This window comes from Musca autumnalis, unplaced genomic scaffold (genome assembly GCF_047663935.1).
Source record: "Musca autumnalis isolate F117 unplaced genomic scaffold, ASM4766393v1 scaffold_5, whole genome shotgun sequence".
NCBI classification, from domain to species: Eukaryota; Metazoa; Arthropoda; class Insecta; order Diptera; family Muscidae; genus Musca; species Musca autumnalis.
The window spans coordinates 98,106,097-98,250,275 of record NW_027412088.1 but is presented as its reverse complement, the minus strand read 5'-3'; the positions used below and the strand labels follow the sequence as shown (position 1 = coordinate 98,250,275).

Sequence of the window (144,179 nt, the reverse complement as noted above, 5' to 3'; positions counted from 1 at the left end):
CAATTGATACACTTTTGCATTTTTGAAATGTATTTCATATGGAAAGCAATCATTTACATACTCCCAAAAAATACACGATTTTAATTTTTATATACTCATAATTGTTCCACAAAGACTTTCTTATATTCTAGTAATAACAATAAAAAAACAACAATCTTTACATTTTGGGGGCTTCCTCGTCTTCATACATGTCATTTTTGTCGCTGTCCAAGTAGCTGAAATAGAAGGCAATGCAATTTACTATTACCAGAAGAAAGAAGTATTTCCAGTAAATTAAAAATGGGTGGGTGTTGTAACTTCGGTAAACTGGAAGTAGGTATTTTCAGATGACCTATACGATTTATCAAGAGGATAACATTATTTATAAAAGTTTACCTTCCACTAGCGTAGGAAATTGTAAAAGATAAAAAAGTTAATATGTGAAAGACGACATTAAGTTTGGCTGACTATTCCGGCTAAATAAAGTTTTATTGAGCGTATACTTAAACGTGATCCTATATTGATCTTTCTCGTATAGAGGTTGATCACCTAACGTGGGGTCTATACTATATGACAACTGTGAAAAATGTGTACTCAGCAAGAACTTTAAAAGCCAAACATAGGAGCTAGGCCTAAATCATTCATAGCTCAATGAATGTCCTAAAACATAGGTATTAGACCGTCTGCATACGGTGACAGGAAAGACTAGACTGATCAGTCTATCTTTCTATTAAAAACCTTGGTTGATGAACCCTAAATTAAGGCCTGCGCAACGTGCCTACATCAAAGGCAAATGGGTAGAAACAGCATAAAATGAAGTAGTGGGGTTTGTGGAGAGAAGTATGAAAGGCTCGAAGTACACGTTAGTATCATTTATGGTGTGGATGGGGTAAGTTGGTGTCTTATCATTACTGTGGCTGCTGGTGTAAGATGGTCTTGGCATGAAAAATAGGCTGACTTCATAAATGCAGTATTTACATTGCAAAAAAATGACAATATCATAAAAAGATGGAAGTAAATATGTGTGGCAGCACTGACATTGTCAAAAAAGAGACGTCATTTTGCTGCATTAATGAACGCACACATTGCTTTACTTTTTGTAAAATTCAGTTTTTTGAAAATAAATTTATTATCTATATATATAAAAGAGCTTAAAGGCCTGCGTACATAAGCTGCTTTGCCTGATTGCCTTGCTTTGCTGCTTCAATAAAAAAATAAAAGAACAAAGAAGGCCGACCCAATTTCCAAACTGATGGCAACCCAGGTCGAAATTTCGTCTTTATTCTATTATTTTTATTACGTCAGAAATGAAGCAGGTAAGCAAGGCAATCAGGCAAAGCAGCTTATGTACGCAGGCCTTTAGTGAGTGAGTGAGTGACTGACATATCATCGCCCAGACGAAATCGCTGAAGCTAGAAAGCTGAAATTTTGACTGTGGGTTGCTGTCGGTGTGTAGGGGTGAGATAAGGCTGGGTTTTTGGAAATTCGACCTAGAAGTGTACAAAAAGTACTAAAAGGTACTAAATATGGTACCCTTTGTATTATGCAAACGGCAAGAGCTAGAATTCTGAAATTTGGAATGAGGGTAACTGATGGAGATTTAGAAAGATGTACCAAAGGGTTTTTGGAAATTCGACTTATAAGTGTACGAAAAGTTACTAAATTTGGTACCAATTGTATATTTTGAGCGGATATAGCTACAATCTTCATATTTGGTATGGAAATCAAGGTTGGGAAGTGGTGTTGATATAAGAAAATTATTTTTGAAGTTCGTACTTATGTGTACGAGTAGTACTAAATGGTACTAAATTTGGTACAATTTTGATTTGGGTGAACGGATAGAGCTGAAAACATGAAATTTGGAATTTAGATTACCGTTGAAGCGTACTATTGAAATATGGGTGTACTTTTGGAAATTCATACTTATGTGTACGAAAAGTACTAAATGGTACCAAATTTGGTACAATTTGGATTTAGATAGACATGGAAACCTGAAATTTGGAATTAAAATTACTGATGGAGCGAAGGATTGAGGTAGTTTTGGAAATTCTTACTTATGGGTACGAAAAGTAGTAAACGGTACTAAATTTGGTACAAATTGGATTTGGGTGAACGGATAGAGCTGGAATCCTGAAATTTGGAATTTAATTACTTTTGGAGTGTAGGGTTGAGTTAGTCTTGAAAATTGATACTTATGGGTACGGAAAGTACTAAATGGTACTAAATTTGGTACAATTTAAATTTAGTTGAACGGATAGAGTTGGAATCCTGAAATTTCGAATTAAGGTTACTGATTGAGTGTGGGATTGAGATAGTTTTGGAAATTCATACTTATGAGAACGGAAAGTACTAAATGTACTAGAGCTGGAATCCTGAAATTTGGAATTTAATTACTTTTGGAGTGTAGGATTGAGTTAGTCTTGAAAATTGATACTTATAGGTACGGAAAGTACTAAATTTGGTACAATTTAAAATTAGTTGAACGGATAGAGTTGGAAACCTGAAATTTCGAAGTAAGGTTACTGATTGAGTGTGGAATTGAGATAGTTTTGGAAATTCATACTTATGGGAATGGAAAGTACTAAATGTACTAAATTTGGTACAATTTATATTTGGGAGAACGGATAGAGCTGGAATCCTGAAATTTGGAATTTTATTACTTTTGGAGTGTAGGATTGAGTTAGTCTTGGAAATTCGTACTTATGGGTACGGAAAGTACTAAATTGTACTAAGTTTGGTACTATTTAGATTTACTTGAACGGATAGAGTTGGAAACCTGAAATTTCGAATTAAGGTTACTGATTGAGTGTGGGATTGAGATAGTTTTGGAAATTCATACTTATGAGAACGGAAAGTACTAAATGTACTAAATTTGGTACAATTTATATTTGGGAGAGCGGATAGAGCTGGAATCCTGAAATTTGGAATTTAATTACTTTTGGAGTGTAGGGTTGAGTTAGTCTTGAAAATTGATACATGGGTACGGAAAGTACTAAATGGTACTAAATTTGGTACAATTTAAATTTAGTTGAACGGATAGAGTTGGAAACCTGAAATTTCGTATTAAGGTTACTGATTGAGTGTGGGATTGAGATAGTTTTGGAAATTCATACTTATGAGAACGGAAAGTACTAAATGTACTAAATTTGGTACAATTTATATTTGGGAGATTTTATTACTTTTGGAGAGTAGGATTGAGTTAGTCTTGGAAATTCGTACTTATGGGTACGGAAAGTACTAAATTGTACTAAGTTGGTACTATTTAGATTTACTTGAACGGATGGAGCTGGAATCCTGAAATTTTGATTTAAGATTACTATTGGGGTGTAGGATTGATCAAGTTTTGGAAATGCGTACTTAGGGGGTACGAAACGTACTAAATGGTACGCAATTTGGATTTGGGTGAACGGATAGAGCTGGGTGAACGGATAGTGCTGAAATTTGGAATTAAGATTACTGATGGAGTGTACTGATTGAGGTAGTTTTGGAAATTCGTACTTATGGGTAGGGAAAGTACTGAATTTGATACAATTTATATTTGAGTGAAGGGATAGAGTTGGAATCCTAAAATTTCGAGTTAAGGTTACTGTTGGAGTGTGGGATTGAGGAAGTTTTGGAAATTCGTACTTATGGTTACGAAAAGTACTAAATTTGGTACAATTTGGATTTGGGGGAACGAATGGAGCTGGGATTCTGAAATTTGGAACTAAGATTACTGTTGGACTGTAGGATTGACTTAGTCTTGGAAATTCGTACTTATGGGTACGGAAAGTATCCTGAAATTTGGAATTAAGATTACTGATGGAGTGTACTGATTGAGGTAGTTTTGGAAATTCGTACTTATGAGTAGGGAAAGTACTAAATTTGGTACAATTTATATTTGAGTGAAGGGATAGAGTTGGAATCCTAAAATTTCGAGTTAAGGTTACTGTTGGAGTGTGGGATTGAGGAAGTTTTGGAAATTCGTACTTATGGTTACGAAAAGTACTAAATTTGGTACATTTTGGATTTGGGTGAACAGATAGATCTGGAATCCTGAAATTTATAATTAAGCTTACTTATGGAGTGTAGGATTGAGGTAGTTTTGGAAATTCGTACTTCTGGGTACGGAAAGTACTAAATTTGGTGCAATTTATATTTAGGTGGACGGATACAGCTGGAATCCTGAAATTTCGAGTTAAGGTTACTGTTGGAGTGTAGTATTGAGGAAGTTTTGGAAATTCGTACTTATGTGTACGATAAGTACTAAAATTGGTACAATTTGGATTTTGGGGAACGAATAGAGCTGGAATCTTCAAATTTGGAATTAAGATTACTGTTGGACTGTAGGATTGACTTAGTCTTGGAAATTCGTACTTATGGGTACGGAAAGTACTAAATGGTACTAAATTTGGTACAATTTATATTTGGGTGAACGAATAGAGCTGGAATCCTGAAATTTCGAGTTAAATTCGTACTTATGGGTACGAAAAGTACTAAATGGTACTAAATTTGGTACGATTTAAATTTGGGTGGACGGATAGAGGTGGAATCCTGAAATTCACAATTACTGTTGGAGATAGTTATTGAAATTCGTACTTTCATACGAAAAGTATTAATGGTATTATGAATAATGGTGAAATTCGGAAATTTGGTATTATAGCCGCTGTTGGTGTGTAGGGTTTAGATCAAACCCGTTCGTTGGTATTGATATGGTTACGAAGTTTTTCGGCAAATCACACACACGCGACCCGAACGCAAAGTAAGAGAGCAAATGTTTTGATTTTTTTACTTCAGTCTTGTACTGAATGTCATGCAAGCACGTTGATGTCGCTTTATTTGTTTTTTTTTTTTTGGGTACACTGAAAAGATTTTGCAGTTGTACAGCAAATATGTGGAGGGAAGAATTTGAAAATGATTTTTTGTTTTGTATTAATATTTTTAATGACGTAGAATGCCTCGTCTGCAATGCAACAATAAAAAATTTATATCCATCTTACCTTAGGCGTCATTATAATACGCATACAAAATATCATTTAATGACGGGAAATGTGCGAAAAAAATAATATGCCAGCTTAAAGAAAATTTAACAAATAAAAATAATAGAAATAAAAATAATAAAAATAATTTTCACTGTGAGGTAGAAATCGATGTTGTTTAACAATTTTTATTTTTTTATCTAAATTTACTCGAATTTCGTTAATTTTATTTTATTATATTTATGGTTTAGATCATAGCCGACCAAGAAGAGCGAGCGCTTAAATTGTTTATGTGTGGGTAAACTTAAACTTACAGAACAGGGTGATGATTTTCATATTGAGTATGAAATGAAAAACACAGGAAAAAAGTTGTCACGGCGTGTTAGCGTTCAGAGCCAAACATAGTGGTGGGTGTGTGGGTTCGAATCGTTGGCTTTCCTTTTTCATTTGCATTATAGATCATAAAAAAGCTCGATTAATAAATTAATACTAAAAATGATCTTCGCCTAAAAAGGCAAAATTTTCAAATAGAAAAAATATATTGTTGGCGCGTTCGCTCTGTATGACTAAAATTAAAAATAATATACAGTGAATCACAGTCAAAAGTATCCACTTCAGTTTCTTTTATTAAAACTGCGATTGCTAAGAGTTGATTAATGATGGCGATTTCGTTCTCTTTTATATTTGTACATTAGGTTCTTAACTTAAATATAATAAAATAAAATTAACGAAATTCGGGTAAACTTAGATAAAAAAATAAAAATTGTTAAACAACATCGATTTCTACCTCACAGTGAAAATTATCCACTCATATTATTTTTTTTCGCACATTTCCCGTCATTAAATGATATTTTGTATGCGTGTTATAATGACGCCTAAGGTAAGATGGATATACATATTTTATTGTTGCATTGCAGACGAGGCATTCTGCGTCATTAAAAATATTAATACAAACCAAAAAAATCATTTTCAAATTCTTCCCTCCAAATATTTGCTGTACAACTGCAAAATCTTTTCAGTGTACCCAAAAAAAAAAAAACAAATAAAGCGGCATCAACCTGCTTGCATGACATTCAGTACAAAACTGAAGTAAAAAAATCAAAACATTTGCTCTCTTACTTTGCGTTCGGGTCGCGTGTGTGTGATTTGCCGAAAAACTTCGTAACCATATCAATACCAACGAACGGGTTTGGTTTAGATATGTATGTGGTTGTGGATATACGTACAATAAGTATACGAAAATTACTAAATGGCACAGAATTTGATCCTAATTGTTATTGTGTAAAGGGGTAGAGCTGAAATTGTGAAATTCGGTATTAGTATAGCAGTTGACGTTTAGAGTGGAAATAGAGAGGAATTTTTGGAAATTCGTACTAATGTATACGAAAAATACTAAATCGCTGTTGGGATATTGTTTTGGATAAAAGGAAGTTATTTTTGAAACTTATACCTACTATAAGTACTAAATTTGGTACCAGTTTGGTGTTGCATGAAGGGATATACATACATATGTAGGTGCAATTTCGAATTGTTGTATGAGGGATTGTGTTGGTGTTTAGATACGGATTTTTTGAAATGCACACAAATTCTAAAATTAGGCTGAGGGCTGGATACGAAATGTACTAAATGCTATTAAATTTGACGTTGGGTGTATTTGGTATTGGGCAAAGGAATAGAAGTGAAATTCTGATATATTATTGATTTGTCAGTTTCATTGTTAGAGAGGGTCGTACAATAAGTATACTAGAAGTATTAAATAATACTAAATATTGAAGCAATGGTATTGGGTGAATCGATAAATGAAATTTGTTATGAGATTGGATCAGAATGTTTATTTAAATCCGCTTTTAAATGTATGAAAGGTTTCTACATGTAATACCATTGACATTGGGTGAACAAGTAGAACTAAAACTGTAACATTTGAGTTAAGGTCGTGGATTTTAAAAATTGTACTGAATACGTACCTTTTCAACAAAATTGTTTTTATCTTTGTTGTCTATTCTGAACGTTATAGTAAGTTCATTTGAAAAGGTAGATTTATGCGGCTAATGCTTTACAAGAAGGTTTTTACATCCTGAGAAAAAAGACCTAAAATAAAATGTCTCAAAAATTAACTGTTATATAGGGTAACATCTTCTGAATACTGGTTTTCTACATTTTGCTATCACAAATTCCGAAATTCGGTTGGAAAATGTGGATGAAATTTTCAAAATACCCATACGGTTCTAATAAAACATGGACTGGAATTTAAAATGTAGGCCGCTGTTGAAGTGTAGAGTTTTTTTTTTGAAATTCGAACAAAACGTGTACGAGCAGTACTTGAAAGAAATTAAATATCAATTCAAATAGGCATTAATACATCAAAATTTTCAGTGTTCTCCATACTAAATATTGTTTATTTGTATATTATTCCTTTTCCGCATACGAAGTAGCGGGCATTTTGCTAGTATTGAATAATTACCACAAATCCACCATTTCTTATGTATTTTTCCAGTTTTCTTTGCAAATCAGTCAGTCAGTCAGTTGGCATAACAGTACTAAAGAAATGTCAATTGGTGTGCAGTCCACTTGGAAACACACAAATTCGACAATTGCTGCGCAGTGTGATGTGTCGCGTGACATTTATGAAGTCGCGACGATGTCAATAAAAAGACATGCTGCATTTATGAAGTCGCGACGATGTCATTTGACGCATCATACTGCATTTATGAAGTCAGCCTATTATTTTAATTGTAATTTTTTTCTAAGTAGGGTTTCTAATTTCTAAGTTTTTATCCTATAGACAGGTGCATATCTAGGGAATGTTTTTGATTGTAAATTTTCACTAATTAGTCGGCCTTAAAACAAGTGAATTTTCGTATTTTCAGATGTCCATATCTCGGGAAGTACGCATTGGAATCAGTACAAAAAGGAAAGATAAGACCTATTCTATTCTACCTCACTTTTCAGTATTCATTAGGATGAACAGCTTGTAGAAGCTGTCTACTACGACAGCTACGCATCATTTAACCTAACCGAACCCCCTCTATGATAAATCGTATATGAAATAGTTTGCTAAGCAAATGTAGATACCAATTATTTTACATCTATTAACATTACCCATATCTACATCTGTATATATGTATGTAGACATGCATCTTTATCAGTAATTCAAATCATCAATTGCTTTTATATTCACATCACGTTCAGACCTTTCTCTATTGGGTTTAGCCGGCGTATTATGATATGAGGTCAAATGTTCCTTTTCCAATAATTTTGCTGGGAATTTACGTATCAAATATATCCAGCAAGGCACAGACCTGCAATAAGGAAAAACATTCTCAACATAAAAAATATACACATTTCAAAATCCCCCTTCTTTCTTCTAACATACTCTTTACTTTCCGTTGTATTTATCTTTTGTATTTCACGATCATAACGATAATATATCCAGATTGGCAAACATTGATTTGTCCACTTCATAGATTGCGCCTTGTATATTATGACCCGTGCCGGGTTTGCCTAATAGAAATGGTATATTATAACGTGTACCAACAACAAGTGGAAATTTTTCATCTGTCTGTCCTCTGTCTATAAAACGAGCAAATCCATTCTCGGCCTTTGTCAACCAATGTTTTTTAATTAAAACTAATTAATTAACAATGTTTAATTTAATTAACAATGTTTTTTAATTAAAACTAAACAGAAATGACTTTATATTATTATACTCGAATATCAAATTCTTCGGAATCTTTCAAACTTTCTTTTAATTGGTACTGAGAGTCATTAATAGATGATCTCCTTTCTAAATTGTAGCTTGTAATTTGGTTTTTTTTTTTGGCATGAAAAAACAATGTACTAACCGGTATATTATTATCGTGTGAAAGCTTTCTAAAGCTGTCCCCCGTTCATTCTCTTATTTTAATGAGTTTTAAAATTTTTTGCTTATCTTGTTTTTTATGTGGAAAAATGGTCGTGTTACTTGGGAGGTTGTGCCTTTTGATAAGAGATTGGATTAAGGAGCGTGGCATGTTGAAGCGTTTTGTAAGTCCTCTTTGCGAATATTTGGTCGTTTTAATGAAAATGAAAATATATAACATAAAAAAAAATAAAATAAAATAATAAAAAAAAATAACAAAAATGAAATTAAAAAAAATGGCTTCATCTAAATACGGCTAAATATTGACTTTTTAAAACAAATCGTGGCAATATCTCTGAAACCAATTCGAATCTTGTTTGTACCTCTGAATCAAACTTGAAGATAAGAACATGAAGAAAATATTTGGAGATATAATCCTCTCGAAAAACTGCACTTATTGCCTCTAAGTGCATAGCATATCAAAAATTTCCGTAATTTTGTATATTTCGCACCATATCTCGACAACTTTTGAATGTTTCTTTGGCTTTTCTTTGGAAGAAAAATCGGCGGGAATGTAATGTACAAATCTTCAGAACATTACATTACAATGAAGATATACAAAAAAATTATAATGAATAACTTCGTTTTCTTAAAAAAAAACAACCTAACAACAAATAACTTAAATATTTTCAAGTGTATTTATTATTCTTATCTTTTAGTAGTACATAGTCTGCATTCTCGCGTTCATCACTGTTTTAACAATGGCATTTTCTAGTGGAATAAACCATAGCCGACCAAGAAGAGCGAACGCTTAAATTGTTTATGTGTGGGTAAAATTACACTGACAGAACAGAACAGGGTGATGATTTTCATATTGAGTATGAAATGAAAAACACAGGAAAAAGTCACGGCGTGTTAGCGTTCAGAGCCAAACATAGTGGTGGGTGTGTGGGTTCGAATCGTCGGCTTTGCTTTTTCATTTGCATTATAGATCATAAAAAAGCTCGATTAATAAATTAAAAAAATATCAATACTAAAAATGATCTTCGCCTAAAAAGGCAAAATTTTTAAATAGAAAAAATTTATTATTGGCGCGGCGCGTTCGCTTTGTATGACTAAAATTAAAAATAATATACAGTGAATCACAGTCAAAAGTATCCACTTCAGTTTCTTTTATTAAAACTGCGATTGCTAAGAGTTAATTAATGATAGCGATTTCGTTCTTTTTTATATTTTTACATTAGGGTCTTAACTTACATATGTAAATATAATAAAATAAAATTAACGAAATTCGGGTAAATTTAGATAAAAAAATAAAAATTGTTAAACAACATCGATTTCTACCTCACAGTGAAAATTATCCACTCATATTATTTTTTTCGCACATTTCCCGTCATTAAATGATATTTTGTATGCGTATTATAATGACGCCTAAGGTAAGATGGATATACATTTTTTATTGTTGCATTGCAGACGAGGCATTCTGCGTCATTAAAAATATTAATACAAAACAAAAAATCATTTTCAAATTCTTCCCTCCACATATTTGCTGTACAACTGCAAAATCTTTTCAGTGTACCCAAAAAAAACAAATAAAGCGGCATCAACCTGCTTGCATGACATTCAGTACAAAACTGAAGTAAAAAAATCAAAACATTTGCTCTCTTACTTTGCGTTCGGGTCGCGTGTGTGTGATTTGCCGAAAAACTTCGTAACCATATCAATACCAACGAACGGGTTTGGAATAAACAGTAGTAAACTTCGTTCGGTATAATAAGTTCGTTCGGTATAATATTTTAAAAAAGTTTTAAAATTTTAATTCGTTGTTGCTTGTATAGTACTTAAAAAATGAATCTCGGAGTGAAATATTTATTTTTTCTTTTATATTGTTCTGTAAAATTTATGTTTGTGGTAATTTTGTGTGATTTAAAAAAAACCCTGGCCGAAAATCATTATGAAAAATCAATATGAATTTTTAGAGTTTTGGCCAGGTTTTTCGGAAAATCTAGACTGTGCAATGTCGACGACTATAATTACAAAATATTTATATTTAGAAATTTTTAGGAAGATGTCATCAGAGAAGCATGGGAACGAAAGCAGATGGATTACTGTGATGTGGCAAGAGGAATTGCTGTTGTTGATTCGTACACTGTGCCCCAAAGAAAAGTAATAATGACAAAATTACTACTATCTATGAGTCGTTATGATCTAGATATGGTAATTTTGGAAACTAAAACACCGCCAGTACCGGTGGTTCTTAGTTGGTATCCGAGAAGATTAATGGGATTCGCGGAGTCGACAACTAGGAAATTGTCTTCATACTTCGCTTACAATGGCAACATTCACACAGACATAAAAAAAATGTGTCCTTAGCTTTGACCAGTTACGTATAACACGCAACGGAATAAAGACCGAAGAATATGCGTTCATGTTAAGCGGACTTAAATATAAGTGGAAGATCTTAATCGGAGTGCAATGGCGTGAACATTACGATCTGAACGAAATGATTCAAGAAATAGAATTTGCAGCAGCAAATATTGGAGTCCAGATCGTGGCGTATGTTTGCGATGCAGCCTCAAACCACCAAGCATTGGTGCCCGGTTATAATTCTATAAACATACATTATCGCGGAAAAGTGTTCATGTATGATGCCGCTCATATTCTTTTACACCTAACTGAAGCATTTGTGACAAGACAAGTAAAGTACAAAACATATGGCAGTAGAAATACATATGACATTAGAGCTGACTATTTGGTGAACTTCAACCCCAACTTAGACTTAAAATATTTTATAAGAAAATACGCTTATGAGTCTTTTTATTTCGATAAATACAATGCCATTTTTAATTCTGAGGTTGTGCAATATCTAAGAACGGAGTTTGCATCGCACCCACAAGATAAACATCTCGAGAGTACTCTAAAATTTGTGGTTATGATGACCCGATTTGTACTCATGTTACAACATGGAGATAGTCCGCAAAATAAGATGAACCTTTGCAACGAATTCCGAACATTTTTGCAAAGTGTCATATACACTAACAAGCGTTTTGTGTATTGTATGCTTACTGCGTGGCGGCAATTGTTGACTGACCATTCGGAAGTATTTTTGCAACATTTAACAACGCATTACACCATAGAGCACTTCTTCAGCGAAATAAGAGCGCGAGCAAGTGAAACACCATCGTACCAAACAATGGTGTATGTGAAGGCGCGTTTCGACGCATGTTTGGAATGCACAGAAACACTTGTACATTCATATTCCTTATTTTTAAGTGAATACGAATTCCCATTTATAAAGTACGGGAACAGGCCATTATTTTTTGTTGATTTCAAACATATCCAATAATCACAGTAGATAACCGAGTTTCAAAGTGCCATAAACGAAAACTTTAAAAAGTTCATTTACTTTGGACATAATGCAAAATTGTTATTTTGTTGCGTAAAACTACTAATTGAAATTGCTATATTAATATCAATTAAATTGCCTGAATGGCTTTATCTGTTATCAAAACAAAAAACAACAACATGACAATGACAACGACAACAACGGATAACAAAAACACAGCGTTGTTTTTGTACGTTATGCAAGTTACATATCAGCTGTTTCAAAATACTGGGTGCGAAAAAACTAACATTAGGTGTGTTCGTTTACTTTTCCCGTAACATTTACTCAGCAAGAAGTTACTGAGAATAAATACCAATTTTACTCTCACAAGAGAAAAAATTACAAAAAGTAAACGAACAGCATCTAGCAAAACACTTGCAAGATAACAGCTGATTGAAAAAAACAACTTTGGCGCAAATAAACAAAATCAACAAAGCCATAATTTGGAACAGTTTTATTGCACAAAATGAATAATAAAAGTTGGATTTCGTGTGCTCCCCAGGAACATACAAACGAGTAGCAAGTGGTAAGTATTATAAATTATACGAAGTATTTTTGATTTAGTTAATATTGGTTATCTTTTAGATCCAGAGTATATGAATTCTGTTTTGTCACAAATGACTTCGAAAGGATTTTGATGAGATTGTGTTCCCGCCTAATCCTGAACCATGAGTTGACGCGGTACAACTTTGTTTGGAATTGGCATCTTCATATTCTCAGGATGAGACAAATCCACAAGTAAATTCTGATGGTGATTCCAAAAAAATTATATGGTTGGATGCGGTTCCGAAATTTAGTGTGGAAGGTACACGAAGAAGTGGTCGAGTGTCTGGTAGAAATATTACGATGTACAAAGTATGCAGTCAGATGAACGGGTGGACAGAACAAAATTTACATCAAATTGCCTAAAAGAAATTTCGTCCAAAACATGAATCACTTGACCACACAGCCTGTTGTAAAGTATGAACACAAATTACAAAGCAATTAACAACCATTTATGAAGCGTCTACAACAAATATGTACCTGTTCTTCCAGCATCTCCCTGGTTGGACGTATCCAAACGTACTCCAGTCACCGCGCTTTGTTTTGTCACCTAAATTAAATTGTTAACCAAAAGTTCTTTTTTTTATATTTACTTACGTTTTTCCTTTGAAAGTGTTAAAAAATAAATTTATTCTGCAAACTCTTGTTTGTTTTGTTTTCAATTTGTTTGTTTACCGCAAAACAACTGATTAATGAACAGCTCTAACAGATCTAACTTACGAATTCTTACTGGGCAAATTTTCCCAGCAAGGATTTGTAAGTTCTCAGTCACACAACTGTCAAAAGTGCTCTCTCAATTCGCTCTCTTTTGTTGGATAATTGTGTAAACGAACAACATCCCGTAACAATTTGTACAAATTTGTACAAATTATCGCGTAAACGAACACACCTATTGTGTTCCCATAAATGCCTGAATATAGCTCTGTTCCTTTACGTTCAAGAATCTTCAAGTTTTACAACTTTTTACTCGAAAAGCGTTCCTTTACTTCAGACACAATACAATTCATATGGGAGCAGTTTTAAACTTTTACTACTTTTGCCGGTTTTACCATTTTCAGAAGTAAAGGAACAGACCATATACTAGCTGGTTTATACTTATGCTCCGAAATCCACTTGATTTCACGAAATCCTGTTTACTTATTTTTTGTTGATTTCAAACATATCCAATAATCACAGTAGATGCATATGTGCAGCTGATTGAACATGAATTTTCAAAACAAGTTTTTGCAAATTTAATTTGTCGTTAAATATATACGACGATATACATACAAATTTACTGTTTATTTCGAATGTAATAGTAAAATTGTGTATATCAACATATGTCATAATTACTCTATATAATATTATGCCTGTCTGCGTACTCGATAATTTGTAATAATTATTACTAATGTTTCGAATTTTGACAGTTGTATAAAGGAAAAGTAGCTGAAAAAATTGTTTCAGCAACATTTAGTAAGTAAAAAGACACACCAATTAACAAATGTAAAAATAAAAAATGTTTTCAACGTTGAAGCATCATAATTAGAAATTTTGATTGATAAAGTTGTGTTCCAGAACTTGCAACATAGTACGACTTGCACAATTTTTCCTGTTTTGTGCTAGAAATGCGTTCCTGTACTAAACTCGCACTTCTCGTAACCAAAAATGGAGCAGAATAACATTTAATGCTATACAAATTTGGCCTAGTTGAAACTAGCAGCTTGTTTGCTGGAGTTTTTGCAAGTTCTGCCATTTTTCTGTTTACACGCTGTTTGAACAAATTTGTATAGGAAAGTATTTTTTGACAGTTCGCTCTTTTGCTAATTTTACCACGAAAAAAGTACAGGAACTCAATGAAATATTAATATTAACAAACTAATTCAATTTTTTCACCTTGTTTACAAAATTTACTTTTTGTTCCAAAAACATAAAGAAAAAAATATTATCGTAGTAAAAAATAGTAGTTTCTTGCAGGTTCTGGAACAGAGCATTCGTTGCAGCAATTCGCACTTCTACCTTGTTTATTGTGATTCGTGAAAAGTGTTGCTACTTTTGGTATTTTTTAGGCAAAAACAGGGTTGTATATCATGTGTACTGTGATTTCGATGTTGATTTCGCTGAAATTACGAAATGAGATGATTTCGTTTTTGTATGCGAAAACATGGTAAATTTTGTTTGATTTCGCGCGAAATCACGAAACGATGCCTAATGTAAACATACCAATTATTTATGGTATGTTCATTTACAAAACATAAATTAGTGCGTGTGCGTTCTTCAAAACAAAATAAATTGCGGCTCTTCTTCCTGGAGATTTACGTCTATTTGTCGCTTTATTAACAGCCAAAGAAGTACTTGCTATAGGTTCCTCCTCAATAACCAATGTTGAATTGGCCATCGGGCGCATAGTAGTAGATCGTCCGTCGTTGTTGATGCCATGATTAGCCAACAAAGATAACACTCCATTTGGCATATTCTTCTGTATTACATTCATTACAGCCCGTCCAAGGAACATGACAGCTTCGCTGGCATAATGAAAAACCATATCCTGTCCTCTATGCTTCACTTCTTGCAGAGTACGATCAATACGGGTCTCATGTTTCTTTAAAAACGGATGTATACACTTGCGATATACGGTTATGGTTGGTTTACATTTACGAAATCCACTCGATTTCAACTGTCAAATCCATAGGTTAAACGTCAAATGAAATCCAGATGAGATTTCATTTGACGTTTGAGCTATGGAATTGACAGTTGAAATCGAGTGGATTTCGTAAATGTAAACTTAGCATTAGACTTCCATTACCCATCGAAGGTAATAGCCAAAAAATCAACATAATTTTTAGCTCGTAATAGAAAGGCAACCATTTGAGGAAAACATCAGTAAAGTTTTCTGCCGCACTGAAGATAGCAAATACAATCCAATATGTCATCCATTTCATATATTCGTCTACAGATTTGGCGCGCACTGTTTTAAAGGAGTAATAAGCCGGATACAACGTGCCAAATGAAAGTATTGTCAAACGTGAAAATATGCTGCTAATCATTGCTATTTTTTGGTTAATCTTGGGATTGTTGATATTAAAAAGTTTGCAATTCTTTATATTTTTTAATTTAAAGATACAATAGGTCTGTACGATAACCCAAAAATTTGTACAAATTCGTACAAATTTTCACGGAATGCTGTTCGATAACAAAATTATCCAGCAAAAGAGAGCGAGTTTGGAGAGATTTTTGGAGAGTTTTGTGACTGAGAACTTGCAAATTTATGCTGGGAAAATTTGTCCCGCAAAAATTTGCAAGTCTGATCAGCTGATTTTTAGTCATCTGTTCAATGTAAACAATTCGAAATGTTAACATTTTTGACCAAGAAATTTTCACAATTGCACATTTTTTTAGATTCTAAATCGTTGTGTATAGGACTAAAGCATTAAATAAGAAATTTTTCTTTACCTTTTAAGCAATTCAGATGTAGAGTTACACATCATTTAATTAGCAACAATAACTAGTTTCTTCTGCTGATTGGGCATAATTATTTAGTATGATAAGCTATTTTTTTATATTGGGCTGGGGAGCCACTATTATATTTTGAGCATGCGCAATGTTTTTAATTATAATTATTGAATTTAATTATCGATGAATTGTTTGTATTTTTAACTAACTATTTATATTTTTCTATTGTAATATAGTATCATCGGCCTTAGTAGGCTTATATATATTACATCGAAATAAAAAAAAAAAATAAGTAAACCACAATTTTAAACTTTATGTTTTTGTTTCGTTTGGTTTAAAATATCAAAAGAAACAAAAACAAATTTCATACATTTTCGGAAACAGCTGACTCTCTTGCAAGTTTTTGCAAAATGCTGTTCGATAACTTTCTGCAATTTTTCTTGCTTGAGAGAGTAAAATTCACTGAGAGAGGTTGCTGTAACTGACTGAGTAATTATTGCTGGGAAAGTTATCGTACACACCTAACTCTTATGTTACACGCTAAAACTTTCATACGAAACTTTCCCATTATTTTGGCGTTCATAGATCGAGTTCCATACAAAAGTAATTTTACGAAATTACTGTAATGGGGAACTCGACCTAAGAACGCCAAAATAATGGAAAAGTTTCGTATGAAAGTTTCAGCGTGTAACATAAGAGATAGATCGAGTTCCATACAAAAGTAATTTTATGAAATTACTGTAATGGGGAACTCGACATAAGAACGCCAAAATAATGGGAAAGTTTCGTATGAAAGTTTTAGCGTGTAACATAAGAGTAATATTGAGCGCCAAAAAATTACACTGAGATGATAAGATGCTTGTCAATTGTGATAGTTGACTACATCGATAGGGATGCCGATAGCAGAAATTATATCGATAGCAATTATAATTGCTCATGTCACAGAGATGGAAATGTATGATTAGTTGTGTCTTTTTACTTTTTCAGTAATAATTATTCAGTAACTTCTTTTCAGAGAGTAAGAGAGATTTTACTCTTTGATACGAAAATAGAGAAAAAAGTAAAAAGACAGCATTTAGTAAACTTTAGCAAGATAACAGTTGATAACCAAAACAAAAACATTGGCGCCAATGCATGAACGAAAAAATGACTCCAAAGCAATGAAAAAGTTCTTCAATTTTAAGCAAAATCATGGTATAAGTAAAGAGGTAGATTTAAATGAAAAAAATCTATAGATCCCTAGTTTTTCCTGAATTCATAAAACTTCAAAATTAGTAAACAAAAAGGCAACAAGTGGGTTTGTTTACAAAATACCAATTTTGAGCATTTTATAAAAAACGAGAAAAATGTATGAAGAGCCAAGGTTTCTTCACATAATCGAGTTGTGGATATGATAAAATGTTTGTTTCAATAATAAGCTGATGGATTTCTTCCATACAAATGCTCTAAAAACAATTTTAAAAATCATTGAATTCGATTGTTTTTAAAATTGTTGGCATATTATTCAAACATCACACACACACATACAAAGATTGTGTATATTGTTTTGACGTTTTAGGAACAGTCGAAAGAAAAAAATTAAATTGACAGGAAGCTTTAGCTAACCTTTATAATTCAACCATGAGCAAAATAAATAGAAAATAATTAATATATTAATAAAATAATCAGTTTATAGTATTTTTCCACAAAAAATAAGATAAACATTGAGCAGCTGACCATTTGCAGATGATTAAAAACAGCTGATCGAACTTGCTAAAGGTTGCTGGGAAAAATTCTTTCAGCAACTTTTAGCAATTTCTCAGTAAACAACTGTCAAACTTGTTCTCTCACTTCGCTCTCTTTTACTGAACTTTTGTGTAAAAAGACAGCATTTAGTAACATTTCGTAATAATTATTACAAATTATCACGTAAAAAGACACACCTATTATTGAGAATTAATGCCATGTTCATACCAGTACTTTGATTACGTTGTTCGCTCTCACAATTACGTATACGACTTAACCCGTTCATAGGACGTGGTACATACTTCATACCGACATAGTTCATATTTTCATAATTATTGTTCGTTGATTTTAAAGGAAGTAACAAACAAAATACATGCAAAATTAGTAGATATGAACTGGAAAAATAATTTTCTTTCCTTAAAACATCTATTTAATGTTATATTCTAAACCTTTCATTCATGTTTTCTATTGTTTCTTAGAATTGTGATGTTTTCAACAAATTTTTCACAATTTTCTATTTTCAAAATTAACGAGGGAACTGCCAATCGTTCCACCGTTTACTTTTCATTCATATTTTGCAGTTTTTTCTGAAAATGTTGCTTTTTTAAATTTGAATTTTGTATTTTGTCTGTCATAATAAGTCCACTTTAAGCAAAAAAAAGTTTTGAAAACATTTGTTTGCCACCTTGCATAACATGTTAATTATTACTTTTGGTTATAATTGTTGAACTGCAAAGGTTAATTTTTTATTTATGCATATAATCTGGTCTTGAACAAGTCGATTAACTGATTTTTGCATAAAACCCGACATTTTTATCACAACTGTTTGTAATTTTTCACTAATTAATGCATGAAAAGTGTTTCTCTTAGTATGAAAACAATTACTTGTCCAACTGTATCTCAAATCAGTTGCGATTTTTGTAATCGCTTTGTTAGGAAATGGAATCAAACTCTTACCTGATATACAAATTTCGGTGAAAGTGTTCACTCTTTCAGTACAGTTCCGGATAATTATTTCATTAATAAATCACAAGCCTTCAATTACACAAAATTACAACATATTAGGTTTGTCCTTGTACTTTCTCAGTAAATATTACTCAGTTACTTCTTTTTAGAGAGTAAAGCATTTTATACTCTTTCAAAGGAAAAAATTAAAGAAGTAAAAAGACAACATTCAGTAAAAATTTTCAGTTTGATTAATATTTACGATTATGATATTTGAATATTTTAAACTTTTGACAACTGCCTAAAGCTACAAAATGTTACTGAACAAAATTCCTTCAGTAAAAATTATAAGTTCTCAGTAATAAAAATTTCAAAACAAGTTTCTCAATTCATTATCTTTTACTGAACATTTGTGTAAAAAAACAACATTCAGTAATAATTTGTAATAATTATTACAAATTATCGAGTACGCAGACACACTTATTGTCACTTCATTTTTTTAATTATTTTTTCATATTCTGTCTATCAAGTAAAGCTGAGTACACATTGCCAGTTTTGAATGACAGCTTTGTTCGAGCTTGCTAGTGTGGCCGTTCATTTTTGTCATTCATCATGCAACCACAAAATGTTTTGTGGTTGCTGGACTAGAGCTGGCAAACCATCGATATTCCCAACATTAGATATTTTCGATATAATGTTTTAAAATATCGATTGCTATCGATATTATCGTTAAGTTGTCATCGCCATTAATTTGGAGATGAAAATGGCGGAAATTTCAATGATTTTCTTGAAATTATGCAAAAGTAGTTCACAGAAATGTACAGGAAAATAAACAACTGCTTTTATTTTATAAAAAATGTAAAAACATACATTTTATTTTACCGAAAAATGTGTACGTGTGACTACGGACTTACTTTCTTACACACACATAACCGAAAAACAGCGAAATTTATATTTATTTCAATGGATTTCAGGTTAGGGTTTTTATTTCGATAATATCGATAGGCAAAACTATCTATCGATATTGAATTTTTAAATAATAATCGATATTATCGATAGTGCCATCCAGCTCAATGCTGGACGGTTGGACAGTTATCGATAACTGCGAAATATCGACATTCAAAACTGACAATATGTGTGTTCGTTTACTCAAAATTTGTACAAATTGTTACTGGATGTTGTTCGCTTACTCCACAGTACAATGCAAAAGAAATTAGTCGTTTACAAGAAGTTACTGGACTTGTACAAATTATTGAGTAAACGAACACACCTAATGTGTACTGCTCTTTAGTCCCTGTTTAGACGTTCAAAGTAATTGGGAAAGAAAATTGAGTTTATGGGCGAGGGAGTAGAGAGGAATAAGAGGGGGTACGTACTCTCCTGTACCAGCAAATTCTGTTTTGTTTCTCTATTCTTTGTATACAACCTGAAGTTGGCTGCAGATTTTTTTTCATTTTCTTCTTTCATTTTATTTTCTCTGTCGACAAGTAAACAGCGAGGGAAATTGAAAAAAAAGTTTTGGACTAAAAAGTACTTGAACAAAATTTAAAAGAAATCGTTGTCGTTTCCAAAAAAAAATTAAAAAAAGTGAAAATATCAAAATTAAAAAGTATGCATAAATCTCCTCACGGATTATTGAGAATTTTGAAAACAATATAAATTTCGAATAATAAGAATGCAGCACATTAATTATTTTAGTGTTTATCATTATTCTACAAATGTTAATTTTTTTTAGATGTCTTTCAAGTGGAAACGAGAAGTAGTAGAACAGCTAATATTTTATGTGCAGCAATACCCATGCTTATACAACGTCCAGTCAACAGACTATCTGAACCGGATCAAAAAAGCCCAATGCTGGAATAAAATTGTGGAGGACCTCCAAGTTATGGATCAGAATGTTAATTTAAATGAGGTAAAAAAGTAGTGGAAGAACTTACGAATCCAATATTCCCAAGAGGAGAGACAGAAATCTGCTTCCCAAAAAAGTGGAGCAGGCACAGAGGACATTTATACTCCTAAATTGTGGTGCTACGACCAATTGGGATTCCTCAAAACACACGTGAAGATGAAAAGTTCTAAGGACAACATTGAGGTACATATGTTTAATATCCTGAAAATGTAATAAGTATAGTGTAAATTTAAATTTCATTTCAGAACATTACCATAGAAAATGCAGAAAGTTTTTCGATTGAAGAAGAGTCAGTCTTTTCCAAATGGCGTCGCAGACTTATGGAACAAATAGGGATATGGAGGCTTTAGACACTCGTCTTTGATAGTCGATGCTTTGGAATGTCTCACCTAAAACGATAAATCAACTCTATATTTGAAAGTAAACCACTAGTCGTTATACATACCTGTAGCAAGGAATCGTAAGGTAATGGCCAATTTTTCCGAAGGCCGAATGGAGTCTCTCATTACTGTATTGCAGGATGCAATATCGTCCTCGATAAGGTTCAAAATATAATCAAATTGATCCTTGGACATTCTTATATAATTGCGTTATGACCATTCATCAGTCAGTTGGAGTTCTTTTGTTAAAAATGCAAAAGAACCACGATCGGGTCTGTCTCTTCTCCATGGTTTGATCCACTGCTTTCTCTCTTTATTCCTGGTGGGTAAATATGATGCCTTTTTGCACAAATCAATTATACCTACACAAAAATAAAATAGTCATTATTCTTTACAAAAACAAAATAAAAATTTATTACCGCATAATATTTCCTCATTAGAATCCACCGCTATAGCTTCTTCGAGCAATTCAAGAGTTCCTTTAATAATTAATTGTTTTTCTTTTACGTTCATTGTTGCTTTTAGTTTTCACTAACAATTGTGTCTTAGTTTTGTTTTTGAACGGCCCGATGAGAAAATTGAGTGTGAAGAAGAATAACGAAAATTATAAAATTGACACAAACATGATTTCCGTGTCTAAACTTCAGGGCAATTTTAAAGGAAATTAAGAAGATAATTTTCCTTTCTAGTTTGAACGTCTAAACACGGACTTAAATAACTGTTTTCTTGGTATCTACATGCCAAAGTCAATAAACAAATCGTTAACGGCGTTAATTGTTTTTTAACTGCTTTGAACTTTTTTATGTGGCTATTTTTTAAGCACAAAACCTAAATTAGTGCTTGTGCGTTATTCAAAACAAAAACAAAATATTTCAGGTACATATTTAAAATGTGAAATACAATTTATTTTGTTTTGAATAACGCACACGCACTAATTTAGGTTTTGCGTCATGGTACAATTAGAAAGGTAGATGCCTCAGCCCAGCTGATCGAATCTAAAACGTCAAAAAACTAGGAATTCGCCATGAAAAATCAAAACAAAAAACCATATGATTCGGTAAGTAAGAGATAGCATGTGTTCACTTTATAGACAAACGCAAGTGATAAAAAGAGACAACAAGAGATCATTTGGCGAAAATGTTGACATTTTACATTACAAAAAAGTTGCTTTGTTGTAGCAATTCGCCGATGCATCTACCTTTCTTATTGTACCATGTTTTGCGTTTAAAAAATAGCCACATAAAAAAGTTCAAAGCAGTTAAAAAACAATTAACGCCGCTAACGATTTGTTTATTGACTTTGGCGTGTAGACACCAAGAAAACAGTTATTTACGTTGGCTTGATAGACAGAATATGAAAAAATAATTAAAAAATGAAGTGATAATATGTTGTAATTTTGTGTAATTGAAGGCTTGTGATTTATTAATGAAATAATTATCCGGAACTGTACTGAAAGAGTGATCACTTTCACCGAAATTTGTATATCAGGTAAGAGTTTGATTCCATTTCCTAACAAAGCGATTACAAAAATCGCAACTGATGCTCTGTTCCTTTACGTGCCTGAGGTTAACATTTCTTACGATTTTTAATCTGTAAAGTGTTCCCTTACTTTTAATAGCATACAATTTATATGATAGCAGTTTACCACTTTTACCATTTTCTGCCACTGTTACCATTTTTAAAAGTAAAGGAACAGACCATGAATTGAGATACAGTTGGACAAGTAATTGTTTTCAAACTAAGAAAAACACTTTTCATGCATTAATTAGTGAAAAATTACAAACAGTTGTGATAAAAATGTCGGGTTTTTTGCAAAAATCAGTTAATCGACTTGTTCAAGACCAGATTATATGCATAAATAAAAAATTAACGTTTGCAGTTCAATAATTATAGCCAAAAGTAATAATTAACATGTTATGCAAGGTGGCAAACAAATGCTTTCAAAACTTTTTTTGCTTAAAGTGGCCTTATGACAGGCAACATTTTCAGAAAAAAACTGGTAAACATAAATGAAAAGTAAACGGTGGAACGATGAGTATACATTCAAAGCATTTTGACTTCTCTTTCATTGCAGTTAAATTTCTTGTCGATTGCTTCAAATTTGCGTATAACCCCCAGTTTTTGTAAAAATTTTTATTCTTCTCACCCGAATTGTCAAATTTTGTAGATCGATTAATTCGCTTTAGCGCAAATGTAGAGCGCTGATTTTTAAATGAGGAATCCTTAATGATATATGGAACGGGTATACGAAAAATTAGATGAATGCCTAAATTATTACGAATATAGACGAACGAACAAAAATAATTTACAAAAACTGGGGGTAAATCTAAAAACCAAAATCGAGTACCTGCTGAAAGTCTGTATACCAAAAAGTTATTTTGGCAGTTCCCTCTTTAATTTTGAAAATAGAAAATTGTGAAAAATTTGTTGAAAACATCACAATTCTAAGAAACAATAGAAAACATGAATGAAAGGTTTAGAATATAAAGGCCCCCACTCATTTATCAGTCTGTGCCGTCAGTTCGATGAACCCTTTCTGTATGTGTGACTGACAAGTGTGTAGCACGAACCATCAGTCAAGTCTAAAAATCTTGAATTTCTCCTCCAAAATTGAATGAATTCTACGCTTTTGTGTTCCTACACCAACATCTTTTTCCGTTTTTCAAAATTATTTATTGACAATTTGAAAATAAACACAATTCACCCAGACTGATGGGGGTTCATTTTGAAATCAAAACTATTTTGATTTTCATCAGTCTTGGAAAACTCACACATACATTCTCAAAATTTGAAAAAATTTACACATACTACCATAAATGCTGGCAGTCAGACTGACTAATGATTGGGGGCCTTAACATTAAATAGATGTTTGAAGGAAAGAAAATTATTTTTCCAGTTCATATCTACTAATTTTGCATGTATTTTGTTTGTTAGTTCCTTTAAAATCAATAAACAATAATTATGAAAATATGAACTATGTTGGTATGAAGTATGTATGTACCACGTCCTATGAACGGGTTAAGTCGTATACGTAATTGTGAGAGCGAACAACGTAATCAAAGTACTGGTATGAACATGGCATTAATTCTCAATAATAGGTGTGTCTTTTTACGTGATAATTTGTAATAATTATTACGAAATGTTACTAAATGCTGTCTTTTTACACAAAAGTTCAGTAAAAGAGAGCGAAGTGAGAGAACAAGTTTGACAGTTGTTTACTGAGAAATTGCTAAAAGTTGCTGAAAGAATTTTTCCCAGCAACCTTTAGCAAGTTCGATCAGCTGTTTTTAATCATCTGCAAATGGTCAGCTGCTCAATGTTTATCTTATTTTTTGTGGAAAAATACTATAAACTGATTATTTTATTAATATATTAATTATTTTCTATTTATTTTGCTTAAAATTGAAGAACTTTTTCATTGCTTTGGAGTCATTTTTTCGTTCATGCATTGGCGCCAATGTTTTTGTTTTGGTTATCAACTGTTATCTTGCTAAAGTTTACTAAATGCTGTCTTTTTACTTTTTTCTCTATTTTCGTATCAAAGAGTAAAATCTCTCTTACTCTCTGAAAAGAAGTTACTGAATAATTATTACTGAAAAAGTAAAAAGACACAACTAATCATACATTTCCATCTCTGTGACATGAGCAATTATAATTGCTATCGATATAATTTCTGCTATCGGCAACCCTATCGATGTAGTCAACTATCACAATTGACAAGCATCATCTTATCATCTCAGTGTAATTTTTTGGCGCTCAATATTGTGTCTTTAAATTAAAAAATATAAAGAATTGCAAACTTTTTAACATCAACAATCCCAAGATTAACCAAAAATAACAATGATTAGCAGCATATTTTCACGTTTGACAATACTTTCATTTGGCACGTTGTATCCGGCTTATTACTCCTTTAAAACAGTGCGCGCCAAATCTGTAGACGAATATATGAAATGGATGACATATTGGATTGTATTTGCTATCTTCAGTGCGGCAGAAAACTTTACTGATGTTTTCCTCAAATGGTTGCCTTTCTATTACGAGCTAAAAATTATGTTGATTTTTTGGCTATTACCTTCGATGGGTAATGGAAGTCCAACCGTATATCGCAAGTGTATACATCCGTTTTTAAAGAAACATGAGACCCGTATTGATCGTACTCTGCAAGAAGTGAAGCATAGAGGACAGGATATGGTTTTTCATTATGCCAGCGAAGCTGTCATGTTCCTTGGACGGGCTGTAATGAATGTAATACAGAAGAATATGCCAAATGGAGTGTTATCTTTGTTGGCTAATCATGGCATCAACAACGACGGACGATCTACTACTATGCGCCCGGTGGCCAATTCAACATTGGTTATTGAGGAGGAACCTATAGCAAGTACTTCTTTGGCTGTTAATAAAGCGACAAATAGACGTAAATCTCCAGGAAGAAGAGCCGCAAGTGAGATGCCTTCAACTGAACATCAACAATCTTCCTCCAACAACAACAATTTAAAAGGCAAACAGCGTAGAGGCCGCCAAACAAGACTACACGATTCGGATTTGGATATAAATTTAAATGAAAGTTAAATAGTGTGATTGTTTGTTGCCCATCGTTCCATGTATTCAATTTCAATTGTTCCATGTTTTTAATTATGTTTCTTATTTCTATGTTTTATTGTACTATGAAAAATTTTATGTTTATTAATAAATATTTATTCATTTTTGTATGCAAATTGATTGCTTTTTTATACTTCGACAGCTTTATTTCTTTGATATTCTGGTAGTTTAGTCCATATATAACCACCAGGCCGTGTATCACATTCCATTGAATCGGGTAGAGGAAACGGTGTCGTCCGATCCAAATAATAGTTGCTTGGGGCATGCATAACAAACTCCAGACATGACAACTTGCGTGAAAGTTCTTCATCAGGACCTGTTGGAAAAAGAAAACAGATGTTTCATTCATATAAAAAATTAATTATCTATTATGAGCATGCAAAAATGAGCTCGAGCAATATTCCATGAAGAGGCCAATTTAAAGTTTTGTACAGATCGCCGACATTGTAGTGATCTATTTCGTACTGTTCTGTCAAGGACAAATCATCTTGTATAGAATTCCTCCATAATTGTGTTAGTTTTAAATAGTGGAGTTTCGGCGCACTCATAAAGATGCAGCGTACCATGTCAATCAATGCCAAACCTCTAATAAATGGAGCAACCATGAATTGAGAGGGCTAAAACATTCCCTATCTGAATTGTGGAAAAACAAACCTTGGCTAACTGCGATGAATTACGTATTAAAAGTAGCCAGGCGACCTTCGTACGGTATTTAAGACTAATAATTAAAAGACGGTATTTGAGACTTCAACCCTTGGACAGATGCAAATACCAACAGCGGGTGCAAAATGTTCGAGTTGTCATGTCCACTATTCTTTTTCGATATGTGTTCGCTGACATAACTCCCACCAAATTTTTTTGGTAAGAAAAGCGAGAGCTCAAATCATAAGCAAACGTTTTGTGATATAGTTTGCACATAAACCTCTAAATAATTAATATAATGGCAGTCGTATCGGGATTTCAATTTCAATTTTTTTTCGAAATCCACAATAACCCACCTATTAAATATGTAGCTGGATCAAATCCATCCTTGGGATCTGGACTTTCTTGTGTGGGTATAAGCCAAGTGAGAAAGGCTGATTTTTCACAATAACTATCAATCAATAAACCACGAATTTGGGCGTAGTACACATTATCTCCACTGTCTACTAAGGAAACAATGTCACCAACTTGCAAATAAGACCCCTAAAACAAAAGAAACAAAAACATATTAAATAGAGGCAAATGAAAAACTCAAAACCCACCTTATGGAAAACACTCTCCACCGAATGTGTTGTGGCCTGAGCCTGTGGTGTTTTGAACGGTACTCGCTTGAATAGACTTCTACGATTGCGTCCCTTGGTCTGTGTTTTCGTGTTGCTACCGCCAGCGCTAGATTTCTCACCATTTCCATTTGTAGAATTACTATTAGTCGAACTTAATTTAGCCTTAAAACGTGTTGCCCGAGTACTCTTTCTCAAGCGAGAACATTTATCCTCCACTGCCGTCGAGGCTGTTGCATTATCCTTTTTATCTTCTTTTGCATCTTTACCATCCTTATTTGCTTTTTTATTCTTTTCCTGTTCCAAGGAGGGATTTGGATTTTCAGAATTTTTATTTTCATCCATGGTTTCTTTTTCCTCTCGCAGCTCATAACAGGACAAGCATATTTGTCCATTTTCCACTGTGCGCCATAAAAGGGATTCTGTCGTTTTACAATCAACACACGTGGGAGTTGCTTTTGGAGGCATTGTGTTTATATTTGTTTTTTATTTAGTAAAGTAATTTTAATTGCAAAATTTGACTCCAAGAGGCCGAAAAGTTTGTTCACGATATGTCAAACGAAAGAATAACAATAAGAAAACGAACGATAAAGATGCAAAATCAAAACAGAAAGGCAGCTAGGTAGGGCTCCAAAGATCGTACCCAAAATGGGAAACCGAAGCCGGAGTTTCTCGGCGGCGACGGAAATCAAGTGATAACCAATCGGCAGAGACGGGATGTTTTATTAATGGGTACTTTACACGATATGTTTTTTGCATATGAGTTGTCAATTCTCCCATACAAAATGTATATGCAAAGTGACAACTCATATGTAAAAAACATATCGTGTAAAGTACCCAATCATACAGGTACCAGCATCAACGCAATATTAAAAAACAAAACTTTATTTGAAAAATTGGCTTAAGATGAGTTTAAGCATTAAGCTCGGATCGGGACCAAATTTTTTTCACAGATAGGTCTCGTTACTCCGATCACAAATATATACACATAACATTTCTTGCGAAAGTCCATACTTCCGAAGTTCCGAAAATTCCCTTGTTAAATGTCGACCAGGGTTTAAAAGCCAGCATCTAAAAACATTAGCATTAGCTGTACACTTCAACTGCTACACAATATTGACACACACGGCTAAACAAGCAACCGAACGCATATTTATTTTTGTACATTTTTGCTTATTTCGTTTTTTACGCCTAATCTTTTTTGCGTTAGGCATAATCAACAACCACGCTACATATTTAGCAGTCGGCTGACCATTCTTCAGAACGAATTAGCATCCCAGGCATGGTAGAACAAATACAAGGTAAAGTTAATACTACAAAAAATACAACTCGAACAACAACCACAAAGGAATTTGTTTTTGTTTGTAACGTTACTGCCAGTTGTATTTGTAAACAAAACAAGGAAATGTCTATAAATTATTGGAATTTAAAAAACTAATAATTTTTCACATTTGGTTGAATATTTTGGAAAACATGAATGAAAATTCGTTATAGCTATATTACATTACGTGTATTTCATGTGTATGTTTTGCATTTTTTACATCTACAGTGGCGGCCATATAATTAAGAACGACAACGTATTAAAAAGTATTTGACTTGCTACGTTCCAATTATTTGAATATTTATATAGAACAAAATTTGTAAATAAAGTACAGGGTAAGCACTTTTATATAAAGCCAAAACATGTTTTAATTCTCCCTCGTTTATACGAAAGAAACCACGATTTAATAAAATAGTCATAAATCGACCTGGCCACATAATTAAGAACGATATAAGTAAAGGTTGCTTTAAGGTAATTTTCATACACAATATGTGAATATATCGTTATGTATTTTAGAAATCGGTTACTTTGATTCATTTTTAGTATCAAATGCCCTTCAATGGCACATATTATTGAGTCTAAGTTTGATAATTAGGGCATACCTAAAGTTTTCCAAAATTTGCCCATAATTTGACGAATTTATTTTATTTTTGAGATCTACAGCCACAGTTTTGGCTTCCTCTCATTCCCTCGACGACGCTCTGAACGATACCCTGTGATTGTCGTTCCATAATCGGCGCTTATTTACCCTTAAATTGGCTTTTATTCAACTTGTTTGAGTCCTTTACGACTGAATTGTCTGGGAAATAGTTTCGTGAGAGCCATTTCCACCTTATAAAGCGGTAGAATTTTTGTCTGCAGGTAGTAGACAGGAAACGAAACAATAATATAACGTCTATACAAAAATTGGAAGAATTACACACCGAATATAACATTTATTAACATAATGTTTTGAATGCTCGAATTCCACAATAATTTTGCGTATGTACATCATACATTAGTTTATACAAAAATTATATTTTCATCCATAAAAAATATTGATTTGACTGGTTTTGATATTAATATGAGCTTCATTGATTAAAAAGTCTTACATAACTATGCCTACCGCACCCACAAAGAAATTGTGCAATGAAGGCTTTCAAAATATTAAACCTTTCATTTTTGTTCGGTGTACCGTTAGGCCAATTTTTTGTACAAAACGAAATTATTTTTTTATTTCCTGTCTACTACCTGCAGACAACAATTCTACCGCTTTATAAGGTGGAAATGGCTCTTACGAAACTATTTCCCAGACAATTCCCTCGTAAAGGACTCAAACAAGTTGGATAAAAGCCAATTTAAGGGTAAATAAGCGCCGATTATGGAACGACAATCACAGGGTATCGTTCAGAGCGTCGTCGAGGGAATGAGAGGAAGCCAAAACTGTGGCTGTAGATCTCAAAAATAAAATAAATTCGTCAAATTATGGGCAAATTTTGGAAAACCTTAGGTATGCCCTAATTATCAAACTTAGACTCAATAATATGTGCCATTGAAGGGCATTTGATACTAAAAATGAATCAAAGTAACCGATTTCTAAAATACATAACGATATATTCACATATTGTGTATGAAAATTACCTTAAAGTAACCTTTACTTATATCGTTCTTAATTATGTGGCCAGGTCTATTTATGACTATTTTAATAAATCGTGGTTTCTTTCGTATAAACGAGGGAGAATTAAAACATGTTTTGGCTTTATTTGAAAGTGCTTACCGTGTACTTTATTTACAAATTTTGTTCCATATAAATATTCAAATATTTGGAACGTAGCAAGTCAAATAATTTTTAATACGATGTCGTTCTTAATTATATGGCCGCCACTGTACATGTTGTACACATAGTGTGATCCATATAAAAATTTTCATCTATCAAAATGATGTGTGAACCCATGTGTAACTTTTTCGTTTTAGAGCCCTTCCTATTTTCGTATGCACAATAAATAGAAAACAGCTGATTTGTTTGTTTTGATGAAAGCAGAAATTTGCAAAATTTGCTGAAAGAAATAATTTCTTAAAGAAACTTAAATAAATTGATTTGATAAAGGATTTGTTTACATTTATAGGTTATGTCACACAAAAAAACATATACTGGTGTAATAGCAAAAATTATAAATCATATGTAAAATGTCATTTTTCGCACACACAAAGAATTACACGAGGACAAACAAATTCAAATCATACACATGAAAAACACGTAATGTAATATAGCTATTACATTTTCAAATTGTATGTTTCCACATCATTCCACTAAATGCATAAATTCTCGCAGAAAGTAGAATTCTTGCAGAAAACTTTGGGGTCGCTGGAAATTCATAGAAAAAGGAGAAGCTGTTTCAATGTTTTGTTTTAGAAATCAAAGAAGCACATGTTTATTAGGGCTTTATTTTCTTAAATTTTAACAAAATACCTCACATATTAACATACGTTGTATCGCCTCTACAAGCGGGGATTTACTGCGCGGCTTATCGTTCGAACTTGGAGGAGGTTACATACATATCATTGATATGAAGAAGTCTTTCTGGGAAATGGTTTTTTCTGAATGATATATTTTTTTCTCAAAAAATATATATCCCTAATGTACATCGAAATAGAAATAAACGTATAAAATGTCATATGAAATTTGACACTAACGTTACAACCCAGTTCAGTCAGCTGTGTATTGCTGCTACCTTTTCTTATTCTACCATGCATCCCAGGGTGGTTTTTTGATTAGAGTTGCCAGCGCAGTAATAAAAAAGGTGTCATTTAATGTCAAAATGCCTCCATCATATAGTAGAACCTAAAGAATACTAATGATTATTGTTTAAAAATAAAAAAATATATATTGAACAGCTTCACTAAAAATTCACATGTCTTTTGAACGAAAAAGTGGAATTAATTATATCGTGATTTTTAATGCATTACACTGGTAACCCTGATCTCAAAAACAATTGTTTGCTGAAAACATGGCTAAGCCGCTGAAACTTTGTTGCTTATTCTCTTTTCTGATATGTGTTGATCATGTGTGCTGCAAAATATGAGTATGCGTGTGCGAAGCTTTTTTATGAAAGCGACAATATCAAATAGCATCAGCATCGCTAGCAATATTTTTGTGAAATTTGTTGCTACATGTTGCCGTTGTTCATTGTTGCTAAACATATTTCGAAGAAATTTTACAGGCAAAGCTGCAAATATTCGATGCTTTTGCTAATATGGCGTTAGCATTTTAAACCCTGATGTCGACTACTTAGAGAAAATTTTGAAAATGTTGCTCCCGTTCCCTAGATTTGCTCCTGTCCATAGCAGAAAGAATATAGAAAAAAATTATAATAATTGTGTATTTTTAATGAATTTTTGTAATATTGCGTTTGTTAATACCTGCCTAATGAAATTTTGTTGAAAAAATGGTGTGAATAGCTTTACTTTCGAAAAACTGAACTGGTTTTTGTTGTAGTTGTTGGCTGATTCATCTACCTTGGTAATTGTGCATGATCAACAGAAACAGTTCAAATTACAAAAACTATTTATTAAATATGTTTATATTTTTTCGAAGTTTTTTACCAATTGCGTGCATTGGTTTTCGGCTGCGATTTTAATTCGAATTAATGGGCCAAATACATACGGTCCGTTGTGTGACGCGTTGCGCGTTGAAAACAACAACCACATGAAAAATGTGTAAGTGATGCCAAGTTTGCTCTTGCGCTCAACGCGCCGTATGTGCAGAGGCCTTAAGGCATCGACACATAACAAGCATGACATTCTTGCTTAAGTCATATCTGGTAACCCTGCGTATACAAATGACAGGGCAGTTGACTTCAGGTATTGATTGTCAAAATCCCAAAACTCTCCTGTGTGACGTAGTACTATGTTTACATTTACGAAATTCACTTGATTTCAACTGTCAATTCCATTGCTCAAACGTCAAATGAAATCCAATCGGTTTCAGATGAGTTTTCATTTGACGTATACACAAAGGAATTGACAGATGAAATCTAGTGGATTTCGTAAATGTAAACCAAGCATAGGCGTCCAGACAACTGCAAAACCAGTTGTAATATTATGAATGAAAATCATCGTTTTCCTTTTGTTTTCCCTTCACATATTTTGTTTTTGTTCGTGTTCTTTTGTTTTCAACACATTTCAATTATTATCTCACAAATTTTTAACAAAAATGTCAAACTGTCTTTGAAAAAATGATGGACAGCTGGAAGACAGCCGACAAATGTATGTGTTAGTAAATCAGAGTTGTATTTGAAGACAAACTGTCTGGTGTAGGTTAGGTTAGGTTTGGGGATGTGTAGTCAATATATATGTATATTGACTACGCCACTCGGAGACCTTTCGGTCCATTGTGATCATCCATAAGGAAAAACAGAGGTTCAGAATTACCTGAAAAGACAAGAAAAGGGAGAAAAATAAAGGAAAAAGGGGTGTTGTTTGGAAAGTAGTAATAAATGAAATAATTATAAAAGAGAATGAAGATACAATAAATAAAGAGAAGGTGGTTTATTTGGCGATGGTGGAAAAAACTTTTAGAGAAGTAGTTACGCTTATGGGTCGCGCCGTCCCAGCCAATTCAGATTTTTGATGATGTTGTGTATGATTGTTGGTTCCATGTTTGAGTAGAAGGTTAAGCTTGGAGGAAAGCGTATTCCTGTTAATCTATATCGCTTTCGAGTTAACATCGGGCAACGACATAAAATATGCTCGATCGTCTCCGTTTCCTCCTCATCTTCACAGAGCCTGCAATAGTCCACGCCATCATCTTCCCATTTGCCGATAAAAGCTCGGATGTTGCAATGGCCGGTAATGACTCCCGTCAATACCCTGATTTCTGATTTACTCAAACTTAAAAGTGAAGTTGTTCTCTTTGTTGAAAGATTCGGCCAAATGGCCCTTGACACGTTGCATCTTGGTTCATTATGCCACAGTTCCTTGGCTTGTTCTTCAAAGAACGTCTCCACCTTCCGAAAAACGTGACATATGGGTGGTTTGATAGAATCAGTGATAGCTTGACTTGTTGATTGAGATCCTTGTCTTGCCAGTTCATCTGCCTTCTCGTTTCCCACAATGTCACAGTGTCCCGGTACCCAGCAGAGTCGGACAGCGTTAGTGAGGTTCGCCAAAGCAGTTCTACACTCAAGAACGGCCTCAGACTTGATATTGGGGGATTTGATGGCTTTAAGAGCCGGCTGACTATCAACGAAGACCGGTTCAAAGATTTCAGCATCCAGACTTTTTATCAACTCTGCGGCCATTTTGATCGCGAAGATTTCTGGTTGGAAAACACTACAGTCGCTGTTCAACCTATATGAGTATTCGAGGCAAAGCTTCTCGCAGTAGACGCCAGCTCCGGTACCTTCTTCCGTCATGGAACCGTCTGTATAGAAAGCCAGACCGTCCAGAGGAGGGTTACTACGGATCCAGTCATCTCTACTAGGGATAACGACCTCAAAATCATCAAATCTATGGATTGGTGATAAGTAGTCGCTGAACTTCCCCTGCTGATTCAAACTAAGGTTTGGCCCTAGCTCCCGAAGAATGCATGCATGACCATAGGTGCTGTCACACCAACGATTCAATTCATGTAGCCTTAGGGCACTACGTGCTGCTTGACCTTTGATGCTAAGTCTCGTGGGCAAGAGGTTTAGCATCGCTTTCAGAGCTGCTTGTGGTGTACTTCTAAAAGCTCCAGTTATCAGGATCGAGGCTGCCCTTTGCACCTTGTCCATGTTGCCAGAGTTCGACTTATGTCGAAGCGCATGCCACCAGACAAGACATCCATAGGATAGGATGGGTCTCACAACAGTATTATACAACCAGTGTATAATAGCTGGATTTAACCCCCAACTTTTCCCAATCGAATTCTTACATGAATAGAGTGCGATCATACCTCTCTTCGTCCGTTCCTTTTCCATCTCAATTGAGAATCCAGGATTGTACCTAGGTATTTGGCCTCAGGAGATAGATGTAACTGCACTCCATCCAATATTGGTGGTATGAAGTCGCCGAGCTTACGCTTTCTGGTGAACAATACCAGTTCTGTTTTCGTTGGATTTACACCAAGGCCATTTGTGGTGGCCCAACGGGACAGCTTTGATAAGGCTCTTTGCATAAGCTCCAAAATTGTGGACAAGAATTTGCCAGTTATTAGTATAACTACATCATCCGCGTATGCGATAACCTTAATGCCCTGATTGTCGAATTCCGCCAAAATATTGTTTATCACAAGTAGCCACAGCAGCGGTGAGAGTACACCTCCCTGGGGAGTACCTCTAGTTACTGTCTTCCTTGTTGTCAACTCCCCAATGCTGGAATTTATGATCCTGCTCTCCAGCATTCTCTTTATCCAGCAGATCAGGGTTTCCGGGGTGTTGACCGCTCTAAGCGAGAGATGAATGGATTCAAGTTTTACGTTGTTGAAGGCTCCTTCTATATCCAGGAAAGCCGCCACGGTAAAGTTTGAATTCTCCATGTTTCTCTCAATGAAACCCACGACCTCATGAAGAGCAGTTTCGACAGATTTACCTTTCATGTAGGCATGCTGCGAGTTGCTCAGCGAGGCAGTGTCTACAAAGCTCCTAATCTCCAGATCGATCAGTCGTTCGAGTGTCTTGAGGAGAAAGGAGGATAGGCTGATAGGTCTGTAGTAGGCAGGGGCGATTTGAAAACCTTAATGAGCCCTTCGCGTTTCTGATTCCTGGGATTGAACTGAGCAAAAAAGTCCACTGGACCATATATCTACCGTGAAAATCGAGCCTCCCGATTTTGACTTTAAGTTTTTATTGGCGTTTTTTGGATATTTTGGCATATAACAGGCAAACCATTGGGATTTTCGATCCAACACAAAGACAAACATTGTAGCCAAGACAGTAATTGAAAACTCTCTAATACATCGCAAAAGCATTGGAACGCTCCTTCAGGCAGTTTTGGCCCTAAGAATGTGCAAACTTTTCGGAAAATGTCGATAAATGACATTGTGCTACAAAATTTGACCCGAAAAATACTCAAGTGTTCTTACATTTTCAAATTTAAACGGGCATATCTTATTTTTTCCACAACGGATTTCTTTTGATCCTTCTTCCTTTTAAAGGGGTGAATAATGTCTTTTGAATAAGCTATTATTGTTTTAAATCGGTTAACAAATGGCTAAGTTATAGTGGTTTATGTCTGAAAAACCCCACAAAAAACCTATAAAGGAATTTCTCATAATTTTCAAAAATATAGGGCCTGTTTATGTATGTCGATAAGAAAATGAATACGCAAGAAAAACTACCAAATTTGAGTGTGCTTTCCAAATTTGTTTTTTGTTTTGAAGCAAATGTAAAGGGAATAATATTTTTAAAACTAAGGTTTGGGTGTGTTTCATGCGCACACATTTTCGTTTCGAAATACATAAACTGGGGGATAATGTTTTTTTGTTTTGTTCAATATTTATTTTGAAAATTATGAGAAATTCCTTTATAGGTTTTTTTGTGGGGTTTTTCAGACATAAACCACTATAACTTAGCCATTTGTTAACCGATTTAAAACAATAATAGCTTATTCAAAAGACATTATTCACCCCTTTAAAAGGAAGAAGGATCAAAAGAAATCCGTTGTGGAAAAAATAAGATATGCCCGTTTAAATTTGAAAATGTAAGAAACCCAGATTTTCACTACTTTTACCGTTATAAAAAAGTAAAACGAAGTGACCCAAACGAAATAAAGGCATTGTCGTTGTCCATGGATCCCAACACGATATAATTTTGCATCAGAACACTTGAGTATTTTTCGGGTCAAATTTTGTAGCACAATGTCATTTATCGACATTTTCCGAAAAGTTTGCACATTCTTAGGGCCAAAACTGCCTGAAGGAGCGTTCCAATGCTTTTGCGATGTATTAGAGAGTTTTCAGTTACTGTCTTGGCTACAATGTTTGTCTTTGTGTTGGATCGAAAATCCCAATCCCCAAAAAACGCCAATAAAAAACTTAAAGTCAAAATCGGGAGGCTCGATTTTCACGGTAGATATATGGTCCAGTGGACTTTTTTGCTCAGTTCAATCCCAGGAATCAGAAACGCGAAGGGCTCATTAAGGTTTTTTTGCTTCCACACAAATCGCCCCACCCTAGTCTGTAGTCTTTCGGTGCAGAGTGACTGGCTTTCCCCGCCTTGGGGATATAAGTCACCTTACCTCTTTCCACAGATCTGGTACACAGGAAAGAAACAAACAGGCCCTAAAGATCTCCTCCAGAATTTGGTATATCTGCGGTGCGGCAAAATGAAGCATCGCAGGAATTACTCCATCTGGACCAGGTGACTTATAGGGTTTGAATGTACTTACTGCCCACTTTATTTTGTTTCTGCTTACAACCTTATCAATGAGGCTCTCGTCCACTGACGCTTGGACTTGGAAGTTATCATGGTATAAATAGAAAGGTATAACAGAGCTCACATCTGATTTCAATTTTTTTTCTGAGTGTGACCGACTTTTGTCAATGTGAAGTTTTTATTTTGTGTGTGTATGTGTTTGTTTTGAAAAATATTAAAAATGTTTTCAAAATAGATTCAAAATAAATTGCAATGAAATCGTTAATTACAGAGCCGTTGTAGAATATATTAATCAAACTTAATTTGAAAATAAGTTTTTGACCGTGTTTCGATGTATATGTGAAAACAAATATTTATGTTTCATTCATTTTCGCGCTGTTTTAACGAATTGAATAAAATGACAAAAATATCAAACAAACAAAGGCAACCTGTTGCATATGCCAGTATAACAATTCTGACAGGAAGCGGGCATACGTGTAGGGTTGAATTTCTAACGTTTTTTCGAACCTGTTCTACCTTCCTTATTGTACCATGGAAGTTATCACATATGGCCTGTTCCCGTACTTTAAAAAGTGGTAAAAGTCGTAAAAGTTGTAAAAGTCGTAAACGATTTTCATATAAATTTTGTGTACGGGAACGCAAAATGTGTAAAAGTGGTAAAAATTGTAAAAACTTTTTAGTTCTGGAACAGAGCTATTCATAGTGAAGGTTACTGGCGTCCGTGCAGTCAGGGAAGTGGGTCTCAGCTAGAAGGTTTAGAGTCTCAAGACCTGAGTCTGTCCTCGTGCCGTCCGGTTTTTTGACACTACCAATGGATTTGAGGTCCTTCGAGAGTATCTTACGGAATCTGGCAGCGTCATTTACCCCTTCTACAGACTCACAGAAACAAACCCATGACTTCTTTTTGGCGCGCTTGATTTCACTCTTGTATTTGGTGAAGCTCGCTTTATACGATTCCCAGTCACTGTCAAGCTTCGTCGAGTGCGCCCTGTTATACAGCTTTTTGGTGTTTTTCCGCAGTTCGCCAAGATCCTTGTTCCACCACACCGGTTGGGATTTCTTCCCGGGATAAGTTAGTGGACAGGCATCCTTATGGCAGCGGAGAAGGACTTCTGTTAGGTTGGACACCTTACTGTTAAGCTCAGCAACTGTTTCTATCCTTCCGGAGAGTGACAGTTGATGGTTCGTCAGATCAGTGAACCTGCCCCAGTCCGTCCTTCTCGGGTTCCTATAAGGATTTTGGCGGACTCCGTCGAAAGAGATTTCAAAGTATATCCTCATATGATCCGAAAAGGAACATTTGTTGGATACCCTACAGTTCTTGACGACAGAATCATCTAAATTTGACAGGGTTAGATCAATGACCTCCTCCCTGTCTCTAATTTTAAAGGTAGGGTCGTTTCCTTTATTACATATTCTTAGATTGTAAGATAATATAAAGTTGAAAATCGACTCACCTCTAGTGTTTGTATCTTTGCTGCCCCAGTGAAAATGGTGGGCGTTGGCGTCACTTCCAAGGATTACGTTACAAACGCTCAGGTTCTCCTTTAGCAGCCTGTGTACCCCCTGATTGGGTGGATCAGGGTCCTCATATGGCATGTAGATTGAGGACAGGAGAGTGGCCTTCTCTTTACCGTTCTCCAGTCGCACCGTGCACATGTCTCCATTACTATAATTAGATAGAAAGATTAGATTGAGGTTCTTCCTACCTACTACACAACTGTCTGGTGTAAACGCCTTGTAAATGACTAAAGACCTAGTTCGACCTAATTCAAATGTGATTCTGAAATCTTTTTATTAGGTCGAACTTGGTCTTTAGTCATTTACCAGATATGACTTAAGCTGAAAACACATCCAACTTTTGAGTAAAGTTTTGTGTCATTTCTTGTAGATTGATAAAAGGCAAAGTGCTGCCAAGTTTCAATTTATCTTTATTCTTCTACCAGAAATTACACAAAACTTTAGTCAAACGTTGGGCGTCATTTTTAATAAAAAAAATAAAAGAGCAAATCGAATTTTTCTTCACTCTTTTATCAGAAATGACGCCAAACTTTATTGAAACATTGGATGTGATTTCCGCTTGAAGTCGAGACCATGGGCTCAATTCTGGTTCTGTGTGAATGAATGTGTGAGTGTGAAGTGAAAAATTTTATAAAGGAAATAAATGTCAAATGAAAAAATTACAAAGAAAATATTTTTTACTTGAAAATTTTATAGAACAAGAATGCGGTCCCATGACACAATAATACAGTTCCATAGTAGAGTAATATCATGAAATTGCTGTAGCGGGGAACTCGATCTATGAACGCCTAATATCATGATTTTTTTTTTTAAGTGGGGTACACACGATCAGTTTTGACTGTCAGTTTTGCTCAAATAATCGGTTGCTTGTCAGTGTGGCCGTTCATTTTTGTCAGTCATCAGGCAACCACAAAATATTTTGTGGTTGCTGGACGGTTGAACAGTTATCGATAATTGCGAAAAATCGACAGTCAAAACTGATCGTGTGTACTCCGCTTTAATAAAATCGCTCTAGTGCTTGTTAACATTCGGCATCGTTTCGTGATCCATCATCCTAGTTCCAATTTTTCTCTGCCGTTCTTTATTCTTTTAACAAAAATAAATGACGAAAGCAAGAAAAATCCATTGAGTTTTGCTTTAACGCCATAAGGCCATATCGACCAGCTGATTGAACCAAACCTATGGAAATCAATGTATTCAATAAGTAGTCATGGTACAATAATACAGGTAGCATTATCATGCCAGCTGATGGTAACATAATGTGTCAATTGCATTGAATTGATGTCAAATTTTGACATCTTATGTTGCCAACAATTACCGATGCGGCTACCTGTGTATTTGTACCATGTAAGTAGTGAACAAGGCAAATTTATATAAGGTAGAAGGTTTTCAAAATGTAATAGGGTCTACTCATGAAATTTGAAAATTCGAAATTTGCTACCATAGAATACTTCTTTACATCGTAAACGTGTAATACAAATGTCATACGACAGTTCTGAATGCTTTTTATTTACATTTTGATTCAAATTTGCTCTATTTTAGAGGATTTTCAAAATATATTTGTTTTTCCTGAGAATTTTTCAATATTTTCTTTGACATTAAATTTTCTATAACAACAATGTTGTTTTTGTGAATTTGTTAGTTTTTGTAATTCACGCATTTACCTTATATAAATTTGCCTTGGTAGTGACATAACTGCTCTGTTCCAGAACCTGCAAGAAGCTATTATTTTTTACTACGATAACATTTTTTCCTTTATGTTATCGGAAAAAATAGTAAAAATTAGCAGATTCTTGCAGTACTGGAACAGACCAATAATAATGCCATAACCATAAAGGCCCTTTTCTTTTTTATTTTTTTTTATCAGAAGCAAGCAAGACAGCTTATGTACCCAGGGGCTGGATTCTTGTTCTATGAAAACTTGAAATGAAAAATAGGCTCTTTATAATGTTTTTCATTTAACATTTATTTCCTTTATAAAAGTTTTCATTTCACATTTTCATAGAAACAGAATTGAGCCCCAGTCCTTAAAGGCCTGCGTACATAAGCTGCTCTGCCTGATTGCCTTGCTTTTCTGCTTCATTTCTGACATAATAAAAATAAAATAATAAAGAAGGCCGAGCAAATTTCGAACTGGGTTGCCCTTTTCTTTTTTATTCTTTTATCAGAAGTAAGAAAGGCAAGCAGGCGAGGCAGCTTATGTACCTAGGCCTTAAAGGCCTGCTTCTGATAAAAGAATATAAAAGAAAATGGCAACCCAGTTCGAAGTTTGCTCGGCCTTCTTTATTCTTTTATTTTTGTTATGTCAGAAATAAAGCAGGAAAGCAATTCAAATTGGCCTTAAAGGCCTCGGTACATAAGCTGCCTTGCCTGGTTGCCTTGCTTTCCTGCTTCATTTTTGACATAATAAAAATAAAAGAATAAAGGAGGCCGAGCAAATTTCGAACTGGATTGCCCTTTTCTTTTTTATTCTTTTATCAGAAGCAAGCAGGGCAATCAGGCAAGGCTGCTTATGTACCCAGGCTTTAATAGTATAATGGCCGGCAATAATGCCTTAAAGGCCTGGGTACATAAGCTGCCTCGCCTGCTTGCCTTGCTTGGCCTTTAAAGCCAATTTGAAATACATGTATTTTGTTTTTGTTTTCTTAATGCACACGCAAGGTTGTAGGTTTTGGCATGATAAAAGACTAAATTCAAAGTTCGACCATTAGATTTCAGAATCACATTTGAATTAGGTCTTTAGTCATTTACCAGATAAGCAAGAATGCCATGCTTCTTATGTGTCGAGGCCTTAACATTTTTTCCGAATTCGAAACAGAATTTCTGAAAAAATTTCCGATTCTGTGGGCGAAACCTATAACTCTGCGTGTTGCGTGTGGCGTTCAAAAATACAAAAACAAAATACATGTATTTCAAATTGAAATAGTGGGATTCTCTAATGCAGCCCATACATTTACTGCCAAACTGCTGCCGATGAACCCCTTGTGTATCTGTGTGGTTGAATAATGTGTAGCATTCCTTCAATCCATATTGCAAAAATGATACATTTTCCTCCAAAAAGCGACTTTTAGTTGAAGTTTTCAAAAATTTTAATTTCGTCACAAACAATATTTTGGTCTGTTCCAGTACTGCAAGAATCTACTAATTTTTACAATTTTTTTCCATAACATAAAGGAAAAACTGTTATCGTAGTAAAAATTAGTAGCTTCTTGCAGGTTCTGGAACAGAGCATTTGTTATTTTCAAAAACTGTTCTTCTATTTCTTGGAAAATAAACAAAATTCATCGGATTGAAAGGGCTTCATTTACAAAATCAAAACTATTTTGATTTCAATCCTGCTAAAAATACTCCCACATACATTGACAAAAACTTCAAAATTTACTAATGCTGTCCTGCATGCCCACAGTGTTTGGGCCACATAACGCATTATTTGGTTATCGACAAAAATCGTTAAAATTAAATGATTATAATTTCTGTAATTAACGATATTATTCGGTAAGTTAGCGACCAATAAAAAGTAGTCGCAAAGTTATACCAATAGCAACAGTGATGTCAACTTTTATTTTAACTTTTTATTCATGATTTTGCGTTTTAATTTGGCCGATTTTTGTCGGTAACCAAAAAATGCCCTAGAGAATCCGACTACTGATGCCGAATTCGGTACGAAAGTTGTATGGACGTGGTCACCGAATTCGGAAAGAATTTTCTAAGAGTTTCGCGACGAATTCGGTCCGAATTCGGGAGTACATTCTCGGAAAATTCGGAGAAACGAAATTAGATTTTCTGACAGAATTCGGAAGAATATTTTGGAAAATTCGGTAAAAAATTAGATTTCCTTAACAAAATCGGTCCGAATTCGGAAAGAATTTCTGGAAAAATTCGAAGCAAATTTCAGATTTTCTGAAAAAAATCCGACACAATTTTTAGGCGCTGGATATTGACTCAACACACGTGTCGTGCAACACACGAGTATGTTGAAGCTATCCACACTAGCTTGAATTACACTGTGCAATATTTTCAATGTAATTTTGTGCAAACAACTTCTACTGTGGATTTTATGAAAGTACAGACCTAATCGACAAAACCGTACTTTGGTTTTGTGCTGTTAGATCGGGTTTAGATTTTATGGCCTCATCTAAACATGGCTAAATATTGACTTTTTAGAGCAAATCGAGGCAATATCTCTGAAACCAATTCGAATCTTGTTTAAACCTCTGAAGCAAATTTGGCGTTTACACAAGACAGACTGTCTGCAAATACAACTCTGATTTACTAATACATACAAACATTTGGCTAGTTGCCTCGGCACTGTCTGGTAATTTCCGAAGACAGTAAACATGAAATTTTTGAATAATTGAAAACAAAAATATTTCAAATAACAAAAAAGTCAAGAGGACTGGCATGAAACAAAACAAAATTTGTGTACGGAAAACAAAAAGAAATCGACGATCTTTATTCATAATTTTACAACTGTTTTTGCAGTTGTCTGGACGCCTACGTCACACAGAAAGTTTTGGGGTTTTGACAATCAATATATGTACTTAACTGTCCTGTCATGTGTAAACGCAGGGTAAGAGCATGAATAAAGTATTTGGAGAAAAATTCAATTCGAGAAAGTGTATCTGTTGCCTCAAAATGTATAATATATCTGAAAAATCCTTTCGTATATTACGCACTCTATCTCCAAAACTGTTACATTTTTCGCTAACTTTTCTTTGAAAGAGATATCCGCTTGAATGTAGTTCACAACTCTTCAGAACATTCCCTTTTTGTTAAATGCCTCTCTATTTCTAGCATAGTTTTCAGAGGAAATATGAGCAATGCATTCAAATTCCAAATATGAAAATAAACAGCCTGTGTGAACATTGTTTGAAATATGTCTTGCAGAAGGTATGATATGAACTACAGCCTAAACAAAATGAAATAAGTATGTTAAGGCCTGCGTATATAAGCTGCCTTGCCTGTTTGTCTTGCTTTCCTGCTTCATTTCTGACATAATAAAAATAAAAGAATAAAGAAGGCTGAGCAAATTTCGAACTGGGTTGCCCTTTTCTTTTTTATTCTTTTATCAGAAGCAAGCAGGCAGCTTATGTACATAGGCCTTTAGAGTTTCAGAATGTTTTGAAGAAATGCTGAGCATATTGTTTGGAAAATTTTTGCGAAATGTTACTTGGTTCAACCCCCAATAGTTTGGCTGCCACTGACCATAATTCCAGAAATTCGATATATTTTATCGATTTTGATGCGCTAGATGCAGTTTTTCATAGTTCTTCTGTTAAACACGTAAGTTCTTCTACTTTAGGGCTTTAATGTTGCTGAAGACCGAATATTCTTTTTATGGGTACTTTACACGATATGTTTTTTACATATGAGTTGTCACTTTGCATATACATTTTGTATGGGAGAAGTGACAACTCATATGCAAAAACATATCGTGTAAAATACCCATTAGTTTCTGAGATAAAGCCCCGATAAATGGAAAAAAGTGTCGTTTTAGCCAGGTTTAGATGACGCTATAAAATCCAAAGCCGATCTAACAACACGAAACCCAATTAGGGTTTTGTAGCCTCAGTATGTACTTTCAGAAAATGCCCATTAGAAGTTGTTTGCACTTTCAGTGTTGAACAGTGTTATTAAATGTTACATTTATATTAACAAATTTAAAAATTGTACAGTGTCGGCCAAAACTAAACATACATTTTTTTAAATGATAATTTTTTTAAGAAAACAAAGTAATAAATTTATTTTTTATTTTTCTTTTTATTTATTTATATCTTTATTATTTGAAAACACAATAATAAGGAATTCAGAATTTAATAAACAAAAGTTAAAATTCAAAAAACATTTTAGGTCGCAAATATAAGCGGACAAAACTAAAGCACCCCCCAATTTGAGGTACAACAAAAGTATTGATATCAATATTTCGTGTATCCTCTATTCTGGACGACACAAACACATCTTTTAGACATAGAGGATACTAAATTATTAATACATAATTGCGGGCAAAATAATTGATTTTCGGAAAATTTAGCTCAAATCCTCAAATTCCTATACCCAAACGTGAACCCAGGTGCACAATTTTTTGTGTATATGTTTTGTGACCACTGGGAACGCTAAGTACCAAATTACAGCTAATTTAGTAGGAAAGTGTGGCTTAAATACCCAAAATACCGAAGATCGGAAGGTACTGCTATAAGGGGGCTACACCAAAACATTAGCCAATATTGTTCATATTCATCCAAAAATGATGCTACATCATCCTCTGGTCAAATACTAAATAGCAAAAGAACGATTCACAGAAGAACGGTAGACGCCGGCTTATTAATGCTACCTTAACGTGTTATTGTGAACTATTTTGACGTTTGGAATGGTAAATGGCACAATTGTTGTTATTGATGAGGACAGTTTAGTTCATGTATTGATTGGTAAATAACCAAAAACTTGCCTGTAAAATGCCCAAAATAGTTCTAAAATTATGAATAAGAATCATCGATTTGTTTTTGTTTTCCGGTCACATATTTTATTTTTGTTCATGTTCTTTGTTTTCAAGACATTTCATTTTTTATCTTTCTTATTTTTACAAAAATGTGAAGAATTTGTTATCCCTACTGTCTGTGAACAAATGATGGACAGCTGGGAGACAACCAACAAATGTATGTATGAGTCAGTAAATCAGTCCCTGGATTATTGTACTATCCCAGCAAAAAAAGTCCTCCCAAAATCATGGGTTTCGTAAGGGATTTTTGGCAGCCGTAACTACTCTCAAACCCCCTTTCTTCCCCATTATTTTTACAAGGGCATGTCGCACTCAGTTTGTAGTTATTTTATTACCACTAGAATAACTAGTTATTCTGTGGCCACTAGAAGTTGAAAAGTAAGGTGAAAAAATCTATTTTTAGACAGTTGATGTAGAGAATTTGTTTTTAATTTCATCACACATCTTACTTTAATTTTACTTTATTTTATTTCGCTGTCTGCCCGAATTGAACCCACGAACCCTCTGATTTCTAGCCAAAGACACTACACACTATGCCACGCACACGAATATTAAGGGTTGCTTAAGAACTTAAACGTGCAGTGCACATGTGCACCACGAACTGTTATTTTTTAATTAAAAAAAAACTCGCGTGCCGACGGTGAGCGTTGAACACACAACCCTAGGATTTGTAGTCGGACACACACTCACCGTGCCACCATCGTCATTACTTAGTGAGGAGTAAAGTAAGTAGGTTTTCCTTAAAAATTTTTTAAGAAGTAACCCATTACTTTTCAGATTACTTGTAATGCGAAAAGAAGCTTGTTTACATTACTTTGTAAAGGGTTACGTAATGACTACCGGATCCAAATTTTTGCTGGGATGAAATTTTGAAATGAAAAATATGTATTTCCTTCATAATTTTTTTCTTTTGGCAGTTATTTCCTTTATTTCATTATTTATTTCATTTCATATTTTCGTAGAAACAGAATTGAGCCCCAGGATTGTATTTTGAGACAAATTGTCTTGTGTAAGAAGAAAAGGGCAGCCTAGTTCGAAAATGGACTCGACCTTCTTTATTCTTTTATTTTTGTTATGTTAGAAATGAAGCAGGAAAGCAAATCAAACAGGCGAGGCTGCTTATGTACCCAGGCCTTTAAGCCGTAAACACATCCAACGTTTCAGTAAAGTTGAACATCATTTCTAATAAAAGAATAAAGAAAAATTCGATCTATGTTTCCGTTGCTCATTTATTCTTTTATCAGAAATGACCAACAACTTTACTGAAACGTTGGATGTGTTTACGGCTTTATTCTTTTAACAGAAATGAAGCGACGCAACAAAGAAAAATCAATTGCGTTTTTGCCTTAATTTGTTATTTTGAAAAATTTCCGACAAACATTAAACATCAATCCCCCTTGTTTTAATTTAAAATGCCAATTTGCAAAGGCAAACAAATTAAAGCTCTGTTCCTTTACGTGCAAGAATCTTCAAGTTTTACAACTTTCTACTCGAAAAGCGTTCCTTTACTTCAGACACCATACAATTCATATGGAAGTTGATTACAACTTTTGCTACTTTTACCAGTTTCAACATTTTCAAAAGTAAAGGAACAGACCATAAGTTATCTTTCTCGTTAAACGCTGATTTTAATCAATCCCTTTTGGCAATGAGAAATTCATGCTTATCCAACCCTGAATTTGTGTAAAGGAATAAAGAAATCCAAAATCGCATTTGAATTAGGTAGTACCTGGCCTTTATTAATTTACATGAAATTCAGCGTGAAGCAAGCAACAAAAGTCATTGTGTTTCTCTTCCTTAAGGCCCAATCTCAATCAGCTCATCGTTTGCTTTGCTCCAGTAAAATAATAAATGAAAAAGGGCATCCTAGTTTGAATTCGTCTCGGCCGTTCTTTATTCTGACGAAAGCAAGCAAAATCCCTTTAGTTTTGGCCTTACGGTGTGAACAGAATGAAATACGCCGCTTTTTTCACGCTCAGTTTCATGTAAAAGATTAAAGGCCAAGTACTACCTAATTCAAATACTGCCTAATTCATTTGAATTAGGTAGTACTTGGCCTTTAGTCTTTTACATGAAACTGAGCGTGGAAAAGCGGCGTATTTCATTGTGTTTCTGCCTTTAGAGCTTTTTGCCTGGTTAACCCTTTTTATGAGGATTTATTTGACGTATACGTAATGGAATTGACATTTGAAATCAAGTGGATTTATTAAATCCGGTTATTTTTAAACGGTTATTTAAAAACTGAATATCGTAAACATCTTTAAAAAAATGAAACAAAAGCAATTTATATTCGTTTATAATTTGATTTTATTTTGTTAATAACTTAAATATGTTGTTATTGTTTTTTTAATTACTTTTTTATTACGGCTTTTATTTTTCTCCTTGTTTTTTTACTTTCTCTTTTTTTGTAAGGATCATTTGATCGATCAGTGATTTCTAAGCAAAGTGAAATATAACATTATAAATTTATAATTAAGCAATTTAACATTTCATTACTTTTTTTAATTTGCATTGTTTTTATGTTTACAGGTTGTCTGTTTAATTATTGGTAAATATAACTGTTAAAAAATTGAAAAAGAAAAACATTATATGCTTCCATATGTTGTTGATGTTGTTTTATTGTTTTGTATATTTTTTGTAAAAAACTAAAACTAAAAAATACGAATTAAAAACTAAATATTGCATTCAAATAATAAATACACTGGGTTGGGGGTGGTGAAGGAAATGCTTAAAATAATTTTCTTTTTACAACTAAAAACGCCAATGTATAAATCAAAGTAAAATTTGTCAAAAATACTTTAAATTAATAATCTAATATAGGATACATATGCGTTTATATGTAAGTATGGGTTTAAACTTAACTAAACAAAAAATAATAGTAATTAACATTTGTTTTCAGATCATTTCAAGTCTTAAATATTAATACAATGAAAACCTATCATTTAAGATGTACATATGTAGATAGTTTGGTTGTTGCTATGTGGATGGTATGCTTCGCTTGAGAATCAAAATAATGGTGAATGTAGCGCAATTTTATGATTCTTGTCACCATTCCTACCACACCATTTTCACTACATACTTTCGACGCAAATATCAACAGTTAAATAGACATTTATGTATGTAAGTTTGTTTAAGGGAGTTTTGATGATCCTTGCATGTTTTTTGGTTTCTTTTTTTTAGTTTCCTTATCTAATGAGAGAGAGGTTTTTGTTGTTATCAAAGACTTTGTTGTTTGTATGTGTTTCGTCTTGTTTTCCAGTCTACAATTTCTGAAAAACCATTTTTTTGCAATGTTAAAAATTTTTCTTAATTCTGTTAATTTTGAATACTTGAAATTCGCCCACTATATAATGAGTGAGATGAGAATCCTACATATATGACTCCTATGTGTGTAGAAATTATTCAATATCATGGAAACGTAGAATGGCACGTCCTGGTATCTCAGAGCTGCACAATTTCTGTATAACTTCAGCTGCCTGTTCACAGGGGAATACTGAATGTGGTGGGGGTTCGATTTTCTTATCGGCAACCATTTTCACCAATTCTTTCAGTTGTTCCACGGAGCCACTGTTAATGGCAATAATTTCCTGTTGATACTCGACAGAGAGGCGTGCAAACTTGGGCATAAGCTTTTCAGCAACTTCATCACTGATCAAGACAACACCACCCTTGCCAAGGCAATGCATTGAACGATGTAGAGAACGTGAGGTTGTGCCAAAATCAATGACAACATCAACATTGCCACCACAAACATCTTTTGTGCGTTCAATTAGTTGGGGTTCATATAGACATTCGTTCCATTGGACAACACTGACACTGGAAAGAGAAAAAGAGATAAATAAAATTAGTTGCAAGATAGATGAATGTTTTAAAAAATCACGGACTAAAGGTAGAAACACAAGACCTTTGTTGCTTGCTTCACGCTCAATTTCAAGTAAATGAATAAGGACCAGGTACTACCTAATTCAAATGCGATTTTGTATTTATTTATTCCTTTATTCAGGCTTGGATAAGCATGAATTTCTCATTGTGTTCTCACCTTAATGGTTAAAATACACTGAACTTTGTTGCTTGCTTCACGCTCAATTTCATAAAGGCCAAGTACTACCTAATTAAAATGCGATCTTGCATTTCTTTATTCTTATACATAAATTGAGGCTTGGTTAAGCGTGAATTTCTCATTCTGTTCGCACATTAAGGCTGTTTTTACAGAATTTTCCAACAATTGGAGAGAAATGATCAATTCTATTCTTGAGTGAATTGACGAAGCAAAGTCGGTATAAAACGTATCATTGGAGGATAATCATTTGAAGCCGAAAGATGACTAACCCGAGAATTACATTCTGCCTTTGTATCTAAGCCTTAAGGGACACTTCTTTAATCTTTTACCTCAAAAAACTTAAACACCATACATATTAGAACTTTTTGCAGGGTTATCCTTCATTATGATTATTTATTTGATGTATACGCAATGGAATTGTCATTTGAAATCTCCACATAAAGCCGAAAACACATCCAACGTTTATGTTGTGCATCATTTCTGGTAGAAGAGTTAAGAAAAATTCATTGTTTGCAAACTGCAATTTGTCTTTTATAATTTTATCTAAAGCTGAAATACATCAAACGTTTGAGTGAAGCTTTGCCGAAAACACATCCAACGTTTCAGTAAAGTTAGGCGTAATTTCAAATAAATCCTCATAGAGGAGCTTAACTCGGCAAAAAGTCTTAATGTAAACCAGCCGTTAGCCTTAACAGATTTGTTTATAAGGAAAAATTCCTTTGAGAAATAATTTTGGTAAGATTTTTTGCTAATTTGATGCCAATAATCGCGAACTTCTATTACAGCCTTGAGGCCGCTGCACATACGGCGCGTTGGGCGTTGCGTTACAACAATCACATGAAAACTTCAAGAACAAACTTGGCATCACTTACACATTTTTCATGTGGTTGTTGTTTTCAACGCGCAACGCGTCGCACAACTGACCGTATGTATTTGGTCCATTAAAGCTGAAAACACATCCAGCGTTTGAGTAAAGTTGTGTGTCATTTCTAGTAGAAGAATGAAGAAAAATTGAAACTTGGCAGCACTTTGTCTTTTATTCATCTACCAGAAATGACACAAAACTTTACTCAAACGTTGGATGTGTTTAGGGCATATGGTAGAAATACATGGAGTTTTCTTGCTTGCGTGGCTTAATTTCTGGTAGATGAATAAAGAACAGCTGAGACGAAATCGAAATAGGTTGCTTTTTTCATTTATTCTTTTACTACAGCTAAGCAAAGAAAGCAAGGAAGGAGCTGATTGAGTTTCGGCCCTTAAGGCCTGGGTACATAAGAAACCTCGACAGCTTACCTTGCTTGCGTTAAAAGAATAAATAAAAAAGAAAAGGGCAACCTAGTTAGAAATAGGCTCGGCCTTCTTTATAAATTTATTTCTGTTATGTCAGAAATGAAGCAGAGAAGCAAGGCAAGCAGGCGAGGCAGCTTATGTACTCACCCCTTTAAAGGCCTGCGTACATAAGCTGCTCTGCCTGCTTCATTTTTTACATAATAAAAATAAAAGAATAAAGAAGGCCGAGGAAATTTCGAACTGGGTTGCCCTTTTCTTTTTTATTCTTTTATCAGAAGTAAGCAAGGTAAGCAGGCAAGGCAGCTTATGCACCCAGGCTTTTAATCGTTTTTTTTTCGTCCCAAAATGTATACATTTGTCGTTTGGTTTTATTTTTCAATACTTACTTTTCAATTTCGGTAGCCAAACGGAAGCCCTCATCACGTAAACTGGCCACTGTTATATTAATATGTTTGTCTGCTCCAGTTGAGGCATAATAATATGATGCGATACGTACAGCCCACAAAGCCAAACCACCTGTACCGACAATCAATAGCCTACACTTTTTATTCGCATCTTCGGGTGTACGTTTCTTTAACAATTCCCTGACAACTTCTTCCGCCTTCAATACAGCATTCATGGCTAGTAGAGCACCTGTGGGCAACATGGCACCCACACAAAGTGGCAAACTATCTGGTATGGGTACAACATATTTTAAATCAGGAACAACCAATAGTTCGGCATAACCAGCTGGTGCTTCATCAAATGGATAGACGATGACACGTTGACCAATGTGAAGACCACAATTATTTGTATCATTTATACCACTGCCCAATGACTCAATGACGCCAGCAACTTCAAAACCTGGGAAAAAGGAACCTTCCCGAATGCCGGCATGAGCCGGTGATGTTTGTGCTGCTGGTGGTGGGGGGCAATAATCACTTAAATCGGAGGATACAGATGACATGCTAGTTATTGATGCTGAACGATCACGTCGACGATAACAGGCACCGGCACATACGATTTTGATGCGTGCACCCATTGGCGGTGTATCTTCAATGGGTACAAAGAAATTGAAAACACAATTTCTAACCTGTGGACCAGGTGATTCAATTGACACTTGACGGCATAGTTTGTTCATGTTGTATGATGTGTTGCTATCGCTGGGTGATGAAGATATGGGACTATCGATACCCGAGTAGTTTACGTTTGCTGTGGCCAAAGGAGCTGTAGCTCTGTAAGAGGAAAAACAAGAAAGGTGAATTCAGTAAGTTTCCATTTTTTCATATAAAATATATGTTTATGAATGTACATAAATAAATAAAAATATAAATATAATAATAATAAAACATAAAAGCTTGTTTCAGAACCTGCAAGAAGATACTATTTTTTACCACGATAAAAATTTTTCCTTTATGTTATCGAAAAAAATGGTAAAAATTAGTTGATTCTTGCAGTTCTGGAACAGACCAAAAATGGGAATAAAGGAAGTTGGACACGAATCCATAGCCTCTCACAGTCAACAGCCAGAGGCAATGATGACCGATCAACGGCGGTATATCCCTGTTAAAATCATCAACGGGGGCAATTCATTATTCTGAAAGAATAAAGATAGATTCGATCTATTTTGCCCTTGCTTTTTTATTCTTTTATCAGAAATGGCGCCCAAGTTTAAGGTAGAAACACAATGGATTTTTTTGCTTGCGTGGCTTCATTTCGGGTAAAATAATAAAGAATGGCCAAGACGAATTTTAATTAGGTTGCTTTTTTCATTTATTCTTTTACATTAGCAAAGCAAGCAACAGGCTGATTGTGTTTCTACCTTTACTCAATCAGCTCGTTTCTTGGTTTTGCGTCATTTCAAGTAAAAGAATAATTACAAAGGGCAACCTAGTTCGTTCTTTTACCAGAAATAAAGCAATCCATTGAGTTTTGGCATTTAAGGTGAGAACACAATGATAAATTCATGCTTACCCAAGCCTAAATTTGTGTAAAAGAATAAAGAAATGCAGGATCGCATTTTAATCAGGTAGTATCTGGCCTTTATTCATTTACATGATTATTGAGCGTGAAGCAAGCAACAAAAGTCATTGTATTTCTACCTTTACAGCTGCTGATTTAAGCGAGAATTCCATGTGTGTGCCGAGCCTTACCCTGCGTTTACACATGACAGGACAGTTGAGTACATGTATTGATTGTCAAAAACCCAAAACTTGCCTGTGTGACGTAGGCGTCCAGACAAATGCAAATACAGTTGTAAAATTATGAATGAAAATAGTCGATTTCTTTTTGTTTTTGCTCTTTTATTTTCAACCAATTTCAATTATTATCTCACTTATTTTTACAAAAATATCAAAAATATGTAACCCGACTGTCTGTGAAAAATTATGGACAGTTGGGAGACAGCCGAAAGCTGGTGTAAACGCCTAGTTAAGGAATACTAAGTTTACATTTACGAAATCCACTCGATTTCAATTGTCAATTCCTTTGCGTATATATCAAATGAAATCTCATCTGCAATCCATTGGATTTCATTTGACGTTTAATCAATGGAATCAACAGTTGAAATCGAGTGGATTTCGTAAATGTAAAGTTAGTAGAAGCCTTATTTATAATGGCCCTTAAGGCCTGCGTACATAAGCTGCCTTGCCTGCTTACCTTGCTTACTTCTAAAAAGAATAAAAAAGAAAAGGACAACCCAGTTCGAAATTTGCTCGGCCCTCTTTATTCTTTTTTTTATTATGTCAGAAATGAAGCAGGTAAGCAAGGCAACCAGGCAAAGCAGCTTATGTACCCAGGCCTTTAGACAAGTTTTTTGGGAAGAATACGTCATTTATTTACCAGATATTCAATGGATGGCAACACAAATGAGGCGCGTTACTAAAATCTGTTTGGTGTAAATCCTTTTTTAAAGAATATATTTTTTCCGTAAGTTATTTCTGGATGTATTCGAAATGCTGCGTAATATACGCCATTATCATTCATGTGCGTCCTTCAATTCATGTTCCTATTTTTCTCAAACTGATTTCTTTATCTCACTTTTACTTTCATTTTCTTCAGAGTAACCTTCTCTATGTATTGTTTACCCTATGACACAAAAGAATGTTAAATAAAAATACTCCAGTTTACTACAAAAATTAAACAAATATTTAAATTAGATAAGAGCTATTTTCAAGATGCTACTCGAAAAAAGAATACTTAATTTGTTTATCATCATAATATAATAAAATTTGTTATCACGTTCCATATTTATGGCATATCATATAAGGTGGGCATGGTGTCTAGAATGTTTTGTTTTTATTTTTTTTCTTTTTGTTGATAATTCCATTTAGATATTCACAACAAGTGTTTTCCTTATTGTGACACTTAAGTAGTACTTTATAGGTACTTCCTTTATCTGTTACAATTTCAAATTATTTATTCTTAGAGAAAAATATCACTTGTTTATTTATTAGTATTGTCCATAAACAGAATGAGAAATAAGAGTAAACAATTGACGTCATCTGTGCTTTCAGCGGCACGTTGCTGATACAAGACAATCGTCTGTTGTTGTTTACTTAAACTTTGCGCATGCGCAATCAATTAATCCACCATATGTGAGTTGTTTATCCGAACATGAATTCTATTAGTTTCATCAAAACAACAATAATAATGGGAAACAAAAAACGTCTGTTTCTGTCAAGAATTTTTAATTTTTTATAGAATAAAATTGCCCGGCAGCAGTAACAATTGATTGTTTTGTCTGTTACCTAGCAGAATTTGCTAATGCAATCCATATTTATAAGCAATTGAATAAAGAAACAAAAGCAGCAAAAAATAACAATCTTTTGAATTATAAATAGACAGCGGAATTTTATGCAACCCCTATTTTTGGTCCGATTCATGTCAAATTTTGGGACTGGGCATATTTTTGGCTTCTGATTACATTGCAATCGAAACATATGACATATGCAAAATTATGCAAAATGCATAAATTTTTGCATATGCAAAATTTATGCATTTTACATATTTTCTTATGCAACAAATTTTTCAATAATAGGTACAAAAATGTCTATGTGCACAATTTTTCTGTTTAAAATTCTCTTCAGACAAGTCAATAAAATAGAGAAATGTATAACCACAGCCACAACCTTCAAAATACCGAAAATCGGGAGGTATCGTTCTATGGGGGCTATATGAAGGCCTGAACTTAAGCCGACAAATTTTAGGTGGAAAGTTGTATACCCCCAACGAAGACTTAATACGGAATTTCAGCCTTTTTGGAGTGATATTGAGGGCACATCCTTCAATATACCAGAAATCGGGAGGTACCGTTCTATGGGGGCTATATGAAGACGTGGACCAATACCGATAAATTTCAGTTGGAAAGTTTTATACCCCCAGCGAAGACTTAAGACCGAATTTCAGCCATTTCGGGTGGATATTGAGGGCACATCCTTCAAAATACCAGAAATCCTGAGGTACCGTTCTATGCGGGCTATATGAAGACGTGGACCTATACCGAAAAAAATCTGAGAGAAAGTTTAATACTGCAAATGAAGACTAAGTACTAAATTTCAGCCATTTCGGTGTAATATTAAGACCACAACCTTCAAAATTCCGAAAATCGGGAGGTACCGTTCTATGGGGGCTATATGAAGGCGTGGACCTATACCGACAAATTTCAAGTGGAAAGTTTTATACCCACAACGAAGACTAAATATCAATTTTCAGTCATTTCGGTGGGATATTAAGGCTACAATTTTCAAAATACGGAATATCGGTAGGTACCGTTCTATGGGGGCTATATGAAGACGTGGACCTATACCGAGAAATTTCTGGTGGGAAGTTTTATACCCCCAACGAAACCCAAATACCAAATTTTAGTCATTTCGGTGGGATATTGAGGCCACAACCTTCAAAATACCGAAAATCGGGAGGTCCCATTCTATGGGGGCTATATGAAGACGTGGACCTATGCCGACAAATTTCAGGTGGAGTGTTTTATACCCCCAACGAAGACTAAATACCAATTTTCAGTCATTTCGGTGGGATATTGAAGCTACAACTTTCAAAATACCGAATATCGGTAGGTACCGTTCTATGGGGCCTATATGAAGACGTGGACCTATGCGGACAGATTTCAGTTGTATAGTTTCATACCCCTAACGAAGACTTAATACCAAATTTCAGCCATTTTGGTAGGATATTTAGACCACAAATCCTTGAATATATTTGTGCATATGGTTTTGCATATGCTCTTTTTATGCAGATATGTACAAATATGTCAAAATATGCACGATATGCAGAATATGCAAAATATGCAAAAATTTCTGGGCCTAATTCGTTTTATTTTGTAATAAAACGAGTTTCTGTCTAATCAGATTTTCTCTACGACCATCCTAACCATTTATGCATTTGCATAGGATTCCGCAGTCTAATTATAAATAACAATTATAATAAAATGAAAGTCATTTTAGAAATCTTAACACACTTTGTTTTATCTCCATGTGAAATTCTGTCATAAATACCCAGTGATTGAATTATTTAATGACTTCAATTAATTAATAATAAATTTGTCTATTTTCTGAAGTCATGAACTTTGTCTCATTAATTATTATGATATTCAAAGGGTTTACATATATCGTAGTTGTCTATAAAATCCAAATAAATTAACCTTCACTTTTTATCTAATCTCGGCGGACAGGGCATTTCGATATCGTTTTCATGTAATTGTTTAGACATAGATTAACATTATAAATTAATAAAAAAAATAAGAAATTATTTAATAGTATCAAACTAATTTAAGCAATAGGTATCTATGGAGCTTTATTAGATAACGCTTAAGCGCTCAGCACATACGGTCGATTTAGTGACACTTTGTGACACGTGTTGTCGCAAAAAAGTTAAATTATGTTTAACTTTAATGCGCCAGTAGTATTGTTGTTTTTTCAAAAAACTTGGCATCACTTACACTTTTTTCATGTGGTTGTTGTAACGCGACACTCAACGCACCGTATGTGCCGAGGTCTTTATTCTTTTGTCCTGATGGAACAATTCGTCGATGCATCTACATTTATTATTGCGTAATGTCAACAACAGTAAAAATTTCAAACCTGTTTTTGACAGAATACGCCATAATAAAAAAATTTTAATCAGCTGTTAGCTGTGGCCTATCTATACATTATTGTACCATGTACCAAGGCCTTTATTATTGAATTACTCAGTACAAATGTAAAAATATGTACATATGTATAATTCAATAATATTACTTTATGAGTTGTGTTGTAATAAATGACAAATAAGAAAACAATAATTTTGTACGCTGTATCAGATAAATGCTTGCAAATTGCATTTGATTCGATATCCCCACGTGTAAATCTCAGAAAATTGCATTGTTCTTTTTTTGTTGTTTCGTAATTTGTATACACTATAATAACATTTGGCATTACAATTAGTTTCACTTTCACCACTTGCTAACAAATGACGGCATATTCCAATGTAGCAGTTATTGTAATTAGCTCGACTCTTTATGAGGCTAAGGTTAATTACATTAAAAAGGTACTACGTATTTATTTAGATGCACATAAACTCGCAAGCCAGATGTGTATATTATAAAAAATAAAAAAAAATAAGCTCTGTTCCTTTACGTGCAAGAATCTTCAAGTTTTACCACTTTTTACTCGAAAAGCGTTCCTTTACTTCTGACACCATACAATTTATATGGGAAATGTTTACAACTTTTACTACTTTTGCCGGTTTTACCATTTTCAAAAGTAAAGGAATATACCAATAGTATCAAAATTAGATAAAGACCGAGGTGTAGAATTTGTTTATAAACCCATATATGAACGTTTACGTTATAGTTCGTTTATATTATACTAAATTTAGTAAATCTACTGGATTTAAATTGTCAATATTATTGCATACAATTATTACAAACGTATCCATTGCTTCCAATGAGCATCACATCCAAAAGCAGACATGCATACTCGTATAAGCAGCATGACACTTTTACTTAAGACATTTTTGGTAAAAGAATAAATATTTCCATAGTCCAATTGGGACAATAGATAGGTACACCACAAGGTTCATTTAGCAAGGTCACCCAGAAAGTTGGGCGTCATTTCTGATTAAAAAATAAAGAGAAATTCTAACTATGTTGCCCTTTTTATTTTATTCTTTTATCAGAAATGACGCCCAACTAAAGCCCTAAACACATCCAACGTTTCAGTTAAGTTTTGTTTCATTTCTGGTAGATGAATCAAAGACAAGTGCAGTTTCAATTTTTCTTTATTCTTCTACCAGAAATGGCTCAAAACTTTACTCAATCGTTGGATGTGTTTAGGGATTCAGTTTTCCTTTAATGTCAATAGTTTTTGCAGCGAGGAATGCACCAAAAAGAACCAAACTACGAAATATTATTGGAAGAATACAAATTAAGAAGTTGGACAAGAATATTTTTGATTGAACTAAAATATATGTATTATTTTTCAAAAGAAAAATATATTTTGACAGCAAAATAAGACATCAGCTGGGCTTACAGGGTCACCTTGTAATTGCATCATGGTACACCAACGAGCATGGTGTAAGAAGTAAGGTGTTTGCATGAATTACAACAACTAACAATATTACAATAACTACATGGTTTAATGGGAATTAAATGTCAATGGCAACATTTGAATACTAGGGTCTTTCCAAAATAGTTCAGAAACATTTACAGAAAATAAATGAAAATATTTAAAATTTAATTTTAATTGACATTGAAATTACTCTATACATAAAGTGATACATTCTACACTTCAAATATTTATTATGCGGCACTGAATAGAACAGATTGGAAGTCTATTTATTAAATATTGGAATATCCTAGATCCTAATATATTCTGACAATTCAGTTTATAAAAAAACCGTATGATTGTCACTTACACCTTATATTATTACACCATGCCATCGAGAACAAGGCATATTTATAGAAGGTAGAAGTGACAATCAGCTGTATTCTTACTTTTTTGTAAATTTAGTTTTCAAAATGTAATAGGGTTTACTCATGAAATTTGAAATTTGCTACCATAAAATACTGCTTTTCATCCTAAACGTGTAATAAAAATGCCCTACGACAGTTCTGAAAAATTTTTGAACGACCCTATTATTCAATATTTTCTTTGACAATTAATTTTCAATAAAAACAATGTTGTTTTTGTAAAGACCCGGCACATACGGCGCGTTGAGCGTTGCGTTACAACAACCACATGAAAACTTCAAGAACAAACTTGGCATCACTTACACATTTTTCATGTGGTTGTTGTTTTTAACGCGTGACGCGACTCACAACGGATCGTATGTGCCGGGGCCATAAAACTGTTAGTTAGTTGTTGTAATTCATGCACATACTTATATAAATTTGCCTTCATTGAGAACAGCTGATAATGGGTACTTTACACGGTATCTTTTTTACATATGAGTTGTCACTTTGCATATACATTTAATATGGGAGCAGTGACAACTCATATGTAAAAAACATATCGTGTAAAGTACCCATAAGGAGTCTAGAGCCCAATTTACATACATCAAACAGGTTTTATAAAACATGCGTTTTTTAAATTATCAATCCCATCGAATATCTTTCAAATAAATGACGAATTTGGCCCAAATACTGATTTTATGTTGAAGTGTAAATTAGGTTTAGCTGTTAAAATAAATTATTCTGATTTTGAACCATTGGTAAAATACCAATTACTATAGTACTATGATTCCATTGCATGATCCTCCCAGGTTATCCCTAGGTAACTAGTATTTTCTGCAAATTTATCAATTTAACGTACATTTAGACAATGCTGGATTTAGAAAATTCAGTGGATTAAAGTTGCAATTTTTATACCCCGGTTACACTTAACCGGATTAAAACGCCTGATATGCCTTATTTAGACTATGCTGGATAGCATAGCATATCCAGTGGATTTAAGTTGTCATTTTCATACAACATATGTCAAATAAAACCAGATAATTGCTAAATCCAGCGTAGTCTAAATGAACTTTTAGACTATGAACTAATACTATGATTTAAACTGTCAATCCCATACAATATACGTCAAACAAAATCCAGTGGATTTAGAACTACGATTTATTTGACGTATATACTATGGCATTGACATTAGAAATCGTGTGGATTTATAAGTATAAACGTACTATAACCCAGTGGGTTTGGATTTCAAATGTCAATTCCATAGCGCAAACGTCAAATAAATCCTCTCGAAGTGGGTTAACCCGGCAAAAAACTCTAGTGTATATTTCAAATAAATCGAGATATTGCACTTAATAATCGTATAAGTGTATAGGCTAAAGGGAGTTTTAGATCATTGTTCTCACTTCTAATGATATAATCAAAAAATTTCAATATTATTATATCCATATATCAACTAAATAATAAAGCGTTAATATTTCATGCCAAGGTCGGCTGGCATAAAAATTTATTTCACCATGAAAATACAACTACCCCTTTCATGCATTCGATATTTTCTTTACATAAACAAAAAAATCTAGATTTCGAAGTATGTATGTAGGTATGAGTGTATTTTTGTAAAAACACATTTTCAATATTCTAATGGGAATGTAAGGTCACTCATTCATCCATCATTCACTCATTATTGGGAAAGGTCTAGATAACATAAAAGTGCAGCCAGCGAATGAGTATAAAAAAAACACATTTATACATTTAGATATTCTATCATAATTGAGTGGGTAATGCAGCAGCGTTGAGTAGAGTCGACGATATAGTTGATTGTAGCAGAAATAAGTTTCAGTTATAAATTTACGAAAGTAACTATATAGGTTAATTTGTAGATACGAATATATACCTATATGTGTGAATATGCGTGGGTAGCAGATGTATCAAAAAGTCCCGACCTAACACTTTAATTCTTGGTTTTAAGTTTTTAGCACAATATCATCAAGTATAGATGATTTATTCTTCTTTTCAAAATGATGAAGCGGATTTTAATAAAACATGTGATGTGTTTTTTTATTATTGTCTGAAAATTAATTTGCATGGTAAGAATTTTAACATTTTTCGCCACTTTGAGTCTATTAAAAGTTTTTTATGTATTAATCACATTTTAATTTACATTTTTAATGTTAAAAGAAGTGTACGAAAATATGTTAAAAAATAATATTTTTTTAAGAATAAGATAGAAAAACGAGAAAATTAATAAAAATCATTAAAAATGATCTTTGCCCTAACAGGCAAAATTTCAAATAATTTATATTTTCTTTCATCTATCTATTCGTTTCTTTCTTTATAAATGCCACTAATTGAGAAAAAATTATAAAATATACAAAAAAATTACACGTTTTTTAGAATACTTTGCAATGATTTTTATTCTTATTTTATGTAAATGTTTCATAGCTTTCTTATATTTTTTTATTTATAAAACACAAAAACCTACCTTGGTGCAATAAAGTGTTGTGTACAAATTTCAGCCGGCATTTTGTTGCAGACTTTGTTTAAGAAACTTTTTTTAATCAGATGTTAATTTCTTTCATAAATTTTGCAATGCAAAGTTGTTTTACACATAAAATTTGTTTTTAATTTTTATTGCAAATTTTCTTTGTTTGATTCTTGTAAACCGATTATATTGATTTTTGCATAAATCTTTTTGTTTTATTTTTTATATTTCTTAACTTTCTTTGTGATATTAATAGATTTTGGTAAGTATTTTTTATTCACAATTCACTATAGTAACTTGTTTTACTTTTAGATTTAACTTGCTTGGTAGGTAGCTGTAACACAACTAAGCATTTGTGGTTCATAGCTGTGGTCTTTTGTTTTAGTTTTCTCCAAAACAAAACTGGACTCACACACACTAACTGCGGCGTAGCAGACACAAATACTGCCATAGAAAATACTCGATTAAATACGAATACTACAATTATTTTTTTTATTTCTCTTGCTCTGCCACGCAAGCTTAGAGTGAGTATTATTCACAAACACTCACTTAAAATTGAGTGAAAATATAATAACAATTAATCAACTACTCAATCGTTATGCACAACAACAACCTAATCTAGAATGTATGGCATGTGGGGTGTGCGTTTTTTTTTTCAAAACAAAACAAAGTCTAAAACAAACCATGTGTTTTGTTCCAAAAAATAAACATATCTACAATTTTATTGACATACATACATTTTACACACCGACTTAATACACTCATAAAAATAGTGTCGTGTGATACAGGCAATAAATTTGAAAAAAAGATGCAACAGCACACTGTAGGAAGGAGATCTTATAATACCCTTGAATAAGCACAACAATCATTGGCTGTGTATCTGTAATTTATTATTAGTAAGCGGAAATGTATAATTATTTACATGCGTATTTACAGCCTGTTCATGTATGTCGACCGAAAGGTTTCTTGCGCTTCAGAAGTGGAAAAAAATCATTTTCTGTTCATGTAAACACCTTCGAAACGAAAATCTATGCGACCGACAAGCCATACGAAATAACACGTAAACGTACACTTTTCCATTAAATTTGGGTTTATGTATTTCGAAAGGGCTGTCTCTTATAGAAAGAGAATGTCAAAATCACTCACTTGCTTTGTAGCTGCCGAGTAGAACGTAAACTCGCGAATAACACCGAAAATCTTAAAACAAATTGATGCAACACAATCTTGAAACAAAATAAAAATTTTATAGACACGTTTTAATAGGGTTTTCATTCACTATTTTGAAGAAATCAATAAAATAAAATAATTCAAAATACCGACACATTTTATTTTTCAAACAAAACAAATCACACATATTCCAATATTTGTATGTATATGTGGATTTTGTTTTCATTTCTCATTTGGCTCTCATTTATTGAACATAGTTGTACAAATGTACATTCAAATTAGTAGTATTTCGCATAGGATACGTAACGGCAGTCGCACGATAGTTTGCGAAATACATGAACGCATTTTTAGACGGAAGCGAGCGACTGCTTTCCTTTCGTACAGGTTTCCGTGCGACATACATGAACAGGCGGTTAATGCGAAGAAAATTGTATGCATCGTTTTTACAATAAGGAAGAAATAATAGTGACTGCCGGGTATATTAGGGTGTGTCCCCATAAAAACGAATACAAAAAATTAAACAGGTGATTGAATATGCACGATTATGAGACAAATACGTCATTTATTTGACAGATAATCAGTGGAATTAACAAATTAAACTAATTTAAATTTTTTGGGACAACGCGTGTCACAAAGTGTCACTAAACGGACCCTATGGGCGGAGGCCTTAACTCGTGGCGTATGAGTTGTGGCAATAAGTATACGCGTCAATGCCTGCTGGAATTGATGTTTAAATGTCAGCCTTTCACATTTAAGAATTGTATTCAATTAAAGATAATTATTTTTATTTATTGCATGCATATCTCATTATACAACTTTATTTAAAATGTGCGGGAACGGAAAAATGGAAAAAATGTAAAAAACTGGAATAAATGTCAAAGTCGGCATACCAGCCAATTAGTTAATATTTTTACTCGCCCAAACATGTAGTGTAAAAAGACGCTTTTGTGTAAAAAAATGTGTAAAAGTGGTAAAATTTGTAAAAACTTTTTAGTTCTGGAACACAATTTCACTGCCATGCCTATCAACGCGACGTACAAAACTTATTCACCTACCTACCACAAAAACGCTTTTTAGACGTCCGTATTACATACTTCAAATTACAAATTTATTGTTTAATACTGAAAATGTGAGCACATTATGCTACTAATGCTAACTAATGAGAAAATAAAGAATTATTTTATCGTTTAGTCATCGTCTGGTTGATTAAAATCAACGTTGTATATCAACGCAAATTTAATTTTTTCGTCTTGTTTACAAATGTTTACATTTTAAATGATTTTTAGTGTAGCAATTCACGGATGCATCTACCTTGTTTCTTGTGCCAGCTTGCAACTTTTTGTATTTTCTAGCAACATGTTGCAAAAAACAGAGCTGTATACGAGGATTTATGCCAGATTTAAAACAAATCCACTCAATAGGAGGATTTATTTTTGTATGAGAAATCTGGTAGATTTTGGCTGGATTTAGCAAATAAAACCTGATAATGTGCTAAATCCGGCTAATGAAGTCATATCTAAATGGGCTATAATAGCTCATTTAGACTAGCCATAAATCCTCAACAGGATTTAATAAATCCAGTACAGATCTCATTGCATTTAGATATACATTTTGGAGGATTTAAATGGCAGTCAGCTGATTTCTGTTCATAGCCCAATTACCAAGGTAGATGCATCAGCCCATCTGATCGAATTTGAAACGTCAAAAGAAGTTGTTGTAAATTGAATTCGTCTCAAAAAACACACGGCAAATTACAAATATATTGTTTAATATTGAAAATGTTAGCACATTATGCCACTAATGCTAACTAATGAGCAAAAAAAAAAATAATTTTATCGTTAAGACATCGTAGATATTAGTCTTGGTTGATTAAAATCAACTTTGTATATCAAATCAAATTTATTTTTGCGCACCGTTTACAAATTTTGACATTTTAAATTATTTTTGTAATAGCAATCTCCGATGCATCTACCTTTTTTCTTGTGCCAGCTTGCAACCTTTTGTATTTTCTAGCAACATGTTGCAAAAAACAGAGTTGTATACGAGGATTTATGCCGGATTTAAAACAAATCCACCCAATACGAGGATTTATTTTTGTATGGGAAATCTGGTAGATTTTGACCGGATTTAGCAAATAAAACCTGATAATGCACTAAATCCGGCTAATGAAGTCATATCTAAATGACCTATAACATTTGTTTCATTCGTAGAAACAAATAATTTGCTTTTATAAAAAATATATTTTATGTTTTGTTTTGCTTTTTGTTTTCGAAATACAAAACACACACACATATGTATATACAAAACATATTATGCGTTCTGTCACAGTTGATTTTTTTTAACTTTAAATAAAATACGCTCGGTAGTATTCATAGTATTCATAAAAATACATGTGTTCTACTTTTGTTCTTAGTGATTAAAATCTCATTATTTTGGTTTAAATTTCTTTGTATTTTAAAACACAATAACATTTTCGACAACACATTTAATCAGGTGGCCTTTTTTCCCGACCTTGTGTTACAGTACGGTTACACTAGAGTTGTTTGCCGGATTAACACACTTCGAGAGGATTTATTTAACGTTTGCGTTATGGAATTGACATTTGAAATCCAAACCCATTGGGTTAATCCGGTTAAGTGTAACCGGGGTATAAGCCTTGATTCCAACTTTTGATGTGTGTCTATCTTCTATTATTATTTAAAGATGGAAAACTTGTCCTTGGTAAACCCAAGGTACGAATTTCTAGTAGATAGTGATGGTATATGAAATTCGGTCGGATGTTCATCATCTCATATCCCACTTAGATCTTTGAATGTCTATTAATACATTATATTTCCTAAATCCATTCGTTTTCAAATGTCAATTCGATAGCTTATAGCATGTTTACATATAACCGGATTTAATAAACCCACTGGGTTTCAAATATCAATTTCATTGCGTATACCTCAAATAAATCCTCATAAAAAAGCTATAATATTAGCTGCCTATTACATTTCAAATAAAATCCATTGGATTCACGTTCGAGGGATTATTTGACGTATGCTAAATGGAATTGAAATCCAGTGATTTCGTAAATCTAAACGTACTATAAGAAGATGTAGTGTGGTTATGTACATATTTTGACATTTCTAACAGTTTTTTGTATGTGGAACTCATTTTAGTATTTGGAATTCATTGGCATCCGTTTACAAGTGAATAATGATAAAAATATGTTGTTTTCAATAACAAAATTTTTATTAAACTAATATTTGTACGAAATGTGCTAAGGTTCAATTTATCTTTGTGTTAATAGAAATTGTAAATATTATTGAAATTATGATGGACTTGTTTTTGTTTATCTTTAGCACTCATTACATGTGCTTCAAGTACACAAAAAAAAAAAAAAAAAAACAATAACAATAACAATACTTAAGCTTAAGTGGTTGCTGTGTTTTTTAATTATAAACAATTGAAAAAAATCCACTACAAACTACTAAATGAGACGTTAGCAACTGATTCTGGTCGATATAATGGATAAAAAATAAATTGTATTGTGTGTAATTTAAACATGGAATGGAATATTTTTACAGCAAGCAGTTGTTTTTTTGCAACAAAGGTCAATTCGAACTAAAAGTATGACAGGATATAGTAAGTAGAGCGGATTTAAATTGTCAAATTTATTACATATGTACGTGTCCAATAGATCCTTTTAAAGGATCTTATGTAAACCTGTTATAATGTACCCATGGTTAGTGGTGACTTCCATTATCCGTACACAGAAATACTAGCGGTCATCTGAATAGGTTTGAATTTTTTTCTTTTTATATGTTAAGGTATCTTCTGATGTGTTCGTATTGCAGATCCATACTATTTAGTTTTTGAGAGTCCTATACTATGCCAACATTCCCAAGAAAAAACTTGACGGTGTTGCCATATTTTCGGAAAATATCCTAATTATAATAAAAAATGTACAAAAAGTGACCAATTTTTGCGATCATCAGAATAGGTTTGAATCAAATAAAATTGAAAAATTGTACTATAGAAGCAAATATTGCGCAGTTTTTTGGTTTAGTTTAGTAAAATGGAACATTCTGATAAATCCTACAACAAATTTGACCCGCTTTATTTGGAACGTGGGTTCAATTCTCAACATTGAAAAGTTACCAAGAACTTTCAGATAAAATCAAGAAATACTCAAACCAAAACGTTTTATAAATTTGCTTTAAATGACTTTTTGATTTCGTTAGATCTATTCTGAGCTTCGAAAATTGTCTGAAAGCAAATACCAAGTGTAGCCATATTATTAGGATCGATAAAATAGAAAGGTCATTGAAAATAGATGGTATTTTAGTTCAAGTTTCATTTTTTAACTATCCTTGCAGTACAAATTTATGTGTTATCATGCTCATAAATCCACCATAGTTGACCACATGTATCATAAATGTTCGAAAATTGGTCTGGAAGAATGTTTAATCGACGACAATAAAGTAGAAAATTGTAATTCAAATTTAAGACAAAAGGGCATGATATCACCGACTGTTATAGTGCTGTAATACCTATATAGTCAGTTCAAAAAGTTTTTTTCTGTTCACAAGGCATAAAACAAACACGAATAAGTACAAAAGAATGGACTACTGAGGTTATACAGCACTATAAAAGTCGGCGATATCATGCCCCTTTGACTTAAATCTGAATTACAATTTTCTACTTTATTGTCGTCGAAGAAACATTCTTCCATACCAATTTTCGAACATTAATGATACATGTGGTCAACTATGGTGGATTTATGAGCATGATAACACACAAATTTGTACTGCAAGGATAGTTAAAAAATGAAACTTGAACTAAAATACCATCTATTTTCAATGACCTTTCTATTTTATCGATCCTAATAATATGGCTACACTTGGTATTTGCTTTCAGACAATTTTCGAAGCTCAGAATAGATCTAACGAAATCAAAAAGTCATTTAAAGCAAATTTATAAAACGTTTTGGTTTGAGTATTTCTTGATTTTATCTGAAAGTTCTTGGTAACTTTTCAATGTTGAGAATTGAACCCACGTTCCAAATAAAGCGGGTCAAATTTGTTGTAGGATTTATCAGAATGTTCCATTTTACTAAACTAAACCAAAAAACTGCGCAATATTTGCTTCTATAGTACAATTTTTCAATTTTATTTGATTCAAACCTATTCTGATGATCGCAAAAATTGGTCACTTTTTGTACATTTTTTATTATAATTAGGATATTTTCCGAAAATATGGCAACACCGTCAAGTTTTTTCTTGGGAATGTTGGCATAGTATAGGACTCTCAAAAACTAAATAGTAGGGATCTGCAATACAAACACATCAGAAGATACCTTAACATATAAAAAGAAAAAAATTCAAACCTATTCAGATGACCGCTAGTGTATGTATGTGGGTTAAAAATATCCTAATTTTGTTGGAAATTTCTGAGTATTTCGCCATTTAAACTAATATTTTTCCTTGAGAGTTTGAAAAAATACCGGCAATATTTATATATGTCACATCATTGCCATGTGGACATAATAAATTATTAATTACTGTTAACCGGCATAGGCTCATTTCATTGAAACTAATCCACTTGTTTACCTTTTTTTGCATTTGCAATATTGTTGTTGGTAAAATATCAAACAAAAAAAACTTTATGTGAAAACATTAAATTGAAATTCAAAACAAAAAACCATAACAACAAGTTAGCACAATCTAAACAAAACAAACAAAAATACCCAAAACAACTGCGCATTTTATACTTGTGAAACGGCGAGCACAGTGGAGGAGTTTGAATTTTTTAAAATTGTTAATTTTGTAAGTGTAAATGTTAATTTTGTAAAATGTAGTTTCGCTTAACGCGGTTGGTGTGTACTTAACGACAATAAGTATACGCATCAAAGACCGCAACAATGGAAACACTCTACTCGGATAACTGATACACCATTACATTTTTCTTTAATCTCTCTCACAGTCAAGGGTCAAGCCCGCTTGGTGTTAATTCAGCTTTACAACATGTTGTATAGAGATTTCATTCCCAACAATGTATTTTTCGTAACTTGCATGGTGGTAAGCTGTTTTTGATAGAGCGTCTACCTTATTATTGAGCCATGATTATAACCATAATGCATACCTATTTAGTATGTTCCTTTACATTTAAAAATGACAAAAATGGTAAAATTGGTGAACTGCTCTCATATAAATTGTATGCTCTTTAAAGTAAGTAAACATTGCGGGAAAAAATTGATAAAAACGGGAAAACTCATGCATGTAAAGGAATAGAGCAATTAATTGCATACTGATTATAATCAAGGTCTATTTAATAAAACCACGTAAAGAGTACAACAACATCAAGATAATCCTCCAAACTGTCAAAATTCACAATAACGACGATTTTGCAGATTGAGTGAAATCAGCTGAGCGTTTTACACCACCTTATAATTGGACTATTCAATTGTCAAATAAATTCCACTGGATTTCATTAGAGAAATCACAAATACTAACTCATCTCCCCCACTGTGCCAAAAACATATCAAACTCATAAGAAGATTAGTTCCCCTGCTGGCATTTAAAAAAGAAAATCTACAACAATTTGAAGTGTGTCAGACGTCACAGCAAAATTTAAACATAATAACGAACGATGTTATGCGGTCCAAAAGATCTAAATGTGGCGTGGCTGGCTCATCAATGAAAGTTGGTCACGTAGACTAATGTTTAGTCCAAAAAACACAAAATACTTTGGTTACACGCGCCCCCTAAAATGTAAACACATATTGACATAAGTATAGATAGTATATAAGCATACATACATATATAAACATAAATATACGCTCACCTATATATAGATTAATATTGTATTAATTTAATAAACAATAAATTAATAAAGCCGGTATTTTAATTTCTACTACCAAAAAAGGAAAACTTTTCTAAACAAATATTTAATTCCTCGTGAGGTGTGGGAACTATTTAATGGTAAAACTTGCAATAAGCAAAGTGTCATTGAACGTCATTCTTATTTATTTTCTCTTAAATAAGGATGCAATCTTTAAAAAAATAGATTGATGTAGGTTCTGAATCGGAGCTTCTTTAAGGAAATATCACAATATATTTTTTTATTATTTTTTTTTATTTTTATTAAAATTGTAGTGACATGATCTCGAAGAAAAGCATTTTACTTAAAAAAAATATGTTTATGTTTACGCTTGGTTTAAACTATATCCTTTTGCGATGATTAATGCGCTTATAATAGTACGTTTATATATAACCGGATTTAACAAACCCACTGGGTTTCAAATGTCAATTCCATTACATATACGTCAAACAAATCCTCATAAAGAAGGTTAACCCTGCAAAAGGCTATAATATAAACATGGCCTAAACGGCGTTTGCATTACAGCATTTTGCAAAGTTAACCTTCTTTATGAGGATTTATTTGGCGTTTGCGCTATGGAATTGACATTTGAAACACAGTGGGTTTTTTAAATGTCATTTATTTATTAAATTATTATTTATTAAATGACATATTTATTTTATGAAAATGAAAACCTAAATCAACAGGATTTGCTAAATCAGGCATAGTCTAAACGTACTGTTAGCCGAGGTTTCCACTTTGCGCCATAAGTCTGGCATTTAGAATCTAAATCTAAATTTTAGATTAAAGTTTTGTATAGTGATAAAGTGCATAATCTAGGAAAACATATGTCAAATAAATAGAAATAGAACCATTACCAAAATAATAAACGCTAATTGAAATGTACTTTTTAATCCCGGTTTAAAACCGATCAATTTAAAAAGAAAATGCATAACAGTTATTAACAAATGAATTTCGGAACTTTCGAGGCCGGCATCTCCGCCATACGAGTCATGTATTGGCGTCGTCAGCGAGACAGAACCTATCACACTATTTCCAGCACATTGACTCACAAACAGGTGGAGTGTGAATGTCTATATGTCATGACAGATACATTTCACTCGTTACTTAAAGGTGTGAATAAAATTGTCACAGTTTACAGGGCTGCATAACAGTTATTTGCAAGCAGCTGTGTGCAAGTGGAAAATAATAATGAAAAAACCTGAAACCATTTTTTATACAAGAAAAATTGTTCAACCAAAAATAAACAAAAAATACTGCAAAAAATCATCAAAACAAAAAAAAAACATAAAAACTCATTTCAATAAACGCCAGCGATGATGATGAAGAAGAAGAACGAAAACAATAACAACACCAGCAAGTACCAGCAAGTAAACAATTTCTGCCTGTCAGCCAGCTAACACACCACAAGCAAAACAGTAACAACAAAACAATGCCAACCCCAAACAGTCATAGCCATTCTCCATCCATCCAACCAACCGTCCATGTTCATTCATAGGGAACGTGATCGTCACGCACTTGTGTAGTGATCAGTTGAATGCGGTAAAGCGCTTTCCCCAAACCCTCTCTACCTCTGACGATCTTTCTTTTTTCACTAATTCAACACACATACACACGATCTCTACCAAAAACTCTCATCACGCTTGGTTGTCTACTAAAAAAAAAAAAACATTGGATTCTTGTTTACAATAGCAGCTAGGCCAGGTCATGCAGTCAAAGAAAAAACTCAATGTCAAAGAATATTTGTTTGAATTTGGAAGATCCAACCATGCGCATATGTAAATGTAGGTATGAGTGTGTGTGTTTTTATTTTGTGAGATGAAGAGTGAAAGATACTGAGCATTTCACTTTGAGAACTTCAGATACACTACATGCATATGGAAGTGTGGATATTGAGCAAGAGCGAATGAGTAACAAAATGCATTGTTTTGAGTAGATATCCAATTTTGTATTTTGAGTGGGTTTTTAAGAAACTCAATACGAGTTAGCTGGGTGAATCCATACATAATGGTCTTAAAGAGCTTTAACATGAAAGAAAAATACCTTATAGTACATTTAGACTAGGCTGGATTTAGCAAGTGGATTTAGGTTGTCATTTTCATACAATATACATGCATGTGTCAAATAAATCGAGATAATCATCGTGAATAAAAAGGTCTTACATCAGTTGCTCCAAATTTGTTTAAACGCCAAAATCTGTTCACATTACTGTGAATTGCTTCTTTACGTTGTGTATGTGATTTTGTTCACAATAATGCATTTTGACAACTAGAACCATAATCAGCTGCTTTTGGTGTAGTACCTGCATTATTGTACCATGCATGATGCAATGTGAATTAATCGTATGAAAACGTAATACTATGTTTACATTTACGAAATCCACTCGATTTCAACTGTCAATTCCATTGCTCAAACGTCAAATAAAATCCAATCGATTTCAGATGAGTTTTCATTTGACATATACACAAAGGAATTGACAGATGAAATCGAGTGGATTTCGTAAATATAAACATAGTATAAACAAAATGTGAATTGGATATCTACTCAAAACAACTTGAAGGGCTTTCAGTCATAAGCTTCGTTCCAGTACTTTTTTAATGATAAAAGTGTCAAGAGAGCAAACTGTCGAAAATGAGTTCCACATACACATTTTTCCAAAATGTACGGGAACGGAAAAATGGCAGAAACGTCGTAAAAACTAGAACAAATGTCAAAGTCGACGTGTCAGCCAACCCGAAGCCGGCAAACATGTTGCACACTTTTTCCTCGCCCAAATTTGTCGTGTAAAAAGTTTCTAAAGAGAAAGCTATTCAGCGCCATTTTTGTTCAATGAGAAGTGAACATTTTGCAACTTTTTTGGTGTACGGGAACGTATTTTGGGCAAAAATATGCAAAATGTGTAAAAACTTTTTAGTTCTGGAACGAAGCTATAATGGTCTTGTTGTTCGTTGCATCATGGTGCCAAGGTTTACACCAAGATCTATTTACCAGGTCGCGTAACTAGCACAATAACAACTCTAGCTTTGTTCCCGTACTTTTCAATAGTAAAACTTGGAAAAGAGAGAAAGAGAGCAAAATTGTTCTTACACAAAAGTTTTTTCAAAAAGTTCGGGGACGCAAAAATGGAAAAAACGTAAAAAAAACTGGAAGAAATGTCAAAGTCGGCGTACCACCCAATCAGACGCCGGCATTCATGCTACTATTTTTTACTTGCCCAAATATGTCGTGTAAAGCAGGGGTGCTCAGAATAGTTCGTGTATAAGTAGTGGTAAGACACTCTCCCCATTACTAAACAATGGCAAATGAGAAATAATGAGAGCATACGTGTGGTTTGTTTTTACGCTACCGTAAGGAAGTGATCACCAATGATGTAAAGTTTTAAAAGAGAGCGTCATTCGCCGTCATGTTTGTTTAAAGAGAAGTGAACATTTTACAGCTGTTTGTGTACGGGAACGGGTTTTCGGGTAAAATGTGTAAAAGTGGTAAAAATTGTAAAAACTTTTTAGTTCTGGAACAAAGCTTCTATTTTGACCAATAATTCTTCAAGCTGTCAAAATGTTTGTTTACAGTTTCATACAATTTATTCACACCTTATAATTTCATCATGGTTTAGACCATGGCGTAATAGGAAGGTGTTACAACAATTGCTCAAAATCAGTCTAAACGTCAAAATTTTGTTTTTTTTTCACAATAATGCAATTTAACAACTAGAACCGTGATCAGCTGTATTTGGTGTAGTACCAGTATTATTGGATTAGACTATACACATATTGACATTTGAAATCCAGTGTATTAAGTGCAAACGGGATACAAGTTGTCATTTTCATACAATATAGCATGTCAAATAAATCGAGATCATGCACGTAATCATCGTAAAAGTTAAAGCGTAATGGTTGGATGCGTGGGACTTCGGTAGACTCCTAATTTTTCAATGTATATCTAAGGTCTAACAGCTTAACTCGAAAGAGAATTAATTAAATATCACTATGAATGACTTTCGCCTTAATAAGGCAAAAATAAAATAAAAAAAGGAAAAGTTTTTAGTCTAAAAGTAAGTTTACATATAACCGGATTTAATGAACCCACTGGGTTTCAAATGTCAATTCCATTGAGTATACGTCATTTTTTGAGTTACCGACAAAAATCGGTAAAATTAAAACTCAAAATTATGAATGAAAAGTTCAAATAAAAGTTGACAACACTCTTGTTATCGGTAGAACTTTACGACTACTTTTTATTCGTCGCTAACTTACCGAAAAACATCGGTAATTACCGAAATTATAAGCATATTAATTTTACCGGCAATTGTCGGTAACTCAAAAAATGAGTTAGAGAATCGCACTACTGAAAGTGGTAAAACCGGCAAAAGTAGCAAAAGTTGTAATCTGGTTCCATATGAATTGTACGGTGTCTGAAGTAAAGGAACGCTTTTCGAGTAAAAAGTTGTAAAACTTGAAGATTCTTGCACGTAAAGGAACAGAGCTTATGAAGAAACAAAGAAAAAATCGATTTAACAATCAACCGTCTTTTGCTTGATATTTTTCGGAAGAATTGTTACAGGATGTTTAGCAGTAAAAGAGAACGAAATGAGAGGACAATTGCAAATTTGGTTGACTATGAACTTTCTTACGGGTTTGCTCTATCAAATGATTTTTGATTATCTCTTTTGTGATTGACTATACGTTTACATATTACTGGATTTGGTTAAATCAACGGTCAAATCCATTGCTTATACGTCAAATTAATCCTCATAAAGTAGGTTAACCCGACAAAAAGCTCCAATGTAAACTTGGCTTAAACTTCCGACAGACAGGGATTTTGAACTCGGCTTCTACAATGTTGAATCAACATAGATTTAAATTCTTCCCCCTCAGAAATATCAATTATTTTGTTTCTTTATAATTGAACTAATTATCCCTCGATTGATCTAACTTATCATACCACCATCCAACACAACCCTTTTTATCATTGCTCATAAATGTTGATTATGTCAATTGAATTGAATATTTTTTATTGTCATACTTTTCAATTATCTTTTTGTTACTAATTGTCAATAAGAATTTTATTGTTTGTCTCATTTTTTCGCATTTCAAGCTTTTTATCCCAGGCGGCAACAAGTACTGTGACCGACTGCCTGGCTGGCTGGCTATGTAACTGACATATGCCAATGCTGTTCAGTAGTCATTCATTGTCTAAATATTATGATGTATTTGATGTGTAATAATAGTAAATATTTATTAAAATGATAATTATTTTTAATTAAGCATTCGCATCCGCACTTTAGCGACACTTACTGGCACAGTTGGAATTAAAGTTCTTATCTATCCTGGTTTTCTATTCCCTTTGTAACCTTCCATAAAAAAAAAACAATAAAAGCTTCGTTCCCGTACTTTTTAATAGTAAAACTCGTAAAAGAGAGAAAAATTGTTGTCACAAAAAAGTTTTTTCAAAAAGTTCGGGAACGGAAGAATGGAAAATACGTCAAAAAAACTGGAACAAATGTCAAAGTCGGCGTATCAGCCAATCAGACGCCGGCAACCATGTTACTATTTTTTTACTCGCCCAAATTTGTCGTGTAAAAAGTTTTTAAAGAGAGCTTCATTCAGCGCCATTTTTGTTTAAAGAGAAGTGAACATTTTACAACTTTTTTGTGTACGGGAACGCTTTTTCGAGTAAAATGTGTAAAAGTCGTAAAAATTGTAAAAACTTTTTAGTTCTGGAACACAGCTAAATACAGTAGAGCGTGGGTATAATAAATCATTAGTATGGAAAAGATAAAATAAATTTAGGGCCTGTTTATGTATGTCGATAAGAAAACGAATGCGGAAGAAAAACTACCAAATTTGATTGTGTATTTCAAATTTGTTTTTTGTTTTGAAGCAAAAGTAAATTAAATAATATTTCAAAAACTAAAGTTTGGGTGTCTTTCATGCGCACACATTTTCGTTTCGAAATACATAAACTGGGGGTTAATATTCTGAGCAGTCTATATGTTTGTAACGGTTTCCTACGAAGTAATCAAAATTACAATTTGTGTGTTCCCGTACTCAATAACTTGTAAAACTTCTCAAATTTATAAAGGAAAGATTTGTAAAAAAATCTAAAATAGTAGGTTCTTGCAGGAACAGATATTATTCGCCCCTTTTTAAAGTTTAAAATCTCTACATATACCTTTATAAAATTAAAAAACGAAGTGATCAAAAGAAATCAAAGGTATTTTCGTCTTTCATAGTCTCCAAAACCAAATTGGTGCATCACAACTCCGTGAAAATTTTCCGTGTAGCACAGTGTTATAGTACGTTTAAATATAACGGGTTTCAAATACCTATACATATACGTCAAAATAAACCCTCATAAAAAACCGACAAAAAGCTATAGTGCAAACGTCGTTATTTGCAGAAACCGATAGTTAGCAACACTGTACAACACAAAAAATAATTACAAGATAATTCGGCCAGATTATGAAAGAGGACCGAAAAAAAGAAGACACGCGTTTTGAAAGTTTACGTCGGGAAGTAACCTAAATAGGCGTGGCAAGTTCCGCCCATTTTTACAGGTTTTGAAATATTCGACATCCGATTCCTTGGAATGCTTGCATTTTAGGTATAAAGTGTCTTTGGCAATATTACTGACAACAATGCGGGGTATCTTTTTATGAAATAAATTGACCCTCATGCGAGTCACTAAAGGGGTCTTTTTGGCCCCTTTTTTTAAAAACGTATAAAAACTCATTTTAAATGTGATCGTATCAGATCAAAATATTCTACAAAATTATTTGTCATAAAATTTTACTATAGGTCCTCGAATACACCAAAACCTATGACTTATCCTGATGACGTTATTTTAGTGCATAGTACCAAAATACGTAATTTTTCAAAGTCCAATCTGAGTTATCAATATTTTCCCTATATATATATATTCACCATAGATATTTCAAAAACAGTTTGGATCGAGCACACATAATCTTCTGAAAGAATTTATTATCAAAAAACATCAATAAAATATATTTTGTGACCGCAGATAACGAAAATGTGAATAAAAACGGTAGAATATGGTCCTTAATCATATATAAAAAGCGAAAACTTATGGAGATGTTAAATATTATAGCTACAAATTTCTTTTCGGTCTTCTTTCATAATCTGTGTTTCTTGTAATTTTAAAAAGAGTTCGATTTTGTTGTACAGTGCAATTAATGGCTCGCCTGTATTCGATATTATTAACAATGAAGGTTGTTGTTCTATTTTTGAATATCATACATCATTTTGCTATTGCTGTTCAGTTGTTTTTCTATTTGTAATTGAAAACAATTATTTTATTGATTTTCATTCAATTCAATTCGTTTGTGGCACATATCAAAGTTTAATTGACAGTGTGATCTTATTTATAGGACATGGCCGTCAATAAATGTTAAATGTTTTTTTTTCTTTTTTAAAATTAATAGCGAAATTGAATGTGGGAATTTTATGGATTTAAAAGGGATTTTTAATTTACTCGACATGTTTTATGAACAAAGACAACTCTAGAACGACATCAGTAGTGAGAATAGTAACATTCGTCCAAAAATGAGTCAATTTGGCAAATTTGTCATTACTGTGAATTATTTGTTTGATAACATAAACAATCATTTTGGCAGTCTGAAGGATTTTCAATCAAAATAGAGTTGTTGTAATATTTACGTGGACTCTTTAAAATACCTTGAATTCTACTACTTTTGTCCTTTTACTTGCTTAGTTTCAATGTTTAACCCAGCGTTTACAAATGCCAGTATTGGCAATGCAATAGCAAAAATACAAACCTTTTTCACAAATACATTTAAACATATTTAAATATGTATAGAGAAAAGTATGAATGCATTGGTGAAAATGGTTTGTAACTTTGTTATTGTCTTGCCAATACTGTCTGTGTGTAAACGCCAAGTATTATTTTACCAATATTGATTATTGTAACGTATACTTAACGTCGTAATTAATACGCAACATGTTGTTGCAAAAATAATAATTTCGAAAATTGCCAATTAAACATTTTTTAATTCGTGATCAAAACACTTTTACACTATTTTAATAAAAACATGTAAAAAACTTATCTTTTTTGTGAATGTCACTTATAGCACGTTTACAAATAACTGGATTTAATAAACCTACTGGGTTTCAAATGTCAATTCCATTGCGTATACGTCAAATAAATCCTCATAAAGAAGGTTATATGCTGTTTATATTAGAACTTTTTGCGGGGTTAACCTTCTTTATGAGGATTTGTTTGACGTATATGTAATGGAATTGACATTTAAAACCCAGTGGGTTTGTTAAATCCGGTTATATATAAACGTACTATTAGGCCCATGGTTCAATTATTAGAAGGTTGGGCAGGTTGACGAAATTTCAAAAAAACAACTCTGAAGCCAGTTTGCTTATAACTTCAAATTACTAATGACAAATGCAACAGGAGTTGTTTATTTGAAATATTGTCAAAGCTTGTATCATTTAAATTGAAATAAAATTTGTTTTTTTTTATTAAATGCTTACATAAAAAAATCATTTAAGATTTGTACATATACTTACATACATATATAGCCATGTCCATCTGTCCGAACCTATTGAAGGGGGTGGATACAATTTTGGGAAAATGTATTGTAGGCCTTTATAACTTTTGGTGTTGAAAATGGGCTATATATGTATGTAGGTCCAGGTTATGGTATAGCCCCCATATAAAGGTACCTCCCAATTTTAATTTTAGCTCAGTAAACTTCATGGTGGAGGATATAAAAAATTCGAACCGGCCCAACGTACCACTTTTTTACGTTATGTACTTATGGTGAGGATTACGTAGGTGATGAAAGATACCTGACCCGCTTTATCATTGCAAAGTCCAGGACTTGTCCTGGCCCATCTTTCATCACAAGTGGACACTGACCTCACCGCGGTGTCACCTGGGTAGCAGCCTTTAGCACCCCTTAATGATAGTGACCTAACATGTTTACCCATAAGAACGTTAAAAACTTGCGTTGGGCTAGTAACCCATCCCTCCAAAACATCTTACTATGAAGAAGCAGAAAACAACCCCTTCCATAGTTGAAGACCCCCGTTTTTTGTATCATAAACTGCGAATCTGCACCTGGAATGTTCCGACTATTTATAGAAGTGCGGTTTACGCACTGGCAGATGTACTTGAAAAATACATAACAGATACAGGAATTAAGATGGATTTGGAAAGGCTTCACAACAACACATAAAGCCTGAGTTTGGTTGCGGATTTGGTCGGAGGTAAAAGATTTAGGTATCCGGCTTCATCCCAGTGATTAATAAGAGACTTGCTATAATTCGTACAAACGCTAAATTTTTAATTTTTCGCATCAGTTTGATTTGTGCTCATGCACCCACAGAAGACAAGCCCGAACAGAACATACATATTTTATGAGCCTTTAAAAGAAAGGTATGAGGCTGATAGACTTCCCAGCGGCAAAAGAATGGTAGTACAAGATGTAAGCATCTAGACATTCTTCGTTCTGAGGAGAAAACATGGACTCGGATCACCATCTTGTTGCAGCAAAGGTACGAAATACGTACCCACATAAAATACGAACCAAGTCGAATTTAATATTTCTTGCACCATGGTACGGAAGTTGGACATCGGCAAGCTGCAAGCACAACACATAGCACAGCATTTCCACTCATCTGTCCAAATTGCTTAAGGAAAGTGTCCCTCGATGATGTTGAATTCATTTCTTTTTTCAAAAATGTGCATATGTCTATTTTTATTTATGATTTTAAATAAATTTATTTTGTCGTTTGTCAACCCAGTCAAACTGTTTTGACACAATAGGAGGACCTCAGGAAAAAATTGTAATCAGATGTTTGCTCTGTCCTACCTTGTAATGATTGTACCATGGTTAGGCCGGCAAAAAGCTATAATGTAAACCACCTATTAAATTTGTATTCATAAGTCCCAATTTACATTAGGCGAGTTTACTTGCGGCAATTGTCAGTTTGTAGGTGAGAGAGGGTGCTGAGAGGCAAAGGGTTACCATATGCCTCACCTCTCTCTCCTACAAAATGACAATTGCCGCAAGTAAACTCGCCCAATGTAAATTGGGACCAATAAAAAAAAAACTACTTGATTACCATCATGGTACAATAATACAGGTAGCATTATCATGCCAGCTGATGGTAACATAATGTGTCAACTGCATTGAATTGATGTCAAATATTGACACCTTATGTTACCAACAATTGCCGATGCGGCTACCTGTGTATTTGTACCATGATTACCATAAACAAAAAACTTTTCTTTTAAAAATATAACAACATAAACTGTTACTAAACTTGCTATTATTGACCACTTAAGATTATATTTATGTTCAAGTTTAAACTTGTGTTGATAAAATTTTACTATTTGTTCACTATTTGATGATTATTTACAATAACATCTCATCGAAAATAACTGTCTTGATTAATTGAATTTCAAGAATACTATGCGAAGTGTAGTACTTTGGTGATATTTGTATATGTATGCACATGATCATAATATTTGATAATTGTTATTCGTAACACAATGCTACAAAATTTAAAAATCAACAGAATTGATCTTAATTTGAGAGAATATTTGTTAAATAATCGTAAACATTATTTTAAACAATTTCAAGAATATTTTTTAGAATTAATCCGAATACTTTTCCTGATTTACACTTGTCTTTCTTAGATGTTTGAGAGAAAAAGTTGTTGATATTTAAAGCGGGAATATTCAATCATAGCACATTAAGGTATCTTTAGTCACACTTGTTGTGGTATTTTTATGGGTGTGAACAAGATATGTGTTAACAAGATATATAATTTTACATATGTACATGTTGTCACATTTTGTATACAATAAATGACAGCTCACATAAATGTAAAATTACATATCTTGTAAACAAATCTAAGTATACACACTTTTTATGGATATGTTACACCAAACACGGCTCATTCTAACAAAATTCCTTCGCAAATACATCGATTTCTTTCTTAGTAGCTCTGTGTAATATAAATAAATAGTACATGATCTATTTGACAGTTTGTTTTTCTCCAACATCTTATAATTTAAGTACAAAGACTTACGGATCCATGACTTTTATTTATTGTTGTTGTTTTTTTTTTATAATTGGGAATGATGTCAAATTTTTGTAGTTAATGTTATTTTTATTTTTTATTTTTGAGAAATATGACCACAATTAGTTTAAATTTTGTGGATGACTGATCTTTTAATGTTCGAAATTTTAATTTTTAATTCTTCCATTCACACGGGTGAACAATTTGTTGCGTTAATTCACTTGGATATTTCAAGACAAAATAACAATAACAGCGAAGTCAGATGATGATCTACTCAATTTGTATGTTTTTTCGTTTACTTAAAATTTCAATTATTAAAAAAAAAAGAAAAATAATTTCACCTACACAGATATTACACATATGAATACAAATGTCGACTTGTAGATATCAATACTTGTGTATTTTGGAAAATAAGTGATACGAAAGAGAATGGGAAAAATATTAAAAAAAATATGAGTGAGAGTTGCAAAATTTTTAAATATAAAGCGGGGTACACACGATCAGTTTTGACTGTCGATTTTTCGGAAATATGTCCAGCAACCACAAAATATTTTGTGGCAAGCAACCGATTATTTGAGCAAAACTGATCGTGTGTACCCCAATTAAGGTCTATTCCATAGCTTTGCAAGTAAAAAGTAGTTGCAAGGTTTTGAAAGTACTTCTCAAGGGGTGACTACATAAGCTGCTTGCTTCTGATAAAAGAATAAAAAAGAAAAGGGCAACCCAATTCGAAATTTGCTCGGCCTTCTTTATTCTTTTATTTTTATTATGTCAGAAATGAAGCAGGAAAGCAAGGCAATCAGGCAAGGCAGCTTATGTACGCAGGCCTTCAGTTCTCTTTTACAGAACAAGTTTGTTATCGAACAGTATTTTGTAAAAGATTGTACAAAGGTTATAAGGTGGCGTAAAACGACCAGCTGATTGGTTTCAATCTGTCAATTTTTTTGTTATTGTGCATCATTTCTATGAAAACGTAAACAAACATTTTGACATATTGAAGAATTTTCGGCCAAAATAGAGTTGTTGTTGTGCTACTTACGTGACCTTATAAATAGATCTTGCATGTAAACAAATAAACTCTATTTATTCTGGATGCAGTTTTTGACAGTTGTTCCTTTGTTGCTATTAAAAAGTACTGGAATAGTCAAATAAGCTCTGTTCCTTTAAGTGTCGGAATCTTCGAGTATATACCACTTTTTATTCGAAAAGTGTTCCTTACTTCAAAAAGCATACAATTTATAGGAGACCGGTGGATAGATTTTACCATTTTTTTCCACTTTTATCCTGGGATTACACACACAGTACACTAGACGGCAGTTTAGTTCTTTCATTGATTGTCAAAAATTTTTCTTGTGACGTAGGCGTCCGGACCAAAATCTATTTACCAGGAGCCCAATTCTGTTTCTATGAAAATGTGAAATGAAATGTATTATAATGGAACAAAATTATAAAAAAAATATTATAAAATTAAAAATTATAAAGAAAATATTTTTTATTTCAAATTTTTATAGAACAAAAGTCCAGCCCCAGTAGTGGGATTCTATAACTTTTTGTGCAGCTACCGACTAAAATCGGTAAAAGTAAAAGACAAAATTTCGAATGAAAAGTTGAAATAAAAGCTGCCAACACTTGCGGCATCGGTAGGGGTTAGCGACTACTTCATTTTGGTCGGTAGCTTACCGACGTTCGTTAATTGTCCAAATTGTAAGCAAATACAAATTTTCAGTTATCGATAATTGTCGGTAATTCTGTCGTTAACTATTTACAGAATCACACTACAGTAGTACGATTCTGTAACTCATTTTGTGAGTTACCAATGACAAAATAATTTTTTTATAGCAACTTAGGCCGCTAATGCTATTCTTGCAATTTGGAAAACATTTTTGATTTCATGAATGAGAATATAATTTTTTTTTATATTTTGTTTGACAGAAGTTTTCATATATTTTTTATTATTTGAACTATTTTTGTTGAAAAATGTCCATGATTACTGTCTATGAAAATTCAAAGACAGTCCCTAGACATATTTGCCAAAAGTATAAATGTATTAGTGAAAAAAGTTTGTATCTTTGCTATTGTCTGCTCCAAAACTGTCTGGTGTAAACACCTAGTTACCGCTTTAAAAAGTAAAGGAACATACCAATCAATAGAAATATAAGCTGTGTTCCAGAACTAAAAAGTTTTTACAATTTTTACGACTTTTACACATTTTACTCGAAAAAGCGCTCCCGTACACAAAAAAGTTGTAAAATGTTCACTTCTCTTTAAACAAAAATGGCGCTGAATGACGCTCTCTTTAAAAACTTTTTACACGACAAATTTGGGCGAGTAAAAAAATAGTAACATGGTTGCCGGCGTCTGATTGGCTGATACGCCGACTTTGACATTTGTTCCAGTTTTTTTTGACGTATTTGCCATTTTTCCGTTCCCGAACTATTTCAGAAAACTTGTGTGTAAGAAAAAATGTTTTGCAGTTCTCTCTTTTACGTGTTTTACCATTAAAAAGTACGGGAACGAAGCTATATATTTGCTCTGTTCCAGAACCTGCAAGAAGCTACTAGTTTTTACTACGATAACATTTTTTCCTTTATGTTATCGGGAAAAATAGTAAAAAATAGTAGATTTTTGCAGTACTGGAACAAACCAATTGTGAAATATATATAGTTCACTATGTAGTTCCTGTCGATCCTATCGTTTGTATGAGTGATTTTTAAAGTTCGTTTGTAGGACAGTGAACTAGAAAAAAGATTTACCCGACTCTATAGTTAAAAATGATAATACAGGTTGGAAAATTGTACCCCATTCAATATACCACCCGCTATTTGTCTTTAATATATGCGATCGAAGAAAACACATAAATAAAACAACAAAAATAATGTTTTTTTTTTTTGTTTTTACATAGGTACATAAAGCATATACATATATACATAAAATGTACGTAATTAAAACAAAAGAACACCGCATCAATAAGATGTACAAATACATCCATATATGCCACGTATACGTACATACATGTGCAATTATTTGTTTTCCATTGTATAGCAAAGTCTGATCATGTACACAAGTATTTGGCAAGGCAATTATTTCTAGAATTGTTTTTTATATTATTTTTTGTCTCAATTTGTTATTTTTATAGACATTGGTTTGGTATCCATGCAGGGGGATAGATATCGTTCACCCGCATAGCCAATAAGATTGGGACATCATTTATTGTTTTTGTTGATTCTGTGTATATTTTAGAGAAGAACGTACAATGACCTCATATCCGTCAATATTCTTCTGCGATCGTTGTTGTTCCTTGAAAGCGGTGCAATTGTTGTTTATTTAAAATGCACCGTTTAGGAAAATTTTATTTGAAAAAATTGAATTTAGCAATCAATTTAAAGTAAAATTCTAAATAAACAATTAGATACAGTGGGCCACATCGAAAATGAGCTTCATAGGAGGAAACTGTGATGAAATGTTGGGTAAAGAAAGCCAATTTCCCTAATGAAGAGAATTCGGAAAACATGGGTGGTAGAATAACAGTCACAAGAATAAGTCAAAACAGCGTGTGATTCTCATCCTTTATTTTAATAAATTATAAACGTTGCAAATGTATTTGTGTTCCAGATCTAAAAAGTTTCAACAATTTTATTTAAGGCAAACCTTCAAATAAAATCAAAACTCCAATGTGTTTATTGAATTGAAGTTCTTCACCTGGAATATGCTAATCATGGTACAATAATACAGGTAGCATTATCATGGCAGCTGATTGTAACATAATGTGTCAATTGCATTGAATTTATGTCAAATTTTGACATCTAATGTTGCCAACAATTGCCGATGCGGCTACCTGCGTATTTGTACCATGATGCTAATAGCCTGAGCTTATAGGCCTAACAATTCATCATATCCTGGAAAATGTAACGCTGGATATAATGATGTTATAATTGCAGGGGACTTTAATTCAAACAATCTTGTCGACCCTTCTTTGCCTAACATCATGATTCCTCTTGGGGTTTATGCTACTAACTGCAGAAACACTACTCATTTTTCCATCTCTCTTAACACACTTCTTGATCTGGTTTTTGTTAATACTATTGAAAATGTGCTACTTTATGATCAAATCTCGGCTGCCTGCTTCTCCAGGCATTACTTATTGTTTCATACATATAAGTTTGGTTTACATGAAGAAGAACAAAGATATTATTTTCGAGATTTCAGAAATCTTAGTTATCGCGACTTAGACGCATTAAAATTAACTGGGATCTGTTATATGGCATTGGTTCTGTTGACAAACAGCTTGAATTCCTTCAAGGTAATATTCTTTACCTGTATAACTGCACTGTTCCTATAATAACAAACAAATAAACCTCTAAAACGGCGTTTGCACTAGAGCTTATTGCCGCGTTAACCCTCTTTTTGAGGATATATTTGACGTCTACGCTATGAAATTGGCATTTGAAACCCAAACCCACTGGGTTAATACGGTTAAGTGCAAAGGGGTATAAGAATAAACCCTGGTTTAATTCTTCTCTCCAAGTTATGTAAACATAAGGAATAGGACTTATTCCAGATTTAAACGCTTCAAAACACCAGAGATATATGAAGAATTTTCCTCTGCAAGAAACATGGCAAATTATTTCATCAAAAACTGAATATTATTTTACGAGATTTAATTCCGCAATAGACACCAAAAGTATATGGAAAACTATTGGTGATCTTGGAGTTGAAAAATGTAAGAACACTGCCCTCACTCATGTTCCTGCAGGCGAACTCAATGAAACGTTCATCAACATACCAACTTTAAAAGTGGACCACTCTTTCTATTCCAATAGTAATGAGCCATCACTTGAAAATGGTGAATTTGAATTCCGAAGTCCTTTATTGTTTTAATAAAATGAAATCTAATGCCTTTGGCCCTGACGGAATTGACCCGAAGTTTTTTTTTCGAAAATTTGCTCGTACTTCTTTATTCTTTTATTTTTGTTATGTCAGAAATGAAATAAGGCAAGAAAGCCAGGTGGCGAGGCTGCTTGCTTATGTACCCAGACCTTCTGTCTAAACGTTTTCCCAAAAAAAAAACTTATGTACACAGTTTATACAGTTGGCCATTCAGAGTTCTGTTAACAACATTTGACAACAAACATAATAGATTGTTCATTATTGTGATTTGATTTCCTTTGTATTTTATGTATTTGACAGCAAACTAAATAGTCAGGGCTAACTAGTTTGGGCTGAATGGCCAACTGTATAAACTGTGCTTATGTATTTAGGGATTTTCAGAATTTTTGGTGTATGAAATTGCCGACGAAAATATGGATTTGGATTAAAGCTCAAAAGTACCTAAAGGACTGGACCGACAAGTCCATTTTGCAAGTCATTCCTCTCAATAGATATCGCGACCACCAGTAATTTCAGTTGGTCACCATATAATTTAGACCTTTGGACCATTATATCAGGATACATGGATTTGCCCACTGTAGAAAAAATCCAACGGATCCTCGAACCAAGGCAAATTTATATAAGGTATATGCATGAATTACAACAACTAACAAATTTACAAAAACAACATTGTTGTTATTGAAAATTATTGTTAAAGAAAATATTGAATAATAGGGGCGTTCCAAATTTTTTTTTTTTAGGAAAAACAAACATAAATTCATTTTGAACATCCTCTAAAATAGAACAAATTTGAATCAAAATGTACATATAACGCATTCAAAACTCTAGTAGGTAGTTTTTATTACACGTTTACTAGGCGTTTACACCAGGCAGTTTGTCTTCAAATACAACTCTGATTTACTAACACATGCATACATTTGTCGTTTGTCTCTCAGCTGTACATCAGGTTTTCACAGACAGACAGGTTGACAAATTTTTGACATTTTTGTGAAAAAGAAGTGAGATGATAATTCAAATGTGCTGTAAACAAAAGAATATGTACAAAACAAAATATGTGAACGGAAAACAAAAAGAAATCAGTGATTTTCATTCATAATTTTACAACTGTTTTCGCAGTTGTCTGGACGCCTACGTCACACAAGCAAGTTGTGGGATTTTGACAATCAATACATGAAGTCAACTGTCCTGTCATTTGTAAACGCAGGGTTAGGATGAAAAGCAGTATTTTATGGTAGCAAATTTCAAATTTCATGAGTAGACCCTATTACATTTTGAAAACTAAATTTACAAAAAAGTAAAAATACGGCTGATTGTCACTTCTACCTTATATAAATATGTCTTGCCTCGAACATGGTTTACATTACATTAGAGTTTACCGGGTTAACCCACTTCATTAGGATTCATTTGACGTTTGAGCTATGGAATTGACATTTGAAACCAAACCCACTGGGTTAATCCGGTTAAGTGTAACCGGGGTATTAACCGCACTTAACCCACATAAAGCCACTGGCCGTTTAACCCATATAACTAGGCGTTTACACAAGACAGACTGTCTGCAAATACAACTCTGATTTACTAACACATACATACGTTTGTCGGCTGTCTCCCAGCTGTCCATCATTTTTTTACAGACAGTAGGGTTAACAAATTTTTGACATTTTTTGTAAAAATAAGTGAGATAATAATTAAAATGTGTTGAAAACAAAAGAGCATGAAAAAAAAAAACAATATGAAATCGACGATTTTCATTCATAATTTTACAACTGTTTTTACAGTTGTCTGGACGCCTACGTCACACAGACAAGTTTTGGGTTTATGACAATCAATACATGTACTTAACTGTCCTGTCATGTGTAAACGCAACGTTAAGCCACTGACCGTTTAAACGCCACAAAAAATGTTTGCAAAAATTTACGTAAAACTCGGGTATTTTCGGATATTTTTGTGGGTTTTTTTAATTTTCTCATTGTGTTCCCACCATAAGTTGCTTAAAATCATGGCCAGGGGTTCAATTCTGTTTCTATGAAAATGTGAAATGAAAACTTTTATAAAGGAGAAAACTGTCAAATGAAAAAAAAAATATAAAGGAAATATTTTTCATTTTAAATTTTCATAAAACAAGAATCCAGCCCCTGGCTTCATAAGCTGTCTCGCCTGATTGCCTTGCTTGCATGCAACCTAGTTCGATAATTGGCTCGGACTTCTTTATTCGTTTATTTTTGTTATGTCAGAAATGAAGTAAGGCAAGAAAGCTGCTTATGTACCCAGGCCTTCAGTCTAAACATTTTCCAAAAAAAAACTTATGTATTTATGGATTTTTCAGAATTTTTGGCGTATGAACTTGCCGACAAAAATATGGATTTGGATTAAAGCTCAAAAGTACCTAAAGGAATGGACCATTTTGGAAGTCATTCCTCTCAATAGATATCGCGCCCACCAGTAATTTCAGTTGGTCACCATATAATTTAGACCTTTGGACCATTATATCAGGATACATGGATTTGCCTACTGCAAAACAATTCCAAAGGATCCTCGAGCAGACCCTTATAGTACGGTTACATTAGAGTTTTTTGCCGGGTTAACCCACTTCATTAGGATTTATTTGACGTTTGCACTATGGAATTGACATTAGAAACCCAAACCCACTGGTTTAATCCGATTAAGTGTAACCGGGGTATTAATCGCACTTAACCCACATAAAGCCACTGGCCGTTTAAACACCACAAAAAAAAAATGGTTGCAAAAATTGACGTAAAACTCGGGTATTTTCGGATATTTTTGTGTTTTTTTATCTTGTTATATAGTATTGTCTGTTATCTATTATTCCACGTTTATAAAGCTTCATTTGACCTATAAATTTCCACGCAATTGGCCAAAACGCAAGTAATTCAAACAAATCGACTTTTTTGCAATTTTCGACTTTTGATGAAAAATTTAAATATAGGTCTGTACGATAACTTCGCAAGTGAAAAGTACTTGCAAGTACTCAGCAAGTTCTCAGTAACGTCCCTCCACCAATTTTACTCTCTCGAAGCTAAAAATTTGCCGATTGTTAGCAAACAGCAATTTGCAAAAACTTGCAAGAAGTCAGGTGATTTGAAGAAGAAGAAGAAGATGTTGGGGCAAAAGATTAAATAAATAAATAAAAAAAGTAGTCACCACAAAATAAGTTATTTTATTTACTTTATCGTTTTCCATAATTTATTTAATAATTTTTCCTTTTTATTTCTATTTATTTTAATAACCAAACGTTTGTTTATGTTGTTGCCAAGAAGTCCGCCACAAAACATTCGAATTTAAATCAGCTGATAAAACTTGCAAGTTCTTACAAGAAAAATTTTCCTTGCAAAAACTTGTAAACAAAACTCTCCAAAGCTCTCCAAAATTCTCTCACTATTGTCTCCAAATTCGCTCTCTTTTACTTTACAAGTTTGTTATCGAACAGCATTTTGTAAAAGTTTGTGCAAATTTGTACAAACTTTTAGGTTATCGTACAGACTTTATGCCATATAAATTTAATCATAAATGTTACGCCTTGTTCATACTAAAGCTAATTCGCTCTCTATTCGTTGTTCGAAACCAAATTACGATATAATTACTTAATTTCCCATACAACATTTTGAGAACGAACAACGATTTTTGTACATTGTTCAATTTAAATTACTCTCCAAACGACGATAAAATATGTCCATCTCTAATAAATGCGAGAATTTATCGAAATAAATTAATTATGACAGGAAAAATACAAAATTTAAAAATTTAGTAAAAACCCAAACATTTTTAGGAAAAATGTAAAACATAAATGAAAAGTAGACGGTTTATCGACTAGTATACACTCAAATCATACCAAAGTTTGTCTTCTCTTTCATTGCAGTTGCATTTCTTGCCCATCGTTTCAAATTCGCGTAAAAATATAGGAACAGAAATCGAATGCTTGCCAGAAAGTCTGTATAACAAAAATTTGTTTTGGCAGCTCTCTCTCATGTTAATTTATTTACAAAATTACAAAAAAATTAAAAAAAAATTACTGAAAACAACAAAATTGTGAGAAAAAATATAAAATTAATGAAAATAATATAATTTAATATTAAATAGATATCTGAAAGAAGGACAAATATTGTTTCAGTTCATATCAATTAATTTAACTCGTCTTTTGGTTGAAACTTTCTTTAAAATCAGTAAAAAGTAAATAAAAAGTATGAAAATATGAATCATGTTGCTATGAATTGTGTACCATGTCGTATGAACGTACACGAAGTACGTAATTATGAGAGCGAACAACGTGATTCAAAAGCTGGTATGAACATGGCATTAATATAGTAAAGAATATTTTCTCAATCAAAGACAAAGAGATTGTCATTTAAGAATACACCCATATTACCCTTTAAAGTTTTCGACATTTTTCAAAGAAGGCCCGATTGCAGGAAAACTGTGCGTTTTAGAGAAAAACGTTATATGTATGTATATAAAAAATTGTTGTAAAGTCTCAAAAATATAATTTTCATATAAAATTTAAAGTTTTCTCGCAAAAAAATCGTGGCGCTTATTAGGTTAAACAAAAATGTTGAACATTTTTGTGGGTGGTACCCCAAGGAGTGGACCGTTAAGGCCCACTTTTGGACGAAATCGGTTGCTCCGTTAATGAGATATCCCGCGTACCTTTTTAGCAAATATTTTCGATCTTTTGTGGGGGAGGTATCGGAAGAAGTGAACCCATAAGCACCAACTTCGAATTTTATTTAATATTCGAAGAAATATTACGATATGTAAAGTGTTCACCAAAGCAGTATTCGGTTCGAGAATTGTCGTGCGCACCAGTCACTAACTTGCTGACCGTAGGTGTTTTTTACAGCTATCGGATCATTTTCTCAAGAAGTATGGACTTGCCACTCAAAAAACTTGTACCATCGTATTAGGGGCCTTGAGCGCAACCTTCTGCAAAAAAATCGAAACGATTCGAGAGGAGGTCCTAAACACCACTTTTACGAAATTTTGTGTGGGAGGTACCTGAAGGAGTTGACATATATAGTCCATATTATATCCTGATCTATGTCTCGTAGAAATATCACGATGAGCAAAGTATGGACCAAATCGGTTACTGCCTTCGATAGTTATCGTGCGCACCATTTTAGCGAAAAGTTTTGAACTGTTGTGGGAAAGTACCCAAAGGAGTGGACCGATATTGCCCATCTTCGAACTTAAACTAAGTGTGGACAAAATATTACGAAAGCCAAATTTTCGAGCAAATCGATTAATCGTTCGTGCGCTCCAGCTAGATGGACGGACATTGCCAAATCGACTCCAAATTGTTTGAAACCGAGTTCGTCCAAACATACTTGGGGTCTAAAACCATTATTTTGATGAGGCACACTTTGTCCGTATGAACGTGTATATACCCTCGTTAGTATAAATGTTATACCCTTAATGCATAGCATAATGAATATTGACAACTAGAATGATAATCAGCTGTTTTTGGTGTGGTACCTCTATTATTGTGCATAATAAGAAGAAAATTGCAGTCAGCTATGGCCATGGCAAAATAATACAGATACAACGGCAAGAACAGCTGATTATCACACTAGTTGTCAAAAAGCATTATTGTGAATAAAATCAGATACAAATTCACAGTAATTCGTTATTGCGAACAAATTTGATGTTTGGTATGGTAAATGGCACAATTGTTGTTATGATATAACACATTAGCTCTGTTCCAGAACTAAAAAGTTTTTACAATTTTTACCACTTTTACACATTTTGCGTTCCCGTACACAAAATTTATATGAAAATCGTTTACGACTTTTACAACTTTTACGACTTTTACCACTTTATAAAGTACGGGAACAGGCCAATTCTTATTCCACCATGACATGTATTACACCAAAAACAGCTGATGATTTTTCTTATTGTCAGAATGCATTATTGTGAATAAAAAAATAAAAAAAAACAATCACAGTAATTGTGAGAAAATGTTGACGTTTAGACTGATTATGATGAAATTATAAGGCGGCGTAAAACGCCAGAGTCATGGTTTCAATCTGTAATTTTTTTGTTATTGTGAATAAATTGTATGAAAACGTAAAAACATTTTGAGATATTGAAGAATTTTCGGCTAAAATTAAGTAGTTGTTGTGCTACATACGTGACCTGGCTACATATTTTTTTAAAAAAAATGTCAAAAACTTATTAACCTGACTGTCTGTAAAAAAATGATGGACAGCAGGAAGACAGACAGTTTGACATTTTTTTAAAAAAGTGAGATAACAATTGAAATATGTTGAAAACAAATCAATGATTTTCATTCATAATTTTACAACTGTTTTTACAGTTGTTGGGACGTCTACGTCACACAGGTATGCTTTGGGTTTTTGACAATCAATACATAAACTCAACTGTCCTGTCATGTGTAAACGCCCAGGTGGTGCGATGAGGAGTTATGATTTCATGTCACTCCTTTCGATACAATTTATAAGTCTCGGTCCACTAAACTAAAATGAACTTTATTAAAAAATTTCATGAAATTAGGCGTTCTTAGATCGAATTAGATCGTAATTCCATGACATGTTTTCAATGAAATCATTATAGTGTGGACCGGGACTAAGAAGTTGCTTATAAAATTCAAAATGCAGTAGCGACATAATTTCTTCCAAAGACAAAAAAGAATGTATAAATTTCTAAGAATTTATTAGAAAATAAAGAAATACTAAATAAAGCTGCGAACATTTTTGCGGCAATTCACGAGACTGAAATTGTTAATGGAGTGGAATTGGAGAAGTCCATGTTGAAAGCTGAACTAGTGATGGGAAGGCAACATAAAAAACCCTTTTGGATGATGAAGCAAAATCAGTGGCGGTTGTATAAAATTAAAATAAATAAAATTTCAAGGAGGACGAAGTAAATTCAGTTGCGATTAAATTTAACCGATACATTTTATAATTTGCATTAATTTGTTGTTTGGCTAGAGATCAGTAAATCAACTAAATCAAAACTCAGAACTAGGTTAAAAGCACTTAAGTCGGACCTGAAAACCCCAAAACAGACATTTGGAACAAAACAAACACACTTGCCGCCCATTGCGCTCTTACAGGACACATTCCTAATTTTAAAAACGTGGACATTTTAACGCAAGAAAATAGCTACAAGCGAAGATTTATGCTAGAAATGCTCCAGATAATAAATGTTCCGGTAGAAAAACGGATGAATTACAGGACAGACACGGACCACTGTGCACAAATCTATAGAAACTTAATAGAAAAACATCAAAAACTTTAGTTGGAAAGTATCTGTGAAAAGATGAGGGAGTTATTCTAGTGATTGCTAAATAAAACAAATGTAGTTATTGTGATAAAAAAACAACAATTTTTGTTAATGTAATTTATTGTTTTAAAGATTAAATCCCTGATGATGGTTGTCGAAGACAACCGAAATATCGGAAAATAAAAATAATATTAAAAACAAAATGACATGTTTTTAATTTACTGACCTCAAGCCAAAAAAAAAAAGAAAATTTGCTTTAATGTAATAAACTACTAAATATTCTTTTTTATACATATAATAAATGCATTTTATTTATCCGGGGATATTTTGCAATGGCGTGCATATTTATTGCATCTTTAGACTGATTAAAAACACATTCAGAAGAATGTCTGTAAATTCAAGCAATGAGCGCTGCATCTAAAGTAGTGATTTGGATTCAAAATAGACTGCTTCCTAGATGCGTGCTAGGAAGCTAAACGGAGTGGAGTGTATTTGAGGTTCTACCATTATTCGTTTACATGATTCCAATGGTATACATTATTTCTCTTGTAGAACGAATTGAATGATTTTAGTAAGTTATTAAATCAAAAATTCGCTGAAACCCCGCCTTAAACTGTGACTATCACTCAAAATATTAATTTTGTAGCTTAATATAACAAAATTTATTGATACAGTATTTTGTAAGAAAACGCAATTATGGACATTTTCATTTTTCCTCCAACGGTATTTTCGTTTAACATAAATTCAAATTTCCTATGTAATAGAATGAATATGTAAAGTTACAAAGGCAATAAATGAGTGGCTTTTTTAGAGATAGGTTCGTCTCCATATCGCACTAAATTACACAGTTTTCATCAATGAAAGTATTTTGATCACTATAAAACCAAAAGCCGTAATATTCAAAGAAATTTATTATCTATATACACATTTTTGTCCCCATAGTTTTTCTCAGCAAATGTATTCAACATTCTTTAACGGCCATACAAAAAAGGTTGGTTCACCTTTATGTCACCCATAAGTCAAACATTTATTGGGGCAATACTCTAAAAACCCCAACAACACTTGCAATTTGTTTTATTAAACTATTTTATGTTCTACCAAAAATAATTAACTCAACTCCATAATTCTTAACTCCACTGCCACAAATGCCTTTTCAATATTTCACCATAAAATGCAAAAAAAAAATACAAAATACAAAAAATTGCGTAACATTTTCAATGGGACAACAATTGGATTTGTAACTTACCGAAATGTAAATTAAATGTTTTCACAGAAATTTATTTTATATTAAACTATTTTTTCAATAACTTTCTCCTTATGCGCCGCCACACTGAAGTTGTAGAAAATCTTGTCTTTGATTTTTTCGCTTGTTGTTTTTTTTTTGTTCTTTTATTTTTTGTACTTTAGTAGTTCGCTCCCGTGTGTGTCATTCGAATTGAAGAAGAAATAAAGTTTTGATGAAAATTATCGTTTCGGCACTGTGCGCTTATTTTTTTTCTTGGTTCCTAAACGACGAAAACGACGAGAGTGGGTGGAAGAAGCAAAAAGAAATGAATGGTAAATTTTTGTTTGACTTTGAAATATCCTTTAGCAGAAAGGACTAAACACAAAGAAAACGGAAATAGAGAAAGACGAGAATAAACTAATACACAACAACGTTAGAACACGCAAAGTGAACAACCACCATTACCCACCGTCACTCAGCCTTCCTTACTTTATTCGCCAAAAGAACACTACCTCTTAGAAAGTCACAAAAGAGAATGCATAAAAAACAAACAGGCGGGTAGTGTCGTTGTTACAGTCATGTAACATAACAAACACAAATGAAAGGGCAATCAAATAGCGGTAAATAATGCGCATGTCTGTCCAATCGACCGTAATAGAAAATGGAGGGTAGAAAGAAATGACAAACACAACATTCACGATAAATGACAATTGCAACATTCACAATAGATTTTAATCGGAAATGAAAATGTTTGTAACAGGACATTTGTAGTAAGTTTACATTTACGAAATCCACTCGATTTCAACTGTCAATTCCATTACCTAAATGTCAAATGAAATCCAATGGATTTCAGATGAATTTTCATTTGACGTAAACGTAACGGAATTGACAGTTGAAATCGAGTGGATTTCGTATGTAATAGTGCGTTTGTATATAACCGGATTTAACAAACCCACTGGGTTTCAAATGTCAATTCCTACGCGTATATCCTCATTAAGAAGATTAACCCTGCAAAAGGTTGTAATATAAACATGACATAAACCAAGCATTAGACTATGCTGGATTCAACAAATCCAGTCGATTTAAGTTGTCATTTGCATACAATATATATCAAATAAATGTACATAATGCACTTAAACATGTTATAAATGTATAGTATAACAGGAGTTTAAGTCGCTTTATTAGAAAATATAACACATTTTCAGACTTTGTGCAATTAATTAAAATGTTATTCTAATTATTTTAACAAATTTAAAAAGAAATTATGAATATAACAAGTAACGGTTGATTATGTAGAAATGTTGTGCAACCCTGTTGTGCATGTAATTGTTAGTCACCCTGTGGCATAAAATATTTTACTGAACACAGCTCACTTTAGCATAAACAATAGCTCTATTCCAGAACATGACTGAATCCGACAAGTATAAAATTAATTAAAACGGCGTTTGCACTAGTGCTTTTTGCCGGGTTAACCTTCTTTATGAGGATTTATTTGACGTCTACGCTATAAAATTGACATTTGAAACCTGGGTTAAATTCTAATTACTTTTTTTTCCGATGGACGTTTTTCTAAACTTAAAGCAAACCAAATCTTTCTTTATGAATGGAATAAAAACATCTAATGCTTGGTTTACATTTACGAAATCCAATCGATTTCATCTGTCAATTACATTGCTAAAACGTCAAATGAAATCCAATCGGATGAGTTTTCATTTGACGTATACACAAAGGAGTTGACAGATGAAACCGAGTGGATTTCGTAAATGTAAACCAAGCATAACTGTAATATTTTTATAGTTTAATTATACTAATCTAAGAAAAAATAGAAAACATGAATGAAAAGAATAGAATATAACATAAAATAGATGTTTGAAGGAAAGAAAATTATTTTCCAGTTCATATCAACTAATTTTGTAAGTCTTTTGTTTCAAACTTCCTTTAGAACTAACAAACAAAAATTATGAAAATATGAACTATGTTGGTATGAAGTGTGTACCATGTCGTATGAACGGGTTAGTTCGTATACTTAACTGTGAGAGCGAACTACGTAATTAAAGTACTGGTATGAACATGGCATTATTAACGGAATAAAAATATCTAATATTTTTGTAGTTTAATGTTTGTAGTATGTGCGTGTTTTCATCAAGGGAACGATTAAGAGCCCGTAAAGGATTCTGATTTGAATGACTGAACTGGGTAGTGGACCATGAACTAGATTACTGAACTAGTTCCGTAGAAAGAACTGTAGTGCGATTCTGTAACTCCTTAACGACAGAATTAACGACGAATGTCGGTAGTTAACGATAATTTTCGGTAAGTGCTATTCTGTATACAAATTTTAACGATATTTGTTGGTAACTTTTGTCGTTAACTACCGAGAATTGCAATATTTTGCTGATTTCTTTTAAAAACGGCGTTTTTATATGAACATATATTATGTTAATAAGGAGGGTACACAAGGTAGAAGCTGCCCCATGCTACCCTACGTATGAAGACTGCGCTATCCTTTGTTTTACGTATTAAAGAGAAAAAAAGTTAGAACTCAAGTGTGCTACTGCTATGTAAGACCTATACCAATGCCCTTAACACAATCTTTCTAGGAGGCTTTCGTTGGCTTTAATTTAGCATTAAGGCCAACACGTGAATAGTATTAGATTTAAACTCGGCATCACTAACAATCAGAATGCTAAAAATGGCGTATAAGCTTAGATTTTCGACCTTTTCATACTCTCCGCTATGAGAAATTTCATTTAATGTGAATTGAATATGTGAATATATAAACCCAAATGACCAAATGACCGAGCGCCACAACCCAAATATGATCCCAACTTTTAATTTAAGAAAAAGTACAACTGCGCGTTTAAAAAAGATTAATGATGGTTTTATCACTTTTATTACTTTTAAATCACACACACAATAAAAAAATTTAAGAAATGCTTCTTTACTGGCATCCGTAGTCATCCAAAAGTCACACATTTGAGCCACATTCCTTCAAAAATCTGAATTGTTTCCTTCTTAAACGCTTTATGTTTTGTATTCACGACGAAATAATGTTATCAGCTTCAAAATATATATTAATTAATATTAAAATATAATAATTGAAATTTTTCTTCACATTGATATTCGTCGGTATGAGTTAACGATTTCTACAATTTCTAAACCTAAATTCTCTCTTTAGGATTATTTCGCTATAACCTTAGTTAATGCCCAAATATAGCATTTCCAAATTAAATGAAACCTTTTCCAAATTGAATGAAACTTTTTCCAAATTGAATGAAACCTTTTCCAAATTAAATTAAACCTTTTCCAAATTAAATGAAACCTTTTCCAAATTAAATGAAACCTTTTCCAAATCAAATGAAACCTTTTCCAAATCAAATGAAACCTTTTCCAAAACAAATGAAACCTTTTCCAAATTGAATGAAACCTTTATTTTTATTGAAAGAAAATAGCCAGAATATTTTGAAAAAAGAAAGAAATAAAAAATTATATGGGGTTTCAAAAATTTTTTACTTAAATTCTAATCATATGTAATGACCTAAAAGTGCAACTCGCTGCCTGTTTTGCTTCCTTGAACTTACACTTTTTACAATTTTTGGGCATCAATTAAGGTTATAGCGTAATAATACTAAAGAGAGAATTGAGGTTTAAAAAATTGATAATATATAATAACAGGGACTAATTGTATTACCTAATGAAGTGGTTCACGATTTGCTGCTTGTGGAATTTTCTCATTACATAATTGGAGCAGTCCTGTTTATTGAGATGTTGGTTGCTATGCTCAATCACGTCAACGATATTACGATCTATTGTCTGATCGCTTAGTACCACTCTGGTACACAATTTTATTTTTGAAAATGCCTTTACTATTGGGTTCAACATTGCTGAATATGGCATTAAAAATTTAAAATTACACCGGTTTAATTCTATCGTTATGTGTATTCGTTTACTTATTAAGTTATTGCATAAAAATTATCCTAAAAAAAAACTTTCAAAAATAAAATTGTGTGCCAGAGTCGTACTACGCGATCGGATAATAGATCGTGATACCGTTGACGTGATTGAGCATTGTATCGAACAGCTCAAACAACAATCCATGATTACAAAATCGATTAGTTGTCAATCAGGGTTATACCTAAAATTTTTGAAGAACATTTCGAAGCTAATAACGTCATCATGTGGTACTTTTATAGGGGTTCATAAAATAAGTGACGAAAAGGACATTGAAGGAAGCGAGTTAGAAGGTCGAAATGCTCTACGAAAATAATCCTCATTCGATCTGACTGAAGACAAGTCATTTCATAAATAAGCTAAAACAACTGTTAACAAAGATATAACGTTAATTTCAGATGCCTTATATGGGCTTCAGCAGAAACTTAATCACGCGATAACTCGGAATTTCGACTCACGGCGGATCTATCCTTCAGGATTCTTAATATACTCACCTAGGGCTTTCATCCCCAAAGGAATTATCTCTGCCCCAGATTTTCACCTCCATTTAGTGTCACAGTGTTATTAAGAATTTTTTAAACCTAAATTCTCTCTTTAGGATTATTTCGCTATAACCTTAATTGATGCCCAAAAATTATGAAATGTTTATGTTCAAGGAAGCAGAACATGCAGCGAGTTACATTTTTATGTCATTACTTAAGATTAGAATTTAAGTAAAAAATCGTTGAAAATCCATATAATTTTTATTTCTTAATTTTTTCAAAATATTCTGGCTTTTTTCTTTCAATAAAAATAAAGGTTTCATTCAATTTGGAAAAGGTTTCATTTGATTTGGAAAAGGTTTCATTTGATTTGGAAAAGGTTTCATTTGATTTGGAAAAGGTTTCATTTGATTTGGAAAAGGTTTCATTTAATTTGGAAAAGGTTTCATTTAATTTGGAAAAGGTTTCATTTAATTTGGAAAAGGTTTCATTCAATTTGGAAAAGGTTTCAGTTAATTTGGAAATGCTATATTATAAAATGTTTAAGTTCAAGGAAGCAAAACATGCAGCGAGTTGCACTTTTATGTAATTACTTACGATTAGAATTTAAGTAAAAAAATTGATGAAACCCCATATAATTTTTTATTTCTTTCTCTTTTCAAAATATTCTGGCTTTTTTTTCAATAAGAATAAAGGTTTCATTCAATTTGGAAAAGGTTTCATTTGATTTGGAAAAGGTTTCATTTGATTTGGAAAAGGTTTCATTTGATTTGGAAAAGGTTTCATTTAATTTGGAAAAAGTTTCATTTAATTTGGAAAAGGTTTCATTCAATTTGGAAAAAGTTTCATTCAATTTGGAAAAGGTTTCATTTAATTTGGAAATGCTATATTTAAAAAAGTTACAGAATCGCACTACTGGCCTACCTTCTAGATTATGGTACCATGATAGGGACTTTCATTCCCAAAGTCGAAGGTCACACTAGAGTGGTTTTCATGAAACTTTTAGGTATTTACAGATCGAGTTCCTCACTACAGCAACTTCATGATATTACTCTAGAATGGAACTCGACCTAGGAACATTTGTTTTCATGACATTGTTTCAAAAAAAAACTCTCTAGTGTGACCAAGGACAAAGGGAATTTTACACCTCCAGACGTTGACTTTCATTTTCTGTCACAGTGTAACCAGTAGGATTTCCCATAGAGGCCTAACTAAATTGAAAGCAGTGGAAATGTTCCACAATTTTAAGTAAAATAAATAAAAAGATAAATAATAATTAAATGAGGGAAACGCAATATTTGCAGTGTTTTTCGACAAAAATCAAACAAACATTGACCAATTGACCATCAACAGATGATTGAAAAGCAGCAGATCGACCTTGCTAAATGTTGCTGGGAAAAAACCTTTAAGGCCTGGGTACATAAGCTGCCTCGCCTGGTTGCCTTGCTTTCCCGCTTCATTTCTGACATTACATAAAATAAAAGAATAAAGCAGGCCGAGCCAATTTCGAACTAGGTTGCCCTTTACTTCTTTATTCTTTTATTTGTAGAACAAAAATTGCCCTCAATCGAGTTATTTTTTTTCGACTCCAGCAAAGTTGCTCGACTCCGACTACGAAAACCTGGTTTCAATCTGTCAAACGCAAACATTTTGGCAGCTTGAAGAATTTTCGGTTAAAGTATCGTTGTTGTGGTGCTATTTACCTGGATACCAACGTATCACCCAATCAGATGCCAGAAATCATGCTGCTTGGTCTGTGTTTAGACACACAAATTTCTCGGGAAAGTAAATTGAGTTTTTTGGGAGAGAGAGGAGAGGAAAGAGCTCCTCAATACTCTTTCCTACCCCCTGTTGCCTAAAAACTGAATTTACTTTCCCGAGAAATTTGTGTGTCTAAACACGGACTTGTTTCTACTCGCCCAAATTTGTATAGTAGAAAATTGTAAATGAAACCGTCACACGGGAACGGGTTTCTCGTATAAAATTGGAAAAATAGTAATATTTTGCAGGTTTTGGAACACAACTATTAGGTGTGTATTCCCAGCAAAATAAATTGGAAGTAGTGCAATGTGGACTAGTTCTGTCACGGCATGTTTTGATGCAGTTCAACCGGAGTCGTGAAAAAGGCACTCCAGTCCTCACATTTTAACCGCATTTGGATGCAATCCAAAGAATCACATCCAATTGTCACATTTTAACAACATCCGGATGCAGTTCAGCGGAGTCGTGGAAAAGGCACTCCAATTCCTCACAATTTAGCAGCATCTGGATGCAGTCCAAATGGAGTCGTGAAAAAGGCACTCCGTTCGCTACATATTATTAGCAGTTGTTAGAGATCCCTACATGTACATAAATCAGTTTGTACATCTCTACAGGCAGCAGCATACATTTTCCAATAAGAGATAAGCGTGTTAACACTTTCAAACATTTGTTAATACAAACTAAATAATATTTCATTTGTAAACATTTTCCCGGTAACTCAAGAGAAGAACATTTCCGAATGGAGTGCTGTTGGAGTACATGTCGAAATCTTAACTGGTGATGGGAAGGCAACCCATTTAGGAAATAAGTAAAAACAGTTCAACTTGGAACAAATGGAGAGCGGAAAAATCACGACTGTTTGCGATTGAATTAAATGGAGAATTTTCATAATTTGTGTTACTGTAATAAAGTTCTTAATATTTTTGTTTTACACAAATAATAAATTCATTTTATTTGTTCAGGCATATTTTGTAATTGCTGGCACAATTTCCGCAGAATGCCTGTATCAAAACACGTGCTTTGGACTGCCTCCCATTCTACCCCAAAGGGTTAGTTAAAATGCAATGCCAAAGGGTCAGTTAAAATGCAGTGCCAAAGGGTCAGTTAAAATGCAGTGCCAAAGGGTCAGTTAAAATGCAGTGCCAGAGGGTCAGTTAAAATGCAGTGCCAAAGGGTCAGTTAAAATGCAGTGCCAAAGGGTCAGTTAAAATGCAGTGAAATGGAGTGCCTCTTTCAGTAGTCACGCTCTTGTAAAAATCATGAGTGAAAATGCATAATTTTATGCACTTCCAGATCACGTGTACATATCATTTAACTGCCTCTTTGGAGGCACACTTTTTGCTGGGGTTTTACTTTTTAAAGCTTTATTCCAGGGGCTCAATTCTGTTTCTATGAAAATGTGAAATGAAAACTTTTTTAAAGGAGAAAACTGTCAAATGAAAAAAATTATAAAGGAAATATTTTTCATTTCAAATTTTCATAGAACAAGAATCCAGCCCCAGAACTAAAAACTTTTTACAATTTTTACGACTTTTACACATTTTACCCGAAAACCCGTTCCCGTACACAAAAAAGTTGTAAAATGTTCACTTCTCTTTAAACAAAAATGGCGCTAAATGACGCTCTCTTTAAAAACTTTTTACTCGACAAATTTGAGGGTGTAAAAAATAGTAACATGGTTGCCGGCGTCTGATTAGCTGGTACGTTGACTTTGACATTTGTTCCAGCTTTTTTGATGTTTTTTCCATTTTTGCGTTCCCGAGCTTTTTTAAAAAACTTTTGCGTGAAAACAATTTTTTTTACAAGTTTTACTATGTATTAGAAAGTACGGGAGCAAAGCTTAAATGTTGCTGAAACATTTTTCAGCTACTTTTCCTTTATACAACTGTCAAAATCTGCAACATTAGTAACAAGTGAGCCAAGGCTATAGTCGGGTCGGGGCCGACTATGTGATACCCTACACCACTACCCCTGTTCATAAGCTTTTGACTAATAAAATTATAAAATTATAGCTTAGCGCCTTTGCTCTGAATGTCTTCATAAACACAGGTAAACTTTTTGAAACGCATTTATGTGCCTCGACAGTACAACCCAAATAAAAAATGGAAAAGTGGGATGTATGCCAACCATCAACCCCCAAAATTTCGTGGTGTGATTGCACAAAAATGGAAAAAGGGACGCATTACCGACTATTGCGATCTCTGTTGTTTAACAACCTATGACAACCTACTTCACATCGTTGTAAAGGTGATATTTTCTACTTTCCTTGCCAGGTTTTGCTTTCGATATACCTCCTACAGAAAGGAAATATTAACTTTTAAATAAAACGTTGGTCTTTTTTCCAAATATTTTTTTTGTCACATTCCGACCCCTGAATAATATCCGACCATTATCAAGAATCAAAAGGTTTTTTCCTCTGTGGGACCCCCATTAACCCTCAAAATTTTGTGACGGTCCGATCAAAATTGCGACCTGTAGCGTGATTTCCAAAAAAGTGGAAAAATGGGATGTATTACCGACTATTGCGATATCTCCGTTATTTGGATACCTACGCTAACCTGCTTTACCCCTGAATATTATCCGACCATCACCAAAATCAATAGGCTTCTTTCTCTGTAGGATCCCCATTAGCCCCCAAAATTTCGTGACGATCCGATCAAAATTGCGACCTGTAGCGTGATTACAAAAAAAATTAAAAAATGGGATGTATTGCCGACTATTGTGATATCTATTGCGATATGTTCGTTGTTTGATCACCTACGAGAACCTACTTTACATCATTAGAAAGTCGATATTTTCTACTTTCATGGCCAGGTTCTGCTTTTGGTATACCCCATATTGAAGCTGAGATATTCGCTTAGGAAAAAACGTTGTCTTTTTCTCCAAATAAGTTTTTTGCCCATTAAGACCCCTAAATATTATCCGAACATCACCAAAATGAATAGGCTTCTTCATCTGTGTGACCCCCATTAACCCTCAAAATTTCGTGACGATCCGATCAAAATTGAGACCTGTAGCGTGATTTCCAAAAAAGTGGAAAAATGGTTGTATTACCGACTATTGCGATATCTCCGTTATTTGGTCACCTACGCCGACCTAGTTTACATCGTTGTAAAGATGGGATCTTCTACTTTCATAGCCAGGCTTTGCTTTTGGAAAGTCCCTAACCAAAGCTGTGATATTCGTCATTATAATTAAAATCGCAAAAATGAAAATTTGGGTTTTATTTGCGACTATTGTGATATATTGGATGTTTCATCACCTACGAGAACCTACTTTACATCATTAGAAAGGTGATATTTTCTACTTTTGTTGTCAGGTTTTGCTTTTGGTATACCCCGTATAGAAACTGAGATATTTGCTTTGGAAAAAAACCTTGACTTTTTATCCACATAAGGTTTTTGCCCATTCCGACCGCTAAATATTATCCGACCATCACCAAAATTAATAGGCTTCTTCCTCTCCGGGACCCCCATCAACATTCAAAATTTCGTGACGATCCGATCAAAATTGCGAGCTGTAGCGTTGGACAGACGGACGGACACACATAGCCAGATCGACTCAGCTCGTCGAGACATTCATTTTGGTATATATAAGTATGGGTCTACGACCATTATTTCGATGCGTTACAAACTTTTTGGCCAAAACCAACTTATAATACCCTCCCCACATAGTGGTGTAGGGTATAATAATTAGGTGTGTACGATAACTCTCAACGAATTTTACTCTCTCAAGCATTTTGCAAAAACTTGCAAGAAAGTCAGCTGTTTCCGGAAATCTATGAAATATGTTTTTGTTTCCATTGATATTTTAAACCAAACGGAACAAAAACATATATTTTAAAATTGCAGTTTACCCCCCGTTTACACATGCAAGTGGCAGTTCGAAAAACACAAATACACTCACACATATTCATTGCCACACCAACTAACAACCTCACTGCCGACAAAATTTTCTTGTCAGTAATCAATGTAAGTGCTTTGAAAGTAACTTCAATTTTTTCCGAACGTCTACACATGCAAGTGTCAGTTCGAAAAAATTGAAGTTTCGACTATAATATGTATACACAACTGTCTGTAAGTTACTTGCATGTGTAATCATTGGGTTACTTATTTAATGCTTTAAACATATCCACAACGCTTTAGAATCTAAAAAAATTGCAATTGTGAAATTTTCTTGGTCAAAAATATTAACATTTCGAGTTGTTTACATTGAACAGGTGATTAAAAGTCAGCTGATCAGACTTGCAAATTTTTGCGGGTCAAATTTTCCCAGCAAAAATTTGCAAGTTCTCAGTCACAAAACTCTCCAAAAATCTCTCCAAACTCGCTCTCTTTTGCTGGATAATTTTGTTATCGAACAGCATTCAGTAAAAATTTGTAAGAATTTGTATAAATTTTTGGGTTATCGTACAGACCTATTATTACTAATTATCACGTAAAAAGACACAGCTATTAGGTCTGTACGATAACTTTCCCAGCAATAATTACTCAGTTCCAGCAACCTCTTTCAGTGAATTTTACTCTCTCAAGCAAGAAAAATTGCAGAAAGTTATCGTACAACATTTTGCAAAAATTTGCAAGAAAGTCAGCTGTTTCCGAAAATATGTATATGAAAATTGTTTTTGTTTCTTTCGATATTTTAAACCAAATGGAACAAAAACATAATTTAAAATTCCATTAGATTTATTTAAAGCCGTAATCCTATCCAAAACGCTTTAAAATCTAAAAAAATGTAGAATTGTGAAATTTTCTTGATCAAAAATGTTAACATTTCAATTTGTTTACATTGAACAGCTGATTAAAAGTCAGCTGGCCGAACTTACAAATTAGGTCTGTACGATAACCCAAAAATTTGTACAAATTCGTACAAATTTTTACTGAATGCTGTTCGATAACAAAATTATCCAGCAAAAGAGAGCGAGTTTTGAGAGTTTTCTGACTGAGAACTTGCAAATGTTTGGTGGGAAAATTTGTCCCGCAAAAATTTGCAAGTCTGATCAGCTGACTTTTAATCACCTGTTCAATGTAAGCAACTCGAAATGTTAACATTTTTGACCAAGAAAATTTCACAATTGTACATTTTTTAGATTCTAAAGCGTTGTGGATAGGATTAGAGCAGGCATGCCCAAAAAGAGAACGGAGATAATATTAATGTATTCAAAATATTGGCAACTTATAACAGTGTGTTAGTAAGTTTGTATTCACGCAAGCTGTAACAAATCAAAACATATGTTCTCTTTTGTACGCTCTTTCTGTGCATTCGGGTCGTGTGCGTGTAAATTGCCGAAAATCATCGACACCGCCGTGCCAAATGTGACCATGCTTGGATTAGAGCATTTAATAAGTAAACTGCAGTTTTAAAATTCATATTTTTGGTGGGTTTAAAATAGCAAAAGAAACAAAAACAAATTTCATACATTTTCGGAAACAGCTGACTTTCTTGCAAGTTTTTGCAAATTGTTGTTCGATAACTTTCTGCAATTTTTCTTGCTTGAGAAAGTAACATTCACTGAGAGAAGTTGCTGGAACTTGCTGAGTAATTATTGCTGGGAAAGTTATCGTACACACCATGGTTTAATAAGAAAGGTTAGCCAAAGCTTTTTGTCAATTTAAATTTTTTCATTCGAGTATTCCTAAAACTTCAAAACAATATACACAAACTGTGTATGTGTGTGTGGTGTTTGAATAATATGTCAAACAGTTTTAAAAACAATCGAATTCAATGATTTTTAAAATTATTTTTGGAACATTTGTATGGAAATAATTCGTCAGGTTATCATTGAAACAAACATTTTATCATATCCACAACTTGATTATGCGGAGAAACATTGGTCCTTCATTCATTTTTCGCGATTTTTATAAAATGCTCAAAATTGGTGTTGTAAACAAACCCACTTGTTGCTTAATTTTGAAGTTTTAGGAATTCAGGAAAAACAAGGGTTCTATAGATTTTTTTCATTTAAATCTACCTCTTTACATATACCATGGTACACACCTATTTACGGGACAAATTTTCCCAGCAAAAATTTGCAAGTTCTCAGTCACAAAACTCTCCAAAAATCTATCCAAAGTCGCTCTCTTTTACTGGATAATTTTGTTATCGAACAGCAATCAGTAAAAATTTGTACGAATTTGTACAAAATTTGGGTTATCGTACATGGCGGAATAGCAAGGTGTTACATCGATAACAATAATCGGGCCATTTACCACACCAAACGTCAACATTAGGTCTGTACGATAATCCAAAAGTTTGTGCAAATTTGCACAAACTTTTACAAAATGCTGTTCGATAACAAACTTGCAAAGTAAAAGAGAGAGAATTTGGAGACAATTGTCAGAGAATATTGGAGAGTTTTGTTTACAAGTTTTTGCAAGGAAAATTTTTCTTGTAAGAATTTGCAAGTTTGATCAGCTGATTTAAATTCGAATGTTTTCTGGCGGACTTCTTGGCAAAAACATAAACAAACGTTTGGCTATTAAAATAAATAGATATAAAAAAGGAAAAAATTATGAAATAATTTATGGAAAACGATAATGTCGGTAAGGGCTCTGCGTGTTGCGTGTGTGTTTAAAAATACAAAAACAAAATACATGTATTTTAAATTGAAATACATGCATTTTGTTTTTGTATTTTTGAAAGCACATGCAGAGCTACAGGTTTGGCCCTAAAATTAAAATAACTTATTTTGTAGTTTGTGGTGATAAATGGAAAATAAAAAAGATAGACACCTTCAATTGTTAAATTTAATCTTTTCAGCCAACTTCTTCTTGTTCATCAAATCAGCTGACTTCTTGCAAGTTTTTGCAAATTGCTGTTCGATAACAATCTGCAAATTTTTTGCTTCGGGAGAGTAAAATTGGTGGAGAGAGGTTTCTGAGAACTTGCTGAGTGCTTGTACGTACTTTTCACTTGCTAAGTTATCGTACACACCTATTTATTCGCAAATTTTGACGTTTGGTCTGGGAAATGGTCCGATTATTGTTATCGATGTAGCACCTTAGGTCTGTCTGGTTGCCCTAAAATTTGTAACAATTTGTACCAATTGTTGCTGGAAGTCGTCTGTTAACACAAAAAACCAGCAAAAGAGAACAATTCGATGGAGACATTTTGACAGTTCTTTCACTGAGAGATTGCAAATTCTTGCTGGACAATTTTTTTTTAGCAAAAATTTGCAACTCTTCTTCTTCCTGAAAACAATCAATCATCTGTTTTTAGTTTTTCTTTGATTTATGTTTGTGAAAATAAAAAAACTATTTTTTTGCGGAAATGGCAAGTCCAATTGTATTATTTTTTTGTGGAACAAAGTTCCAAAGTGGAAAAATCCATTTTTGGGTCATTTTCTTTTTTTATTTTTAATAAAATAAAATTTTTTTTCCATTGGTTCCTTCATTGGCCGACAAATTGTTCTGTTTTGGAAAGTCAGCTGATTGCTTGCTGGTTTTTGCTGGGAAGGTGTCTGTTTACTTTTTATAATTTTCTAGCAAAAGAGAATAAAAACTCCTTACTCTCTGAGAAAGTTCTTGCTGGACAATTCTTGCTGGAAAAGTAACCAGACAGACTTCTTATTATTCCACCATGGTACAGACCTATTAGGTCTGTACGATAACTCAAAAGTTTGTACAAATTTGTACAGACTTTTACAAAATGCTGTTCGATAACAAAGTTGTTCAGTTAAAGAGAAATGAGAAGTATTTGCAAGTAGTTGCAAGAACTTGCAAATACTTTTTACTTGCGAAGTTATCGAACAGGCCCAATGTCGACCATGGAAAGTTGATTATCGAATTCCTTTATAACCATAGTCGACTTAGATTTTTGATTGACTTTTGAAATAAAAAAGTCGTCTAATCGATTATTCGAAAGTCGTACTTACCTATCCCTACGTCACAACATTCATTCATTCTTTGACAGTGAAAGAGGGAGGAGGATCTCAGAATATTCAAGAAGAACATATTGGAAACAAAGATTAATTTAAATTTTTTATATTAAAAAAAAAATACAGTAAAAAACATGTCATCGGAAAACGTTAAATATTTTACCCGCGCCGAAGTTGCCAAAAATAACACCAAAGACAAGAATTGGTTCATTATTCACAACAACGTGTATGACGTGACCGCTTTTCTGAATGAGGTGAGTTCAGGTGTATGTGTGTGTATCTGTATTTCAGCTGGGACAATCATCATTTTGCCTACTTGTTATAAGCTTAACAATTGACTCTCATACGTGTGCGAAAGATACAACATGACAAGGCGGAAAAAATATTTACAATTAGAAACAACTTGTAAAATAATAGTACGCAATTTGTTGTACTTGTTCGTTGTTTTCCTATTAGTAACTTTTGCAATATGCATAATAACCACGTAATATGAAGATGTAAAATTGTAAACATCTGTTAAGGACGTGTTTGGTGGGTCTATTAATTGATTTTACATGGCATGTTTCGGTCTGTCGTGGAACCTTTTGGTACAAAAACAAAGCATTAATTCATGGTGATAAAGCAAAACAACGACAAGAGTGCTGATAATAATTATTTTTTATAGACGTATTGTTTTATTTGTTCACATTGGTTAGGTGGCTGACAGCGATTAGGTGTGGACTTCTTTCATTTTAGAATATCAACTTCAAAGGGATTTGTTCTGTTTGGATTTAGTGCTTACACAAAATTTTGTTATCAGCTAACTTCGTTCATCCAACGTACTTGACTATGTATACGTTTGGCCTTTGAACAAGATGTTGTTATTGTTGTCAAGTCTTTTTTGATCTTTTGTTTCATTTTGGTGAAAGTCGAGAAAATGAAATAATTTGGATTAATCAAGACTATGCAAGCAACCATTTGATGAAGTGGCTTTTGCCAATATGCATATTACTTTTATGTTCCGTTCCTATGGACTATGAACTTTGAACTTTCACCATGTTATGATGGACTTCTGAATTTGAATTTTAAATTTCACTTCTGGTCTACTGACTGACAGACAACTGAGTGATATTTCCTATTTGTGTTTAGCCTTCAAATGTAATAATTGAAAATCTAGTTCCGATGAGAAGTTTCTTTAAACATTTTGTAACACCCAATTAAATTGAATGAAACATTCTGATTACCCGCATACATCTGGCACGCGTGCATAATGTTCTATTTCCAACATGCTTTTCTACTACTTCTATATTACAATTAAATGCGGACTTTAACCATATACATGTTAAATACTAACTTTAAGCTTTATTGAAAACAATTTTACTAAAATAGCTTTATATTTTTTATTTTTATATTTTAATACAAATAAAATTGTTATTTGTATGCATTGCACGAACAGTCTTAATATTCCTTTATTCAATAGAGAGTCTTGACCACTTCCAGATTAGATAAATAACTGATAAATGTACAGTTTGTTCGACGAGGGTGCAGTTTGATACAAACAGTTGAAGTAGTGTTGTTGCGGGAGATAAATACGTTTGAAAATAGTTTTATTAATTGAAATAAATTATCAACAAGCCATCCAAAGTTTTCAGACAATAAGTATGATCATGCAATATTCCAAGGTTTAATACCTTTAAAACCATAGTTGTTGCAGTAGGTCTGCGTTGGTAGGAAATTGCGTTTATTTATTTGGGAAAAATGACTTTACGGCGTGTGGGGCATTCTTCAAGGGGAAGATCTTATATCCCAGCCTAAACCAGTTTAAAAAGATTTTGAAACTAACTTGTTCGCAATGTTTTTAATATCACATCTTCAAAATATATTAGTTCAAGGTACATACATATATATGTTAGCATACGTGTTGAAACTCGAATATCTTGTAATAGTATGTTGTATAATGGTGTGATAATCTGCTTCTGGTTCTCCATGTCAACAAGTGCATCCAAATCAAATTCTGTACGCACGTTCTGCACAATGTTGTCGGATTGAAATTTATAGGTCTATAAAATTCAACTTATATGCATTCTATTAGTTTCCACGAAATCTCGAATCTTGTATCCCTTTCTCACAGGAATGGCGCAACCTTATCCTATGTTATATCTCCAAGAAATACTAAGACAATGTAGGCACCACTCTGTTGAGGGTGATGTTGATGTTCTGCTATTATTGTAAATTTGTAAATTTCAGAAAATCGAAAAAAATTTAATGGAACATTTTAATGTAGAAGTGGGATAGAATATGTGACGATCGGAACAATATTGCCTGAAGGGAAAAATTTATTGTGTTTTGGGAACAAGTCGAGTTTACGCACTACGCGAACATAATTTTCTTTAAAAATGTAAATTTTTCTTTTTTAAGAGCCGGTCTTCGGCCGGGGATTTTGGACTTTATCCTATGGACAGAAGCCAATTTAGGGCACGGGAACAAAATTTCAGCGGCCCACATCTCGGGAAGTATGGGACTTCCGCAACAAATGTTGATCCGAGCTTAGTGACATTTTAAATCGGTGTCAACTCGTAAACTAAAGAACCGTGTTTAGAAGTTTGGATCACCCCTTAATGGCAAAATTGGTCAGGTTTACTTCTTTGCTTGTGAGCACAAGGAAGAGCTCAAACAACGTCTAAGTACGAGCGTAAACCTCTTGGAAACCTGTGGGTTAGGCCGGGACGATTTTTGTGGAAGGAAAAAAACCTCAATGGGCCCTTCGCGTTTCTGATACCTGTGATTGAACTGAGCAAAAAAGTCCACTGGACCATATGTCTACCGCGAAAATCGAGCCTCCCGATTTTGACTTGAAGTTTTTTATTGACGTTTTTTGGATATTTTGGCATATAACAGTCAAGCCATTGAGATTTGCGATCGAACACACAGGCCAACATTGTAGCCAGCACAATAATTAAGAACTCTCTGGTACATCGCGAAAGTATTGGAATGCTCCTTCAGGCAGCTTTGGCCTTGATAAAGTGCACACTTGTCGACAAATATCGATAAATGCCATTGTGCTACAAAAGTTGACCAGAAAAATATTCAAGCGTTCTGTTACAAAATTCTATCGTGTTGGTTATACCTTTAGTTCGTCTGGGTCACTTCGTTTTATTATTTTATAACGGTAAAAGTAGTGAAAATCTGAGTTTCTTACATTTTCAAATTTAAACGGGCATATCTTCTTTTTTCACTGCGGATTTCTATTGATCCCTTTTCCTATTAAAGGGGTGAATAATATCTTCCGAATAAGCTATTATTTGTTCAAATCGGTTAATAAATGGCTAAATTATAGTGGTTGATTCATACCAATACAATTACTTAGTAATTGTACTGTTTTTTGTTTTGTTCAATATTAATTTTGAAAATTAGTTGTTGTTGTAGCAGCATAAAACAATTACGCAGCTCCATAGGTTTGATATTGGGTTGGCAGCCGCTGGCCGGAACACTACGGTTTCGGTTCAATCCGATACAAAAGAACCCACTAAAGTGGGATTGACTGATTGTAAAAAATAGTGGCTTTTTGCAGTTCTGGGACAGACTGAATTCGTCTTTCTGTTGAATGTGTTAACCGGCAACATTCTGTAACAATTTGTATAGTCACAAGTTTTTGGGAAACCAGACAGATCTAATGACTACTGTTTCAATGTCATGCAAACAATCATCTGTCACACTAACATGCATATAATTTGTAGCTTTTCTAATAAACGCACGGTATAATAAAGTGTATTATTAGACAATGTTTTAAGTGCATTGATTGTAAGAAAACATACGATAATGTGCAGTTCTTTCTTTATCACACATTTTTTGCGAAACGAGAAAATAACATATTCATATTATTATTATTAAATTTATATTCACAATTTGACACTTTCTAAATGATAAGATAGACTATCTTAAACGCTGAAATAATTCATGAATAGATTTCTGAGTATTTTTTGAAGAGAATTGAAACAAAATAGTTCCCATAATTCACTATGTATTATGGATAGATAGAAAGCTTACGGAGTAAAGAAATATATGAACTGGGATACTAGTTTTTAAGTTGTCTTTATTATGTATATGTTAGGGTTTTGTAGTTATTTATATTTGTGACGAAAAAACTTTATCTACAAATTTTCCAGTTTATTACGCATCCCAGAAGATGTCAACGAAAACTGACAAAACATCGGAATAAATGAAATAAAAATGATTTTTCACATAACTTATGTCTAAAATCTTAACAAACCCACATATATTACCCTGTTAAGTAGTACTTCGAGACATATCGAATCAAAGCGCGACTAAAATCTAAGCTAAACAATGCAACAATATGTCTTTCATCCAGATCTCTCCTTATAGAGACTGTCAATTCAATCAGTACTGTGCCCTTTCCTAAATCCTGACTAGTAGTAAGCATCTTTCTTTCCTGCAAATAGTTTACAAGTTGATGGTTGCTCTGTTGCAGAACCTGCTATGCAAAAGTCTTCTGTTTTTCTTATTATTGACAATATTTTCCTTTATAAATTTGCCAAAAAATTCAGATTCTTACAGATACTGGAACAGAGCAAATTTATGTCATAAAAAGGCAGTTAATTTTTTTCTCTATCTTATAGATACTTTTTTGTTTTTAGATATTTTGTGTGTGTGTGCTTCTCTTTTAATAAATGCGCAATTTATATAAGTAATTAAGCGGGCGGGAATTACCTGTTAAACCATAAAGAATATGCTGGACGAAATAAGAACAAAAGCAGCTATGAAATGTACTCACATTATCAAAATATTTGTTGTACTCATCAAATTCACTGACATTCAATTTTAAGCACGCGACATATATTGAGTAGCCAAAATACAATCGAATATCATATTTCATAAGACAAAATTTAAGCCCATAATCTAAAGTGAATTCGAACACTTCAGCAGATTTAAAATCTTAAAATCAGGTCAGTTAATTTTTCTACAAGGTGGAATACATTAAAAAAAAAAAAATAGTACAAATGACAAAGCTAACAATGTACGAAACCAAAGCCTTCTTGGGTGGCCATGTACTCCAAAAACAGATTGTATGTTAGCATCATCTTATATCTTTCACTCATAATACATTCACTAATTATTCGTATGCCATGTTTGCCACTTTTTGCTAATTTTGACCTTTGGTTGCCTATTCAGATTGTATTAATCAACTGAGATACACTAGCTATTAGTATGCTGTTATTCTTCAACAAATAAATGAATGTCTGCCCTCACTTTGGCCCAGCGGTGCTGTAAACTCAAAATTTTTGTCTTGAATCGGATCTGGGAAACGACGATGAGACAATATTTTTAGAAAAAACTAAATTTAGGTCAGATTAGCGGAGTGATGAGAAAGAAGCCAATAGTGCCTTCCGAAAGTTTACCAAGACCATAAACAAACAGACTGAACAAGGAAATCTCGCGATTAATTAACGCGCTGTCGAACTGGCAGCCGGCAATCCTGAATTACCATCACAGAAACAATGACAATCCGTAGACCGCTTTTGACTAACAATCAGACCGCTCGAATTTCACTGGTGTGTGAAACACTTCTTGAATTCGATAGAAGTTGGGGGGGGGGGGGGTATCTTGCCCCCACACCTTCAAATAACTTGCTCCACCCCTACCAAAAAAATGATCCCAACAAAACTTACCCCCTATCCCCACTTTTCACTCGCGTGTAAATGGGAGCTCTGCTAACAACCAGTGACTTCCGCTGATTCTCCCGTTGATGTCAGCTCTGTCGAAGATTGCTACTCGAAAGTCGATAGTGGAACAGGTTTATTGCGTACCTTGAAGTTAGCTGTTCCGACGATATACCGGGATTATTCTCTGTCATTGGCTTTCTGGGCAAGGACAGCTGCATAGGACGTCGATGGGTTAACCACCTATCGGCTATCGGAAGAACGAACCCGTTTTACAGTTTTTTTTTTGCTGTGAAGCGTTGTGCGTCTTCTCTGAAGAGCATGATGGTCTTTCAGTTGGTCCAACCGCCTTGATTTCTTAACAGGCTGTGGAGGTTCCTTGACCGATTTTTTCCTGCTTTACCCGTGTCTTTCGGGTTTAAGTCGGGCTTATAGGCAGACCCCTTCGCTAATTTTTCCCCTTGGGTATGTCGTTTGGTATATGGGGTAGACTCTTTAGCTTTCTTCATTCCCTTCTGGGTCGAGTTTGGCTTCGGAGCAGATATTGATTAGGGAGGTTATTATGAACATAAATTCCCCGTGAATTTTCTCACTCTTTAGTCGTAACGGTGGAAAGACAAAACTCACTTGGAATTTTCGTTCAGAATAACCCCCTTTACAATTTTACTCGGGGCAGAAGATTTCGTTAGTCTGACTTTATTACTTGCCGGCGCAGTGCCTTTAGAGGCTTTGACGGAGAAACTACAGGAGCTGGATGGAAGATTTTGTGTACCAGAAGGTTCTCTCAAATTTCCTCATATACCTCAGCTTGCTTCCGATGAAGAAGACCTCCTACTTAGTGTGTAAATTCGGATCTCGTCCCACGATTTTGCGAAGATACATCACAGCACGTTTGTAGTGTTTGTATCTTTGTCTGGTGTTGGAGTCTCCTTGGATTCCCCATCATCAGTCATAGATCCCGTGGCATCCTGTCTTTGAAGTTTCTTACATACATGTACCGATACAGGACCAGCTGGAATTGGGCTTGCTGCCGTAGAGCATCTTAGCTCATACTCCCTTCCACCATGTTACTCTCATCTTCCCTAGTAGACTTAGCACGGTTCAGTGTGGTCTCCGGGTCGTTGCTAGTTAGGGTCAGATTGAGCAGCATGTGTTCTTCTGGAACAAGCCTATCCAGTTGGTCCAGCAGTTCCTTACTTTGTCCCTCTGAGATATCTTTAACAGTTCCGTATAGAGTCCCGTGTATGTGGTCCCCGCCCAAAACTTCACTCCTGTCAGCAATAGACCGGCTTGCACCAATCATGGTTATTTAGTTGTCCTTGGTCTTGCTAATGTTTGCTGCCGATACTGGGTTATTTAGGGGCTGCACCGTAACTATTAGAAATTATTCTCTGTTAGATGTCGCTTCTCTAATCCCTTCGTTATAGAGATACATACGACTGTATCTGTGCCGGCGTCATCTAAAAAAAAGTTGTAGTCATCTTCCGAATAGTACAGATAGCATTTTGTCTCTATTTTCTCAGATTCAACGGGATTAGCATACAGTTTAAAGATCCAGTACTTTCTGGCAACGCGCTATCAAAGGTCAACATTCATCGTCGTATACAATTTCGATGAATGCTAACATTAAGTTATCTTTATGATTTGCTATATCATTAATCATAAACACCCTAATACATTCTCTGTATACCTGTTATGTATTGCTTAAGCTTTCACGGAATTTCAATGTAGATTATCCAATACACAGGCTGACTGTTTGGTCGTTGTCTTTCCACGTTATGTAATTAATAATCAGCTGTTGATTTCAAATGTTTCAAATATTCGTTTTTATTGCTGTTTTGCATTTCCCTTTTTGCAATTTTATTAATTATTTGTTGTTGTTTTGTCTTGTGGAAGAATATATTGCATGACACTTTTTCAATACACTCATTGATAGTAGAGTTGTGCCAAAGGAACTATATGGAACTATCTAGTTCATTTGGTAGTTCCAATGGCCCACATTTTTTCTTTGAACCAACTGCGTATAATTAATATCACACGTTATATTTCATGATGTTACTCATACGTTTTGGAACTAGTACAAGGAACTAGGAACTAGATTACCCAACTCTAATTGATAGTATGAATATAGCTCACGGTATTAAATTATAATAACGAAACATAAACAAACGATAAATGCGATAAATAAATATGTATTAGGTAGGGCAAACGCACATTTTTGAAAAGAGCGGAAAGAAATACAATTTAATTTATATGTATGTTTTAAAAAGTCATCATTTCTAATTTTACAATTTAAATAAAAAATTGAACAATTTTGGTTTGAATTAACCACTATTTTCTTTGTTATTTTAGTTGACTTTTGTATTTTTTGTTAAAGAACTAATATAATTAAACACTATTTATGTGTCTCCAAACAATATGATCTTTCACCTTAACCTTAAAAACAAACGGATCATTTTTGAATCCCCAATATTATTTTTACAATACACGAGCCATTGCATTTTAATGACGTATACGATTATCCGCTTTCTTATGTGTATGGTGGTATTTCGAAACCAGTTGCGACGATTTGAAATTCTAATTTCTTCCGACCTTCAACCATTTCAAAAATTTACATACTGTGCAAAGAATGAATACATCATCATTTCAGAATCGATATAAACGTGAATGGTCTTTGTTATTTAAACCATTTTGTTGTTGTTGTCTGAATTGGGATAAACATTTATATGGATGCAAAAAATGTATTATTTTAATAATAAAGTCCTGTTTTAATGACAACAAAACGTTTTGTTATTAAATAATTAATTAAATATAATATAATAATTAATATAATAATAGAGTTGATAGCAATGAAATAAACCTTGAGTTGCATTACTTCTCTTTTGAGATGAATTGAATCGTCAGAAGATTTTTGGACATGATAGAATACCAGAGAAATTTGGTCGGCTTTTTATAGGCAGAGTTTGAACTGTTTACACAAGTTAATTTCCTACGAATTCTAAACGAATCCCGACTTATTGTTTAAGGCATGCCACCAGATCTGAAATCCAACGATAAATTCGGTCAATTATATTACCGAACAGCTTGAAAATATTTGCCTCCTTCTGTATAAGCTCGGCCCTTTCAATCAATAGATAAAGGGGTTTCTAGTAGAGATGGAAATGAGTCTAGGATCTTTTGAAAGAGGTCTACCGCCTATATAAAAAAGGGGTTCTCTTTCCATACGAATCCGTTTAAATGTTTAAAAATTTAAAGAGATTTTCTAGTATAGAAGACCTCTTGGTTTGTTCCCATCGAAAACCATTTGGAGGGAAGATTCTGTATCTAGTTTTGTTTACATTGGACACTGGTATAGTAGGTGTTTGATAATCTCTGACTCCTCCTTATCAACACATGACCTGCAGTAATAAATAATTCGTTTATCCCAACAAGTTCTGGATCTGACATATCACCGCCCAGTGATAACCCCTACAACAATTCTCATCCCGGACTGGTTGTATAGAAGTAAGGAGGACGTTCTACGAATGTATATAACTGACCATATAAGACTCGAGAGCCTGTAACCAGGATCATTCTACCATTCAGAAACAGTTACATCTTCATAGAAGTTGTAACAGATTCCTCAATTTTAATATTTGGAGACTGTGATCCCTCCCGTGCTAGCTCATCGGCTATCTTGTTCCCGTCAATATCACAGTATCCTGGTACCCAAGAGAAAGTGATTTCGTTCGTTAGCATGACAACTTGCCAGAATGCAGCCCTGAGAACAGCACAGGGTGTCTTCATACCTCCATTGAACCATTTACATGAGCAGTCTATGATCTTACCGGTGTGTCGGCACAACAGAATGTTATCGATTCATTATCTGGTTGAATGCCATAAGCAAAATCAACCAAACCATCATTTAATGGATTGGTACCCCAGCTCAGGGAGCTCCTAACATACAGAAGAGAACCTCTACGAATGTATATAACTGACCATATAAGACTCGAGAGCCTGTAACCAGGATCATTCTACCATTCAGAAACAGTTACATCTTCATAGAAGTTGTAACAGATTCCTCAATTTTAATATTTGGAGACTGTGATCCCTCCCGTGCTAGCTCATCGGCTATCTTGTTCCCGTCAATATCACAGTATCCTGGTACCCAAGAGAAAGTTATTTCGTTCGTTAGCATGAAAACTTGCCAGAATGCAGCCCTGAGAACAGCAACAGGGTGTCTTCATACCTCCATTGAACCATTTACATGAGCAGTCTATGATCTTACCGGTGTGTCGGCACAACAGAATGTTATCGATACATTATCTGGTTGAATGCCATAAGCAAAATCAACCAAACCATCATTTAATGGATTGGTACCCCAGCTCAGGGAGCTCCTAACATACAGAAGAGAACCTCTAAATCAATAGGTAGGTTTGTGAGATATTCATACTGATGTAGTCGTCTATCGTATGAATATCATCCTCGGAGATCACCCACCATCCGTGGCAGCGGAAGAACAACAGCTGAACAACTGAAATTTTTTTGATGTAGCCCGATTCAATTTATTCAGTTCCAGGATTAATGGCACAGCGCAGAACATCTGTCCAGCATATTACACCAGTCTGCACGATACGCTGCACCTTTTCAACTGCCCAGCCAAACCAACTCACCTAAGTTACTCTCATTATGAATCAATTCTATTCAGGTGGCGTCTTTTCTGAACTTGGAGTTGGAAGCAGAGCTGAATCAATAAAATAAGGACGTATGTTTACGTGTAGTAGCTGCTAAAACAACAAAAACCGACCTTTCAAAACCACTTAAGTTGGAATGTTTCAGCTACAAGGCTTTTAAAATTGCTTTCATTTCCGCTTGGTAAACGCTACAGATCTGATTCAACTTATATGATGTCCTGAGATCGAGCTTCTTGAAGAAAAAATCTGGCCAGTGCCTTCTTCCATTTTGGATACATATGTATAAATGCCCAGTTTTGTGGAATTGCTCTTCCACGAGTCCAATAACTTCTAGTTGGAATCAAGAACTTAGCCGGTCTAAACTTGAGTGCTAGTGAGACCCTTTGAAAGAGGTCTTCATCCCACAGAAGGCCCTTTGAGAAAGCTTTCGAAAGTTCATGGTTCTTCAAAGACCATTTGAAAGAGAACATCTTCTTCTTCATCAGATAGAAGAGCTTTTCAGGGACTTCTCTTCACACAGAATACATTTTAAAAGACTTCTTCCTACAGAAGATTTTTCGAAATATGTATCTTCTTAACATAGAAGTAGTTTTAAAAGAGATCTTCCCATGGACGATCTGCTTTATTCTGAACGAAAATTCCCCGTCAGTTTTGTCTTTTACCATTCCATCGAAGCACCCTATATTTCAGAAAGGATCTATCGAAGCACCCTATATTTCAGAAACGATCTATCGAAGCACCCTATATTTCAGAAAGGATCTATCGAAGCACCCTATATTTCAGAAAGGATCTATCGAGGCACCCTATATTTCAGAAAGGATCTATCGAAGCACCTTATATTTCAGAAAGGATCTATCGAAGCACCCTATATTTCAGAAAGGATCTATCGAAGCACCTTATATTTCAGAAAGGATCTATCGAAGCACCCTATATTTCAGAAAGGATCTATCGAAGCACCCTATATTTCAGAAAGGATCTATCGAAGCACCCTATATTTCAGAAAGGATCTATCGAAGCACCCTATATTTCAGAAAGGATCTATCGAAGCACCCTATATTTCAGAAAGGATCTATCGAAGCACCCTATATTTCAGAAAGGATCTATCGAAGCACCCTATATTTCAGAAAGGATCTATCGAAGCACCCTATATTTCAGAAAGGATCTATCGAAGCACCCTATATTTCAGAAAGGATCTATCGAAGTACCCTATATTTCAGAAAGGATCTATCGAAGCACCCTATATTTCAGAAAGGATCTATCGAAGTACCCTATATTTCAGAAAGGATCTATCGAAGCACCCTATATTTCAGAAAGGGTGTATAGAAGCACCCTTTCTTTCGAAAAGGGTCTATCGAAGCAACATTTCTTTCAGACAGGGTCTATCGAAGCAACCTTTCTTTCAGACAGGGTCTATCAAAGCACCCTTTATTTCGGAAAGGGTGTATAGAAGCACCCTTTCTTTCGGAAAGGGTCTATCGAAGCAACCTTTCTTTCAGACAGGGTCTATCGAAGCAACCTTTCTTTCAGACAGGGTCTATCAAAGCACCCTTTATTTCGGAAAGGGTGTATAGAAGCACCCTTTATTTCGGAAAGGGTGTATAGAAGCACCCTTTATTTCGGAAAGGGTGTATAGAAGCACCCTTTATTTCGGAAAGGGTGTATAGAAGCACCCTTTATTTCGGAAAGGGTGTATAGAAGCACCCTTTATTTCGGAAAGGGTGTATAGAAGCACCCTTTATTTCGGAAAGGGTGTATAGAAGCACCATTTATTTCAGAAAAGGGTCTATCGAAGCAACCTTTCTTTCAGACAGGGTCTATCAAAGCAACCTTTATTTCAGAAAGTGTGTATAGAAGCACCCTTTATTTCGGAAAGGGTGTATAGAAGCACCCTTTATTTCAGAAAGGGTCTATCGAAGCAACCTTTCTTTCAGACAGGGTCTATCAAAGCAACCTTTATTTCAGAAAGGGTGTATAGAAGCACCCTTTATTTCAGAAAGGGTCTATCGAAGAACCATTACTTTCAGAATGGGTTTCAAGTTTCCCTGGTTTGCCTAGGCGAATCATTACGCATTCCATTTATCATTTATCGCTTTCCATAAAATTACAACAATGTTCTTAAACTCAAATTAATTTATCTCTCTCCATTTCTCCCCCATTTTCTTTGCAGCATCCTGGTGGTGAAGAAGTTTTAATCGAACAAGCCGGCAAAGATGCTACAGAAAATTTCGAAGATGTTGGCCACAGTTCCGATGCCCGTGAAATGATGAAACAATACAAAATCGGTGAATTAGTTGCCGAAGAACGTTCAAATGTACCCGAAAAATCTGAACCCACATGGAACACTGAACAAAAAACCGAAGAGTCTTCAATGAAATCCTGGTTGATGCCCTTCGTTTTGGGATTGGTGGCTACATTAATTTACAAATTCTTCTTTGGTACTAAATCCCAATAATTGTCTACTCTATAGACGTGAAGATGTGAAATAAAAAACAAAACAGTCAACAAAACTTAGCAGCTGTAGAGCGAAATAAAGAGAAATGGGAGAACATCACTACCAGCCACAAATAAATACAAAAACAAGGACGCACTACTTTTTTCTAACTATCATAAAAAAAAACAAAAAAAAATCAAGGCGTGTGAAATTTGTTTTCCTAATTTTACACACACACATAAACACTCACTCACAAATGTAATACTGTCATTCCTTTGATTCTTTTCCAAATTGCTGGTTGTTTGTAATTCAACTATGTATTGCATTTAAGAATATACTCCTAATTGCTTTCCTATTACTACTCCTCTTTTCTATATTTCTTATCCTTTTTGATATCCTTAATCCATTAGCAGGGTTTTTAATATTTTTTCCCTCCTTGTGTTCAAACCAACCAATCATCCCGAGAGTGCTCTTTACAAAGTGTCTAACAATTATGTAAATCTGCCTAAAGAAATGTAATGCTTTTATAGTACAATTTTTTTGTCTTTATACAAAAACAGTAAATGGGAAAAATGTTCTATATAAAAAACATTTCATGTAAAGTATATAATTTTTATTGATTTTATCCCCTTTAGCATCCATAGTTTTCTTTAGAACAAAGAAAAAAGTAATAACACATAGGAATGATGTAAAACCTAAACAAACAAATCATTGTTATAAGGAAATGGGAAATTTGTTTAATTTTTTGTAATATCCTTATTCAATATTAATTTTTTATAATTCTAAGATGAGAAGAATAAGTAAATAAAAATATATTTAAATAAATTATAAAAGAAATTGTATGCGCTTTTATTTTATTAATATTCCGCCAATGGTGTACTATGTGTAGCATGATATCGTAGGAAGCTTCCACAAGACATTAGCACATGTGTTATGATATTCGGTTCTCGGAAACGGAAAGAGGGAGTGGTATAGTGCTGACTGAGCAGATTGGTATGTTTACATTTTGCACGGTCAGTGAGGACGCCCCACCAGATTTGGCGTAGAGTGTCACAGTTCGCCAGACATAACAATCGTGTCACGTGTACACAGGAATGAGGCGCCAGTATGGTCTCCGAATATATGTAAGTGCAACGCGATGGAAAAATATTCAAACCTGTCAGAATGCCGCCCAGGGAAGTGCAACAGGGTGCCTCCTTATTAGAGATGGACAGTGGGTAAATACCCGGTAAATTGGGTAAATACCCATTTGTGGGTATTTATTTGGGTATTTACTATATTGAATCGCCAATACAACATCTTACACCCTATTCCTGGGTTTAGGTTGTGAAATCGTTTCAAAATGGATAGTTTTACAATACTTTAAGCAAATGGGTAAATACATACTTGGGTAAATACCCGAGTATTTACCCAAAAGTGGGTAAAAACTCTTTAACTGTCGACCAACTTGACGTAGGCTAACAAAATTTGGCTCAAATCTTTCTTACATCAAAATGGAGTCCCTGGGTCCATGTTTTGATAATAATTCCATAACCAGATAGATCAAAACTGGATTAGGCAGAAAACTGAGACACACAACGAACAATAATTTAAAATACGATTCGTTTCCACTATCACGGCTTTAATAAACTAATTAGAATTCATTTAAATGTTGGCATACTTTTAGGCGTTCAACTTGTAAACATCAACCACAATTAAAATAGCTGCAATTTTATATTCTTAAATCGCGTGATTACACTGTACAACACTGAAAATGCAAACAACTACTAGTCGCCAGATTCAAGAAGACTATCAATTATATTTAAGACCTCCGCATGTCTAACCTATGAAATTCGCTAAGTTCCAGATTCTCAGAGTCTAAAAGCCGCTAGAACGGCATGGACCTATACCAGGCCCTGGATTCTTGTTTTATGGAAATGTGAAATGAAAAATATTCAGGGTAATCATGAATAATGCCCTCGGGATTTTCCTGAAAATAATTTTGAAAAGCGAAATTGTTTTAAAACATTGAAAACTGCTAGATTCACTTAATTTATAATTTCTGGACATAAATTTGGAAATTAAAAATTGTGTAATTGGGGAAAGGGAACAAATTTCCCATTTCACATTTTCATGGAAACAGAATTGAGCCCCAGGGTATTCAGAAGTTCAAAATAACCTAGGTTTTGCTTATAACTGCTCTGGTGATCAGAATTGATCCATGCTTGATGGTATTATTCCGAAGTGCCAGACAAGTCAACCATAGATTAAATGGGATACATATAACCAGTGCACGATGGGGCCAATGTCAGGTTTTTGAGGCAACAAATCACTGGGGCAAGCTAGACCTTCAAAATATTGTACAGATGTTTATAATGGGCTTATAAACTAATATGCCCAATTTGGTTCATATCGGTTCATATATACATATAGCTCCCGTATATATGTATGTTCGCCCGATTTCAAGCAATTGATGGACCGAACACGCAAATTCTACCCAATTTTTATGCGATTTGGAAAATACCACGGAATTAGGACTACAAATAAGTTTGCCTAGTTATATTGAAAACGGTTCAGATTTTGATATTGCTCCCATATATATTTTCGCCCGAATTTAGGTATTTGGTGCACCAATCCCGCTATGTATGTCCAATCTTGATGAAATTTGAAATGTGTGACGGATTTTGGTATAGAAACATTTTTGGCAAATCATATTGAAATCGGTTCAGAATTGGGTATAGCTCCCATATATATGTTCGCCCGATTTCAGGCAAATGATTGACCAAGCATGCAAATTCCATCAAATTAAAATAAAATTTGGAAAATATTACGGAATTCAGACAACAAATAAGTTTGTCAAGTTATATTGAAATCGGTTCAGATATAGATATAGCTCCCCTATATACATATGTTTAAATTTCATGGTTTTGTCTGTGGTTTTTTATAAGTTAATAAAAAGAGGTTCCAATATTAGTACAAATCGGCTAATACCCTAGACAGACGGCAGCGTTAATTTGCATTAACTGCCTTAATTCAAATTAATTCGTGCATTATCCACATTCTTAATGCACAAAATCAACGGAAATTTAAACTGAATTTAGCAATTTCAATATGGCAATGCTGTTGAAAATCAATTGACTTTTGTCAAATTTCCATGTTTAAGAAAATAAAAAAGGAAAGCAAATCAGCAATTTTCGCGTTTCTTCAAAATAAGTAGTGGTCTTTCGCGAGTAGAAATTTTCACAAAAAATTTCATTACCTACCATACCAATTCTATCGAAAATTATCAGCCCAATCATGAACATCATCTCACCGTGAGTTTTCTCACTCTCGCCTCCTCCCTTATTATAAACATCATAAGGGAGAACAAAACTCACGTTCGTGAGAAAAGTAGCTATCATAAATGTCAAAAAAGTGAGAATGTGAGGCAATTTTCTCTCACTACAGAAATCAAGGTGAGTTGAACAAAAAAATGTAACTATGGACATTTTTTATAGAAAAAATCGACAAGAAACGAATCTTTTGCAATGATAATCAATTGTATTTATTTGTGTTTTACGTTAAAGGTAACAAATAAAAAACAATTAGAAATTCTTTTGGCAACTATACATGTTCATCTGTGTATCAATGAAGCAAGGAAGACCTCAATCGAGTTTGGCGTAATTTGGAGGTGGAGTTGAAGTTGGCCAACATTTTTCAGATATGGGAAGCGGTTCAGAATCATATGACGAAAACAGGAATGAAAGAGGATCCAATCAGGAGCAACACCTTTTTAAAAATTTGTTTTGTAGGTACTTCCAAACTTTGCGGCCACTCAAGATGATAAGTGACATATGTTGCGTGGGACTTATTAATTATTGATGGCGTCCCTTCTTTTTTTGTCGTGGAAGCAGCATCTCAATGATGTGTGGTTCGTGGCTGCCGGCAAGTAAAAAGTGGGCAAACCGGATATATTGAGCGGCCGGTTAAAATATGAAAAGGTGATGCCAACGTCAGGGATGATTTCCACTGTAGCAATTCTCTATCGTTGACGTATGGCAAATGCACCCCTGATAGTATTATGAGGTTTAGAAACAGATGATTAAAAGACATGTAAATAAATGTCGGAAAAACGAGGGAAAATTATGGAAAATCTGATTTTGGCGTCCTCGAGAAGCCGTATTTAAGCGAGGAAAGCGAAGAAAAACGCCATTATTTAATTGTGGTGTGCTTCCAAGGACAGATAACCTTTGTCCTTAATCCTTTAAAAAAATAGACAACCAAAAATTTTTGAATTGATTCTTTATTGGCACTCGTGTAACTTCTGTGTTTTTTATTTATGTTTGAAGTGTACAAATCAAAATGTGAGTTGTGTTACATGTTGATTAAATAGAAAAAAGGTAGTTACAACGTGTTTTGTGTTTTTCTTTAAGATTACACCAGACTATACAAAACCGGAAGATTAATTACTAAGAGGGCCCAAGTCCTAATACCCAGAAGCGGAAATCAATTAACAGGGTTCTGGGGTCTTCAAGGTGACGAATACGCCGGAGGCCACAGCCCTGAGAAATACCAGTTTTAACCTGAAAAGACAAGATAAATTCCCAATAAGTATACAACTAATGAGGTAACAAAGCAAAACTATTAATACCTACCAGAGTTGAATTCCCAGACGATCTGGAGTAAATTGAGTGTTGTTTTCTTTTGGATTTATGGGCATGATTGTCCTTTGATTTTTGAAGCCACCTGAAAAAAAATGAAAATTTAAAATTATTAATCTTTGAAGCTGACAATTTAAAATATATAACGTCATTGATTTTTGACTAAAGAAAAACCCACAAAAAAATTAATAAGTTAATGTAGATTTAAGTTTAAGTTAAATCGTGTTGTCCGTAGTTAGTTAAGTGTTTACATTGAATATTGTGAGGATTAGTAATGCCCAGGTTGTTCTAAGAAAATATCGTGAGTGTAGGGTTACCTTTGAAGGCTGCTAGATTTTGTTTGGTTATGAAAATGTTTGTGGGGACAATTATAAAGTGCCCAAAACCTTACTAAGCGAGCTCATTTAGTTAGGATTTTTAAGCTTTTAATCTTGTGCCTCGATTGGCAATTTTTCTAGTGGTAAAAAGGGGTAATCTGAGTCAGTGACTCACCTTTAATTAATTGAGCGGGTATTAGTGATCCCAAACTTGAATATGTGTTAGGTTTAAGTGAAATCATGACTATGTCAATAAATACATTTTTATGTTTAATAGTTTAAATTGAATATGTCTTGCTAAGTGTTTTTCTGTAAGAGAGGAAAATAGGGGTATGTTGATGTGAGGTAAGTGTGTGTGGAAATTGGGGCCCTTAAAAATTTGCTTTATCGTAAGGACAGGAAGAAAGGGTCAAGGCAGGGTGGGCAAAGTGGGGGAACTATAACACCAAGTTCCTTCATCATGGTTGTATGTAGTGTTGTGTCGTTTTGTTTTTTTTTGTTTTTATGTTGAGTCCCTCTTTCATTATTGTTCGACCCCTAGGGCTGATGGTGGCAGGGTTATGAATCCCCCTGGAAGTGATGCCCCGACTGAGCAGTTGGAACCCCACCATAGCGCCGCATTAGGCGGTATGTAACAATATGGCGCCCAAGCCAAAAATGTTTGTCCTATCGTCCAAAAAAATCAAAGTGCAATACAACATCAGCACTGCCTAAATAAGAAAATATTTTTTTTAAATAGACGAAGGACATTAAATGTCGAATATGTGCAATAACACCTAAGCGCAATCCAATAGACCATAGGGTGAAATATTCCAAAACGTGATATCGCATTTTCTAATGTCTAACAGATATTGTATCCACAATTTTTATACAAAACTGTGATAATAGTGCAATATTTAGTTTAGGTTTTTTAGAAAATTAGGATGTCTCGTTCCATGTTATAGGGTCTATACAATAGCTCTTGTTCGTCGATTGTAACAAAGAATGTATTGTGTTTATGACCTGTCTTCTATGTTTCCGTGTTTTTGTTTATTTAATAATATTAAAGGCAATAGACGAGGGTTAACATTAGGAAAAGTACAATAACTGCTGTGACGTCGTCAGTCGCAGACTGTATTGTACGAAAATTCCCTTTACACAAGGACTTTTTTCCACAAAATAAGTAGAAAACTGCCTTGTTGTTACCCTTTGCATTAACTGTGTTCATTTTTTGTGTAAGTCCATTTTATCCATACAACATGATGACCGATTAGGACACTTCTAGAAATCTCAATTTATAATAAAAAAAATAAACCACACAATTGATCTCACAAGCAGCTGAAAATACCTCCTATTACCTCTCAGATGTGTATTTTGTGTTCGTAAAAAAAAAGAGAAAACAATTTTGTTTTGTCGTAGTGTGTAAACTAGAAACTAAACTTATAACAAACTATTATTATTTTTATCATATATCTGCTAACGACTAAGTATTTTAACAACTAGAAATAAGTAGCTCTAACCTGTGTTTAAAATTTTCCATTATTTTTTTTAACATTGACCTAAATTTCATTTCAATAATTGCATTCCTGAACTGGGATTAGAAATTCTAATGAACACACCTAAGTCAGCCAAAAGAAGAAGTAAAAGAAATCGTTCCTCAACATTTGATTTGAGTAGGTTTATTCTATCTCCAAAGAAAAAGTCAAAAAAGAAAACAATGCAAGACGCAAATGCAAATAGAGACCCATCAATACGGGATCTATCTGGTACCATAATAAACAGAGAAGCTTCCACTAGTGCTGAAGCAAGATTAGCCCAGAATACTCAATCCACTTTACCAACTAATACGTCAATGAATCAGTATGAGGTTAGTAATTTAGTGAAAAGTTTGGTCCAAGAAAGTTTAAAAAACGCCAGTACAGACATCCACAATTTAGTAAAAGATAGTGTGACCAAAGAGATGCAGCAGGTGTATGGCATCATTAATAAATTAAATGAGTCAATAACTAGATTGACTAGTAATGGTCCAACTTCTCAAAATACTAATCCTCAACCACAATCCAATGGGATTCATGCTCAAAATAATATAAATCATGGACATCAGTCACAATCGAATCCAAATCAATTACCTCAGCCAGGTTCGATGCCCAACATAGAACCTCAATCGTTAAACGATAACAACTCTGTACCTCAACCACAACCCCCACAACGGGATAATAACCAAAATTCAAACCACAGGAATAATGTACAGTCATATATTATGAATGTTCCTAGTGCACAAGGAATTAGAGTTGAAAGATTCGGAATAAATTTTTCAGGACGACCTAATACCCTCACTGTGGAGGATTTTATTTATCGCCTCGAATATTTCCAATCTCATTATGGACTCTCTTGGGAAGGAATATTAAATGAATTCCATATGCTTGTATCGGGTCCTGCGATCGAATGGTTTTGGTTGCAACAAAGAAATAATGCGATTTGGAATTGGGAGTCACTGAAATATGGGTTGCTAGAAAGATTTAAAACTAGGCGCACTTGTTTCGAGGAAATGAGGGACTTACTAGAAAGGAAACAATTACCCGGGGAATCAATAGATTCATTTTTCCATGACATCAATTTAATGCGTTCGAAATTGGAAAGGCCAGTTTCCGATTTCGAAATGATTTCCCTTGTCAAAAAGAATTTAAGAAAAAACCTTTCTAGTATTGTTTATTCCATGAATGTTTCTTCACTGGAACAACTGCGGGTTGAATGTTTGGAAATTGAAAGAACATTCTTCCGCCGCGACCCTGTTTCAATGCCCCCACCACCAGCTAACAAACCGATTAGAGTAAATGCCATTCAAGAAGAAGGAGAAACCAATATATTTCCTATGTTCGAAGAAGAAGAGGATGTAGTAGAGATATCAGCAATCAACAATCAGATTGTATGTTGGAATTGCCAGAACCCTGGTCACGTCTTTAGGGATTGCACTTCAAATCAAAGAGGCTATTTTTGCTTTAAATGCGGAAAACCAAACACGACTGCACCAAAGTGCATAAATTGTAGGTCGGGAAACGGGAGGAAGAACGCGGTTGCAGCGGGGAACCAGCGTTCCTCCGAACAACCCGCTGTTCCGAACCCCCAAACCAATTAAAAGAACCCAATGAAGACATCCACTATACTAAACTTCGACACTATCTGCCCTTAAATGTTAGGGAAGAGTATTACGCCAAAACAAGGGCAAAAATTTTCCAAAACGAGGAGATAGAAAACCCAAATGAAATATCCAACATTCAAATTAAAACTAAAGAACGTATTCTAAAAATGAGAAACAAGCAAAAGCAATACAAAACTTTAAAGAAATCTGTTTCGGAAGCTATTTTAAGATGCCATGGCAGAAAAGATCCAAGACCATATGCCACGGTGAAGATAGAAGGGAAGGAAATTGAAGGCCTTCTCGACTCTGGTGCTACTGTGAGTTTATTAGGGAAACATTGCAGAGAAGTCGTTGAAGAACTGGGAGTAGAAATAAAAACCTATCTATCAAATGTCAGCACTGCCTCAGGTCAGTTGCATAGAATTTTAGGTACCATTGTAGTTGACGTTGAATATCAGGGAAAAGTGGCTCAAATGACCTTAATATTATGCCCAGATCTAGAGCAGGAATTATATCTCGGTGCAGATTTTTGGAAATTATTCCAAATAGCTCCCGAGATATTTACTGTCGAAGAAGTCGATTTAGATTTACAACGAAAAATACATGGTTCATCAACCAATGAAGAAACGAAAATGCATGTCCTGACGAAGGAACAACAGGATAGACTAGCAGAAGTAATAAAAAAATTCCCTACTTTTGAAGAGAATGGACTAGGATGTACGAAATTAGAAAAGCATGCGATAAAGCTCGTCGAAGGTGCTAATCCGGTTAAGGATAGGCATTATCCCATGTCACCGGCGGTCCAAGATATAGTTTACCAGGAGATTGACAATATGCTGGCTTTGAAAGTGATAGAAGAAAGTGACTCCCCATGGAGTAACCGAACAACGGTGGTACGAAAACCTGGCAAAAATCGCTTTTGCTTAGACGCCAGGAAATTAAATGCATTGACTGTGAAAGATGCTTACCCATTGCAGAACATCGACGGCATCTTAAGTAGAATAGACCAAACCCACTTTATAAGCAGCGTCGACCTTAAATATGCCTTCTGGCAAGTGGAGCTGGAAGAGGAAGCGAAGCCGTACACAGCCTTCACGGTACCAGGTCGACCGCTGTACCAATTTAGGGTAATGCCGTTCGGGTTATGCAATGCGGCGCAGAGGCTTTGCAGGTTGATGGACAAGGTGATACCGGGAAGACTAAAGTCCAATGTGTTTATCTACCTTGACGACCTATTGATTATTGCAGACGATTTCGAACACCACATTAAATTACTGGGAGAAGTAGCCGAATGCTTGCAGAAAGCGAATTTGACCATCGGCCTTAAAAAATCATTGTTTTGCTTCAGAGAGCTAAGATATCTTGGTTTCATCATTGGAGATGGATGTTTAAAGACTGACCCAGAAAAGGTCAGCGCGATTCAAAAAATCCCTGTACCGAAAACTCCCAGAGAAGTACGAAGCTTCCTAGGAACCGCTGGGTGGTACAGGCGATTCATTAAAGATTTTGCCTCGATATCCGCCGCCCTCACTGACACATTGAAAAAGAGTCAAAAATTCGTAATCACTCCGAAAGCATTAGAATCATTCAACACCCTCAAACAAGCCTTGACATCTGCACCTGTCCTCCGGCACCCTGACTTCCGCCGAGAGTTCTTTATCCAATGCGATGCGTCGGACTATGGAGTCGGTGCAGTATTGTTTCAAAAAAACGACGATGGAGAGGAGAATCCCATCGCGTTTTACTCTCAAAAATTAAATGCGTGCCAAAAGAAATACTCAGTAACCGAGAAGGAATGTTTAGCGGCCGTGCTTGCAGTAAAACGTTTTCGTCCTTATGTGGAATTAATGCAATTCACAATTATTACTGACCACGCTAGTCTCAAGTGGCTAATGTCACTAAAAGACCTCAGCGGTAGACTGGCCCGATGGTCACTCCAACTTCAAACATATAACTTCTCGATTGAACACAGAAAAGGATCAGAAAATGTGGTTGCTGACACACTCTCTAGAATGCCCATCGATTCAAATGTCACCGTAGAAGAAGTAACTGATGAGAGTGAACTACTAGATTTCGAAACAACCGCATTTGAAGGTGAGGAGTATGTCGAATTACGAAACACCATATTTGAGAATGCCGAAGTACTTCCCGACTTAAAAGTTGAAGGCGACAAAATATTTATAAAAATGAAAAAAATCGACACAGATTTGGCTGAATGTGAGTGGAAAATGTGGATCCCACAAGAGATCACATATGCTCTAATAGAAAAGGCTCACGTCTACAATGATATCGTACACGAAGGAATCACAAAAACTATCAATCGGTTAAGAAGATTTTATTATTGGCCTAAGATGGTTTCCCAAGTGAGGCAGTTTGTGAGAAATTGCAGAACCTGCAAGGAAACCAAACCCTCAAACCAGAACATGAACCCAGAAATCGGAAACGAAGTGGTCACTGAAAGGCCATTTCAAAAATTGTACGTGGACTTTCTCGGGAAATATCCACGATCAAAGAAAGGAAACGCATATATTTTCATCGCAGTGGATCATTTCACTAAATTTACCTTTCTGCACGCGATGAGGGAAGCAACCGCACAAAATGTGGTACAGTTTATGGAAAGCCAGATTTTCAACATCTTCGGCGTCCCAGAAGTTATCCATAGTGATAACGGGAAACAGTTCGTGTCGAAAGCCTTCGAACAAATGGTCAACAACTACAAAATAAAACACATGACGACTGCATATTACTCCCCACAGTCGAACGCCTCCGAGCGTGTCAACCAGTCCGTGTTGGCAGCTATAAGAAGCTATGTTGAAAGTGATCACCGCGACTGGGATTTATATTTACCCGAAATCGAGAAAGCCCTTCGCACCTCTGTACATGCAGCCACCGGCGTGAATCCCTTTTTCGCCCTCTTTGGGTTTAATATGTTTTCAAGTGGCACCGATTATAAGTTGGCCAAAAAGCTACAATCACTAACAGACCACCAAATAGATCCATTAAACAGACATGACAAAATAGAACTTATGCGAGAAAAGATCAAAAACAATCTGCACAAGGCATATGAAACAAGTGCCAAACGTTATAATCAGAGAGCGCGGAAAGTTAGTTTAATACCAGGGCAAGAAGTGTATAGGCGTAATCATATGCTTTCAGACTTCAAGAACAACATAAACGCCAAATTTTGTAAAAAGTTTTTGAAATGTAGAGTTGTGAGGCCTATCGGGAACAACATGTTCGAATTAGAAACGCTGCAAGGTAAACCTTTAGGTAACTTCCACGCCAAAGATATTAAAATATAACAAAGTGCAATTATTCTGTGATATAGTAATATAAGTGCAATATAGGTTAAGAAAATGAATGTTTGTGAACGTCCATTTTTTTTGCCTTTTGCATTTACTTTTACTATTAGAATTATTGACATTGATAGATTATACACATATATTCCATTAGGCTAAGAAGTACCTAAGATTGCCCGGCTTTTTTGAGACTAACAGGGTGTGGGAGTTCCCCACGTTGGGATATGACAGGAACCTGGCATACCAACAATTCTCAAAACATAATACTCAGTGCGCTTTCAATAATTGTAATTGATTCAAATTAGCAAAAACCCATTTGATATACAGTATACCTGAAAAAAGAATCCTTCGAACCTCCCAGCCAGCTTATGCTTTACCCAAATTAATAATATCTTCCAAAATTTTAAATCATAAATGGTTGGTTTATTAGTATTTTTTTAAATATAGGGTAATAAAGTATAAGGATAGCATTATTTGCTTTAATAAGACGATATAACATATAGATGGAAATTATTAATTATTAATGGTATACGTAACGATAAATCAATATGAGGTTGAATGAGAGTTAAGAAAAGTTATCTGTCTGGCCATGTTTTTTTTTAGAAAAAAAAAATCAAATATTTTATTCTTAGCAGTGTGCTTCGGTTATCGTCACAAAAATCACTGTAGATATCCTTTTATATTCAATTAGTCCAATATAATTCATAATAGTATCCGGAGTAGCAATATTATAAATACACCCACGTCTGCTAATTAATATCCACAGAATTTTATTTAAATCTCTAGTACATCTGTTATGCGAATAGCCTTCAGCCACAAATTAATACAATAGACTCAATCACGTCTAGTAGCACATACAAATTTTAAAAAAAATCACCACTCACAAAATTTTTAACAGGCTATAGTTTTTATCGCATGCGAGAAAATGTTCACCGGCTCAGGTCTTAACCATTACAAATTCCCTCCAAATGTTTTCTCTATACCCTGAATCAGTTAACATTAATAAAAATCGCTGGTACTAAAATCACACAACGTCATTTTTAATATAGCATAGAATCCCGACACACACGGATAATGATCCAAAAAAATAGTTAAATCTAACGTAGTATATGCCGATTAATAAATAGGTCAAATTTAGAAGCAATATTTTTTTAATCAACAATCACCAGTAAGTAAATAAAAATAATAGCGTTATGAATAGAATAGGGCACAGAAGATAAAAACATATGGTAGCATAGAGTATATCGTTGGCAAGCCACGCACTTATTTTCAATGATAAACTACGAATCCACAAGTTTTATTCTTAATAGCCAAAATCTTTTGCGTTACTTTATTTTGTTTACATTCCACATTTCAAAACAGTCTAATATATTCACTAGTGCACCATTGTTTTTGTCTGCCATGCCAAATTCACAATAATAATAAAAAAAAAAAACAAAATGAAAAACTCACCCCAATATTAACGTCCTTTCATGATGGCAGGTAATACTCCATGAACAAATAATCAGCGTACACAATTCTGATGATCGGCATGTCAGGTATATTGACAACTTGTATGTCAGCCAAATAAACGGATAATTTTTGGTAGTGCATTTTTTCACTTCACTCATTTATAAATGTAATTCACTCCACAATAAATTGTCACAAAACACCTAAAAAAAGGAAATGAGAAGATATTACTAAAATGAAACTAAAATATTTCAATAAATTTTTAAAAATTGTAAAAGGGCGGTAGAAAAAAATATCCATGGCAATTTTAAAATATTCAACCATCTCATATTTGTATGGATGTAAAAAAAAAGTCATGTCAACACTTTTTGGTAGCCTTATTGGGCTATACTACACAAGAATCCACTGATAAAAACACACAAACACACATGTCTCATTTAGGTAGCCATGGTCACAATCCATAAGTTTTTTTGTAAACTGTAAACTTAATCAGTATTCTTATTGATGGCAATTTCTGACCCATAATAATCCATAATGCAATTTTTGGAAACACTTGATCATGCTTGTGTGTTTTTTTATGGAGAGTTTTAGCACACAACATAATTATTAGGTCACTTTTTAATATATTCGTCGTAGCCGATTATTACCATTGAGTACACAGGAGAGTTTTTGAGCACACAACACAATTATTGGGTCACTTTTTAGTATATTTGTCGCAGCCATGAGTAAAAATGAATATGATCTAAACACACAGGTACACAGGTATCTCCACTTTTAATTTTGTTTATCTTTCTCGTAATACACGACACTGATGATTGTTTTCAATGATAAAGGCACACACTTTCATGTCATAAAAACACCAATTAATACTAACCATGTATATTTTGGGGTAAGACACTGCGCTGCAGCTGGTGATGTCAGATGAAGAAAGATTTTATTGTCCACACACAATCCATGACGAAAAAAATGGTACCTGCCCAAAGTGTTTTGTAAACAATGTGGGTGAAATGCTCTGCAAACGGGTCCACACTAATAGTTGGAAACACATAAACAATGGCAAAAAATAAAGTAGAGACCTGAAAGGAAAAGAAATACAAAAAATTAGATAATAACCAAAACAAATCAGGCAATACACCATGCATCTAGACAAATAAACAAATGAAGTAACCTACCTGCTTTCTACACAGGCTACACTAGCGAGAGCATCCACAGGAAAAATTAAAATCCACTGCGCTGCCCAAGCTATCATAATTGTGGCAGGGTGTCCAGGTAGATCGTTCGGGTACATTCGGCTCAGTAAAACATGTCATCAGTAGTAAGGCTGCTAATGAAATATTCACCCCCTACAGCAAGAAGGTAACGATCAGTTTTGCATTACCCAAATTATCCATTATTCGGGGTAATAAGTTTTAAGTGGTGGGTGGGTGTAGGCATAAAATTAAAAAAACGAACGTCGATTAGCCAGCAGAATTCCACAGATTTAAATTCCTGAAAATAAACAGATAATTATTAAAATTTATCATTATCAGAACAAAGTAAAAAAAAAACTCACCAACTTCATTGTCTGTTCAATGGGATAACCGTAGAAAAATGTTTTTGTTTCCACTGTGTCGATGAGGAATGAAAAGACTCACACACGTTCAGGTAGACTTCCTTGTGTAATGATGTGTATGTATGTATGCATGGGTATCCAATTGAATGGGGTGAGACAGCAACAGCATGAATAAATGGCGGTGAATGATTTACCGGCACGTACATTCACACACACTCATACATGTATGTATGTGTAAAACCACGCTACAATTTTTTTTGTGCGTACGCACAAATCTACAAACGCCAAACATGTTTTTTCACAATGAGAAAAATCATGGTTATACCTGAAAAAAGGGAAAAACACGCTTTAAATGAATTTTCAGACAGGATTTTTTTTTACACGAACTTACCATCTATTGCAGATTCCAGCGTGTGTATGTCCATTCACTCCATGTGCCGACCATATTTGATGGGAAGATAGGAACCCATTCATCTCAATGTTTCATAGCCATCCGTTGTAAAAAGTTTTTATAAACACTTTATAAGTCCCGCACATCGTCATTTTCATCGAACACTTCGAAAATGTCGAAGTTTTGTTGCGTGGGACTTATTAATTATTGATGGCGTCCCTTCTTTTTTTGTCGTGGAAGCAGCATCTCAATGATGTGTGGTTCGTGGCTGCCGGCAAGTAAAAAGTGGGCAAACCGGATATATTGAGCGGCCGGTTAAAATATGAAAAGGTGATGCCAACGTCAGGGATGATTTCCACTGTAGCAATTCTCTATCGTTGACGTATGGCAAATGCACCCCTGATAGTATTATGAGGTTTAGAAACAGATGATTAAAAGACATGTAAATAAATGTCGGAAAAACGAGGGAAAATTATGGAAAATCTGATTTTGGCGTCCTCGAGAAGCCGTATTTAAGCGAGGAAAGCGAAGAAAAACGCCATTATTTAATTGTGGTGTGCTTCCAAGGACAGATAACCTTTGTCCTTAATCCTTTAAAAAAATAGACAACCAAAAATTTTTGAATTGATTCTTTATTGGCACTCGTGTAACTTCTGTGTTTTTTATTTATGTTTGAAGTGTACAAATCAAAATGTGAGTTGTGTTACATGTTGATTAAATAGAAAAAAGGTAGTTACAACGTGTTTTGTGTTTTTCTTTAAGATTACACCAGACTATACAAAACCGGAAGATTAATTACTAAGAGGGCCCAAGTCCTAATACCCAGAAGCGGAAATCAATTAACAGGGTTCTGGGGTCTTCAAGGTGACGAATACGCCGGAGGCCACAGCCCTGAGAAATACCAGTTTTAACCTGAAAAGACAAGATAAATTCCCAATAAGTATACAACTAATGAGGTAACAAAGCAAAACTATTAATACCTACCAGAGTTGAATTCCCAGACGATCTGGAGTAAATTGAGTGTTGTTTTCTTTTGGATTTATGGGCATGATTGTCCTTTGATTTTTGAAGCCACCTGAAAAAAAATGAAAATTTAAAATTATTAATCTTTGAAGCTGACAATTTAAAATATATAACGTCATTGATTTTTGACTAAAGAAAAACCCACAAAAAAATTAATAAGTTAATGTAGATTTAAGTTTAAGTTAAATCGTGTTGTCCGTAGTTAGTTAAGTGTTTACATTGAATATTGTGAGGATTAGTAATGCCCAGGTTGTTCTAAGAAAATATCGTGAGTGTAGGGTTACCTTTGAAGGCTGCTAGATTTTGTTTGGTTATGAAAATGTTTGTGGGGACAATTATAAAGTGCCCAAAACCTTACTAAGCGAGCTCATTTAGTTAGGATTTTTAAGCTTTTAATCTTGTGCCTCGATTGGCAATTTTTCTAGTGGTAAAAAGGGGTAATCTGAGTCAGTGACTCACCTTTAATTAATTGAGCGGGTATTAGTGATCCCAAACTTGAATATGTGTTAGGTTTAAGTGAAATCATGACTATGTCAATAAATACATTTTTATGTTTAATAGTTTAAATTGAATATGTCTTGCTAAGTGTTTTTCTGTAAGAGAGGAAAATAGGGGTATGTTGATGTGAGGTAAGTGTGTGTGGAAATTGGGGCCCTTAAAAATTTGCTTTATCGTAAGGACAGGAAGAAAGGGTCAAGGCAGGGTGGGCAAAGTGGGGGAACTATAACACCAAGTTCCTTCATCATGGTTGTATGTAGTGTTGTGTCGTTTTGTTTTTTTTTGTTTTTATGTTGAGTCCCTCTTTCATTATTGTTCGACCCCTAGGGCTGATGGTGGCAGGGTTATGAATCCCCCTGGAAGTGATGCCCCGACTGAGCAGTTGGAACCCCACCATAGCGCCGCATTAGGCGGTATGTAACACATATCTTAAGTGCATTTGTATTGTTCTTTGTTCGCTAAGGTTCCCAGCAAAATATTCGATGCCAAAGATTCTATTCAAGCATGAGTGCAAGTTATATGTCACCTTTTTACCACCTACGCCCATTCTTTTTACAGTACTGTGACCCCTAAAAGATCCAAATCATTTGCGATGGCATCTTCAATAACCCAGTGGAATGGTATTACCACCACCTTGGCATGGCATATTCCACGAACAAGCCACAATAGTAAGGGCATGTTTATATTATAGCCTTTTGCAGGGTTAACCTTCTTGAAAATTGAGAAATTGTATTTCAAATCCATGAAATTGGTTCAAATGTTGAATAGGATCCGAATTTCACGAATTGTACTTAGCATTCATATAATTGGTCCTATTGCTGGAGAAAAGATCGGATGTTCCACGTATTGTATTTATTTACAATTCTTGAAATTCCTTCCAAATGCTGAAAATGGGATCTTTCACAACTTCATTTGAACTAATACAAAAGATCCAGTGAGATATTGGCATCGCATGGAACGACTTCCACAAAATTTTGCTTGGTTTTCTTTGTATTCCTCAGCGTTTGTCGTTTCGCACATCATTCAAAATGCAATATTAAACATTTTCATTTCTTTTTGCCATTTAATGACCTTTAAACGGTTTTTGTTCACTTTTTTGCTAATTGCAGAAATTCTTCGGGCGTAAATAAACAATTTTTACATATGTATGTATGTATCTGTCAAAAAAAAAAAAAAAAAAAAAAACAGCTGTTACAGATGTTGCCACATATCAAACATTAAATATTTTTTTATCAATTACCAAGTATTTTTAAAGTGCATTGTTGATAAAAATTATTTTTCGTTTTAGAAATATTAATTTAATTTAAAATAAAGAAATGTTTTATAAAAAACATTACGAATTTAGTTACTGCAAAATTATTTGTAAATAAAATAACGCAAATTATATTTTCAAGGGTTCACAAAATGAGGCACTATTTTCAATTTTCAAACTTGTGAACCCCTCTTCACTTTTTTCGCTCCTCCCTTGTCATTTGTGATAGGTCGAGACGTGAGAAGTGAGCTGCAACTCACTCGTGAGAAGCTCCCTACATGAGTATTCATGATCGCTATATATATCTTCTTCAAATGTTTTTTAAGTTTAGCAATATTTTTATAATATTAAAAAGACCCAAAAATATCGCGAATAAATTAAATTTATTTTTGTTTCATCGTGGTGAAAAGATCAATGGAAGAAAGTGTATTTGTTTCGCATATTTTGGCGAACTTTTGTAAAGCTTTATGAAATGGTCTGCTGGGTACAAACAAACAACACAAACAGCTGTTTCATAAATGCAGAAACAATCATCTGTCAGGGTGAAAAATTAATTCAAATTAGGATATTTTTAATGCAAATTAACTCTGCCGTCTGTCTAGGGTATAAGATTCCGCCACAAAAGCCAAAGTTGTCTGCGATATCTTTGAAATTATATATTCTGTTTCAGATATAATTATAGCTCCCATATAACCGTTGAACCCCGACGTCATTCTTTCAATCCACCCAAGCCAGAATATGCATCCAATTCCTTTAAAATTTAGTGCAATTCTGTTTTTAAAGAAAAATAAAGTAATTTAAATTTCATTGAGTTTAGGTATATCCCTTAGCTTAGTTCTTCTTCAGGTGACAGGGGTAATGGCAATTTTTCGTTAGAACTGTTTGTTTTTTTTTTCATTTTATATGGGTGAGATGGAGACAATGCAGCTTCTTTGAGAATGATATTTAAATCAGTTTCTTTTACTTTATTGGAAGCAACAGAAGCGGCATGAAGCAACAGCTGAGTATTGTCCCCATATTCAGATAACACTTCTGAGGCAATTTTTCTCTTTTGTCGCTGGCTTCCCTCACTATAACCAACATATGGGCGACCTTTTTTCCTCACAACATCATTATCTACTAGTTTAAAAATGGTCACAGTAGATAACCGACTCGATAATTTTTTTAGAAAACGGTCTTTTTTCCGGCCATACTTAAAACACTTCTGTTTAAGGTGCGCACAGACTATAGACTTTTTTAGTTTCACCATTTGGTTGTCGCCAATACGTCTATTAAATTTTCCGATATCCAATTGCTGACATTATTGGGTTTCCGATTATTCTCCAACCAAAACCATATTTTTAAGTATTAAGACATTTGAAATCAGATTTTTATGAAAAGGCGCAGATGGGTGCAGCTATTTTTTTCACAAAATGATAGAACACATTAATACCTTTCACCACATATATATAATATCCTAGATCTACCTAGATCTCAAAAGTTATACTCCATAGAACACATGGATAACAAAGCAAAATACTCCAAAAAAGACATCACATCCTAACTCAAAAATACAATTACCACACATAACATTTTTATTATATGTTTACACAATCTTATTTTACGTACAAAATTGAAGAGCTTTCCATTTTTAAAAAATATAAAAATGTTGAAATGTTCTTTTTGGCGCCTAAAATGCTTTCACTACTTATTTATGATGAATGTCAGAAAATGATGCATAAGGATATATGTCACCATTGCACAGTGGATCCACTTGTATGGAGAAAGTGGCCAAAAATATTTCCCGTGTAAATATCAAGCTAATGCGCTGGTTACAGCTTTGTGCTGCTGCGAAGAGTGTTTTAAGAAACCACGAGCGTAACATTCTCCCCCCTTTCCCCTCTGAAGGGGGTATACGGTAAGAATTATTTTATGCTATTAATGCAAAATGACGTGAACAAAGGTCCCGATTATCTTATGATGCAAAAATAGGCTTGGGGCGTACCGCCAACGTAAGACAAATTTGGAAGAAGATTTCTTCATCTTGCCACTGATACCAATTATGTTAATGTACGTGGTCAGATAACAGAGTTATACGCTAATATATCCATAGAAACCCTATTCTAGGGCAGCTTTAGTCAGCGGCCCACCGTTTATAGTCTGGCACTAGATGGCAGCTGATTTTAATACTGAATAATCTTAAACCCATGAGCTACTTTGGAAAATTATTCCCGAGGTGGGCACTGGTGGGCATCATGACTAAAACCTTAGGTCAAATTCAAGCATATGGTCGAACTGTCATTACAAAATACACTAAGAAAATATGCAGCTAACTAGGATTCCACAACACGCTAAAACACTATCTTTTAATGAAAATTAAGCTATTACCTCCCCCTTCAAAATTCACTATAACATTTTTCTATACGTATTAGTTTCGCGATATTATGAATATATTTACCTGCAATTAAAATATAGGTTGTACGCACAACAAAAAATATTAGTCAAATGTTCCGACTTTTGAAGCTATTCTTAAGAAGATCGCGTTCGAATGAAACAAAAATTGATATATTTTTAAAAAGGCTCATGCCATAGCTGTCAGATTTGCCGGATGTTGTACCAAAATTTTGACATTCATTTTTTATTTTTGGCCAATGGGTGGATCCACTGTGCATTGTCAGATCAGTACGTCGCTATGTGATGTTACCAGATTGATTTATGTTTTTATTTTTAGTGATTCAGAGTGTTGGGAATCGAAATCCGTTCTTATTTTTTTCAAATTGTTCACTTCAAAAATTGACTTTTTGCCTCGGAAACATGCTATTGGCCCCATCGTGTATGACATGTGGCCTGAGTTCTCAACTTTTGCCAACAGAGTTCTTGAAGAAGCAGGATTTTACCGAGATATTTAGCTTCCGGAGAAAGTTCTAATGCAACTCAATCCAAAACGGATGGTTGGTAAATTGCGTTTCCTGGTGATTAGTAGGAGTTCCGTCTTCATTTCAAGACCATTGTTATGGGCCCAGTTTGATAGTTGTATTAGAGCACCTTGCAAAAAGTCACATAAGGTTGTTAAAAATTGAGCCATTAATATTACTATTACATCTTACGCGTAAACCACCACATTAGTCCCGGTACACACTAGAGCGATTTCATTAAAAACATTTCCTGAAATTAGGCTTTCTTAGATCGAGTTCTCCTCTATAGCAATTTCATGATATTACCCTACTATGGAACTCGACCTAAGGGCGCCAAATTTCATGAAACTTTTTCAATGAAATCACTCTAGTGTGGACCGGGACTTAGTTTTTAGTTGATCGAAACACACAAGAATTTCGTTTATTAAGGCGGCCATCAGACCATCTGCTTTTTCACATGTATGTTGTCACTTTGGGTATACTAATTTACAGAATAGCTGATGTCATACATGTGAAAAAGCAGATGGTCTGATGACGGCCTTACAGAAGTTAGAGTAGAGGTGAGAGAAAGCCTCCCCACCTTTGTGGGGTAACTTTGTTAACAGTTTTCCGCACGGAACTCTCTCCTGAATTAATGATCCTGTTTTTCACAGCATCTCATCAATCCATTCCACTAGGATGGAGGGAATACCTGTGTTGCTGAGGACGGTACGGATTTATTCAAAGCACCTCTTTATTGAATAAAGTAAAGTTTAAATGCTCCATATTTTTTCCCAACGTGTCCAACAACCTCATGTAAGGCGGTTTATACCACCTTTCCCCTGATGTACACAAGCGTGCTAAGATTTTCTGGTCTTTTTGAAACAACTTGTGCCCTAATTTTAAGATCTTTCCATCGCTTAATGGGTCTATAGTGTTTAGGTAGCGTGGGACTCGGTTTTCCGCTGTGATATATGTGAAAAACGTAAACAGGCCTAAAAATCTCCGTCAGGATAGTATATACTGGCTCTCCTACATTCTACATACATCCGGTCCCGGCGACATGTAACGCTGAATTCTGTTAATCGCCCATTGAAGTCTAGGGAGGGTATTTAATCTATCATCTATCAGTTATTCATCCTCTTCCCCGCAACCGGTAGAGTGAATCCCTGATAGTAGATCCAGCGTTTTTTTCTGATTAATAACACTGTGCTACAGTGAAAATTTGCAGGGGTTCTGATGTATAAATTCGGTATTGTGGGAGTCCATGGAAGTCGAAAATACCTTTGGTTTCTTTGGGTCACTTCGTTTTTTGATTTTATAACGGTAAATGTAGTGAAAAACGGGGTTTCTTGGATTTTCAACTTTAAACGGACATAACTTCTTTTTTCCACAATGGAAATTTACAGCTTATTTTTTATTTAATAGGTGAAGATCATGGCTTTCGAAAAAGCACAAAAACGCATTAAAAAACAGGAAAATGTTTTTCCTGGTGCTCTAGGCTGCGTAGAAGACACCAAACTGCGTAGTTATTTACTTTCATCAAGTTAGCTTTAAAAACGGGGAAAACCAATAAATTCGGTTGAAAAATGCGTGAGTTATGGCATTTTCTGTGTTTTAACTTTTTGGGGTTTCCTTTATAAAAGTTGGTACCTTGGTGTGTATGATTGTAGTTTGAATTTGTCTAGTTAACAATTACGCACAATGTACCAATCTATTATAAAGGAAAAACCAAAAAGTTAACACACTAAAGATGGCATAACTCATGCATTTTTCAACCGATTTTATTGGTTTTCCCCATTTGGTAAAGCTAACTAAATTTCCATCTTGATTAAAGTAAATAATTACGCAGTTTGGTGTCTTCTGCGCTGCCTAGAGCACCAGGAAAAGAATTTTCCTGTTTATTAATGCGTTTTTGTCACACTTAAATCACTATAAATCAACCATTTGTTACGCGATTTTAAAAATTACGGCTTTTTCGAAAGCCATGATTTTCACCATTTAAATAAAAAATAAGCTGTAAATTTCCATTGTGGAAAAAAAAGTTATGTCCGTTTAAAGTTGAAAATACAAGAAACCCCGTTTTTCACTACATTTACCGTTATAAAATCAAAAAACGAAGTGACCCAAAGAAACCAAAGGTATTTTCGTCTTCCATGGACTCCCACAATACCGAATTTATGCATCAGAACCCCTGCAAAATAATGTTGTCCACTTTTGTATCAGAGTGTAATTAATACCTATTGATTTTGGATCCTTAGATAGTATCTTGCGAAACCTGGCAGCTTCGTTTATCTCCTTGGTGGACTTACTAAAGCTGACCCAGGACTGTCGCTTAGTTTTAATCATTTCACTCTTGAATTAACACAAATCTGTTCTTCTGGGATATCTATGGGGACTCTGCTTGACTACAATTATAGACATTTGGAAAAGTATCATCCTGTGATCCGATAGGGACCACTTTTCAAATACCCTCCAATTACTTCCTCCCTTATTATATGTATTTTCAAAAGTTGGCATATTATCCTATTATTTGGACTCACCTCTGACGTATGTGTCACTACTTCCCCAGTGGAAGGCATCCAATTATTATCAGATAACATATGCTTCCAGCGTGAACTTGCTTGGTGGTCCGGGGTGCTCGTACGGCATGTAAATCAAGCACAAGATTTTAAAGGATACTTGCGTCATCCTTCCATACGCTCCTTGGTGATGTAATTAGATTGAAGGATTATTTTAAGGATCTTTTATCAACAAAAAGCGGTTGTTGTGAAGAAAATACATTTCAACGGCCAAATATCCGTTAATGTATAAAAACACATTTGCATTTGAAAAACGATAAGTTCTAGGACAGAGAAGCCATTACATAGTCGATACGTCCGAAGATTTGCTTTACCACCAATGAAACCAGGTAACGTAATTTGGTGACTATGTGGGTTCGAGTCCATGGCTTTCCTTTTTCACTTGCAAATAATTTCAGATCATTAAGCTTAACTCTAAACGAGAAAATTAATAAAACACATTTTCACCTTGTCCCCATTTGAGAGGGTATGTAGAAGATTTATCAGCATAAAACTAGCTCTTGCTTTTTTCGCCCTACTGGTGCTTCGCATGGATTCGAAATCATATCCTTCCTAAACCAAAACTTAGCATACTCCATTTTTGACTTCTTACATAGTTCTGTCCAGTATTATCGTTGGCAAACTTTATGACTAGTCCGTCATTCTTCGGAAATTAATTTAGAATCTTCCAACTTCTTATGCGTCATTATTTCGCAGTTAATGACCTTCACTCCTTCGTCTGAGATGAGGATATCCTTAGAATGACCCTAGACTAGTCACCTAATGATTTTCATTGATACACCTATTGTTATCAGTCTTGTTAATGATCGCAATCCTCAGTATCCCAGATTTGTCAATATGTTTACGGTTAGACGAGTATGATTCCAATTCGTTTTCACAGACATACAAGGTTGGTGAGAAGATGCACCGACTGATAGGGATTTGGTATCTTCAGTAGTGCTCTTCTCACTAAAGTTCATCGTCAACTAAGCGTACGGAACTGATTGAAGGACCGGTTGCGACAGTAACGACATCTTCGCAGCAGGCTGGTGTTCCTCAGACAACCTTATCTTCTCTACGACTACCGGTTTTGGATTGGTATAGGGTTTATGAAGTAGGGTAACTGGGGAGCCAAGCGAAAACATCTTAGATTGGGGGGCAATTGGCCTAACCAACGCAATCGCTGTATCTCGATACGTTTAACTGTACTGATGCCGTTGTATAGCCGATACAGCTCGCGGTTCATACGACGTCAATATTCACCTTCAACGCATATTGACCCATAGATTTTTCGAAGAATCTTTTTCTCTCAAACACACGAAGCACTGCCCTATCAGCATGCGCAATTACCCAGGTTTCGGATCTATACATAGATAGCATAGATGGTATAATTGTATTGTAAAGTGTTTTTTTTTTTTTTGATGAGAGCCATAGTAGCATCTGTTGGTCATTACTATTCTTCTGGTTTCACAACTGATGCTGTTGGTTGTTTTTATGTTTGTGCAGTGGTAGCCGAAGTCTTTAATTACCTCAAAATTATGT

General features: G+C 34.0%; 4 protein-coding genes, 3 long non-coding RNA genes and 2 pseudogenes across 16 annotated transcripts; 3 read left to right on the top strand and 6 right to left on the bottom strand.

The window, feature by feature from the left end:
• Positions 1–96: 96 nt before the first annotated feature.
• LOC141386702 (putative gamma-glutamylcyclotransferase CG2811) lies at positions 97–8,947 on the bottom strand (annotated as a pseudogene).
• A 10,946-nt stretch (positions 8,948–19,893) lies between these two features.
• On the bottom strand, positions 19,894–20,999 carry LOC141406682 (uncharacterized). 2 transcript variants are annotated; one of them, XR_012413470.1, is made up of 3 exons: positions 20,965–20,999; positions 20,740–20,912; positions 19,894–20,656 (listed from the first exon to the last, which is right to left on the bottom strand). It is a non-coding gene; the product is annotated as an uncharacterized lncRNA (long non-coding RNA). The 2 variants fall into 2 exon arrangements; XR_012413471.1 differs by having other exon boundaries at positions 20,631–20,678.
• An 8-nt stretch (positions 21,000–21,007) lies between these two features.
• LOC141406681 (uncharacterized) lies at positions 21,008–21,796 on the bottom strand. Its single transcript, XR_012413468.1, has 3 exons — positions 21,511–21,796; positions 21,157–21,453; positions 21,008–21,100 (listed from the first exon to the last, which is right to left on the bottom strand). It is a non-coding gene; the product is annotated as an uncharacterized lncRNA (long non-coding RNA).
• A 3,021-nt stretch (positions 21,797–24,817) lies between these two features.
• Positions 24,818–25,806, top strand: LOC141406080 (receptor expression-enhancing protein 1 pseudogene; annotated as a pseudogene).
• Positions 25,710–28,572, bottom strand: LOC141406079 (uncharacterized). The gene is made up of 3 exons (XM_073991116.1): positions 26,935–28,572; positions 26,689–26,875; positions 25,710–26,006 (listed from the first exon to the last, which is right to left on the bottom strand). The coding sequence occupies exons 1-3, from the start codon at positions 27,418–27,420 to the stop codon at positions 25,819–25,821; spliced, it is 861 nt and encodes a 286-aa protein (XP_073847217.1). The 5' UTR covers positions 27,421–28,572; the 3' UTR covers positions 25,710–25,818.
• Positions 28,573–46,906: 18,334 nt separating this feature from the next.
• Drat (Death resistor Adh domain containing target) lies at positions 46,907–93,543 on the bottom strand. 8 transcript variants are annotated; one of them, XM_073991109.1, is made up of 4 exons: positions 93,324–93,543; positions 92,876–93,134; positions 50,360–51,187; positions 46,907–48,439 (listed from the first exon to the last, which is right to left on the bottom strand). In XM_073991109.1, exons 3-4 carry the CDS (start codon positions 51,091–51,093, stop codon positions 48,022–48,024), a joined length of 1,152 nt encoding a protein of 383 aa, XP_073847210.1. In that variant the 5' UTR covers positions 51,094–51,187; positions 92,876–93,134; positions 93,324–93,543; the 3' UTR covers positions 46,907–48,021. The 8 variants fall into 8 exon arrangements, with proteins under 8 accessions (XP_073847210.1, XP_073847212.1, XP_073847213.1 ...); XM_073991111.1 differs by having other exon boundaries at positions 93,344–93,454; XM_073991112.1 differs by having other exon boundaries at positions 93,320–93,450.
• Positions 57,936–60,544, top strand: LOC141406078 (uncharacterized). Its single transcript, XR_012413311.1, has 3 exons — positions 57,936–58,144; positions 58,300–58,364; positions 58,477–60,544. It is a non-coding gene; the product is annotated as an uncharacterized lncRNA (long non-coding RNA).
• A 13,399-nt stretch (positions 93,544–106,942) lies between the features above and the next one.
• Positions 106,943–120,522, top strand: Cyt-b5 (Cytochrome b5). Its single transcript, XM_073991105.1, has 2 exons — positions 106,943–107,178; positions 119,422–120,522. Exons 1-2 carry the CDS (start codon positions 107,059–107,061, stop codon positions 119,704–119,706), a joined length of 405 nt encoding a protein of 134 aa, XP_073847206.1. The 5' UTR covers positions 106,943–107,058; the 3' UTR covers positions 119,707–120,522.
• A 3,408-nt stretch (positions 120,523–123,930) lies between these two features.
• Positions 123,931–134,568, bottom strand: LOC141404863 (uncharacterized). Of its 2 annotated transcripts, XR_012413087.1 has the most exons (7): positions 134,431–134,568; positions 134,040–134,364; positions 133,660–133,975; positions 133,348–133,563; positions 132,491–132,664; positions 124,299–124,389; positions 123,931–124,226 (listed from the first exon to the last, which is right to left on the bottom strand). XR_012413087.1 is itself a non-coding variant. In XM_073988647.1 (3 exons), the coding sequence occupies exons 1-3, from the start codon at positions 132,646–132,648 to the stop codon at positions 124,113–124,115; spliced, it is 363 nt and encodes a 120-aa protein (XP_073844748.1). In that variant the 3' UTR covers positions 123,931–124,112. The 2 variants fall into 2 exon arrangements, 1 of the variants encoding a protein (XP_073844748.1); XM_073988647.1 differs by lacking the exons at positions 133,348–133,563; positions 133,660–133,975; positions 134,040–134,364; positions 134,431–134,568 and having other exon boundaries at positions 132,491–132,648.
• Between the last annotated feature and the right edge of the window lie 9,611 nt (positions 134,569–144,179).

Bases quoted from the DNA above. Each gene is read 5' to 3' on its own strand.
- LOC141406079 (XM_073991116.1), bottom strand. From the start codon at position 27,420: ATGCCTCCAAAAGCAACTCCCACGTGTGTTGATTGTAAAACGACAGAA. The intron at 26,876-26,934 runs GTGGGTTTTGAG...CTTTTGTTTTAG, and splicing joins TGGAGAGTGTTTTCCATAAG to GGGTCTTATTTGCAAGTTGG. The intron at 26,007-26,688 runs GTGGGTTATTGT...TTTTTCCAACAG, and splicing joins TCCAGCTACATATTTAATAG to GTCCTGATGAAGAACTTTCA.
- Drat (XM_073991106.1), bottom strand. From the start codon at position 60,417: ATGCCGGCTGAAATTTGTACACAACACTTTATTGCACCAAG. The intron at 51,188-60,376 runs GTAGGTTTTTGT...TTCCTCTTACAG, and splicing joins CAACACTTTATTGCACCAAG to AGCTACAGCTCCTTTGGCCA. The intron at 48,440-50,359 runs GTAAGTATTGAA...TTCTCTTTCCAG, and splicing joins TTGGCTACCGAAATTGAAAA to TGTCAGTGTTGTCCAATGGA.
- Cyt-b5 (XM_073991105.1), top strand. From the start codon at position 107,059: ATGTCATCGGAAAACGTTAAATATTTTACCCGCGCCGAAGTTGCCAAA. The intron at 107,179-119,421 runs GTGAGTTCAGGT...TTTTCTTTGCAG, and splicing joins TGACCGCTTTTCTGAATGAG to CATCCTGGTGGTGAAGAAGT.
- LOC141404863 (XM_073988647.1), bottom strand. From the start codon at position 132,648: ATGAGTGAAGTGAAAAAATGCACTACCAAAAATTATCCGTTTATTTGG. The intron at 124,390-132,490 runs GTGAGTTTTTCA...ATTTTTTTTCAG, and splicing joins GAAAGGACGTTAATATTGGG to GTGGCTTCAAAAATCAAAGG. The intron at 124,227-124,298 runs GTAGGTATTAAT...TTGTCTTTTCAG, and splicing joins CGTCTGGGAATTCAACTCTG to GTTAAAACTGGTATTTCTCA.